The following is a 144,179-nucleotide window of genomic DNA, read 5'->3' as shown; positions in this document are numbered from 1 at the left end:
CGGGAGGCCTCTTCTGACTTGCTCTGGTTCTATGTAACCTATGGTTCAACACATCTGTAGATCCCCAGGTCAGTGGCAGGGTATTCTCCTCCAAGATGGCTGGGAGTGGTCCCACCTGCCATTTTAGCAGGCAGGGCCCTTTGGCAGGTAGATATGGACAATTCTGAAGAAAATCAGTGTGTGGTACTCTGCTAAAACAGTGCTCCGATCCTTGCAGCCCTTTTGGAGAGCCTGCTTTGTCTCAACTTTCTCTCTTATTTTTTCCCACTCTCTCTTTCTTTCCTTGTCAGTGTTTGGACAGAAGAGACACAGTGCACACTCCTCAATGCCTCCATCACAGAAACCTTTAACTGCTCTTTCAACTGTGGTCCAGACTGTGGGAAGATCTCTCAGTACCCCTGCTTGCAGGTGTACGTCAATGTATCCTCTTCAGGGCAAAAGTTCTTATTGTACCATACGGAAGAGACAATTAAAATTAATTCAGAGGTAAGAACACGTTCCGTAGCAAATCCATTTTCCAAGCAAATTGAACATTTGCTGGGGAATGCTCAGCGGGGCACTGCATCGCCAGATAGAGCTGTTAAGCCCTGATATTCCATGCCCATCAGGTCATGCAGCACACAGTTTTATTCCTGGGAATGTTGTGCAGGGTGAAGGATAGTTTTGACAGGAAATTCGTAGCCTGCGGGATTATAAAGAAGTACTTGAAGGTGAAGGAAGTGGTTTAGAAAGGGCTTCACTGGCCAGGAGCATTCTGCTTCTCTCCTTCACAGAGTAATCTGCCCCTTCCTTGTGACCTCTTTTAACATCCCCTGCCGTTATGACCCTGTGATGCCTCATTGCCTTTTACTGCCATGGTACTTTTTCTGCAAAAGTAGATAATTCAAGATTCTATCATTTAAAAGAAAATAAATCCTGCAACATGCCAAACTGCCACCTAGGAAGGCGTCAGCCTATAAATATACGTAAATAAACAAACACAGTGTGCAGTGATACACAACACTTGTGCGAAGGTGCTCATCACTAGCACATTATCCAGAACTTGTTTTTGTTGGGCAACATTTGCATTTCCTTTCACTGTCATTTCTATCGTTCTAGTTTTCCTTGGTTCAGGGTATGAATTTGTTTGAGACCATGTCTTTCCTTGGCAGAACATTTCCTCTTTTCCGGAACTACTTCCTTGTGACAAAAGGACACTAGGAACTTACAAGCCCGGTTTCTTTCCTCCAGACACCCCCACATGCTTAGCAGGTGCTGAAGTGGTTTCAAAGCAATGCCCTGGCATGCCCCATGGTTCAGAGGACACAGGAAGCTGCAGACTGGTAGGCAAATTGTACAGTGCAAGGCTAGCATACCTCCAATGGGGAAAAGAAGTCACCATGGCTTTTCCCTCTTTGCCCATGCGAACCTGGCCAGTGTATCCACATTCATTCCTACAAACAAGCCATAGTTTGTTAATCAGCTCCAAACCACAAATAGAAATCATGGTTTGTTGTTGGCTTATGGTCATGGTTTAAACAAGCCAGATTCATAAGCTAACAGTAGCAAAGGATTCCATAAATCTGATGAAGATTATCCTCCCTCCACCCCACCCCCCACAGTGAAGCTAAGGAGGAGGAACCTGTTATTAAATAAATTTACAACTAACAAATTTGCTAATGATTCATTTAGCATCACATGTAATTTGCAGGCCTCTTGATGCCTTACTTCTTTGTGGAAAAGAGACCATGCCCACCCCACCAGAACAAAACATTTATTTTGTATTATTATTAAAACATATAATAATGTACCCTTCAGCCAATAAGTTTCCCCAGACAACTGCAAGATAAGAAGCCAAACAGTCCCTAAAATATCCAGCTCAAATGGTTTCACGATTTGGGAAAAAGAGAGCAAAAACTGAAAACATTGCCCCATAGCCAATAAATTCCAGCTTACTCAGCATTCTCACTGTAAACTAAAGAATGCGCATTAGTGCTGCATCAAGACAATGATGCTTTTATACTGAAGCTGACCCACGGTTGATGCCACCCAGCCTTGTCTACACTGTCAGGCACTGGCTCTGCAGGGATTCAGGTGGGGGTCTTTCCCAGCCCATCGGAAGAGGCAGGACTGAGCCCGGAGCCTTCTGCATGCAATGCATGTGTTTTGCTGTCCTGTTCCCTTTTATCCTGAAAAGGAAATGAATCTTATGAATGGGGACAGGTAGAGAAGGAACTTGTGATGCCGCCTGCCCAGCTCCGCTCACGAGCACCTCTGTGCCGACGCAACGTTCCACACACAGCACAGCTCCATTCTGTAACACGCAATTCTTTCTCCAGATGGGCCATTTGTCTTTCTTTGTGAGAAGGGGCACTAGAGGCCCGTCGACTTTGCATGGATGACGTTCGGGCAAATGTATCTGTTCTTCATCTGTCTTCAGTCCGTCAGAGATACAACAGTCCTCGTTACGTAGGAAATTTAATTGCCTGAGATAAGAGGAAATCAGATACCAGAGCCCAGTGATTGCCATCTGATGTATAATTGCAAACACCAAGCATAATGAACTGTCACAGCGTGTTCTGTGAAGCTGGAGTGGCAAAGCAGGAAAGCTGCCCCCTGACAAGCTGGGATGAAGGCCCAGTTGTTTGAGGGCCCTTCCAAGCAACTGTATGATGATGCAGCATTTTTATTAATCCATTCATTAATCCATTCATTAATTCAAAGGCTTTTATAGACCGTCCAGCTACTGGCATCTCAGGACGGTTTACAACAAAGCAACAAATAAAAACAGGGCACAGCATGCAATGATTCAATATTATAAAAAGCACATTAAAAGCAACTAAACATTAAAACAATGGGGAAATGAACAGGTAAGCAATTGTTTTTCCGTTGTTGCAGGTGCTTTCTAGAGATAGTGTGGTGTTGTGGTTAGAGCAATAGCCTGGGAGCAGAGCTCAAATCCCTGCTTCCCCATGAAGCTACCTCTCAGCCTAGCCCACCTCACAGGATGGCTGGAAGGATAAAACATAGGAGGGAGAGCATCTCCTCAGAGGAATGCGATAGAGCAAGGGTGGATGAGTTCCAGGCATGGGGAGCTGCATAGCCGGCCCCCAGAACGTGCCGGGAGCTGCACCCCAGTCCCTTGGCCCCTGCTGCTTTCCTTCCATGGTAACAAGGCTCACAAGAAACAGCCAAGACTGGGGCCCCGCAACTATGGCCAGGAAGGGCACAGAAAGGCAGGAAAGCTACCCACCTCCTGCACTGCAGAAATGTATGTTGAATCCCATTTCTCCTAGCAGCCAGTCAACCGGCTCTTTGTACCTGGATTAAATCTGGCCCTGCCCAGAGAAGGGGAGTCCCTTCTGGGGCCTGCATTACTGTGAGCAGAGTAGGCGTTTGAGGTGGAGGGTGAAACCATCTTGCCAGGCAGAGTATTGTGCAGGGATGAGGCTCCAAGATTTGCATCCCATGTGGCTCGGCTTTGCATTAGCCAAATGGAGGCCAGACATCCAGATGCAGCAATTCCTCACCCAAAGCAATTATATCTGGCCTGCAAAGGTTAATAAATGATTTATTTTAAGACCTTCCCAAGATCTCAGTGGTGGATGGAATATGAAAGTTTTTTAAAAAAATAAATAAAAGGTTCTGCAGCAAGAAGGATATTTGGGGTCAGTGGGGAGAGGTCAGTGGTACGCACCTGTATAGCAGGTGTCATCTTAGAGGAATTCCAAAGGAAAATAAAAGGAGTTTTATTTTTGCAATTTATCACTGTAATGCCTTTAGTAAGCCAACTCAAGGATCACAAAAGTCTGTGCAAGTTCTTCAGTTACTCCAGGGCTCTTGTTCAAGCAAGGTAGTAAATGCAATCAAAAGACCTGAACAGCAGGATAAAATGGTTCAAATGTCTGCTTTTCTTTACAATGCCGCCAGTCCTTACCAGGGGGGGAAGAGGAAGCTTGCCCTTCAGAGGTGGAGCATGCTGCCTACAGTGCTTAAGAATCAGACGAAAAATACTTTTCCAGTTCTGGTTCTCTTGCACCGTTGATCCATGGCACCTTTAGTAATGTTGCAATGACGCTCCATGGAATCCGCCCCTGTGCAGCGCACAGCGAAAGGGCCAGCCGGGAAAGGCAGAGCACCAGGACCAGGGTGCTGATACAAAGTGAGATCCTGCCGCTCAGTAGGGCTAGAGGCGGGCTGTGGTCAGCAGCCCAGGGTCAGGGTCAAGACAGCAGGCAATCCAATGTTGTATAGGAGAGAGGGAGCATAATCCAGACACAGTCCGGTGGTCTGATGCCAGGAACAGTCACATAAAGGGGGGGGGGGTTCCCAACATAAGTGGGCTGGAGCAGACAGCAACTACGTGGAGCGAGCAAGAACACACAGGAGCAGGGCAAGGGCAGACTAGGGTACACAGGATCAAACAGAAGCCAGGCAGGAACAGACAGAACAAGGCAGGGACTAACCAAAGCAAGGGCGGTACGGCTGGGGCAGGGCTGGAGCACCAGAGACTGCTTGCATCGCTACGGCAAAGAACAGCAGTGTCAGGAAGGCTTCCATGCTGGTCTTCAGGACCTCCAGCTGCACTGCACAGTTGCTCTTGAGTTGCTCCCTGCAAGAGCCTGCCAGATGTCCTGGCTCTGCAGGCACTTGTAGGGTCACTCAGGCCCCGATCCTGACACGCAGAGTTCCTCTTGTGCTCGGCCCTCTCTTAGAAAATGAGCCAGAGCAGGAAGCCTGTGAAAAATTCACAGGATCCCAGTTGTGCAACCTGCCATGTTCTTCTGCATCAGTTGCAGCACAAACAATGGCTGTAAATCACATGCAGCTACGTGGGCTTTGTGTAGCAGACACCATGTGATACTCAGTGCACTCACCAGAAACTTGAACTCACAGCCACAAAAAAGCGGGCCAGAGTCTGGAGAGTGAAGCCCAGGGAATCTGATGGAGTCCACCCAATTCCCTACTTTTTAGTCAATGAAAATGGTTTAATTTGGGAACGACCATGCAATCTCAGAGAACTGCAGGTGTCGGGAAATCTCGGAATTTCAGAACCAGGAGAATGTACATTCAGACTCACACGGAAGATGCTACATTCAGTTTCTGCAGTTTATTTGCAGGACACCCCAGGAATCCCTCTCTGACAGAGAAAAAACAACAGCGCTGCCAGGTAGCCAGTATACCGAACTGACTATGAGCTTCCAGAGCATAGACAGAGTTGTTTAAAAGTTGTGGGTCATGTGCACCGTTTCAAGGCAGTGATGAGATTCTGAATGGGTGAGAAGGTGAGGACAATGGGAAATAATATAGAAACATTGAGAAATCATCATAGGCATCAGGAAAAAAACATCAAAGGCTTGAGTAACAGATAACAAAACAATCAGGAATTACAGAATTCTAACAGGTTTCAATGTTTTGGTTTTTACAACCAGAGATACAAAATTCAGACAAACCATGAGCTGGCTAGGTATTTTTACATTGTAAAAGAAGCACCGCTGTCCTGAGCTTGCAACATTGTTTCAATTCCATTTGGTCTGGACAGTCAGGAGCTTGCCTTATCTGAGAGCTGGTGGATCATTAGCATAGCTTGGGGCTGTTTCCCCTTTTCCTCTGGAGAAGGAACCAGAAAGAAAAAATTCTGCAGATGGGGAGGCGGAGTGAGGTCACTGCTGCCGTATTTTATATCAAAAGACATGCAAAAGCATATCATTTTGAGTATTTATTTGGACTTTCCCAGCACAGGCATCTTATGGAGGATACAAGCCTCTTCCTTTCTCCTGCCCTGCAAATGTCATTCTTCCACCCTCAGAATGGCAGAGAGTCTGCTCTTTCCAAACCAGCTGCAAGGACCAAGACATGCAATCTGATTTCAGAGTCCCAGCTCTGACCTTGGAGCACATTTCTGAGGTCGGAACCTGGAATCCTGCTATGACCATCCCGAGAGTCCCTAGTGACCACACAACTGTGCCCTTACTCTGTTTTCATCCGATTTGTGGATGAAATGCTGTCTCCCCATTCATCAGTGTGTCCCAGTTAATAGAGCTACCCCTTCCTGACAACTGGGCCTTAGTCAGCTGTTTCCTGTTTGCAGCCAAAGAATCCTGCTGTTTGCTTATTATGCCTTTTTATAAAATGAAATGAAGTAAGCAATTGGTGCAATTGCTCATGCTGCAAATAAGAGACTTCTAATTCAGGGGATCATTGGAGCAAAGAACTTCCAGGAAATTATTAATTGAAAGGCCAGTGACAGAGAAAAGTACTTTGCCAGGCCATATGTAATACGTTGTCATGGTGATTCTGTTTAAAATAACCACAACCCAGGTCCTAAAAAGGCAGAGGAAACACTGAATTGCAATAATTTGGCAGCAACATAGGCAGATTCTCCATAACAAGTGAGCAAAAATGGCTTGGCCAGAGAATGGAGCTTTTGTGGAAACAATGGGGGTTGGCCACACAAGGAAAGGAGCTGGTGTACCAGGCTGAGCATTAAAAAAGGCAGCAGGGCTGCAAGCTAGAGGACAAGGGACCTACCCATTCCTCATTACGAGCACATGGTGCATTCACGCCCAGAGTCTTTCATCCCTCATCCTCTTTGTTTTGGTCTCCCATGCAACTGAAAAATACTAGGATAGATGCTATGCCCAAAGCTTGCTATTTGGAGCCTTTCAGCAAACATTTCTCTGCACGCTTGAGTATCCATTGGCCTCCAAACCGTGCCTAGTCTGGGAGGTGCTGTAGCCAGCCCACAAGATCAGCCGCAAAGGCCTGCTCCCCACTATGCCATGACATCGCCTTGGTCAGCACCGGAGACCGGGCTCGTGCAGTTGTGTCCTCATGTCCTTGGAACTCCCACCTGGCCTCCTCTCTGGTAGCTTCCAGGTGGTACCTGAAGCCATTTGCGTTCAAGCCCTTTAAATGATTTAACTTCAAGACAATTCATTCAGGGTTCACTCATTATGTTTTAACAGATGTTTTCAGTTGCATTATTGCTTTTACGTGTTTCTCTTATGCTTTACTTGTTTCTGTTCTTCTTGTTGTTAGATTATATTTATACCTAATTTATTATTTGAATTAGGTTTATTTATAAATTTATAGATTTAGATATTCTTGCAAGAAACTCAAGGTGGTTTTCGCAGTTCTCCTCCTCTCCATTTTATCCTCACAACAACAACCCTGTGAGGCAGGTTAAGCTGAGAGTCAGTGACGGGCCCCAAGTCACCCAGTGGGTTTCACAGCTGATCTCCCAGTCCCACACTCCAACCACCTTGCTACTCTGATCCTCCTTATGAAAATGTGTACTAGAAGGCAGCATATAATCAAATGCATGACAGAAACAAAGAACAAAGCATTCGCCACATGCTGCAACAGCCCCGTGCTAAGCCTTTCAGCTGCTAGTGACCCTTTTCCCATCTCCCACCTCCGGTAGCCAAGTGAAACAGCCCTTTGCCTGCATGAACCACGACTGGCGGTTCATTTTAAATCCCCCAAACCCTTGTTATTTCTTTCTTTCTTTGTTTCACTAGCAAAATCCCCACCTCCTCACCCATTGTCCACTGAGGGGATATACCTTGGCCTGCGAAACGGCCGTTCAAGGTGGGCTGGAGAAGTGTTCGGCACTCCGCTTGTCTGACATCCTGTCCACCTGTCCCACCTTGCATGCCAAGTTGCTCTGTATTAATAGAAAACGTGCAGGTAGCCCAAGGCCAGCCCAAGACATCTGGGCTGCCTGAGGCAGAACAGCAAGTGGCACTCCTCCACTCGCATAGGTCTTGCGAAGGCCAGGCAGCAAATCCCATCTCTGGCCATAAAAAGCTACAGCTAACAACCTTTTGAGCTGCCTGGTTCTTTGCTGTCCATCTCTCTCTTCTTGCATCTCTTCTGCAGCTTCAAGTCAGTTTGACACCTGAGGCAGTGCTAAGTGCCTCTTGCCCCATTACTGGAACTAAAAATATAATCACAGGACATTGAATAACTGCTTATTTGCTTCCCTTCCATGGCACCCCAAATCAACTGGCTGAATCCTTCCGCTCAGCCCTGAGATGGCCAATGGTGGACCATGAAAACAGAACAAGAACTCAAAGGGCAACCCTGGAGAATCTCTTTCTTTTTGTACCAGATCCATTTAACAAAGTACTGAGCTGCTTTTGAGTTCCCCAAGCTCCTCTTTTTCAGGCTAAGTGTTAAAAAAAGGCAATGAAAAGAAGGGGAGAAGGCCAAGCAGGATGTTGAAGCCATTTGTAACCACTTTAAGATAGAGTGCAGGAAGAATCATGCCACTTTAATTAAATTGGACTGTTAGGTGCAAAATAGATCCCCAGCTTTGCAAGAGGGACTGGGGCAAATGAATACCCGCACCCACTGGCTCATGTTTATTTTTGTTTAAAGTGTCCAGATCTTTCCCCCACTGGTGGAAACCCCCCTGGGGACAATTTGAAGTGAGGAAAAAAAGCTAGGGGGAAGTATTTAAGTAGCAATCGCTTCCTCTTACCATTCCCCAATTAAGACGTGTCACCTCGCAAGACAAGTCCGCTCACCGTTTTAAAAGAACATCTGGGAAAAGAGGCATGTGACTGCCTGCAATGCCGATTTTGGCCCTTAGCTACTCTGCTACACTAGCTCTGCAAATCTTGGAGAGTTTTACTGTTTATATTTACACTTAAGTCATCCCTGGTGGCACTTCCGCTTAATCTAATGCAGGTACAGTTAATGCTTACTTAGCTCAAGGCTGTTTCATGGGTTATGATTGCTTCTCTGGGGTTCGCTATGTATTTTTCTCACCGACGTGCTGTTGTGCAAACTGAATCCCAAGTCAGTTTTACTGATGCAATGCTCCTTATGATAACTCTTTACTGTCTGACCTAGAATGGAATTAAAATATTTGGAGCTTTCGACCCTTTCAGACTGTCAAGGCAGATCTCTTCTGAGGCAGAGCCGTTCCATATCCTTCCCACAGATGAGACAAACTCCATACCATGGAAGTGGCTACAGGGGCCCTGCTAGGGACTGAAAAGATCCAGTGCTCAAGTCCACAGGGCAAAAGATGCACACGTTTCATATGCAAATTAACATGTTTTGGTCTGTGCTTATCTAAATATGGAAATCCTTCAGCCTCTGCCACATCCACACCTCTCCTGTCAGCTTTGCACTGCCTTTTGGTGACATTGGTGCCTATGGAGCAGAAAACAAAAGAGAGTTAGAGCCAGGCCCCCCCTGGACAGGTGGGCCTTGGCAGGTGCCCATTCATGCCAACCCTGGCTTCCCCCAAGAGAGGGTCCCTGTAATGTGGTCCAGCTGTCTAGCGCTCACCTTACACCAGCATCACAGAGAGACCTGGCACGCCCTCACTCCCATGCAGGATTACATATGCAGCACGAAAGTATGTTGCCCTGAGTTGAAAAGGCATCCCTTCCCTCTGTGCTGGCGAGGTAAACAGAACCAGTGCAATGCTCTTGTCAGAGGCAGGGAAGAGAAGCTGATGTTCATCCCGCTGCTCATCTTGACAAGCTGCCAGGGCTCCCACCAGCTGGGAGTACAGCCTCATGCAGCAAAGGAAGGCAAGCACGCATCCCGAGCCACGGATTTCGTATGGGCCCCCTGAGACACTGGTTGTCACTTTCCTCCCACCTCCAAGGGAGCAGCCGTCTCTGTGCGAGTGACGCTCCTGACACTGCTGGTGAGAGAGTGGCACTTGCATCCCACAAGGTCAGCACTAGAAGCCCTCAAGAGGTCAGCAGAAAACCAAGGCAACCTCTCAGGCTCTCTGAGCACACACCTCCGCAGCAGCATCTCCTGCTGACTCTGCCTCTCACAGTCACACATGCAAGACAATGTGCTTTTGATTTTCGGCACTGATTAAACGAAGACCTGCCGCTCTAAAAGAGCTCTCCCCAAGCCCGTGTCACCCAAATAAGTGAGGCAGTGCATTCGTTTTATGCCGAGATACCTGTATGACACACTCTTGTCAGAAACGGAGAAAAACAAGAGTCTGGTTTGTTCGCGATCATCCCAGAAGAGTTCCTTGGGCATTCCTCATCTCTGGGTTTTAAAACCATCTCCCAGATATTTTTCTGTGCTATCACTCTTGCTGTAGCTGTTAAACTGTGATTTAAAAGGCTACATTTGCTCTTCGGTACTTCTGACCAAACAAGACACCAGCATGTGTCTTGCCAAGCCAAGCATGTTGGGGTATCTTACTTCCATATCGCAAGTGGCGCTCAAAAAGGGAACGAGGAGGTTGTGCTTTCTGTTTCCATAATTCTTCCAAGGGGAACTGGTAAATCTTCCCCAGGGAAAGAGTGGTGTGTCTCCAACATGACAAGAGCCCCGCACAGCTCCTCACAGGTTTACTGAAAATAAGCGGATGTGAACCTAGTTAAGAAGAATTTCCTGGAGATCTGCTTAAGAACAGTGGTATAGTGGAACAGGAATGTGGGGAACCAGAATTTCAGCTGTAGGTATGTTGGACTGTCCTTAGGATTATGGTTAAGAAGGTGATCGTGATGAGTTTCTGCATTTCAAACTTTATCACTATCCCACTTTTCACACACCACACAGAGAGTATGCATTAGCAGTATTCTGTGAAGAGATGCAGGTGATCCTTTGAGCACATGCACACTAGAAATCGCCACCACAAAATCCCCAAATGGAGTTTGCTCATCTTCCCTATAGAAGATAGGTGTGGTATCCCTACTTTCAAAGCAAACCCACTAAGCAAGTCCACCTAATCTGTATGATATTCTTCAAGGAACTCTGGGAATTGTTTTGTAGGACGCCAAGCATTCTACTAGAGAAGGCTTTCAGATGGTTTGGACCTCAACTCCCATCAGCCTCTTTCTACAGCGCTAATGGTCAGGAATCCTGGGAGTTATCATCCAAAATATTTAGGTGGGGAAGCTTCTTCACAGGACGCCCATTCCCAGAGTTCTTTGTGGGGGAAGTTATAACAATTAAAGTGGTAGCAGAACCACAAGTCCTGCATTGCTTTTGGTAACCTCTGGAAGCTGGAAATGCACTGTCTTCCTTTTTTCCATTTCTCTTTCCCCCCCACAGTGTTCCTATATACCTAAGTGCAGCAAGAACTTTGAAGAGGCTCTGTCCCTTGTGAATGTTGTCATGGAGAACTTCAAGAAGTATCAGCATTTCTCCTGTTTCTATGACCCAGAAGGCGTGCAGAAGAATGTGCTGTTAACCAAACTGTACAGCTCCAACGTGCTGTTCCACTCGCTCTTTTGGCCAACGTCCATGATGCTCGGTGGACTTGCGATTGTTGCCATGGTCAAGTTGACCCAGTACCTGTCCCTTCTCTGTGAGAGGATCCAGCGGATCAACAGATAGAAGCAGCACTTTGCTCTGGGGATTGATGTACAGCTGAAATGCTGCTGTTGTTGTTTTCATTCTTCACCAAAGAACCTTAAGTTTGTAATGTGTACGTCTGTTCTAAGTTCCTTATATTTTTATGAAGTAGAGCAATAACGAAAAAGGCTGTTCTATATGCAAACGTGATGCTATTATTATGCAGGTGATGAGAGATGGATTTACCGTTTGCGTTGGCCGTCTACATGATCTTGATTTATGCTGCAACTTAGTACTTCTTTTCCTCTTCTTCTACTTCTTTTTCTACAGCCAAAACAGGGCTCAGTGTAACCATTTGCCAAGCCTTGTCAATGAATGCATCGACCTTTCAGCACAAATCCATTTTTGGAGGGATGTATTACATTGCCACCTGTATTTATATGAATCATTTAGCTTCCACTTAAGCCAGGCAGGAGGACAGGGTGCAGAATGGAAGGGCATTTGGAGACAGGTAAGAACATGAGTTTGGTTGGCTGAAGCAGAACTAAGATGGCCACCGTTTTCCAGAAACTTCTTAAAGACCTGTGATCCTGGGCTGTCTCCTCCACCAAGGCCGAAGGGCAAACACATCAGAAGGTGCTTTGGTACACACCCAATTGAAATTTGTAGGATATCTTAACCATGGTTGGCTTTAATGGGTTGTAAGCTCAACTTATTGTCCTTGGATTTTCGGGAGGCTCCAAATTCTGGATTGGGGAAATAGTATTTATGCTGTCCTCATGCTCAGGGTTGAGATTTCCTTCTGGCATTTTAGCTATTTAGCAAAACATTTATTTGCAATATCTTTTACTCATGGATCCTTATCTACCAAAGCTACAGCCAAAACAAGGAAAAAAATCCCACAAATCTATAGATTTTGTCACTATCTTTCATCTTCTCCTTCAACCTGAGCCCTGTTGGCAGAGATGGGACCAGAAAACATTTTTCTTGTATTTGCTACCATATCACTGTAAAGAAAAACTAAACACAAACACACAGTCAGCTATTTTTTCATTTTTTACTTCCAACTATTTTAGATTTTTTTACTGGATATTTAAAAAAAGAATACTAGACAAGACAACAAAAATGTATATTATACCTAGTGCTGTATTGTAATACAAATAGGTTATATTTTATTATTATTTCTTTTCTTAACTGGAATGTGAGCAGTACACTTCTTGTATTTTGCTATGTCCAAACCTGGATATAATTCTAACTAAGAAGAGCAGTGCAATGAAAAGCACACTTAGATACTATTCCTGATAATATTTCATCTCAAATAAGCTTAGTCAGCCTTTAGCTTGGAAAAGATTCCCCAGTTTGAGGCCGCCAAGATAGGTAAAATAGATTTACATTATTCCTAGAGAGGATTTTTAAAACCAGTACACAGCAAATTTTCTTCCAAGAGCATTTGGAGAGGGGAGGGGAATGAAATTCGGATGAGTCTCTACATGTGTTGAAAATAGGGATGCACTTACTTGGTTAAATCCATTCTGTCTGCATTTCACAGATGACTAGTTACTTTTCTTTCTGTTGTCCACTCACAGACAGAATTGGAGTTTGCAGAAATGCATCCATACTCATTTGTGCAAATTAGCACTTTTGAAAGTGCACAGATCCCCACAAATCTGAAAATCCCCTCATGCAAATAGTTGTGCTTTTGTCTGTGGCGGGAAAGGCACATTTTTGGTCAGGTTTTTAAAATTATTTTTCTATGGAAAATTATGGAAAGTTTTAAAAACATTTCAGAAGTGTTGGACTGGGGAAGGCAGTCCCCTGTGCAATCCACAGATCAATTCATTTGTCGGATCCAAAATTACTTCAATCCATTGCAGATTTCTCCAACATTCATAGCTAAAAGGCTTGATATAAAATAGAAGAACCAGGAGTGCGTGTTGCGTGTGTCCTGTGAGATCTGTATCCGCACTAAAGAACTATAGGTATGTGTCTAGGATGGCGTGTTGCACAGGGTTGGATTTTTCTTTCTCTTCTTTTGGAGTCCTACAAGGAGGAATACACTTGTCGCTGCTCAGGAAGAGCAGGAATGAAGGAAAGATGGAAGCCCTGATGGTGTAGAGTCAGGGAATGACCACCAGCAGTGCCGTGGTCACTTTTGAAGTCCAAATGCTCATTTGGACAGTCCCCATAACCACGTCCTCCAAGCAGAGTTCAAAATCGCAGGCAGCTGCATCGATGCACGTCAACAAGCTGCTTCTAGCAGCTTTCATCTCCTCCAGGCCTTTGGCAAAGCTAATGGAGCTTAGTTGCCCGTTCAGGACGGGCCCACCAGAAAATACCTTACTTTGCAACAAGAGGACAACTAACCCAGGGGGAAATCAAAGGAAGGCAAGAGTTGGCATTGGTGTCCCTGCTCATTTTAAAAAAAGGACCAGTAAACCCTGACTTGCTGCAAAAGAGCAAGTTTAGGATGGGGACAGAGCAGGTACGGTGGCCTAAGAAAAGTGTGGCATGTTATCAGGACCTGGGAGGGGTCAGGGAGAACCATCAGTGGAAGGCAAGAAAGAAGAATTTCAATAGTTTGCTGTGAGTATGACAACGAATGAGTTGAAGCTCTTCCGTAGCCCAATTATCTTATGAAGATGAAAAGAACAGATGAGCTGAGGAAGGGGATTATCTTGCATTTTTCTAACCATCTGCATAATTACAAATAGTATTCACCACTTTCTTAGATTATAATAACAAAGGCAATCTTAATGGGTTCTAGTACTGAAGTTTTCCCAAAAGGCAAAATGTGAGGTACCTGCCAATCACCAGGATTTCCCAAGAAATTTTCAGAAGAATTTCTTAAAGGTGTATTGGAAGTAAACATTAAGACTTCTGTTTTGCCAAATGGAGGACGCACCTTGGATCTGTCCAGCAAATCCATTATCTGAGGACTTCTTTGTTCCCCATAATGTAATGTTGGAAAAAAATCTTTATGGTGTTACAGGATTCCATGAACTGTGCAAGTGTTGTCTGACCTGTGCAACTGAAGTCTGCAGCAGTGAAATTAATCTTTGATCTTGTAATCCGTAATGCAACTTTTTTTTCTCAGGCAAATAAATTCCTGAAGTGATTTCAGACTTCAAAACTGTGTGATTTGGGAAAAAAAAAATATCCAATTAAACCTTTGAGATTTCAATATGCTTGGCAGTCAGAAATGGCTTTTTTCCCCTCCCTCAAAAAACAGATTTGGTAGTCCTTGTTGGTGGGTCAGATGAAAGGTATCTAGGCAAGCATTCTGTCTCCAGTGATCATCATCAGAAGGCCTTGGAAGCCCATGAATTTGACGCAGGTATTTCCCTATTTTTGGCCTCCAGCATCTGATAACTGTAAAGATCCTACCACTAAACATACAGATGCTGTTGTTTGCTGTCAGCATATAATGCCAGTGACAGATTTGCCATTGATCAGGCATGTTCTCAACTGATATATCGAACCCATTTACACAAACGGTCATCAACGCATCAAAATATGTGGCAATAAGGGCTACACATCTATGAGCACTACATGCAACTAGTGTGACCAGGTGTCCTACTTTACAGGGCAAAGTCCTCTATTTGGAGATGTCCTCTGGGAGTTACAGACTGACCCATCTGGAGAAAGAAGGTTGCTTTAGGGAAGCAACAGGTTCAGAGAAAGGATTTCAAGCGATGGCATCCCACAGGCATGGTCAAAAGAAAAAGCAGTTGGGATGATGCTCAACAAAGAATGACTTAAGCACCTCATCTACCCCAACACTGCTCCAAATCACATTGACCCTTGGAGAAGGTGCTTTTTTCAGTGATGGACACATGAGAAGGAGCGACCCACTTTTGTTAAATGCATTTGCATGTACCATCTCATTTGGACTTCAGAGAACTGTTCTGAAAAAGGAAAAAACTTCCTCCCATTGACTTTACATTGTTCTTTCACTGGCATCCTCATAAAACAACACTGCATGTTCTAGAACAGCATAACTTAGAACCCAGCCTTCCTATGAAGCTGGGATGGGAGATTCTGGACAGGCAAAAGAAAGGACATATTCACACAGCACATAGACTATGAAACGCTCTTCTACAAAATGTACTGATAACCACCAACATGAGCAGAGGATGAGACAAATTCAAGGAACAGAAAGCTCTCAGTGGCTACTCGTCCTGAGGGCAATAAGCCCCCTCCAGTATCAAATACCAGTTTCTGGCAATTCACAAGTAGGGAAATGGTAGGGCCTCACTGTTGACTGGAGAGTTTCCACTGGGCCACCTGGTTGGTCAATGAAAGAACAAATGCTGGCTAGATAGGCAATTAGCCTGATGCAGCATGGCTGCTCTTAAGTTCCTACATTCAGTTATGCTTAAATGTGGCTGCTATGTGTGAGCCTCTATTGCTTTTTTCTACTCTTGCCACTATCTCAATTTAGGAACAATAATAAAATGTTCAAAATATTTGCTCAACCCTCTGGGATGGCAGAAAAGTTAAAGAACTGTTCAAGGCTATTGCTTCTGCTGGACACAGGATCGTACCACCTTGAACCTTACACCACTTTGAGCTGTTAGTAGGCTAAGTAGTATATAAGAGCTTCAATAATAAACAAGCCTACAATTGCTTTCTGTGAAAGGGATGGCATCCTGGCCCAATTAAATGTTTTGCACCAAAAAGTGTAAAAAGTGGAAGGTAAGACAATGGTGGCCATGGTGAAAAACAGATGTCATCTGTATGAGGTAGAAAACCATCCGCAAAACTCAACAGAATGCCATAAAACTCAGTATACTAGTTGAGTTGGTGAGGGGAAAGGAGGTGGGGGACTTAACTGTTCCAGTACTCAAGCTGGTAATTCATTTTAAATTATTGTTTTACCTCACTCAATCCAATTACTCTGTCTTATTTTGCTGTCCCACCGTTCTGTGTGTTAATGGCAACAAAATGATTACAGGCTGCAAATACATGGAGATGTTTCACCCAGAGGAGCGCTGGTAAAATGTTTATGGCCCAACATATTGAAAGCAGTATTTGATGTGTAAATGTCATGCATAATCAGCTCTCCTGTCACTAACAAACAAACAAAAGCGGAAACTAGGCATCAGTTAAAATGTCATCTGTGGAACTTGAAGCATTGCATTCTTCTCAACCAAAGAGATCCTTGAGCAAACGGGGAATGGCTTTGTCAATCATTTCCCCAAGGATGGAATCAGAGCTATTTCCCCGTTGTTTTCCTTATTTAATAGATCTCAGAAATGTGACCAAGATTTCCACACCCAGCCACACTTCCTCACTTGCAGAAGCTTCTGGTAATGGAGGTATCTCTCCATTAGTGGGTACAGACAATATTTGGTGGGTGGTTGTTCAAAATGTGGGTTGTACTTGTAACAAGGGCTAATGTGCTGCCTGAACCCAGCTGCACTAACAAGCCATGACTTGTTAACCACAAACAATCCATGAAGAGAACCCATGGTGTGTTGTTGGCCTACAAAAAACTGTGGGTTGTTCACTGTAGTTTCTTATCTCAGCTGGATGCAGCAAGCCACATTCAACCCATAATTACTCCTTGGGGTGGGTTGCCATGTTCTTCAAACCCAGTCTGTGTTTCAACAAAGATCTAAGGCTCAGAGTTTCAAGGTAGGGGGTTGTATTTCCCACCAGCCAGGTGACATCAGTAGGCATAGCCACAGTGTTTAGCGAAAAACAGTGGACATTATAGATAATACTGGCTATTTCCTCTAGAGGTGTTATTCCTACAGGGGCATGACTTGGAGGCCAAGTGTCACCTTCTAAAGAAACATCAGGACATTACGTTCAATTTAAGGAGATGACAAGCTGGATAAGGCCTCAGACCAGGGTTCTGTGGCCCTTAGCATAGGTTGCAGGACAGTCTATATCTTCAGGGCCTCAGCCAATGACAACTAACAATATGTTGAAAGACAGAGAACTACAGGAATCATAATGTCAAAGCAAAAGTAAGTTCTCCTCCTAGATGTTACCATGAAGGAAAGGGGAAGTGAGGACCTTCGCAGCTGGGCTTCTCACCATCCACTATATGTTGAGCACAAAGGCTTGTTCAACCTAAGTCCTGGATTCTTGGTGTATGGGCTCACAGTTCACCAACCGTGCTTTTGTCAGCTTAGCTACCCATCTCCTGTTTACAGATTGCACAGTAGTCGTACCAGTTCTACCAAGCATGTGTCAATGGGAAGTAAAAGCACGGCTTCCTCCCCTGTCCCCATCTGGGAAACCTGCCCTACCTTGGACATCCCTGCACATCCAGGTGAGAATGCAAGCTTCAGGTTAGCAAACATCCTTTCTTAGATACAAGTATAAACATGCACACTTTCTACAAGACATGCATTTGCTGAAGTAAGAGACTTTCGGAAATTGGTATTAGGATGGCTAGGGCAACAAAGGCAACCCAAAACCACACCCATGCTTCAGAGACAGCCAGATGGCACATCTCTTGAGTACAAACACACCTTTAGAAGACAACAGTTGATATGGGAGAATTAACCTGCTAGAGCAATTGCAGTTCAAATACAAGAATAATAGCACTCCAAGAATCCAGTGAGAACTGATATTTGGGGGAATGAGCAGAGTTTTCACAGAGGGAGGCTCTGGGGGTTAAATTAGATCAGTGACATGTTCACTAGGAAGGGATGATCAGAATGACGGTTCCAAGGAGAGGACTGGGAAAATAGGAATCCCAAGCAGGGTCAACAATCCACACAGATCTTTTGGAATGCCGGGGACACGAGGGTGGGCAGGCAGGAAAAGCGTGCTTTCACTTCCCACAGTAACAGAGGACCCGGCACATATTTGAAACTGGCATTGTATTATCTGCCTCCTTAGCAGTACATGATACTTTAGAAATAACCATAAGCAAAAATGATTGGTCCTTGATTCAAAGAGTCTCTAATCTACTTTTCCACCACAACGCAGGGAAGATGTGGGAAGAAAATCATGCAATGGACAAGCAAAGAAATTGAAGAAATAATGGACTTATTGAATTCTGAAGAATCAATTCTCCTTTTAATATGGATGCTGCTTATTCAGGAGAAAATTGGACATTTATTAGCACTCCTCCCAATAATTGTCCCTACAGCCTCATCTTCCTCCAGCTTGAACAACCTTACTGCATGCCGGCTGACCCAAGGGCTTTTGAATACAGAACTGGGACTTCTCTTAGGCATATTTTCAGATACACTTCCTGTTCCTTGTGTCTATCACTGCTCAGGGAGTCTGTTGCAGCTTCTAGAAATATCCTGACACAGTGACTCTTCTGGATTTTTTAATGAAAGGAAGCCAAAAATACGTATTATTTATTTATTTGTTTGTTTATTTATTTAAACAACGTATATGCTGCCCCATCGCATAAGTCTCGGGGCGGCTTACAATCTCATTTCTCTGAGTAACAGGGAATTTCATGATCATCCTCTTTCTGGTTCAGTTTCCTAGTGCTTCTGTAATATCTCCTTCTTTGAGAAATATTGGTGAGAATAGGGAATCAGGCAGCAAGCACAGACAGAGAATCTTTACATCATTATCTGCTTCTCCCAAAGCAAACGGTGCACTTTTGGCATCTCCCCAAATGTGATTCTTCTTCTTGCAAAACTCTCAGGCAGGTATGAGAAGCTCAAGCTGGACTGCAGCTCTCTTGGGCTTCTTTCCAGCCTTGGACAGGAAGTGAGCCTGAGATCAAGTCTACAAAATCTCGAGAACACCAGCGGCTACTTTGCACACCAAGTACATCATTCTTTGTGCAAAGTGTGCAAAGCTCACCAGTCGCATGTGGAAGCAGAACTCTGCTTGCACAGAAGACTCGTGGCAGGATGTGCAGAACTCATGGACTCACTTCCTGCCAGACACCCACACGCAAGCCCTGCACACGGCAGACTTGGGGCAAAGAGGAAGCAGGCTGGAGTCTGGGGAGCTGAGCTGAAGAAATCCACCAGATTCCCACCCCTAAACTCGATTCCTCACACATCCCTAGTCTTAGCTCTCCTCTGCTGGTCCATTCCAACTGCTTTTCATTTTCTCAAGAAGGGTGCATTCCATAGGAACGGGTGAGAATTTTGCTTCGGTCCCATTTTGAAAAGAGTTCACCAACATTCACCAAGTTCACAACCACAGGCACCATTATGTTTGCACTAGTGTAACTTCAGTTGGACTCTTCTTTGCACATAGTTCAGAACCCGGTTTCTACACTGCAGTGTCATCTGCACTGAAAGAACTGCGCAGCTGGATGCTGCCCCAAGTCAGCCCTGTGGTCTGTGTAATTCAGTGCTGCCTAGTTGGGCTGACAGTGGCTCTGCAAGGTCTTTCTGAGTCCTAGCAGAGGATGCTGAAGATTGAACTTGGGACCTTCCACCTGCGAAGCAGGGGCTGCACTGCCAAGCAGCTTCCCATCTCACGGCAAACTCTCTTTTTCCAGCAGCCGGGAAAGCACGCCAGTTCTCTTTGGGGATAAGTGTGCAGGGAAGGCCCCAGCCACTGTTCTTTGCTTTGTGTGCTGCTAATGTACATGGAGACTCCCCATAATCATCAGAGTATTCTCCTCATTAAACAAAGGCCACTGCCTTTCAGAGCCATGAATGCTTTGATCGCTGCAACAACAAGGCGTTCATTAATTCCACTTCATGTCCAAATAAGAGGGGGGAAGCACCAATATAAGCACAAAAGGAGAGGTGCATGCTGGTTAAAAAGCAAACAAAGCAACATCAGAAAACATTCCCTGTCGGTTGGAAAACATCTTAGGTCTTTCCAGCATTTCTAAATGGCTTTTCAGGCAGGATCTGAGGATTTCTACATCATTAGCACAGTGCAGTTGAAAAGCTTAAAAGTGCTTCACACCTCTACTTTTGCTCTGTAATAACCCTATGAAGCAGATCACTGCTGCTTCCATCTTACAGACAGGAAACAGAAACGAAGAAGAAGCTTGGATGTAACTGGGAAGCAGCTATTTCACAGTAAGACTTTCAGGGAGTCTGCCTTTTGTCTTTTAGACACTCCATTCACTTGCAACTTTTAGAGACAAGGGAAATCTACTCCAGGTATTTTTACAGGCCTTGTACAATGCCTGACTCATAGGCATGTCACATCATTATCATTGTCACTCCAAACCGTATCCCCCGCACTATTTCTACCATTTACCCCAGATCTTTTCAGACCAGTTCTAGCATGACTTTTCTGTATGAATAAATAAATATTCAGAAGTCAAACACATCGACAGAGAATCTTTGCATTTCCCTGTATGCATCATATGACCGGTGCCAGCGCCTCCTCCTCCCGTCTGCATAACTATGTGCTGAGCTTGTGTGTTAAGTCACCTTTGCTAAGCTGAAAGGTGCAGGCCCACAGCTGGATGAGTGGACAGATGTGGAAGTAGAAGAGGGGTTAGACTCAATGGCCTTATAGGACCCTTCCAACACAACTACTATTCTTTTCTGTTCTATTCCTCCCACAATTGCCTTTGTGTGTGACACAAGATTACATTTTCAGTGCAGTGGAAATGGCATTCATTAGCAGTGGTTAACACACTTTACAGAAATATTGCAACAGATAGCCCTCCCTGATCAATGGAAAGGACTCTAGTGTAGGTTCCCCTTAATGGCATTTTGGGGCTCCTTGGTTTTTGATGAATATCTACAATGGCAAGCAGGAGCAGGCATGCTCTAGTCTTTGCAATGCATCCAAGCTCCTGCAAAGCAAACATCATGCCCATGATGTCTCCCACCCAGCCACAAAGTTCAGGCCTGCCTCTCTTCTGCAGGTTATATTCTAATAGCTTTCTTCTCCAATTAGACTGTTAGCAGGTGCCATGAACTGGTTCCAAAAACTCCAGAGGATCCTTTGAAATGTGATTCTTTTATTGTGACTCCACCCATAACAGAGCAGTTTGAGCTCCAAAGAGTCTTCTGCCGTAGCTGAAAAGAGAAGCCTCTGCTCATGCAAAGAGTCAAAGCCAAACAGGAAACTTCCCCTCCATCCCTCCCATTCAGTGAGGCTTCTGGTGTCAGGCCCAGCGTGGCCCTCTCTGCTGGAGAGCAAGATGAGGCATGCGGCTGTGGAGCCCATTTTTCCAATGTCCCCTCCTGGGCTCAGAGACTGGGTCTCTCACCTGCTCCCGGTCCCCTCCTGGCAACCCTTCCTCCCCTTCCAAAACAGGCTGGTTTCCATGCTCAGCCTGAGAAGCTTCACTAGGCACAGGTGAAGAGGCTTTTGTGGCATGACCCCTTCCCTGCCCTTCCTCCTCCTCAGAATCCTCTGACAACTCCAACTGAACAAGTGTTTGAGAAACTGGCCCACTCTCTACAGCAGGCAGGTTGTGTTATGGTGGATGTCTCAAAGCTCGTAGCTACCGGTCGTCGAGGAACATCTTCACACCCATTTTGTGAGCACTGCTAGTAACTGTGAGTGGTTTTCATACCAATGCTTGAAGTGACCTTCACGGAGGTTCAAGGCAAGGCCTACTCTGAAAGGGGCAGAGTCTTTGAGCGCTCCGAGCAAAGTTAGAATTTGGGAGAAGAATCGCAGCTGAGAGGTACTGCCTATGCTTGGCAGAAGGTCCCAGGGAAAAAGACCTCTCCTGTAGGGCAGAAGTCATATTTCCAAATGTTTCACACTTCAATACCCAGAAGCCCCTTCCAGCACAGCCAGTGGTCAGGAAAGTTTGGAACTGAAGTCCAAAACATCTGAAGATCTATTTTGTGCCCACTCCTGCTGTGGATGAAACTGCGAGATAAACGGGCCAAGGTCTGACTTGTTAAACTACAGCTTCCAGTGACCCTGTGCATAAGAAGTCTGCCACAGTTGAGGGGGCAGACCTCTTGTGAGCCCTGGAGCCCTGGCAAATGTCTGACTTACTCATTCCTGGCTGTCCTAATCAAGCCACCACCAATGAAGAACCTTGTTCAAACAAGACTATTTTGAAATGCAGTAAGACCTATTGTTGACCACAACTGCAAGCCGCGGTAAGACCAAGGGTACTCACATCCCTGCTTTCCAAAGAACAATATTGGAAGGGCTGTCAGAAGGACAGTCCTCTTTTTTAAGATGTCCTCTACCTGAAGGACAGTATAGTCCAAGTCCAGCTGAAAGAGGATAAAGACTCCTAAGACAGGTAAAGAAAGACATGGAGATTGCCCACCAGCCAGGAGCACCTGGACAGCAGAAGGAGGAGGCACCAAGGCCACCTGGCCACAGCCTTCTCCGTTATAATGAGATGGGTTGCATTTCCTTTTAAAGACTACTAAATGTGCACCAAGTCGTATAGATTAGCAGGTTCACATTTTACACAAACGCGAGTCTTTGTTACGGAGGATTCAGTTTCATTGCATTTTCATTCCCTCTGTTTTGGCAGTCTGTAAAGAGCACCTCTAATGAGAACATAAGGGCAACCTGCCCGGAGCAGGCCAAAGTCCAGGCTCCCACAGCCGTGAATGGGAGGATGAGGACAAGAGCCACCTCCTGCTCTTGCCCCCAACTACCAGCATTGACTCTGCATTATCATACAAGCTATGAACCCGGAGAATCCATAAGTCCTTCCTAGGAGGCACCATCGAGAGATGCATTATATCCTCCATGAATTTGTCCTATTCCATGAAGGAATTAGGTGATGCATGAAGAAGTACCTCCCCATGTGCCCCCTGAATCTACTACTCACAGGAGAGATCCCACTACCAACCCCGAGGCCCTCCTACTGGGAGCCTGTTGTACGTTTGGTATATGCACGTTCAGTAAAGGTAAGCCTTAAACAGCAGATTTCACTAAGAGTCTGGATCGCAGACTCACTTGCACCTGGGTCTGTTAGAATCCAGGCTGAGAGAATTTTAACAAAAGGTGAAAGAGGGTTTGTTTATTTACAAACAATCCGTAAGTGACTTGCATGAGAGAGAGATGCCGGAAGCGTCATGCAGACCTTCATCCATTGTTAGCTGGTTAGTTTAGGAGAGAAGGACACGCATATCCCAGTTGCTGAGGAGCTTGGGCAGGTGGTGATCTTGGACTGATCCTGCTTGACGGCCACTGTGGGCAGCTGGACTACATGGACCCTGTGTCTGATCCAGTATGACTTGCCTTAGGCTCTTGTTCACCTTTTCTCCAAGTGAGGGGAGAGGAGAAGACAAAACAGGTAACCTTTTGCCTTTCCAGGTGAGGTGGAAAGAGAAAGGGGGCAGGAAAGACACAGAGAGGCCCTGACATCTCATTTTGTCTATGGCATTAACCCTTTACCTCCCACTCTGGTTATTGGACAGATCCATGCAATGGTAACACAGGCCATGTTACATATATGTAAGACCTCCAGCTTGCTTCTTTTTTTTTTTTCCAATTTGCATCCTGCCTTTTTCCTACAAAGGGCTCAAGGCAGCTTACATCATTCTCCTCCTCCATCTTATCCCCACAACAGCCCTGTGAGGTAGGTTGGGCTGGGAGTCTGTGACTGGCCCAAAGTCACCCAGTTCACTCCATGGCTGAGTGGGGACTAGAACCCAGATCGCCTGAGTCCCAGTCCCATGCTCTTAACCACTGCACCACACTGCTTCTCCTCCTTGCTGTGACTGCTTGTTCCACCAGCCTCTCCAGGTCCTAAGAGCTGCAATGTCTGCAATAAGCCCTCTCTCTTGCTCCTTCCATCAGGGAAAAGATGCCTGTGCAGGCAAGGAGGAGAGAAAGGACCAGCACCAAGTCTTCGGGAATGCTCAGCAAGGGGCTTTGTCCAGGACTTCCCTTCCGGGGCCCCTTGCTTTTCACCCCATCTGGAGCAACCAGGTCCTTCCTCCCTTGCAGCACCTTCCAGGCAGACCAGAGAGAATGAAAATTTGGAAAGCTGCAGCATCGCTCAAGGGTCTCACCTCCAAATGACACTTGTCCTACCATCATAAAGAAAGTCTTGAAAAAAAGAAAAGAAAAGAAAAGAAAAGGGAGGGGAGGGGAGGGGAGGGGAGGGGGGAGCATCTTGCCCAAGGTTCTCCCCAAACCTGGACCTAATATTATGGGAGATAAAAATCAAATTAATTATTACAATTAGCGAAATACCAGTGCTTCACTTTCCGTTGCCTGACAGGTCAACCTGAGTACATATTCCTTTTTTGGACAATTTTCTGAGAGGCAGGGTCTGGCGTGCCTAGAAAATGCAGTGCTTAGCTGCCTGGATGGAAGGAAGGAACAGGCTGTTTCTCAGGTAAGGGACAGCTCATCTCCCGTTCCTGCCTCATCTTCCACAGCAGTACACAGCCGGCAAGAGCCAGGCCCTCCTAGCTGTGTAGCAGATTAGCTGCGTCAATGCACCTCAGCAAAAGACCTTCATGGAGGAAATGAATCAATGCACCTCAGGCAACTTCTTCAAAAGTGCTTAAGATGTTTAGGTCATTAGGCAGCAGTGAAGGCACAAGCTCTCGCCTAGCAAGCAGGAAGGCAGCACGAGGCACAGCTCTCCGATTTAAAAACTGCAATCCAAAACGGCTTCTTCCTTCCTTCCATGTTCCAGGCTGCTGAGAACTTGAGCAGGAAACTCACAGAAAGCAACAAAAAAGACATGAGAAGTCATGGACTCTGCATTGCCTTCATGGTAGCAAGTCAGATGGAGAGAAGTTTCCCTGTATTTGAACAGTGAACAGAGCCGGTGGCACTTATGTACATGGTTAGCAGCTGTTGAGGTCCAGCAAGGAACCTTCTGGTCACCTTCAGAACCTCTTGGCTTCTCTTCTTTGGTGACTCTCTCTCTCTCTCTCTCTCTCTCTCTCTCTCAGACACACACACACACACACACACACTTTGGACAAGGTTGTATTGTTTCTCCTCCCTTATGAGAATATTACAGACAGGGAAAAGTCAGCCTGGCTTTGCGATCATCCAGAGAATGGGCAGCTACAGAAAGAAAGAAAGAATGCTATTCTGTTGGAACACTGAAAGCTTCCTTATGTTGAGTTCAGAACAACAGTGCATCTAGACTAGTACTGCCAACACTGACTGGCAGCAGCTCTCCAGGACTGCAGGCAGATTCCTTGCTTTTTTGCTGAATGCATGGCATGTGTTCTGCCCTGAGCGATCGCCCTTTCCAAGGGCCAGTTGCCCTTGGACTGCCGAAGAAAGGGAAAGATACTGTGCCCCAGCCATCCTCAATCTAGTGCCCTCCAGACACGTTTGACTAAAATTCCCAGCATTCCTAATCACTCATCATGCTGGGCAAAGCTGCTGGAAGTTGTAGGCCAACACGTCCAGAGAGCAACAGTATTGCGGTCATCTATTTCAAGCAAACTCGGAGATCGGAAGGTAGGTATACATCTGTGAAACAAGCCAACCAACCCCCACGTTGGAGCTGCACTGCTATGTCCTATTTCTCCAGTTATCAGGTGACATGGGGGCCAATAGGATTCTAGCTGGTTCTATAAAGCTCTGACCTTGGGTCAGGCTCCCCAGTTCCAGCAGAGCTCAGGCTGTGCTCCCAGGCTGCTGGCAAGTTGCCCCTGCACCAGCTGGCCCGGGGCAACCTTTGCCTCCCAGGCAGTGCCAAGCCCTGAAGGAGTTGATCTGATGGGCCCAGGGTATTTATTTTAAGAGGAGCAAACAGGAAAAAGCTGCTGGGGTGTTATCACAGCCGTGATAAGGAAGAATGCGTGTTTGACTTTCGCAGCCTGCTTCGAATTTCACTCATGTTTGCTTTGCAGAACATGTGTGGCTGGATCGCTTTCAAAACCAAGAAAAACAAGGAAAGGCAGAGGAAGCGGGGAGAGAAGGGGACTATCCCCCTGTGTTAAAGAAATGTCCAAGGAGGCCTTGCATTTATTTAAGAAAAACAAAAAACCAACATGTGTGGGGAATGTGGGGCTGACCTTTCCTTTATTGTCATGCAGAGCGACCCAGGGGGCCAGCGGAATGAATGCCCCCCACTCTTCTTGTTCCCTCCGGCTATTCTTTATTCTCCTCCTCCAGCTGAGCTTCCTAGCCACAAAGTAAGGGCAGTACACACTGTTCCTTTGTGGCTGGGCTTATGCCATTTTATCCAGCAACCTCCCTCCGGATCACAACAAAGGCTGGGAACTCTTCAGATAAGCAGGGAAGGGCTCCAGCGTGAGAGGTGAGAAAATCCGAAAGAAAAGAAAGACTGGTTCTTTCACAAGGGCTACCTGGTTTTCTCTTTCTTGACCTGCTTCTTTCCCTGCTCCATCTGCTTTGCTTTCCATTTTTCCCTCTCTTACCTAAAAATAGCAGGTCAGACATTGATAAAAAGGCTTTCCTGCTTTTTTTTTTTTTCATTCCGTGTAGGTAAAAATACTGTTTCTAATCATGTTTAGGAGTTTCTCTTTTAGCTTAGCAAGCATCCCCAAACCTTGGCCTCCTGGCGTGCAGGTAGGGATGTCTTAACCTAGAATAGATATTGTTCTGAGCTGAAATTCTGGGTATTTCACTGTTCAAAATAGGGGTGGGAAACACATCTTGTGTGGTCTCTGCTTCCCCAGCCAGTGTGAACGGGCTCTTCCAAGCTCCCAGGTGCGGTGTGGTCCCTTATGCACACACCTGTCATCTACTTAGACACATTGCTTTCACCCCAAGCGCCACTGCGTGTGTCGTTCAAAAAATACAGAGAGAGTCCCGACGATTTCCCAGTGATTAGCTCCCTTCAGCTGACTGTTCTGGACTATTAACCAGAAGCCTGCCTGCCTCGTTGATCAATCCCTTCTCTGATCAGCTACTTGCTGATCGAACTTTTTATTAATCCACTCCCTGAAACATTTGCAGGCATCCTTGTTGCAACTTCAAGGTAATTCAGCCTGCAGTTGCTAACATAGTCCATTCCAGGTGCCACAGCACCTCCATAACATTCTGTGGTATCTTTAGACCTCAAGCCCCATCAATTTAGATAGACAGATTTAAACCTCTTTTTAAATGGGCAAACAGCAAAGTGCTGGCTTCCAGCCACCCACCAGGGGAGAGGGGCAAAGCCTAGGGAGTCGTGAGGAATCCAGTTTGGGGATGGGGATTCCTCAGCTCTGCTCTCTGGACTCCCACCTGCTTTCTCTCTTCCACTTCATGCTGAGCCCTTTGCAGGCATCCAGCAGGAAGCGAGTTCAAGCACAGTTCTGCTTCTGCACACCTGACTTGCAGGCTTTGAATACTTTGCTCAAAGAATTGTGTAAGTTGTATATCTCATGCAATGAATTTGGTACTTTGCATATTTGGGACAAAGGATCCGCTAGTGTTCCTGGGCATGTGCAAACTTGATCTCAGCTCAGCTCACTTCCTGGCCAGGGCCAAGCATGGGAAAGAAATCTGGCAAGTTCAGGCAGTCCTGGATTCCAGGCTGATCTTCATTTCCTAGCATAGCTCCATGGTAGAGAACCAGCTTTGTATGCAGATGATGCCAGTTCGATCCCTGGCATCTCCTAGGAAAGAATCCCGCCTTGCTGCCAGTCTTTGTTGCCAATGCCAGGTGAGAGGGACCAAAGCGCTCACTCAGCACAGGCAGGTCCCTCAGCTCTTCCGTTTATTCTCCTGGAATGTCTCTGAGCCCAATGTGGGGGAGAAGATGCCTGGAATAAAGGGAGAAAACACCTCACATTTTGTCTTCTGTAAAATGGGTTGTTGTTCTGCTATTTGGACTTGTACCTACATTCATGCCACCTGCCCATCAACTTACCCTATACATTCTAAAATTAAACAAAAGAAGCAGCATGGCATAGTAGTTAGAGTGTTGGACTGGGCCTTGGGAGAGCCAGATTCTCGTCCCCACTTGGCCAGGAAGCTTTGGGGCAGTTACAGTGTCTCAGACTATCCTACCTCACAGGGTTGCTGTGAGGATAAAATAGAGAGGAGGATTGTGTATACTGCCTTGGGTTCCTTGCAGGAAAAAAATGGTGAAATGTAAATATAGCAAATGAATGAAATGTCCTGGAATTGACTGAAGAATTTTAAAGTGTGAATAATTGTCTCCCCAGGTGCTTCTTGCTGGTGGGTGATCCCCACCTGAAATCAATGGAAGAAGAGGAATCAAGTCTGATGTTTGCAAACTTGGGTGCTTTGTTAGTTGGAAGTGGCATTTTTCTCTCTGCTTCTCTTACATCAACACCAGAGTCCTTTAGTGATATTTTAAAAAAGAAAGAAATCAGTTATTAAAACCCCACAATGACCTCTTCTCAGAAAAAGAGAGCTGCCTATAAAAAGGGCAATTCATCACAAATTCCCCAGCCACCATGGACAGGAAGCAATAAAATGTGCTTGGAGCTACAGACGGGAAGCTTTTTATAAAAGATGCAGTAGCCCCTGAAAAGCTGAATATCGTGTTTTGCCTGTCCATACTTGATAGGCAGGCATTGCTAATGCATTTGAAACCAAAACCATTGCATAAATCAAGTCTTTAAAAACCCATGAGAAGACAACACAGAAAACATTGGAATACAATTATATCACACCTCCAACAATAGGACCTTTAATTTAAAAATGAGTGATCAAAGGAGGAATATTCCTGAAAAGGGGTTAGTATGGACGCTAGCTGGCAACATTTCCCTGTGCATTTTCTCCTTCAAATTTCTTTTCCCTCCTATCTCCTATGCCAAGATCTTCCACCTGCACTTCAGAGCTAAACCCAGAGCAGTCTTCCTCATCCCAGTCAATAGAGGATTGTGGACTATTTTTAACCACATAGCTTAATACGGTAAGAGGCTTTAATCTCAAGATAAAAGTGTGTGACCATCCAAGGGTGCAGGCTTTTAAAAAACTAGAAAAGGAAGGAAGTGCCTTGAAGAGCAGCATATGGTGGGGAAGAGCCAAATGCTTCTGCATTTACCTTCATTGGTGGCCGGTCATTACAGGATCCAACTTCTCGGAGTGACAGCAGTTGCTTCCTGCCAATGGAAATATAAATCCTCCAAAGGGGAGGAGGGGCAGGGGACAGTTAGCAATGCAAGTGAACTTGCTACAATTATATTAGGATCCCCTAAGGAATACCTTTCCACCTCATCCCAATTCTTCTTCATTTGCCCAGGTCCTCTTTGTAGTTTGCAACTCAGTCTGTTTTGAGCGCCATCCAGTGGCTTAAAGGTGCATTGGTATAGCCAGCAAATCATAGGAAGGTTCGCGGCAGAGAGAAGACATTCAAATGGGATTAACGTCTTCAGCATTGCATGACTTCAATATTGTAAAAAATACGGGGCTTAGACTGCAATGCCTTCTTAGGTGACAATTTTGGTGCTCAGCCTAAAGAGAGTCACACTGAAACCTCATGGATCACTGGAACAAGTCACAGCCAGCATGTTCCAATGTATTTAAGTGTGTTTAATTTTTCCTTAAATCGGGACCATCTATCCTAATTCTATAATGACTACCCACAAGTGAGTTCAACAGGACTTATTCTAAATCATCATGTTCAGGAATAATGATCATTGTCTCTTTTCGACTCAAGTACAATCGTATAATTCATTGTAACTGGAAAAGAAGCCTCACAGAATTCGGTCTCTCTGTTAGCCTGAGGACAAAGGTCAAGAAAACCACCCCTTCCTTATTATTGTCACCGGCTTAACAGTTGGCTGTTTGCATATATTTTTCTCATTGAATGCGATAGTGGGTGCAATTATGACGCAGAGCAGCTGGAGTGAGGCAGTTTCCAAGGACGTGTGATGCTAGGGAGGCCATGCGGGAATCGAGAAAGAAGAAGAAAGGCATTAGCCAGAGAGAGAGAGAGCAGCCACTCGCATCACATTTGCGCAAGCTCATTTAGATGCCGAGCTGCACATTCAGCCGTGAGCGTGAGCGTGGTACCCCTCACCACACGGATGAAGGCTGGGGCCAGCTCAGTTGCGTGACGGCCGGTTCGACTCCAGAACCCAACAGCTCTCAGAGTCCTCCACCTTTTCATGGGGATTGAAGAAGGCAGCCTTCCAAACAGGAGATGTCTTCAATTAAAGGGCAGCGCTCTGCAAAAGAGGGCACGCAACCGCCCTATGCCTCGCCTTCAAACCCAATCCCTGTCGGGTCTACCAATGACAGGAGCCCAAGGTCCATATTTTTGTCCCAGTCAGCACTTAGTGGCAAAATCCAGGTGCCACCACTCTAATTTCCCACAAAACCCTCCACGGAGCATCACTCTTAGTCACATGGTTCTGATCCACGTGGCTGAGCAACTCCTCTGAGCTGGGCTGGCCCTTCAGAGGTTCAGCTTGACCGGTCAGTCATAGTCACATGGCCATCCCTGGCCAGCACACGGGAAGAATGGAGTGGCTTATGGTCCTTTGGCTGGTTGCAGGTTTTTAGAAAAGAGATGTGATTTGGTATTGAGTCATTCCCTCACCCCCCAAAATAAATGAAAAGCCACTGAAGCTCATCTGTTATCATGGGGTTCATTACACAAGGATAGTGGTTGTCTTGCATCTATGAGTGATGCGGTTGCTAGGCAACCCTGTGGGAACGCCTCCCCTGCCATCTTCCAGATCCAGTCAGATGTCTTTCCTGCATTTCTACCCCACCGTTCTTCCCTCATCAGACTCAAGGTGGCTGCATGCTGGTCTCCCCTCCAAGCACTGCCCAACCTGGACCAGCTTAGCTTCAACAAGGTGGCTGCTTCACATGTCGTCAGATCATAACCCTGGAAATGTCCCCGACGCAACAGGAGCTCTTGTTTGCAGGGGATGAGGAAGCAAGAACTGCTGCTGGAGGATGGAGCGGGGGGAGAATTTGGCAGCAGTGATCCAGGTGCCCTGATGGGCTTGACCATCTCCATCAAGGACACCTCCAGACGTCTGACCCAGTGGCTTTCACTGGTAACAGGCTTTGCCCAGTGCAACTCCCATTCATTTCCATTCTCCACCGCTGAGCACTTGGGGCCTGACACAAATTTACTCCGAGAACATTTATGCACATTCCCAATATACAAATTCCCTATACAAAGTGGCAGAGTAATTTCTGAGCCACATTTTTCATCACACAACTAAGGAAGATGAATCTGAATTCAAATCTACTCTGGCTAAATACTTCGTTATGAAACAGAATTTCTCTTCCTGTTTTCATCTTAAATAGAATGAAAAAAAATGAGTATTAGAAGACAGATTGCCATTTTCTTTCGGTCGCTTTCTCTGCTTTCAATGTCCCTTTGGGGACTGTTCCCCTTGCACTGTTTGAAAGAAGGTGGTTTAGCATATTTTAGCTTTTAATTGGCTGCAGAATTACAGTACATTGATTGCTGCCAGATGTCCTAAGGGGAGAAAAAATTACTACAGAAGCCTAGATGAATTTGGGTTGCCTGCTGACATATTCTTTCTCACCAAAAACACATAAAACAGAGCTTGGCATTTCCATGGCAGTCCAATTCATGGCTACTCAGAAGCAAGTCCTGTGGAGGCCAGTTGGACTAATTCTCTGAACATCAGCCTTCTCCAACCTGGTGCCATCAAGGTGTGGCGGATGGCAAGTTCCATCATTCCCAGCCAGTCTGGCCAAGAGCATAATCCTTCTAAGAGCCCACAGAGGACACATGTGCCTTTGGGAGGTGGCTATGAGGCCCACGTTCAACGTCCAGCAACCCCAGGACTCACTCAGAAAGAGCCCCGTCTGGAACTGTTGGTGGGGCTGGAGGTGGTACAGTCGGGCTTCGCATCCCCCTCAACTGTCCTTACCCTCAGGAAGGGGATGGGCCAGAGCTCAGTGGTAGAGCCCTTGCTGTACATATCGAAGCTCCGAGGCTCAGTCTGCAGTAGAGCTCCAAACTCCCCTGCCTGAAACCTTGCAGAGCTTCTGCCCGTCAGTGCCAGCAAAACTACAGTAGACGGACCCATGTTCTGACCTCAGGATGCAGCAGCTTCCTATGTTGGGGTGAAAGGCTCAGACTGGAGCAGCTGCTTTGGATGCAGGAGGCCCCGATTCAATCCCAGAATCTCCAGGTAGAGTAGAAAAGTAGTAGAGTTGGAAGGGGCCTATGAGGCCATCCATCCGGTCCAACCCCCTGCTCCACTTCCACATGCAGTCACCCATCCAGCGGCAGACCCATGCCTTTCCTGCTTAGCAAACGGGACTTGACATGCTTGCTCAATGGATAGCTATACAGGCAGGACTAGGCAAGCTGCCTGCCAGAAACACTGAACAGCTCCTGCTGCCAGTCAATAACAACCATACTGGACTAGAAAGACCAAAGATCTGACTCTCTGGACAGTAGTTTGTGATGTTCCTCAAAGGAAAGTTTACAACTGTTTGGCAGGCTGGCTGAAGGACAATTTCAAGGAGCACTGAAGGAGCTCCACAAGGGGCAGGTTGCCCTCGTGTGCTTGGGCATGAAGCAATGGAACAACCAAACCTTATTCCACCACTGTTCCACCTGCCAGGAGAAACCCTGTGTGTTGGAATATGGCACAAATTGCAATAGTACAGGTGAGAAAAGGCTTTCTTTTTTGCTTGCCCATGCCTTGCATTTGTCCCCAGATATGCACCTTCACCAGCACTGAAGCTCATATTCCCAGTGGAGGGGCAATCAGGCCCTTCCTAAAGAGTTCCCCAGTGGATTTTCCCCTGGCCCCTGATGTTGTCCCATCAAACCTTGCAAAAACTGGCCGCGGAAAAGTCGCCAGACTCTAGTGCAGGGGTCAGCAACCCGCGGCTCCGGAGCCGCACGTGGCTCTTTCATCCCTCTGCTGCGGCTCCGTCGCTCAAAATATGCGTCACTGCCGCCGACGTGCGACACCCACTGGCACGCAGTTTATTGTGCTTTTCAACCAAAGTAGGCCAACCATGGATAAATCCAAGAAAAGAAAAGTTTCAGATGAAAACAGAACGTCTAATGGTACGTGGGCAGGTTCATTTGCTTTCACTGCTGACGAGACTGGTCTACCAGCATGCTTAATATGTGGTGAGAAATTGGCAAACAACAAAAAGTCGAATGTTGCAAGACATTTCCAGGATAAACACACAGCATTTTCTGAAAAATATCTGGATGGAGATGAGAGAAAAAAAGCCATTTCAGAACTGCTGCGGAAGGTTGATCTGAGCAAAAATCATAATTTAAGTTTGGCTTTTTATTTCATAAATACGAGGAGGAGTCAAATAGATATTGAGTATTTTATTTGAAAGTAACCTTCACCCCAGCATCTTTTTTTTTTTTTTTTTTGGAGTTCAAAATGTTTTTGTTGCATGCAGAAATAAAAATTTGTTTTCTCTGCAGCAGTTCATTGTTTCATAAATGCAACACACTATAGTTTTTTTATACATAGCATAGAGGTAAAAAACGATATATGCAGTGTTATCTTCATTTTAGATGTCAAAAGGGTTTTGTGGCTCCTGGTGTTTTCTGTGGGAAACGGGTCCAAATGGCTGAGTGTTTAAGGTTGCTGGCCCCTGATCTAGTGCCTTCTTCCTGTTAAAGGGAGAGGAGCTTTAAGAAAAGAGGCAGGTCTAATTATTGCTAGCCAGTAACTTGGATCTGTCTGTCCAAGCTGTTCCTTTGGGCTTCTCTACATGAAGCATTTACTGTGCTGCCACATCTCCCACTCAGGGAAGTTTGCAGGGCCTTTCTGTTATGCCATCATCCTACAGAGCTTCTCCATGTTCTACAGTCTTTGTAGCAGGGCTTTTTCTAGACAGAAGAAAGTCTGGTATTAAGTTTTAAATCGCCACAAACCAGAACAAAAGCCTTGTGCAGGGCTAGAAACCTGCTGCAGTGCTGCTGTACCACAGCACCACCTAGTGGCTATAAAGTAGAATGTATGGAAAGGCAAAGAAAACCAACCCCAGGAGAAAATGCTTGGTAAAGGACACATTTTTCCTCCTTCAATGAAAACAGACGGCACCTCAGCAAAGCAGTGGATTAAAGAGAAGCCCTGCATCATTCCGGATACATATTTCCCTTTTGTACCAGTCAAAATGAACTGCCAGACGCTGTAGTGACCTTCCCAAGCCAATAATCACATTCAGAAATCTGGGCAGGGAACCAGAAAGTGAGAAGCACTTGTTTCTGCAGCCAAAAGTAGCATGTGGAATTGAGCAGTAACTGGTTCAGAAATGGCACCGTTCCAAAAGCTGCACGACTCTTCATTGCAGAGTTCAGTTGACTCCATCCTATGAACAGCCTATCCAAAAATTGATGAAGTAACTAAGGAGTTATGATGAAATTTTGGCCTGAGGTCATCAGTTTCATTATCAAATGACTTAACCTAGACACTGGAAAATGCAATTACTGAAAGTGAGAGCAAAAGTTTATTTACAAGGATTATTCTATCAGCATTTTTATGAGATATTTTTCTAGTCCCTCAAATTCTTTTTAAAGAAGAAACATGTATTTGTATGGCATTGAAACTTTTTAAAGACCCCTATTCCCTGCTGACTATGTGAGAATTTGAATGGAATTCTGATTAGTGGCACAGCGGTGTTAAAGCAGCTTAAACAATTGCAAAATAAATTCCTTTGGGTTTGATGTAGTCAGAGTGTTTTATCTTCCCAGTGACACTGCAAGAATAAGCAGGAGATGTTATTTGGCACAAAGTGTAGCCACCTGGCCACCTTCTTTTTTTCCTAAAGTTTCTAGTCCTCACATTTCCAGATATAAATGTGAGGCAAGATACCAGGGTTCAGGAGATGAATCCTCTTTGTACTGTCTTTGCCTAGGCTTCTACCTATGTCTCTCTGGACTTTTATGTCCATCAAATTCCATCACCATCAAATTCTGTAAGCAATCATGTAGCTCTCTCTAGAAGTGAAAATGAGGACGAACTGCCTTCACTTTGATTACTATCAAGGTGGTTGCTGTCAAAGCCTAGAGCCACAGGTGATGGGGAACAGGAGCTGGAGAGACAGTTATGGGGCAGTCCCAGTTTTGCAACCTTTTTCCAGCTGGTCAAAGTGTACCACATCAGCAGAAGAAAAGCTGTGGTCCCAAGCAAGTCCCACAAAATGCAGTCCCAGTCAATGCAAACTTCACGTGTGGCATGAGACAGAAGCAGGAAAGCTTCAACAGCCAGAGCATCGTCTGTAGGCCTCTAATATGGTCCAGCTGCCAATTAGGCCTTGACCGGCTAAGTACACCCCTGGTACACTCAGAGCGGAAAGTGAGCATCAGATCTCGCTTTCGATGCGAAGCAGAGATGCCCTCTGTCCCCCCCTTTCATGTTGGCTTCAGAGCCACTTGCCTGTTAAACATGTCAAGCAACAGACAGTGGAGGAAGGTCAGTTCGGAGAGCATGAATTTAAGCTTTTATCCTACAGCAGAGATGCACTGCGCTAACCTTGAATCATCTCGTCAGACCTTAATGGCTTTAATAGGAGCTTTCTGGGTCTGAAATGAACAAAGACGAATCAGCCACTCTGTCTCCTCTAAACCCTGCAGACCAGTGGCTGTTTAAACTTCCAAAGGGTGCATTAAATGCAGCCTTCCGCAGCCTTGTGCCCTCCAGATGCACTGGCCCGCAGCATTCATCATTCTGACTGAGAGTGATGGGTATTGCAGTCTAGCACATTTGTGTGGGCTGCAGGTTAGGGAACACTGGCCTATGTTAATTATTCTATAATTCCCAAGCTACATATTACACAGGCCCCAAATGGGATTGGCAACAGGTTCAGACGTTGCACTGCCCAATGACCATCCTATAAAGAAGAATATCTATTCCATCTCTCTCTGCTCACATAGGATTTTCTTTCTTTCTCTCTTTTGGCTGAGGCACACTGACTAAAATGGATTTCCAGACAGTAGCCCAGTTAGTCTATTTCAGCAAAAGCAACAGATGGTCTTGAGGCACCTTAAAGACACAAATATTTATTTTGACATAATCTTTTGCAGATGGCAGCCCATGAAAGCTCATGCCAGAATAGATTTGTCAGGCTTTAAGGTTCCACAAGACCCTTTGTTACTATTACTAGGGAATAAACTTCACTGAGCAAGGGGACTGCATTCATACTCACCTTAGTTGGGGAGATCTTCCATCTGTTGGAGCACTTTCCACATGGGATTACCTAAGAGCCTAAGAAAGGCCCTGCTGGATCAGACCAAAGATCTATCTTGTCCAGGACTTCTTACGCATGGTGGCAAGCCAGCTGTCCACAGGATCCCTCAAGCAGGATGGGTGCAAGACCGCCTCCTGACCAAGCTCCTCAGCAATACGCAGGCATGCCTCCTCTGGTAAAGGAGGGGGCACGTAGCCAGCAAGACTGGTAGCCACTGAGGGCCTCTCCCGCATGAATCTGTCCATGAATCATCCAGGAATTCAGCAGGAACACTTCCTATTGCGCCAAACTGTTTGCTCATCTAGTTCAGCCTTGTCTAATCTGAGGAACAGCAGCTCCCTTAGATTTCAGGCAGCTTGGTCACAGAATCACTGAATCACAGAAGAGTACGTAGAGTTGGAAGGGGCCATGAAGGCCATCAGGTCCAACCTCCTGGGGATGCAGGTCACCGGTTTACACCATCCCACTCAGATGGCCATAGCTGGGGGACCTCAAGTTGCGGCAGGCTGCCCTTTCAAATGAGCAAGAAAAGAGAAGAGGTGGGGCAACTGGCACGGAAAACGAATGGGTGAAATGTGCCCGCAATTCAGAGCATGTGTGATTCAAAGTCCATCAATCTGACACCCTTTTAATTGTTGTATTCCATCTCGCTCCTATCTTATAGCAGTGGGGAGAGCTATGTTGCCAAGCAAGCCAACTAATTGTAGTGGGCTATTTGGTTGAAATAATAAATCTTATGGAAGAACCGAGACAATGGACATGGTGCAGAGATGCCAGGCAAGCTCCATTATTAGGTGGAAATTCAGATGAAGAAGAGAAATAAAGTCGGGCAGTATCAAACAAGAGGAGCTTCGGCGTGGGTGCAGCTAAAATGTGGAGTGAACCCGCCCACACACCGAGGCACCAAAGGAACAGCGTGAATCATCCCTAATTTGAACATGGCATGCACTGGAGCATTCACAAATTGTGATCTATGGCTCATGGAATCCACAGAAGAATTGGATTTTGTTTTTAAGCAGAGAGGGAGAGAGTTGTTACACAGCTGGAAAGATATGTGCAAGATCTTGCACTTGGGGCATAGGAATAGCTGTCATAAGTACAGGTTAGGTGACAAGTGGCTGGAGAGCAGCACTTGTGAAAGGGACCTTGGGGTGCTGGTTGTCTGCAGGCTGAACATGAGCCAGCAGTGTGATGCGGTGGTCAAGAGGGCAAACGCCACCCTTGGTTGCATAGCCAGAAGTGTGGCTTCTAGATCAAGAGAGGTATTACTACCCCTCTATACGACTCTGGTGTGCCCACAACTATAGTATTGTGCTCAGTTTTGGGCCCCTCATTACAGAAAGGAGATAGCCAGGTTAGAGTCAGTGCAACGTAGGGCCACAGGGTTGGTGGCCGGTTTGCAGGGGAGGCCATATGAGGCGAGACTGAGGGACTGGGTCTCTTCAGCCTCGAGAAGAGGAGACTCAGAGGGGATCTGTTGGTGGCATACAGGTATGTGAGGGGGTGTCACACAGAGGTGGGTAGAAACCTGTTCTCCCCTGGAGAGGAAGGCAGGACACTCTTCAACAGAGCAAAGCTCAGGGAGCCAAGGTTCCATTTGGATGCCAGGAAGCATTTCCTGGCAGTCAGGACCCCGAGGGTGTGGAATGGGCTTCCACGAGAGGTCGTTGAGGCCCCATCGGTGAAGGTGTTCAAAGATAGGCTGGACATGTGCATGATGGACATGTCATGAGTGGAGCCGGCTGGAGCTGGGGGTCAGACTAGATGGCCCGGGAGACCCCTTCTGACTTGCTCTGTTTCTATGTTTCTATATTTCAGACATCTAGGATCCCTTGAAGGGCTCTCATGCAACTCTGATGTGTGGTTACTTAGAGTAGACCCTACTCTGAGCTATGATAGCTACAAGGAAGTGTGCGCAGCTTACAGTTTAGATCTATCCTGTCTTTTATTGCTAAGCTGAAAGCCCAGGACATCATTCCTATGTCACACCCAACTGGGCACTTCTGTGAGTAGCATGTTCCCAAGCACTTGGGTCCTGAGTTCAGGCTGTAGATTCCTCGTGAGGCAGAGGCGAGGGAGATCAGAGGTGCGGCCTGCCGATCACTTTCAGTAAGGGCTTTGTTCTATGACGCTTTCAGGTGTGTCTGTGTTGTGTGTATGAGTGTGCCCCCCAAATTGCTGAAGTATAATTCATCAAGAGGTTCAGCTCTATTTCTTGTGGTTTCAAAGGGAACAAAGCTGTGATTTTTTTTTTTAAATCACACTATATTTGTTTGTTTGTATTATTTGATTTCTAGCCCTGCCCCAGTAGCCACACAGCTCCCTGGGCAGGTTACAACAATAAAATCATATAAAAACAATATAAAAACACAATAACCAAATAACAATAAAACAATAAAAGCACACCCTACCTCATTTTAATAGAACCAATAATTTCATGAAAGGCATACCACAATCTATTAAAATACCATTAAAAACAGATTAACTATTAAAATACCAGTGGAATACCAAAGACTTCACCTGGTGCCAAAAGGAATATAAAGAGGGTGCCAGGTGAACCTCTGTGGGGAGTGCATTCCAAAGTTGAGGTGCCACTCCCAAAAAGGCCCTTCTTCGTATGGCCACCTTCTGTATTTCCTGAGGTGGGTACTCCCTCAGAAGGACCTTAGATGCAAATCTAAGGGGCCCTGTAGGTTCATATAGGAAGAGGCACTCCTTTAGATACCCTGGTCCCTGTTTAGGGCTTTAAACAGTAATGTTAACACCTTGAATTGGGCCCGGACCTCAACTGGTAACCAGAAAAGGTGGTAAAGGACTGCCTTTATATAGTCATATCTGCCAGTCCTCATGAGCAGTCTAGCTGCCCTATTCTGGACCAGTTGAAGTTTCTGGACCATCTTCAAAGGAAGTCCAAGCAAAGCACATTGCAATAACCCAGGCAAGAGGTTACTAGTATGTGGATAATGGTTGCCAGGTCCTGTCTATCCAGATGTGTTAATCAGCTTCCCCCTGCAATGTTGCCTGTGTGAATATCTGATGACATTTGTTCAATGGCAACTATTAGAGCAATTATCACTGTCTGTTCTCTTTGCATTTCAAGCCCCCCTGCCAACACCCTTTATACCCCACTCTATCCCCAAGCTTGGGTGTCTCTGCCTGCCCATTTTAGGTTGACAAGCCATACATCGGATTAACTAACAGTATCAATAAAAGCTTCTGCCAAAATAAATTCATTAGTCTTTAAAGCTCCACCAGGAAACAAAACCACAAAATAAAAACCCTGTATTTTTGTATAGCAGAGAAGTATTTTGTTTTGAGGGGTGTAAATTAGATTGCATGATTCTAAAGTTCTTTTAATAAAATATGTATATTTTGTTTGTTTTTTAAAGGCAAGATCAAAACCAGAAACTAAAGTTTTACAGAGATCTAGTACACCATGTTTTGTACCACGTTCTTATCCTGCTTGTGCCCCAAGATGAGACAATCAGCCTACGACCTGAATAAGACACAGGGTTTTTTACAGGTGTCTTATAGCAGTGGTCATTTGTGCTCGTGAATCTGTCTCGATGAAACCACCAGCCCCCATTCTCAGATATCTCAGGGGATCAGCCCTTCATTTCCCTTGTTTGCATTTTTAAATTAAAGTGGGAAGAATCTCATTTCCAAAGAGTGATCCACAGCCATCTAAAATAGCAGGGCTGCTCTGGAAGGGGACATGATCTAACTAGAATTATTTAAGATGCTAATTAAGCAGAGATTGTTCTTAGAATGCTGGACTCTTTTTGATTCCTTTATTACAACTAATTTGAAAGAATCCCTTTGGTGTTGCTGCCATTTTATTCAGGCACAGACATATCACAGAGGCTGTTTTCTCCCAGATGGCTCCGGTTGTTGAAATAGTCAGATTTGTGGCTTCTTATACAGCTTTAAATTGCCAGTTCATATAAACATACGGATTCATCCATCTCAAGATGCCTCCACTGATTATGAGAATGAAGGAAAGAAAAACTAAATGTCCTTCTCAAATTCAGAGCAACACATTAGACACACTCAAACAAACTGCAATAGATAGACAGTAACTGCTCTAAATTAACAGATTAAAGCGGTAATACAGAGTGTGGAACCTCAGGGCAAGGGGTTCCACATGATGTTCCCCCTTCCCCATGCCCATCATTCCCCCTCCTCACCAATTATTTGGCCGTTTCCTGGCTTTGGGGCAGTTTTCCGCCCATTCTAAAAGGTCCTGCTTGATTTACTGGCCATAAAAGCTTTAAGCTAACACATGCCGGTATTTCAGGCCCCATTGCTTCTTACCTTCAGTTCTGCACAACACTGGAATAATATAATCATAAATGGAATCCTTGACAATTGGCTACCCTTGAATGGTGTCCCAAAACTGCTACTACAGCTTGCCCAGTGGTAGGGCCAGCCCTCATGCACCCTAGGACCAAGCCCGTCGGCCATCCTGTCGCAGGCCACCATGCGACTCAGCATGAGTCAGCAACCAGATGCATTTGCAGACAGGACAAATGGCATCAGCAAATGCAAGATCAGAAGGTAAGAGCACTTTGGCTTAGCCTGGATACTTGTGCAGCACCAAAAAAGAGGACATGTATCACCAACGGAGAGGAGAAGAGAGGACACAGATCCACATAAAATGTACCTATGCTAATTTATAGTGAGAGATCCACATTTAGGAAGAAAAGAATTAAATCCAAATGCACTATATCTCACTGAAGTGGGAAAACCATGATCAGCTAACTTTCTGTTTGGTTGTTCTCCCTGGCCAGGTGTTCTTTGTCGAGTGGCAACTTACAGACTTCCTTTTCTTATGGTTCCTTGTCTATTTTTGACACAGTGGAGTCATCAAGGTTGAAGCAGCATGTTCTGTTACATTCTCAGATCCACACTTTATTAACCACATAAACCAAGAGTTGGTGCACAATGTTTCTGAGGTGGGAGCCAAGAGCCAAGTTATATTATCACATTATATTCACTGAAGGGTTATTGGCTTTTATATGAGCTGCATTCATTTGCACTGAACTTACATTTTCCCCAGTTTTCTCCTCCCACCAAGTGTCTGAAGGTGAGTGGCTAAAAGTTTAAAACTTGTCTGCTAAATACTGTAACATACCAAGGAGAAGATTTCTGAGTTCAGTATGCAAGTCTTGAACATGAGTCTTGGGGATTCATTTCCCATTGCCTATTTTGCTTTCTCCCACACATCTGATTTATTTTTAAATCCCAAGTTCTTTTGAACCAGTTGATGAGAACATTTGAGAATCTTGGAACCACGCCCCATTGGCCTTGTTTCCACTTATGGAGAACCCAAGGAGACTTGCAGGGCTCCACTTTCTCTTTACAACAACGTTGTGAGGCAGATTAGGCTGCGTAGCCATGACTAGCCCAAAGTCACCCAGTGGCTGAGCTTCATGGCTGAGCGGTGACTCGAATACAGCTCTCCCAGGTCCCCAGCATTCGAACCGCCACCCCACACTCCAAGTCCAGCTCAATTGCCGTAATTTTCTCAGCTACTCAACTATAGATGTTGAAGAAGTCCAAATTTTGAAAGGGTAGCCATCTGGGCGCTTATTTCTAGGAAAACCTGAAGCAACTGGTGTTGCAGTTCTGTCTGCCATCCACATATGCAGAAGTGCTAAGCACTGAGCCTCAAAGACACACTGTCCTTTGACCAGTATTTGTTTTGGGGGGGCAAGTGTGTGTGTGTGTGTGTGTGTTTTAATGTGTTGTACTCTGAAGGTTTCCCTTTGCTAATTTGATTTAAAGGATTATCTCTTTTATCTTGTTTACTTTAGTACAAGAAAGGCTTTTCTAAAACTGACACTAATAAGCCTAATTAGCAAAGGCAGTTTTTATTATGTTTGCTTAATATCTTATTTGATTGATTCTGAGCTTCTTTACTTAGGAAAAAACAACATGTTTTAATTAGGTTTTTTTAAATAAATAAATGATAGAACCCTCTCCCTGAGAAAACTGAAAGGAGAATCAACAAAGGTTAAATGTGGGAGTCAGGAAGATAATGGCAGGTTTGCAGCCTTCACATTAGGAGAGTAAAAAGCTGAATTAATGAAGTTTAACCTTGTCATGAGTATTTTGGGAATTAAATGTCCAGGAAGGAGAAAATCCCACATCAACCTAGACATGGGGGTTTTTATGGGATATTACATAGGATAATCTGGATTCCTGACTCTGAGATCAGAGACCATGCCAGACTGTCCCAGGCAGTCAACCAAAAACAGCCACCTAAAAAAATACAGCATTGGAAATCACCATGCTGCTTTAGATAAGTACCTGCCTTCAAGTTTGGAATCTTAAGTTCATCTCAGTAGGAGGTCACCCTAAATCTGCATTAGGAATTTAAGCTGAAGCAAGGCAGTGGCCTGATTCACATATAATGGGACCCATGGTATAGATTGGTCAATTCTAGTTTGCTGTGATGTGTGAACGCAGCCATACTAACAAACCTTGGGGTAGTATTATGTGCTGACATCTGCTAGCAGCAAACACCCCAGAAAGAAATGGCAGGTGAGCACTCCTTTCGGGGAACCTGAGTTCAGGATTTATGGACTGCATGTTCCAAGAGGACCAAGGGACTCCCTGTCAGCCTGGACTTGGAGTGTGCGATTGCCTCTGGCAGAATGGAAGGCTTCCACAGGGAGTTACTGCAGTAAAAGTGTCTGGTAGAGGTGCTTATTGGAAGCTGGGACACTGCAGGGATTTCTGTGCCCGATTTGAAAGGAGGCTGAGACAAAGTAAGTGAGCACTCCCTCTGCAAAAAAGTTAGACTCTGCTCCTCAAGGCCCCCTTTCCTATCAGAGTGTGCAGAAAAAAAACAGAATTAGGCCCTTTTAGCACGATCTGCTTTCGCTCTACCTGCCTCTCCACCAAACCCCAGCACAGTTTCCCAGTTCAGATTAGCATGTCCATATGGGTTTAAGAAGAGCCTGAGGCAGATCTTTCCCCCACAGGCACACATGGTCTGCACTGTGGTGGCTGATCCCACATGAGGGGGACCTTTCTGGGGTGGCACCTGGGTCCCAAAGCCCCCTCCTGCAGGGGCTCCGCTTGGCCCATCATGACTTGTTCTTCCTTGATGAAGCAGAGTCTCCCCGGGTGCCACAGCTAGCATGACGGACTGGGCCTTGTCCCCACTTGCCCATGAGGCTGATTGCGTGACTTTGGAGCCACTGATGCCCAACCCCACAGGACCGCTGTGAGAGAAAATACTGAGGAGGACCATGTATACCCCCTTGGAGGAAAGCTGAGATATGTGACAGACAGACAGACAGACAGACAGACAGGAATAAAAGTGTTGTGCTCTCAGTATATAATGTGGTGTAGTAGCCAAGAATGCAGGACCGGGACTCAGGAGATCTGGGTTCTAGTCCACACTCAACCTTGGAGCTCACTGGCTGACTTTATTTTTCGATTTATATCCTGCCATTTTCCTACATTTTCCAAGGCAGCTTACATCATTCTCCTCCTCCATCTTATCCCCACAACCTCAACCCTGTGAGGTAGGTTGGGCTGAGAGTCTGTGACTGGCCCAAAGTCACCCAGTTGGCTCCATGGCCGAGTCCCAGATCGCCTGAATCCCAGTCCCATGCTTTTAACCACGACACCACACTGGCTCCAGTCAGTGGGCCAGTCAGACTCTCAGCCCAGCCTACTTTACAGGGTTGTTGTTGTGAGAGTAAGGTTGAGAGGAGGAGGAGGAGGGGTATATGAATCAGCATGAGCTCCTTGAAAGGAAAAAAAGACAAGATATAAATATACCAAATAATAAGAAGACGACAATCAGGATAAGAAATACAAGGTGTGCCCAGAAAGTGATGAGAATATTTTAAAAATTCTTTTATTGAAATTTTTTACAATTGAGCATTGTCTCCTTCAAAGCATGCACCTTGTGAGTGCTCCCAGTGATTTTTCCATTCTTCATAGCATCTCTGGAAGTCTTCAAGTGGGATGGCTCTTTGGACGTTATCCACACTAGCAAAATGGTGTCCTTTCAAACCATTCTTCATCTTTGAGAGTATGAAAAAGTTGCAAGGAGTCAAGTTGGGGTTGTAAGGTGGGTAGGAAAGCACCATGATGTGTTTTTCAGCCAAAATCTGACAGCCAAAGCACTGTGACTCGGTGCATTGTCCTGATGAAGGATCCAAGTTGAGCTGATCTCAACTGGTGCCATCAGTACACTTGTGCAGATGATAGGGCAGCTACTCTATAAACTTTCCTCATCATTTCCAAAATTTCTGATGCACTTTTACCCAATTCCACGCAAAATTTTATCGCATACCACTGTTCCAAACTAGCTTTCGTTATTCTTAATACGAGGCACCCGAACAGGGTGTCATGAAGAATAATATCTAGACTCCGACAGGGCTGGAATGCAACCGATCGGTGTTCTAACATATACATAGCACCCCACCCCAATTGACCTTGTCCAGCTTCTCCCTTCACAGAGCACTTCTCGAGTGTAGGGACTTCATCCTCATTCTTCTCTGGACACACCTATTATGAGCTCCAACTCTATGGGCAGTTATTTTTCCTAGCAATGGGATGTCTTTCTTGCGGCGAAGAGCAAGGTTCTCTGGTGAAGGGGCACATGCAGATGATTGCAAGTTCAATGACCAGCATTCCGGGCACAGCTGAAACCCTGAAGAGTAGCCACTTGGTGTCAACATCCTCATCTTTATTATTGCCATTAACGTCATTTCTATACTGCCCCACAGCTGTAGCTCTCTGGGCAGTTTACAGCAATCCATAACACAGACAATAAAATTCAGTAAAAGTAGAAAAACATTAAAAAAGCTAAAACAAACAGTAACAAACCATGACTCCATAAAACACCTGGGATAGGTAATCCTCTCAAGCCGCGGGGTAGCCCAGGGCTTTAAAAGCCTCAACATAGAGGGTTGTGTGAACTTGGCACTGAGGAGATGGCACATTTGGCACCAGAAAGGCCACAGTGGGGAGGCTGTTATGGTGAGTCACCTCAGAGAAAGCCCCTTCCCTTGTTTAATTTGTTTAAACCTTCAGTTTGGCCTGGAAGCACACAGGCTGCCAATGCGAGCAGGTCAGAACTGGTCTTATGTTATCCAAACTATGGTTCCTGGTTCTCGATCTGGCTGCCACATGTTGTATGAGCTGCAGCTTCAGAACCGTATTCAAGGGCAGCCCCACACGGAGCGCATTAGTGGATTAGAGGGCCAAGAGCAGTCTGTTACATTCTGACATGTTTCCTCCAATATTTTCTGCATTGATCTATTCCTATTTTAACATGTTTTAACATGATGATCCTGATGGACAGACAGGTAGGATAAAAGCTGCAGGTGGATTCTAATAGACCGCAACTCCAGGTAGAACCATCATCAGCATCTCATACGATCATCTCAGGGATGGCCAGGTAGATTCATCAGGGGGAAGATGGATTCTCAAAACCCAAACTGTGAGAAGGTTGCCAAAAGGAAGCATTAACCTTCCTCTCCCCATGAACTCTGCTCAAGCTGACCCACCACTGATGATGATTTCTAGACCGTCCCTTACCAAAGTCTCAAAACGGTTTAACAATACAAAATGTAAGATAAAACACAGCATCCTAAAAATTAAACTAACAATAAAACCCCAATTAAAACAATCAGATCTTAAAACATTGGGAAAATAAAAAGGGTTTAGTCTGGCACCAAAAAGAATAAAGTGAATACAGGCTTTTAAAACGCTCCTGTGTCAGCCAAAGCGCTGAGGTAGCAGAGGAAGGAAACAGAAAGAAAAAAGGGGCCACGGGGAAAAGTGTGCCCATGTGTGTGTGGGAAAGAGCTGGAGAAAGAGAAAGGGGCTGCTGCAGACAACCCACTGCTGGCATGTACATGGGGCTGGTGTCACAGGGTAGGCCCCTCCTCAAGGCCCACACCCCTCTAGGGGGCCACAAGCAAGAAATCCCTGCAGAGGCTTCTCTTCAGCACTGCCACCTGTATGGTCACCTGCCTCTCACCTGACCCAGTCGTTGGTGCTGGCAAGGAGCAGCACAGCTGCCCTTCTCCAGTTGCTTGCTGGGCTCCCTGCATATCAAGCACGTGCAAGCAGTAATGAGGAGGAGGCGGTGCAAGAGCAGCTGCTGACGCGGTGGTGAGCAGGTGGGCTTGCTGTGGGCTAGAGCCCCTTGAGGGCATCCTGTCCAAGGACCCTCAAACCAGCGCTGCGTGCATGCATGCATCCGCATGCACACAACCCCGGTTTCCCATGAGGGAGTTCAGCCCACAAGCCGGAAAAGGTTCTACATCCCCTGGTATACGCTGATCCCTACCTGCTTCCCTTCTGGTTGTCAAACTCCAGACAATTCTTTGAAGTACAGTTCTCTTACTGAAACTTAACTGGTTACAGATCAGTATGAACTTGAAATAGCCTTCTGATGAAGTTGAGGGAGAAGCCTCTGTCCATGGAAAGAGCTGAAGCCACACTGCAAGCTTCCGTCCTGTCCCTCCATTCCCGGAAAACTTCTGATGCCCTCCTCAGGGTGGCTCTTGCTGCTGGAGAGCAAGATGGCATGTATGGCAAGGCCCCTCCAACTGAGCCACTCATTTCCCCTGAAGTCACCTTGCTGGGCCAAGGGCTGGGTCTTGCATATGCTCCCCCTCACCTCCTTAAAACACCTCCACCCCTTCCAAAGCAGGCCGATGTGTACGCACTGCCTGAAAAACTTCACCCGGCAGCCTTGCAGCTGCAAAGTCCTCTGCTCCCTGGCGCTCCTCCACCACCACCTCCTCAGAACCGGATGAATTTATCTGAAGTCTGTAATGAGCAAGCAACAGGTCCACTCTTGACACCCCTGCTTGGAATAAATAAATAGATGTTGGCTCTCAAGCTGTGGTGCAGTTTCTCAGAAACTTGGCAGGAAGTCTGTGATGAGATCAGGAGCGGCTAACCAAATTCCCAGAAGATTGCTTACCTGTGGCTGCTGATCTTCTCCTACCACAGGGACATAGGAAGTCACCTTAGACCTGGCCAAGCCACCTGCTCAACTAGTTCCGTTCTGTCCACTGTGACAAGGGTCTTTTCCATTCCCTCTGATCTGGCCTATTCATTCGTTCATTCATAAGATGTTTCTATACTGCTCCTATTTAGTCAATAACTCTCAACAGTTTACAACAAATTTGAAAATTAAAAACAGAGAGAACACTGCCGTTCCTATTTAACCAATCACAAGATAAAATCAATAAAAACACATTAATAAGAATAAAACAAAGCATAAAATCAGGCATATAATCTAATAGAAATAATTATACAATTAATAGAATCAAAAGCAAACCAACCAACCAACCAAAGAACCCCAGTGTTTTAAAGTTGTGATGCCAGCAATTTTGAACCGAAGATTTTCTACACACAAACTGTAGCATACAACTCGGTTATGGCTCAGCACCTTTCAATGCAAAGCTACAGAGATGGGAAAGGAACATGCTCTTTGGTTCTCAACTGGTTGAGAGGTATAAACAGCACCCCCACATTCCTTTCCTCATGATCCGCAAAGTGCACCCAATCCTGAGTGGACATCTATGACTTCCTCAGCTCACAGAAAAAAGTTTCCCCCACAGCAGCAACACTGAAAACCACAAGCAGTGAAAAAGGAGAACAGAGGGTTGTCAAGAAACAGCAAAGCAAAATCATGACACTGAGCAACATCGAGCACAGGATGGTTTATTGAAGAATAGAGAAAGTTATCCAGTTGCAGAATTCAGTGCAATTTTTAAGAAAAGGAGAGCAATACAAGATTCAAAGCCCAGCTTGACAAGAAGGCCGTAGCCGACTTTTCCCTCACAATTTGCACGCAGTACAGATCACGCTCACACACATGCACACACACCCCACAGAAGAAAACCAATTCCATTTCTGTTGTTGTGGCCCAAAGTAAAACAGATTCATAAGCATTTCATGTGTCAAAATGCAGATTTCCACAATAAAATTCATTCGACTAGTTCCCTGCAGCCTTTCCCCACTGTTTGGGGTACTAGTCTTGACAATTAACAGGCAGTTCCAAAGAGGTATACAATTTGGAGAAGGGATATTTCCCATCCACATTTATTTGGACTATAAGGCTCTGGAAGCCAAGGAGGCAAAATAAACCATATTAAAAATCATAAAACACCCAATTAGGGTTGTAATGATCCTGCAGAATTCAGCTCTCTTCTGCTCATCAGACTTCTTTCTCGTGCTCAGCCTTGACTTAGGAAGTGAGCCGAGCTGAGACGAAGTACAGAAATGCTCACAAACACTAGTGAAACATCTCTTGCACAACCCTGAATCTCATGCAAAACCCGTAAGTCACATGCACGGAAGAGCAGCTCTGCTTGCACAGTGTTCATACGGACTCAATTACAGATGAGTGCTGGGTACCAAGTCGGACTTAGGGCTGCGAGCAAGGGATAGTCCAGCGAGCCAAAGTAGGGGAATCTGGTTGATTCCCACCATAAGGCAGATTTCTCACACCCCTACACCCATTACCCTACAGCAACCTTCCCCAACCTGATGCCTTCCAGATATATTGGACTCCATGTGGACTAGGAATGCTGGGGGTTGCAGCCCAACATATCCAGAGGCTGGGGAAGATTGCTGGGTGACCAGGCCTACTTTACAGAGGACAGTTCTCTTTTGGACTGCTGGCAGAAGGTGTCCCTCTCTTTGGTGGGATATCCAGCCCAAGTCAGAAGGGAAAGCTCAGAGGCATTAACAGCACTGGGGAGCAGGTATGTGTCACCTCTTCAGCCTTCTCTACTAAAGTGAGATATATTTTATTTCTACTTAATTTATTTCTAAGTTTGCACCTATATTTGGATGTATAGCTATAAACGGAATTGCATACACAAATGCAATGCAAATGGTGTTCTTTTTTTACTTTTTGTTAATGCATAAATGACCACTCCAGGGTTTTAGGTTCTCTGCAGGGTTGTGCCTTCTGAAACCTTATGCCATACTGAGAAACCCTAACGCCCAATTCTCCTAAACAGCAAAAACAGCAATCTTTTGGACAGTACCACTGCAGAAGGAAACTTATATATATGCTTCTATCTCTCTGAGAGAAAGAATATACAGAAAACTAGCATATCTGGAATAAACTGAGAATACAGTAGACCCCCGAAATTCACGGGGTTTACGTTTCTGAAGCACCCGTAAATTGTGAAAAACTGCGAATTTGGTGCAAAACCTGAAAAAGAGATTAATATGCAAGCAGTATACAAGCAGCAATCCTTCCTTCAGAAAACCATTATCTGTCACTATCCTCATTTAAGACTTTCATATGTAGAGGCTTAAGTTGGCACATACTGCAAATCTAAGAACCCCCTTGACTTACATTCAGTCCATTTTTTCTTGTTCTGTCCTTTCAATAATGCAGACTTATTTTCTCATGTAAATGAATGCTACTATATAAAACAATAACAAATTGCGGGCCGGGCTGGGCGGCGGGCGTGCTTGCGTGGCGAGGCAGGGGCAAGAGCGGGCACGCACAGATTGTTTTCTCCAAGCGAGTCCAAACTCGGAGGAAATGATCTCCTTGCGAGTAAGCCCCCACACAGCGAGGCACCGGCTTGCTAGAAAGGAGATCGGCTTGGACTAACTTGGAGAAAAATCCCGCAAAAGATTGAAGCCACGAATGCCAAACCGCGACTTCATGGGGATATACGGTACTTCTCCAAAATCTTAGTTCTCCAAGCACAGAGAATGTTTCTGTGTGGCAGTATTGTTAAGTAAACCTGATTTTGAAGTGGCATAGTCCAGACACAAGAGACTTGTGCAGTTATTTATCTACAATACATGAGGGCTAAATTAACCTGGTAGCACATAATGGTAGCAAACTGTAAGTTAATTAATCCAACATTGCTACAGAGCAAATTAGTACTTAGAATAACTGTGGGTTGCTTAAGCCATGATTTAACCTATAGTGTCTGTGTTTGGACATCACATAGCCACCTCTGATCAGTCCAGGTAGAGGCTGAATATCCAAAATGGCCATGGAGCATATCCAGCATGTACCACAGCACATCTTGGTTTAAACAACCCATGATTTGCTGCCAGTCCCAGCAAAGATGCCAGTTGTGTCTTAACTTATAGTAGAAGGCAGCTAATATAAATTTAAAACATGAAAAGTCTTTATGTAAACACATAGAAGGGGGATGGAAAAGAGGGATTTATTTTTTTCTTTTTTATCATCAAGCTATATGTTTTCACTAGCAAGCAAGAGCAGCTGGTTTTTGCTCTTGAAACGCACAGACTTTGCCAGGAACAAATTATTTCTGCATTTAAATGGTTTTCCATCACAGTGACCAAAGGTTTTTCTTCTCATCCAAAGTGTCCTTGTGCATGGAAACAGACATGAAGACATACATGTGAAAAAGGCATCATTAGAAAACTGTTGTAACAGTCTCATTCACTGCAAGACGAAAAGAAATGGACATTAAAAAGAAGCAAAAAGACCACAAACACAGTGGTACCAGCACGGAGAAGGAGCAGTCACCTTTGCTGGGGCAAAACCAACACAAAACAGATCTTCTATTTATTTCTAAGCAGCACTTCTTTTGTTTTCACAGTGTATTTATACAGGTAAAAGAATATGTGTTTGAGTAAATTCTCTCCATCATGATGTAAAGGAGAAATGGTGGGGAGGATACTATATTTTAAATTATTTTGCTAACAGAGCTTTTAAAGACTGTCATGAGAGGGAGGAAAACTAGAAGAATCCTCTTTGGAAAATTGCAGTTTTCACTCCTATTTCTCTCCAACTCTCCCTCAGAACCCTGCCTCATATTCATACCAACTTTAAAAATACAGAATTTTCAAGCTCATTATAATTTGGATCCCTGACCCTCCTAATCTCACCACAACGCTTCTATAATTGAAAGTGAGAGGTCACCTTCAAAAACGTGTCAAAAACAGGATCCAAAGCGATATGTGATGGAAGTCTTTCTATCACTGGGCAGGATAATACATATATTTAACAATGGCCGATTTCAGAATAGCTTGTTCCTCTTTTGCAGCATACAGACAGACAGCACTTTGAAGGATACTTTCAGACGCAGGGCCCTTACTGCGGTGGGGGGGGGGCAAACTTTTCATGGGCACATAAGGGAATCTGAGAAACTGTGGTGGGTTCACTACAAAATGGCACCTGTACAGAATGTAGCTAGTCCCACATGACTGCCACAGATGCTTGACTGGTCAAAACTGGCTAGAGAGGGGAAGGGAGAGAAAGAGCAAGGCTAGAAAGTGAAAGAAAGAGGATTGCCCTTTCTGGGGTTTTCCTTAAACTATTTTTGTGAAGTGGGCTGGAAGGGAAGAGCTTTGCAGGCCGCACCAGAGGTCCCCATGGGTGCCCTGGGACCTTCAGGTGCTGTGTCGGGAACCCGTGTCCTAATACTGGCAGTCAGAAGGCATCACGTAGCTATTCTGCCCTTTTCTCTTTAACAGAATTTCTTCTGTACAAAAAAATGGTAGGAAGAAGCGGTGGGGAAACACTGGAAGGCAGAAAATAAGACAATCTCATCAGCAACACACACGCCCCATGACCGAGGCAAAGAAATGCACAATATGCTTTGTCTGGAACCATCCAAAGACTAAGACATTTATTGTGGAATAAACTTTTGTGGGCTGGAGCTCAGTTCAATAGATCCTTAAAGCTAACACTTAAACAGGAAGTTACCATCAGTGGATAAAAAGCCAACCAGAATTATAACATACTACTGTTTTATCACCTTGGTTTACTGGTTTTAGTATTTTTTTGGACTAGAATTTTGAATAGTTTGTTTTAGCACTTGTTCTTATTGTGTTATGGTGTTGAAACGTTATGGTATTTCAAGGCTGCCTTCGAGAGGTTCCACCTTTAAAAGTAACATATATAATCTGTTAATAAAGTAAAATGAATGTGGTTAACTAAGTGGCTACACTCACATTGTGTTATTACTTGGTAAATATCTACCTGTATCCACCCTACTCAACATTTGGCCAAATAGTAAGATAAATGCAACAGAACAGGTATAGATATGTAATAAAATAGTTTCCCACATACAACTAAACTCTGAAATAAAAGATGATAGGACAATGTCTTGGGTAGAAAAAGGTAACACCTTTTTAAAAAGAGAAAATCCTAGATTGTAGGCCAAGTTTTTGGTTAGGACAGTGATGAGCGGGGAGGCATTTAGTATGGCCATCAATACTTCTGCTGTTGCTTATATTAGAGTAACCAAGCCTGTCATAATTAAACCCCAACATAAGCTACCTTTGTCTCAGCCCACAACATAATTGGACTTAGAGGCCCTACACACAACAAGTTCATCATTTTGACTCCAGTATTAAATGATCACATGATGAGTTCATCACACACAAATCATGACAGAGAGAACTTTCATAATGCCCAACATCAGGTTAAACACACAGTTTTTTCAGCAGACACAGTTCACACAAGGCGCAAAAACCCGACAATGTATATACATGTGAGAACAAACCACCAAGCAGCCAAAGAAAGAAGTGGGCCTTCCGATAGTAAAATCAGTGCGGTAGCTTGAAATGCAGACTCACCCTTGTGTCTTTTGTCAGATTTTAACACAATATGGCATTTAACGTCCACTACAATCCAAACAGTACACGTTTTATTTTAATGCTGTGCAAATTCTACAGACACTGCATATTGATCTTGTAAGTGGCAGAAAATGGCTTTATCATGCTCAGGTTTGAGAGAGCATCACTTAAGACAAAGGCAGGGGAGGCGATTGCAAGACGGAAGGGGAAGTAATGAATTACCCATGGAAACAGTGATGTCAGAACAGGATTGCACTACTATTTCCCAGGAGGATGAAGCTACAAGTAACCCTCCATCACAAACACCAGCATCCCCGGTGCCTTGAATGACAGACTAATGTTGCTGGAATGCTTTGTTGACATTTCCACATGTTCATGTCCTCCAAGGTTCTGCTGGCTGAAGCACTTGTTTTATGTTGAAAGAAAACAAGAAAAGACACACACACACAGTAGGGCCAGAAAGAAACACGTATTTTCAGAAGCTTAATAAATACGTAACATAACTTGAATTTTAAAAACAAAGAAATTGATGTCTTCAAGGTTAAGAAAATAAACCTTAAAATGAAACATCTAGGATAAAGCCATTTTTTTCTGAGCTTGGTCAGCATAATCAAAATAAATACATGAATACACAGATTAGTAGCAGCATATATCAATTTACTGGCCAATGTGACAGCCTCATAAACATTTTATTTTCCTCTGCCCTCCCCCAGACCTTCTGCCAGACACTGTAATCATCATCCAGGCCTATGCTGGAAACATCCCATGGGCCTGTGAAAAAGAGACCAACCTGCAATCTCAGTAGCTCCTGTAACAATTAAAACCCACATGTATTTCTGAATGGAGATGTACTGTTATAAATTGAAGCCCATCAAATTTTAGCATAAAACTAACCAGGCTTTGGGCTAATTCCCTCTGCCATTCAAGAGGGATTTCAAGTTCTCTCTTTTCTATCTACTGGTTTTATATATTCAGCCCTTTCCCCCTTAACTGGAATCTACTGTGCACTGTACCGAAAAGGAAAGAAACTGTAAGATCCCACTCATGCCTGTTGAGGACAAATTGGAACAAAGAACAAGGAAGCACAAGGTCCCTTCCTCTAAAATCCTGAGACTACAAACACATAGTTTTTCAAGCCAGTTAAAATAAAACGGGCCAAAACCCAACAGGAGTATCAATATGAAATGGCCAGATTTGGGGATCTTCAAATCCGATCCAGCCACAAACACCCTAAAGCTGCATGGACATATATTTGGAAACAAGATTCATCAAACCCAGTAACACTTGTTTCTGCATACATATGTACAGAGTTTGGGTGTAAATGCCCTTAGTCCCACTAATATGGGCACATGTCTAATACTTTCCCACTGAAATCAAATGCATTTCAGAAGCGGGGATGGGCTTATTGTGTGTGTCATCCTCTCCCACCCCTTTTCTCCACTTCTCTAATACTGGGATTGAAATCTAGTGCCAAACTCACAGTGCTGGGACAAGGAAAACGGGCAGCGGGGAAAAACATGGTTACATGCAAAATAAATCTAAATGAATCAGTAAAACTGGCACCAGCAAGCAGGAACGCCCAAGTGCCCATTCTACCCTGTCGGGGTCAGAGAGATGAATATGAGTAAAGGGCCACAAAAGGCGGGCTTGCACAATGCTAGCATGGCTGCGCATTAGAAAGACTGAAGAGGTTGAATTCAGGACTACAGTACTTTCTCCAGACCTGAAGGGCAAGGAGGGAAAGGGTATGTTTCTTACTAGTACTCCACATAAAGAACCTTCCTGCATATGGTTTAGTTATGCATCAGAGACAGGAATACCCTTAACCTTACTCCCTGCTTTTCAAGTTTACGTGCAAGGAATTTGTATTTTTAAAGAGGCATGCCAAGTTCTCCCACTTGCATTTTGAAGTGGTACGGCCAACCACTTCAACCCGCGATTTCCTTTTGTGTAAAGTGTGGGTCAGCTTTAAGCAAGATCTACTTTTCCTGAGTTTTGAGAGGGAGAGGGGCAAGAAGAATGAGGCAATGCATTATTGCCCCAGTGCTAGAAGCAAAATAATAACAGCTCAAAACTGACAGATCAGGTGATTCAGCTGAGCTTCTGAAGTGGCACAACAGTTGCAAGACTTACTTCACTAGCCCCCACACCAAAACAGGAGTTTCACTCATCCATGATTCTGTGCTTTAGTGGGTGAACTGGCATCCTGCCCCGACGGGCAGCATGTAAAATAAAAAGGGAAACTCAATTCTTCCCAGGAGTGATGATATTTGGGAACATGCTTGGGACAAAAGGAGCTGCCCAGCTCTCTTCACTGCAATGCCAGCCACAGCCAGATGCTGCCAACTAAGCACAGCACAGACCCACCTGGCCTGGCCAGGTAGTTCATAAAATGCACCAGCGAGACATTTCCCATCACCAACGGGAATCTGAAGATTAGTCTCTGCTTCAGGCTGCCACAGTCCAAATACTGTCCAGCCTCTACCCTCCATTCTTGAGGTGCAATACTACTGCAGTACCCCTAAGCTCCTGAACTCCGTGGTTTGTGGCCATCCTATGGCAGAGGAACAGAGAGGAACAGCAAAGGCGGTCTCTGCCTACCCTTCCCCCACACTTCATTTTCCCCTAGAGTGTTTCAGAGGAGGGAGGGAAGGAGGCCAGGCGGGAGGAGTCAGGATCACCTGCCCCCTCCCTGGCCATTAGAATACTCCCTTCGCCCACCCTCCAAGGTTGCTCTCCCAACCTCAGAGAGCAGCTGAGAGGTTCTGCACCGCCGTGAGCAGCAATCAGGGCAGGGGATAACTTAAGATTCCCCGATCTGCAGTCAGAGCACTGCCTCCACCCTCAGCCCTGGGACTGCAAAACATCCTAGAGCTCCTCAGATGAGGCCGAGGAGCCACAGGACTGCTCCCTAAGTCTTACAGTATATTCCAAATCAAATGAAAACATTCTGGGGGGCTTTTCCCAATTCAGGTGCAAGTATGGGTGTTTCTTTGGAGGGGGGTTGTTTTGCTTGTTTTTGCAGGAAATGAAAGAGGGAAAGAAAACTCATTTTTAGCCATGAAGTTGAAGTTGAAGGATGGAGAAAGACATCTCCATCCAGCTGAACATCAAGAAAGCTTTCTGTCTGTCAGAGCAATATGGCAATGGAACCAATTATCAAAGGAGTTTTCAGTCCCTCCCACACTGCAGGGATTCCAGAAGCCCCTGGACAGCCATCCCTTAGGGATGTTTCTATTTGGAGTCCTACACTGAGCAGGAAGCTAGACCTCATGGTCTCCTTGGTCCTTTCCAGCTCTACAATTCTAAGATTCTATGTCACTTCACGTTCTGGATGAGCATCTTATCTTAAGATTAGCCATCTCTGTTAAGTGCAATGTGCAATGGAAATGACCACAGCCATTTTCCCGCATGTAGGCCATAGACAGAGAACAAGCTGGGAATTGTGTGCTCTGAAAAGCAAGATCCCAAATTCTGCCAGTGGAATGCTTCACTTTCATTCTATTGGACTTAACGTCACAGATTAGATTTAGACCCTATTTTGTTTAAAGCAAAACAAGACATTTGGAAACCTGCACCAGAATCAATTTGTTTAAGCTTCATAGAATACAGAATGTTAGGGAGGTCACCAGGTTCAGTGTTTTACTGACACCTTTTAAGTCAGGGGTGGGAAGCCTCTTTCAGCCCAAAAACTGAATTCAATTTCAGATAAGCTCTTGAGGGTTATTTCCAGATGGGCTTGACTGAAGCCAAAGAAAGCAGGTCCATAATATAAAATACCTCATATTTTCAATTAAAGTTCTTATGGGCTGTAACTAAGCCTTCAAAAGCCATGTCAGTCTTCTTGGAGGAAAAACTCCACAGAGATGGGAAGCCACCAAACAACTGGTTCTTTTGGGAAGGGGTGAAGTGAGAAGGGAGTACGGCCTTTTAGGAACCCCCAGAGGGCTGGAGTTGGTCTCCAGACCTGAAGTTTCCCATTCCTGACTTTCAAGAGGTCTACCCAAGCACTCATTCAAACCACCCTCTTACTCCTTTAACCGGTAGAACCTTCAAAACATTATTGAGAGTTGTTTAGTCCTCTGGTTCAACCTAGTGTTGAACAATTCCGTCCAGCAAAGGCTTGCCAAAGCCCCAGCCAGAGGTTTCCCATGTCTTCCTATCCAAGAGCCTTTTCTGAAAACAGAGGTACTTGGGATTAGACCTGGGACTTTTGACACATGAGGCTTGTGCCCCCCACTGAGCTACAGACCCCCTGAAAGTCTCTTTCAGCAGCTCTGCACTCCCCAGGCTGCCCTTTCTGCCATGGAACAACGCCATGGGGAGGTGGTGTGGGGGAGATGGCGTGGCTTGGCCTGCCTCTCTCTGGCTCTGGTGCACCTCCGGCCAAGTTCGCTCATGCAAAGGGGAGCACAAGGGCAGTGGGGAAGGAGGAAGGCAGGGTCCCCTCTGGAGGCAGTGAAGAGCCTTGGCTAATGCACAAACACAAGAAGAACACCTGGCATCCTACAGCGCATATTCCTGCCGAGTGGGAGCAAAGTTAAAACCAAAACAGAAAAACCCACCTTTATGATTTCACCTACTTTGCTGTTAGCTTTGCGGGTTGTTAAAAAACACAAGAGCGCTGGGGGACAGGCCTCCTAAGGCACAGAGCACAAAAGCAGGGCGCATGGCAAGCAGCGGGAGAAAGGAGCTGCTCCCTACTGGGGGGCTGCTGGGGTGAAAAGAGAAGCTGCTGCTGGCAGGTCACGCGTCTCATTGTACATATCCGAGGTTCTCCATTTCGTTCTTATACCGCTGTTCGGACACTTTGCTCTTATGCTGCTTGCTCTCCAGGTGCTGCCGGAACTCCACCTCCTCTCCGGCGCCGGCGTTGCACATGGAGCAGTAGAACTGGCCGCTGGGGGTGACGCACATGGCAAGGTCCCGCGGAATCCGCTGGCGGGAGCGCGGGTTGAAATAGGGCCCTACAGGAAGGACAAATAAGAATGGGTGACTTAGTCCAGCAGGGGAGGAACCGAGAAGCTGCCTGCTATGGAGTCAGTCCCTGGGAACATGGCCAAGCTGTGCACAGGGAGGCTCTGCTGGGGAAAAGGGGGCCCACAGCAATCAGGTACACACCCATGTGCCGAGCAGAGGCAGCATCTTTGGAGGTGCACACAAATTATGGCCGCGGTGCTGACAGCCCACCAGTTCTCACAGACAGGGTATGCACATGGGCACCTTCTGGCCACAAGCTCAGTAGATCCAAAGCCCTTCTGAGGCGTATGGAGACCTCTTAGCATAAAAGGACACTGAGACACCCCCACATCTCTCATCCACATGCCTCTGGCTGCCACAGCTGGACCACACAGCATGACACCAGAAAGGAAATCTCGACTGCACAGTTCTAAGAAGCCTCCAGAGCAGGGTGTGAAAGAAACCACAAGCAATGGAACAGGGAAGAGGCAATGCAGCAGGGGGCTGGGTGGTACCTTTCCCATTTTTCCTGCCCACTCATCAGCCAGGGCAATGCAGCACAGGCCTCTCTGCTCCTCCTCAGAGCTTGCACAGGTGATGTCCAGGACCATCTTTCCACCAAAGCCTTGCTTGGAGGAAGGACCCCTCAGAGCAATGCATGTGGACCAGGTGCTCTGGAAAGCCGCACTGGCTGCTCTCTTTTCTGAACAGCCAGTGGGGATTCCCAGTGGGTCAAACTCCCCATTCTCTGGGCGGTTCTCCAAGTGAGGCGCTGGGTGGATGGCGCTCCAGAGAGCTCTTCCAACTGCTCTCCCATTGTGGCAAGCGCTGTGACAGGAGCACAAGCTGCATGGCCTTCTGCAGCTGTGGCAAGCGACCAGATCTCCTAGCAATGGCAGGGCATGTGGGAGCTGCTGGTCCTCTTGATCTGCCACCTGAGGCAGGCAATTCACGAAAGAGCTGGTCCTGCCTGCACCCTGCCACTGCAAGTGTGGGAAAGTGTGCAGGGCTAACCCCACTGCTGTTTCAGGCAGGAGATTTGGGGAGTCATGAAAGGCAGCAAATGAGGATTCATGACACTTACTGTGATTGCACTTTTCCTGCCAGCATCGGGCTTGTCAAAATAACTTGAGCAGCAGAAGCTACTGAGCCATTCGACCCTGTAGGGGGTGCCATGTGCTACCCCACGGCAGGCAGCAAAACATGCTGGACGGTCCCTGAAAGCCAGATTGCACCCTCCTTTCCTGCACTGCCCGGTGGAAGTATCTGTCCACCCTCCTATTCCACCAGACTCTCCAGATATGCAGATGCTGCTTATCTTTTACAGACACCAAAATATGCAAGCCAACACCTCAGTAGTCTGTGCTACTTTATACTCCTGGGCTAGTTGCTTGCAATTTATAGTGTTCCTTAATGGTTCAATGCACCGAGACGATTCATCTGGTGCAAGTGGCTCTGGCTTACACATGACTGATAAATAAGAATTGGTATTATGCAGTGATCAGTGCTTTTTCCTATTCTGTAATTAACTTGCAATGTTCCAGTGCTAATGTTAGTGCAATGAATGGTTTGGATTGTTTATTATTGTAGTGATGTACTATTGTAATTGATAGAGGGGTTTGGAAAGAATCATTTGGGAAGAAGCTCATAGAAAATTCTGGGACACATTAAAAGAGGAAAATTGAAAAGGGCAGATTAATGTGGCTCAATTGGCAGGGGAGAACTGGGGAAAGTTTGCTTATGACTAGGTTCACCAGAGAAGACTCTGCAAACACAGAAGGCAGAGTGGCAGGGCAGGCAAGTGCAGTGGGCAGAAACACACAATGTCAGCCCCAGACGGTACCTCTTATCTGTCCAGGAGAAGACCCTTCAAAGAGCAAAATGTTTTCTGCAGATATTTTAGTTACTCTTTCAAGCAAACCAAAGTACCTCCTGAGCCATTCAAGACAAGGAAGCAGACTGTCTGTCTCCTGGATTGTTTATTAAAGTTCAGCATCTGAAATGCCAAGGGCGAGGGGGAAAGGATGCCCACAACAGATGGCCTTGCAGGGTGGCTAACCTGCCCTGCTCTTCCAGACGGGAGCAACACGAAGAGAATGCAAGAGTAGGACGGCAGGAGTCCAATGACCTGGCCACAAGCCAGGAAAATAGAGCCGAACATTGTCTCTGCATGGAGTGGCAACAGAGAAGGGCAGATGGTAAATTGAGATACGAGGTGAGAAACCGAAGCTAGCTAACAGCCCGCCAAACCCAAGCGACTCTGAACACTGAGGGGATGAAGGCAGATGGACAGACTGGGGTCAGCAAATATCAGACATGCTCACAAAGCAAGGCTTCGGTCATGTCAGCCCACATTCTCTGTAGCCAAAGACTGCTGGTTTCTTTAAGCATCAGAACTTCAGGCCAAAAGCTTCTTGCAAGTAACAGTCAGAAGAAAAACTGAAGCCCCAAACAGTGCAAGACAGCACCATCGACTTTGCCACTCTCAAGCAGCACTTCTGGCCTCTTTACTGGTTATCACCTTTTCCAACTCCACCTGGGAGTTGTAGTCCAGCAACATGTGAAGGGCCAGAGGTGCCCCTCCCTTGCACCTAGAAGCACCTGAATGGCCAGTGGCTGTTTCAGATGCCAGATCCAAAGATGAAGAGAGTGTGCCAACCTCAGAGCTGGGAATCGGAGCTCTGACCATTCAAAGAAGTAGGCTGACTGCTCTCCAAGGTCAGATAGGTGACTGTAGAAAGGGGTAAAAGGGGTTGCTTTGGGAGAGGGGAGGAGGATATTAAGCCCTGGCAATCGTGCAAACTGGTCTATTTTGTTTTCTCCAATTTCTACTCAACTATTTTTTTCCTTCATTGCCCCCTTACTGTCAATCTCTCAGTCCACCGTATTATAAGATAGAGGGAAGTATCTGTCTCTAATGCAATGTGCATGGATGGATGGACTGCATTTCTGCACAATCCAACAGCCAAAGTTCTCTAGGCAGTTCACAACAATTAAAATACCATTAAAAGTTTAAAATTGTGGTATATAATGAAATAAAAACGGCCAAACAAAACCTAGCAGCAGTGCAAAGATTCAAAATACAGTAACAGATTTTAAACAACAGAAAATGAAAAAAAAATAAAATGTACTTTCCTCCAAAGAGTTCAAGTATGTGATTATTTCCCCCACCATTTTTCTTAAATCCTCAGCAACCCTGTGAGGAAGGTTATGCTGAGATATGGTGAGTAGTCTCAGGTCTTGAATGGCAGAGTGGGCATTCGGAGGCTGGGTTTCCCCACTCTTCTTCTAGCATAGAGATCCCTACACCACACCAACTGAGTTCAGGCAGCATGATCATTCACACACAAGAGTTGAGTATGGGCTGAATGTGGGTTGTTAGATGCAGTGAACACCCCACAATTCACAACCTAACCAAAAAAAAACCCAAGCATTTTCTTCATAGGTGGTATGTGGTTAATGGATGAAATAATTCATAATTCACTAACAAATCAGGTTCAGTGACAACCTACACTGAACTCAGAGTCATCCTTGCACATGGGTAATCATGCAGTCTGAACCCAACCCTTTAGAAATATATTAGGAAAGCTTTGACCTGCTATGTTTCAGGCTCCAGCTTTAGATCTGAATCAGATTACCAACTGCAGCAGTTAATCAGTTGACTTAGTTAACTTGACAACAACTTAGCTGACTTCCTGCAAAATGAGCTTTCTAGTTATAGCTGCAAATAAATATTCTCTGTAGAAGAGGATGCAAGCACTGAAAATACCTGTGTTGTTCTGGACAGCATATATGTTTCTTCTGTTCTGCATCATCTTGTATTCGCCTCCTTCCTTCCGCACCCTCCTTTTGCCTACCACATCTGATGTCTCCCTGACATTGAAGACATTAAACAAAACAAAACAATTGGAGAGAGGAGGGAGAGGGAGAGGAGATGCATTTTTCTGACACCCCTGGAAGAGGTTAGTGGAAGCCACTGGGAGAGTTATAACCACCCATGCTCGAGAGCGTTCAGCAATACCTACGAGAATGAGTTGTTCTGTGCTTCAGCCAGACGCAGCCTCTTGGCGTGATTCTTCCCTTGATAGTGGGCCTGGGCCACAGCCGGCGAACTGAACGAAGCGTCGCACAATTTACAGTAGTCATTCTCTGTGGCCAGGATCACGCGCCCCCCTGGTTTCGAGGAGGCCCCCTGCACAGAAAGGAAAAGTTGTTCAGACATTGCAAAGCAGCTTTTGCTTCTAAAACAGAGCAAAAGCCTGTATTTATGAGGCTTTGACCCCAAAGAACCACCAACTTGGAACGTGGTAACCCAAAAGGTTGCTTCCGCCCACACATACCTGGCCAGACCCTGAGTTTATCCTCAGAGGCCCTTCTCCAGGTACTCCTGCCAAGTAAAGTGCCATGGCTGACTACTGGGAAAAAGGTCTGTGTTTGTGATTCCTTCTGGTACCAGAGGATATAATAATGAAAGCCAGTGTGGTAGTTAAGAGAATGAGCTGTGAGACAGGAAGCTTCAGTTTTGTTCTGTTTTAAGTGAATTGACTGGCTGGGAATACTAATCTGCCTTCGAACACTGTTGTTGTGTCCCAAAGTGGGGTTCCACATGGGCACTAGTAACATGACAGGTTAATTAACGTTAATAAACAGCTCCCTGTCAGGGCTATAAACCAGATACAGCATTCTTGGACAGCTGTCAAGGCCTACCTCCAATGTCTACCCTAGACCTGTCTTTTCAAATCAGCTGTGCCTGGGAACCACCATTTTAGTTTCCCATGATGCCTCCAAGGTAGTGCCATACCAGGGCATTAGGGGAAATGTAACTGGCCACTCTCCAGCACCTGACTACATGTTGCTGCCCCTAATATGAGCAAAGTCATTGGAGGAACTCAGTGGGCAACCCATTTGCTAAAGGTCCTCTCAAATCTGGGACCAGCCTTGCTACAAATACATGGGCTTGTGATGGATTATTACTAGTCTACAGGGGTGGGCAACCTGTGGCCATCCATATGTTTGGCTTAGAACTCTCACCATCCTTTACTGCTGACTATGCTGGCTAGGCTGATGGGAGTTGTAGGCCACAGGAGGGCCAGGAGCGGCATCTCCCTGGCCTAAGAGAAATGAGGGGTGCATGGTCCAGTGGCTGGGTTGCATTTAAGAAGGGTGTGCATGTCTAATTAGTTGCACCCCAGTCCAGAAACAGCTGTGGGGATTACCCAGGTAAAGTGCTTTGGATGACTGAAAACTGACTTTCCCCATCTTCAAACACAAGTCCTTAAGGGGCAAATCAATGAACTAGAGCATGATTGGTTCCTGCCCAGAAATTCATTTTTTAAAAAATAGACATGGACACAAATTCAGACACCATTAGTTCTGGGTCAGATGACATGAGGCTCCACCATGGGTCCTTTAATCCACAGGGTACTGTGGTGCATGCATCCACCATTAAGAACATGCAAGCCCTGGCTGGGTGTTGTTGTGGACTGGCATGTCGTTTGAACCTGGGTGGTGGAGGGTTGGGTTCAAGAACGCTCACAAAACCTCTGGAAACCCTCGGCCGGGGCCTGTATATTCATGTGTGTGGCCAGCACTGCCACAGCTCCTGAACCTACACTGGGCTTTCAGGTCACATGAACTGGTCCCAAGAGTGACTCAAGCGATACCTAGTCCATAGATGCTTATGCCACAATGAATCTGTTAGCCTTTAAAGTGCCACACCAGACAAACGCAGCTGTCCCTCTAGAGTAAAGCAGTGAGATCCCACTGACTTCGACAGGCAAGATTAAAGCACATGCACCACTGAATTTTTCTTGGATTGACAAGGAGTGAAAACAGTGGCTGGATCATATGCCAATGTTGTCAACATACGAATTTTCACAGGCAAACCATTTCAAAAAGGCATTCCATGATGACCAAAGGTTAGGAAAGGCCTTTAGAAGAGTTAAGGATAAATTCAAGGATAAACTGTAATGAGGACTGGCAAAGCTCATGTTCCCCAGCAAGTGGTACCCATGGGCATCCTGTCTCTGATACTGGGGGCTGCATGGAGCCACCAGAACAACCATCAGTGGATAGACTTACCCTCCACGAATTTGTCTATTCCCTTTTTCAAGCCGTGCACACTGGTGGCCATCTAGTGGTAGCCAATTCCATGGTTTCACTTAGGCTGCATGAAGAAGCACTGGCTCTCCTTTTCCTGAATCTCCCACCCTTCACCTTGATGGGCTGAACACAGGTTCTGGTATTATGGGAGAAAGACACCTTGCACATTTATCAGGTCTCCCCTTACTGGCTCTTTTCCTAAGCTAACAGTCCCAGCTGTTGTAACATTTCCTTGTGTGAGAGAGAGACACTACAACGTTCCTTTAATAAAGGATTGTTTCATTCCGCTAATGGCTGGCAGTGTAATGCAGCTAATGCTTTATAAAAATATTTTGGGAATGTACACTAGTCACTACTTTTGGAGAGGAAGTTATTACAAAGATAAAAGTTGTACTGGAACAGGCTTTAATATTTAGAGTTGCAGCCCCAATTCCTATGTATGACAGTGAAGAAAGCTGATGGGAAGAAAATGGATGCGTTGGAAACATGGTGCTGGAAAACAGCTTTGCAAACACCCTTTACTGACAGAAAGACAGACAAGTGGGTTGTAGATCAAATCAAGCCAGAACTTGCCCTAGAAGTAAACATAACAAACCGAGGCTGTCATACTTCAGGCACATCATGAGAAGGCCAGAGTCATTGAAAAAGTCAAAAATGCTGGGGAAAGTCAAAGGCAGAAGAGGAGGATCGATTCCACAAAGGAAGTCACAGCCTTGAGTTTACAAGAGCTGAGCAGTGATGTCAAAGACAGAACATTTCAGAAGGCACTCATCCCTAGGGTTGCAGTAAGTTGGAGACAACAACAGGCACACAATTAACTTGTTTACCTATTTCACAGAAAATATCAAATCATCAGCATAAACAGATTCTCCAAACAGTTTTGGCAGCTAAAAGGTCAATACAACACTGGGTGGACAAATATTCACATCCTATAATGCAATGGATTGAAAGCTCTACAAAGCTTTCGCTCCATAACAGGATCCACATAGGCACCATCTTGAAAAGGACATGAATTTGGACATCTGGTCCTCTTCCATTGAAGTTAGCATAATTGCAAGAAAGTTGTGCGCATTTCATATGTATTCATTGCTATGGATGCATGCATACATACATGTGTTTGTGTGTGTGTATAAAAGGTAAAGGTTTCCCCTTGACATTAAGTCCAGTCATGCCTGACTCTTGGGGGCGGTGCTCATCTCCGTTTTCAGGCCGAGGGAGCCAGCGTTTGTCTGCAGACAGTCTCCATGGTCATGTGGCCGGCATGACTAAACACCAAAGTGCATGGAACGCTGTTACCTGCCCAACGAAGTGGTACCTTTTTATCTACTTGCATCTGCATGCTTTCGAACTGCAAGGTTGGCAGGAGCTGGGCTGGAGCAATGGGAACTCACCCCATTGTGCAGATTCGAACCGGCGACCTTTCGATCAACCAGCCCAGCAGCACAGCAGTTTAACCCACTGCGCCAGAGCCTCCCTATTGTACAGACATATACATATATTTTAAAAATGGGAAAACAGAAGGTCTGGCAGGTCCTCAAACGCACCATGTTAGGGACCCTTTCATGGGCAACATGATACCAATGGGTGCTAAATGCAGGACTCTAATCTAGTTTACCCCTAAGTTTTAATGTGCACACTCCACTTTTCTACAGAAAAGTGAAACAGAACAAGAAATAAATGCAGGGGGACACTTCAAACCAGAATACACCAGAATTAAAAGCAGCAGGGCATGCAATGCCCCCTCTCTTAAAAGAAGGCATTCATATCCTTGTCAGTGAGGCTACAGTCAAGAACACACAGTAACCTAGGAGTGTGTCCCACTGAATTCAGCAGGTCTTACTCCTAGCTAGACATGCACAAGATTGCACTGAAAGGCTGCAGTCTTATACACACTTGCCTGTGATGGAAGTGACACTGCTGGATTTGTGGCTGGCTCAAGCGAGTTGCTCATTCTGGTAGGTGCTGGACAGCTATTGGCAGCATAGTAATTCCGAAGCTTCTTGCTGTGGTTTTTACCCTGCAAAGAACATTCAGGTTAAGAGCTGTCACAGGCTCCCTCTCTCTCTATAACGCCCTTGGACTGCCAATCTGGTCTTCTGTGGTTCTCTAGACGGCCTTGCCACTTTCCCTTGACCCTACCCCAACCATGGGTTATTTGGTGGTTTCCTGGCTGTTGTGCAGGTTTCCCCCCATTCTAACAGCTGGAATGCATCTCCTATAGCCTACATACATGCAGGAAGAACTTTAAGCTAAAATAGGCTGGCATTTCTGGTAATTTAGTCTTGCCAGGACTGAAGTGCAGCTCTTACCAGCTTCAAAACATATGTGAGACTTCCAGTTAGGAGAGGTTCCTCACCCCAGTGCGTGCACACACCCACGGAATGGGGCTGTCAGTAGTATTTCCTATGAAAGCTGAAGCAAGCCTTGAACATATTTAACAAAGAAAACATGTATAGGGCTTCTCTCTCTCTCTCCATCAGTCTGATAGAGGATTTTCATAAGGATGTAAAGACTATCCCTTAATAGGCACAATTTTGGGGGTGCAAAATTGATGCAAATGAGTTGAAGGACCAGCTGTGATTTAAGCATCCAAAACTGCACACAGCACAGTAACAGTTATTGGTCAGTGCAATTCACATCATGTGGGGTATTTTCCCATCAGTGCCAAAAAGAGTCTAGGCCTGCTGTTGTGTCTGCATAGAGACCCTCTTTAGGATGCTTTGATTCTGTTCAAGTTACAGTGACCCTCGACAGCAAGAGGGTGCCCTTTCCCCTCTTCATACAAGAAAGCTGCACCATGAAGGGACGGGATGGAGGATATGGAGCTACTCTCAGGCTCAGCTTTCTTGAGAAGCAGAAAATGATATACAAGGAGGAGGGACTGTGCCTCTGAGCAGCCAATGTGCTTCATGTACACTGTTCGAATCCGTACCACTGGTAAGGTAAAGTAGGCAATTTATCGGTTGTAACGGGGTTGTGACTTGCCTAAGGTCACAACCGGGGCAACCCAATTCATAGCTCAGCCTCTTCGCCAGCAGGCCAGAAGAGTGCATGAGAAAAAGTACTAGAGCATCTTTCCTAATCAACTTTCTCACCAAACACCGCCAGGCAGGGTCCTGCCTCTGCCTGTACCGCTTCTGGAAGACCCAGCGACCTCTGGATACTGGAAATGGAAATTCCCCACACTGCCCTCCTCACCTGATAATGAGCCTGGGCCTGCTGTGCAGAATTCAGGGTGACATTGCAAAGCCTGCAGCATAAAGGCTTACATAGTTCCTCCAGCACTGGGTCCTGCTCCACCCCTGTAGCAGGTTCCTCATCTTGGGCAAGTGGCAAAGATGGCCCCAGTCCTAGAGGTTTCTGTGGGGAGAGTAACAAGTTGGCTGAGGGCCTGGTGGCCACTGACATAGGAAGAGCTGAAGCCGTCTCAGGAGGAGGAGGAAGGCCAGCTTGCTGCAAGAGGATCATTGGTTGAGAACACTTCAGGCATCCTTCTTTTGAAGGCAGAAGACGACGTCTGATCTAGACAAGAAACACAGAGAAATTCAGCTAGAGAGGAGCCTACAACAGCAAATTTGATGGGCCCTAAGGATACGGATAACCCTTGAAAAAATCAGTTTGTGCAATCAATATGTGACATTCTCCCTGCCCACCTCTTCTCCCCTCCCCCAGTCCACGACCATCACAGCCCACCCAGCTTCCAAAATTGCATTCCAGCCATTAACATTCAGCCACTCCTGTCTCTTTAAGGCAGCTCTCCCCAACCTCATTCCCTCCACACTGGCTGAAAATGCTGAAATTACAGCCCAGCACACCCGGAAGGCACCAAACTGGAGAAGGTTGCGTTAAAGGGATTTCCCTCCAGGTTCTTTTCTCTTAGGAATTGCTTTCCTCAACTCTGCTCTTCCAGCCGTTTTTCCCCCAGGGGCCACTCTGCCTTTCCTGGGGTCCCCAGTTATCAGCCCATTGCTTCCCCTAGGAGTAGACAACCTGGTGCCCCTCAGATGCTTTGGACTACAATTCCCATCAACCACAGCCAGAACAGATAAAGGTCAGGTGTTATGTGAGTGGTAGGCTGAAACATTGTGCATAGGCCCCTTCATCCCTCTACTCTTCCTACCTCCTGGGCACTCTCCATGCTCAGCTTCCTTGGCCTGCCCACCATCTTTGCTTCTTCTCTTGCTATGCACATGGAGCTGCTCCAATCTTTAGGCCCTTCCAGTCAAACTGACCTTAGACTTCCTTCATCAGGGTTGGCCAAAGATATTCTACTGCCTGAGATGAAGGTTCATCCCCAATTCTTTGTCTAGAAACTGATGGATTGGCTGTCAAATCTTATTCCAACAGCGGCAACAGGACAGTATCCTCCACTGCACCTGAAGGAAGCAGGTTAGCTAGGAGATGCACAGCAATATCCTCCAACAACTTTGCCACCATTCCTGGACCACTATCAACTGCTGCCTGAAGCTGCTCTCTCACTTTGCCTTATGGTAGGACTGGCCATGTCATTCAGCATGGCTGTCATTCCTTTTTGTCAAATTCCTACCATCAACAGAGACCCACTAAACACTCAGAACTTTCATGAACTGTCTCTTTCTCATTACAAGTTAGCTTACTTAGGGAATCACAGCCTGAAAAGTGTCTGCCAGATTTTAACCTAATTATATGCAACTGGAAAGTATTATTGTTGCTGTTGTTGTTGTTACTTTATAATTATGCTGGTCTTTTCTTCCTCTTGCAAGGAACCCAAAGGGGTTTCCAAGGTTCTCTTCCTCCCCGTTTTATCCTCACAATAACAACCCTATGAGGTAGGTTAAGCTAAGAGTCCATGTCTGGCCCAAAGCCACCTAGCTACCTTCATGGCTGAGCGGGGACTAGAACTCAGATTTCCTGAGTCCCAGTCCAGCACTCTAACCACTATACCACATTGGCTGTTCAGCATCCACTACTAGATTAGACCAACAGATGGTGGTCTCTGCCAACAGATGGTGACCAGCAATCCTGGAAGAGTTTGTCCTGTGTAAGCATTAATTACTGGAGTGAATTTAGGAATTTTATATCCTTCCTCATGCATCAATTCCAGGTCAGTCAACAGTGACACAGATAAAACAATCAAATCATAATAAAGCAAGGTAAAGCAAGGTAAATAAGACCAGTGGCAGCATACAGCACAGAATCAAGGAAAATATGGAGCCATGATATTTACCAGGAATGCTATAAATGGTGACCTGCATACCCGGACGGAAAAAAAGGCAGATAATATCTGTTTGAATGCCAGGCACACATTTTGAACACACCAATATCTGTTATATGCTGGGAGGAAAATAAGCAATTTACTAATCTTGTATTTGATTTAAATAGGGAAAATACTGGGAAAATACCACGGACAAGACCCTTTATTTAAAATAATATAAGATGGTGGGGAAAATTCATCCCATGCTGCAATATTACCCCCGACTACAATATTTTACTCTTTTCACAAAAAGATGAATAGCACCCATTTACTTATATGAGAGAATGTAAAAAGCTCCTTCCCATACACACATGCTTGACCTTTGAGATCAGCCTCACAGCCCAGTTAACCTTCAAGATCTCGTGTATAAAGAGACGTGGCCTTCTTGGTGGTGGTGCCACAACTGTGAAACTCCCTTACAAGGGAAATTTGCTGGCCTGCCTCTCTTCCCAACTTTTGGCAATAGCAAAAAACAAAAATAAAAGTTTCTAATTCAAAGAGAGTGTGCAGGTTTTGCCATCATCACAATGACATATGAATGTGCAGACTTCCTCCAACGGCTGAAATCCATTTCGACAGGAACAGCATGTACATCAGGAATGCCCCTTCCCACCTGCATTCTAGGCAGGATCCTGTTTAGGCACAGCCCTCACCTCAGCTCTGTTTTCCATTATATTAAAGTGAAATTTAGGGAACTGTCTGACAGTTCAATGACCAGCCACATAATAAGGGGAGGAATGAGAGAAGGCCTGAAGATAGGCTCAGACAAAGGCTCCAAGCACACAACACCGTCCTAGTACCACACAGAGCTGCTATCAAGGGCCACCCCTGTGCCTAAACCATTTTATACTGATGTCCAAAGTAATGTGTTATTAGGTTTATACCCCACCTACCTCTCCCTTGTATTTCCACAAGAACCCTGTGAGGCAGGTTAGGACAAGAGAAGGTGACTAGTTCAAGGTCACCTAGGAAGATGTAAGGATGAGTAAGACTGTTGACCTGGGTGTCCTCAACTGTAGTCCTCCACTTCAACCGTCTTCTCCATGGGTGCCCACCAGCAGTATTGGACTGCAACTGGACAACCGTCTTGTTGTCTGGGATCAAAAGAAGCTGTTGTGTGACGTGCTTCCTCAACTTGGAGAAAGCTGCTCTAACCATGACGCCACACTGTTAAAGGCTTTATGACTCATTGAATCCACTCGTACGTCTTGGTACCGTTTCCAATCATATTTTTTCAGAAAGAAAAACTACATCGAGCAACATTTTATCTCCTCCTATGACCTTTGCAACATATAAAGCACATCACACTATGCTTCCACGTTTACAGGCTGGACCTAGAAACTTTCATCCTCTGCAAGGGAAAAGTTTAATACAATTCAGAAAAAGATGACATTTAGGATATCACAATAGAAATGTGAATTGTCTGGAACATCCCCAATCTAGGGTCTACAGATGTTTTATCTGCAACTTCCATCATCCCTGACCATGGGCTTGGGCTGATGAGAGCTGCAGGCCAAAACATTCCAGATTGTGGAATGCGCTCCCTGGAGAGGTTTGCCTGGCACCGAGCCTATATTCTTTTCAGCGCCAGGTGAAAACCTTTTTATTTAAGTGTTATTTTAAAAATTAGTATTTTAATAGTTTTAATCAGTCGCTCTTGGTTTAATTTTCATTGGCTGTATATTGTTTTATATTTGTATTAATTGTTTATTCATTTTTGATTTTCATGTTTGTAAGCCATCCTGAGATGCCACACATAGAGGACGGCATATAAAAGTTTTAAATAAATAAAAAAACAATAAAACAACCAGAGAGACCCAAACTGAGGAAGCTTTCCATAGAAATTAACTACCATGAATGTTTGAACACATTCAGAGTCCATGTGTGGTTCAATTGGTACTTTCAGAAATCTTCCATAGTTCCACACCTGGAGATATGAAGGATTGGGGGAAAAGGAAACTAAGGGGGGGATCCCAAATGTTTCAACTTTTCGCCCCATCCCAGGCCCCATGTGCCACTTCAGCTTGAAGGTTTTTGCCCCCAGACATCTTCATTATCATTTTGTACCAAGGTGGCTTGTTGTTGTTGTTCAGTCACAAAGTAGTGTCCAACTCTTCACAGCCCCATGAACAACATTTCTCCAGGTTCTCCTGTCCTCCAGGTTCTCCCCTGGAGTCCACCCAACCCCACACCCCCCTCTCTAGTGACCCCATCCAGCCACCTCAACCTTTGCCACCTCCTTCTCTTTTTTCCTTCAATCATTCCCAGCATCAGGGTGAGGTGCCTTACAGAGCTCTATTTCATCCTCAGAACAACAATTCTGTAAGGTAGTTTGGGCTGAAAGTTTGTGACTAGCCCAAAGTTACCTGGTGATGCCATGGCTGAGTAGGGACAAGAACCCAGCTTTCCCAAGCCCCCAATACAACCACTGCCTTCTCCTGCATAAATTCCTTGCATTCGGAACAGCACTTGAAAAGAGAAGACCAAGTTCTCCCATCCAAGCTTCTTCTTCACACACGCAAGAAGTTTTGTTCCAATCTGAAAAGGTACAGTCTAGGAAGGCAAAGCTGGACTAGAACTCGTCTCAGCAAGGTGGGGAGGGGGGACTTCCAAGATCTGCAGGATTTTTAAAAAATATATATTAAAATATGAATCATAGGAAGAGTTCATTCTTATGGGTCTTCTCCAAAAATGATCCAATGGAGAGTAAACCAAAGACAAGTACAAGAGAACACGGACTATTTGCTAAAAGCACTAAGATTTACCAAAATAGCTAATGCAGCTCAATGGTCAGAATGCTGTTGTGTTTTTGACCAGGAAAATGAGATTCAGGTTATCAGTTTGACCCATGGATTCTGTGAATGAGATTTATGCAAAACTAGTTTCTTATCCTCAGCTCCTCCTCTGTAAAATGCAATATGGGGAGTATACAGGATTGTAAGTCACTTTGTCCACTAAAACACTGTGTGCTTCCCTTTTTAAGGTACAGCATCCAAGCCACATTAATGAGAGCAGTACTACAAACAAATGGAAAGGGCAAATTAATTAAGGTAAGACTCATCCTTTCGATGGCCAGGACAGCTAAGAGGAGGCCTCCTTGTTCAGAGGGACACATGTTTCCCACTGACATGCCTTGATGCTGAGTTTCTTTTCTCCCCATCCTGCATCTGGGCAGCTGAAAACAAACTGCTGGTCTAAATAGACCCCTGGCTGATTCAACAAGAGAATCTTTCTAATCTTGCACCCAATACCACACAGCAATCTTCCCCCACCCTGGCACCCTACAGATATGTTGGACTACAATTCCCATCATCACATCACACAATGCACTGCAAGAGAAACAAGCTGCTGCTAGGTAATGGGAGGTGTAGTCTGATATATCTGGTGCCAGTTTGGGACGGGGTAAAGGATGCTATGTGAACATCCACTGCAAGGAAAAAGAACATCTGGCTGCGGATTATGGGAGTTGTCGTCCGACACGTCTAAAGACCCCCAGTGTTCCCTCCAAGCACGCAGCACATTAGCAATGCACTGCAAGGAAGGCAAGTATCTTCCCCAAACGGATCTGTCCCTTCCCCCACAGCGCTCAGAAAACACATTTGAAGGCGAAACGTGCAGCGCGATCCTACGCTTTCTACTCGCAAGCAAAACCCGCTCCGGCCAAAGGCGCCTCCTCCCGCGCAAGGTACAAGATCGCGGCTCTTCCCCTTCCCCCGCCCTTTCGGATGCCGGTTCCGGGCATCCCGTTCTTCCCAGCCCCCAGAAACGACGACGTCCAACAAGGACCTACCGGCTTCGCAAAGGCAGGCTCACAAGCGGCTTCTGCAAGGATCTTCCCGGAGATGGAGAGCCGCGCGCCGCACACCCGGGCTGGGCGCCTTCAGCTCCTTCTCCCCATCTTCCTCGCCAACTTAAAAGCGGGTCGCGTCCAGCGCACTGGCACCTAAGGCGCTACAAAGGAGATGCTTTGGGGGCGGCGGATCGGCATCACCGGACACAGATGGAAACAGCTGCAGGAAGTGACTGCAGAGCAAGGAGGGAGGGGAGGAGACTCCGGGAAACTGCCCTGTCACGTCTTTCCCAGGGCGCATGGGTCTTCGGCGCCTAGTGGAAGAGCTGCGGCCCCGATCCTGGGGAGGTGTTTGGCGGGGCGGGGCGGGGCAACCCGATGTTAGTCCCTCCCTAGAGGGCTCCTATTGAAATGCATGGGAACTCAGTGAGCCATGACTTAATTCACGTCTCATTTATTTCAGTGGGACTGCTCCGCGTAGGATTAACGCTGCCTGTTATGCGTTCCTTGAGAGGATGCTCCTGTTGGACTTAGAAGCCTTCGGTCACGAAGCAAAGCTTCGGACAGAGCACCCGCTTTCTTGCATGGCGAAGGGCTTCGTTTCATCTACTCTGGACACCTCTTTCTTTTGAATGCAGTCCTATATCCCCCCACCCCCGTATCCTCGATCCCTAACCTCAATGGGGCTTACTTCAGAGTAAATACGTGCAGATCACATACCTCTGCAAGTTAAGGTGCAATCCTATGCAACTTTAGCCAGAAAAGGACCTCTAATTCCAAGCCCTCTATGAATTAAAGGGCCTTCTCCCAAGCAAATAGGTATAGGATGGGACCCTTACTCCCAACTACATTTTGCAGGTAGGGTTTCAGTTGAGAAGCATAATCAATCATGCTTAATTTGAAGCCCTGAGTTCCGTTTTACCCATGTAAGAGTGCTGCATAGCAAAGTCCCACAACTCTTCGCATGTCCCAGCCAGCTGAGAGTTACAGACCTTTCTGCTCTCCGAACACACATAGATTGTGTCCTGAGTCTGTTAAGAGCAAACATAGAATAGGGTTTGTAGTGCATCTTAACAAATTGTGACTTCACCTTATTTTATGTACATTTGAGATTTGCACAAATATCACAAGTTGAATCTTGTGCATTTCATAAACCGGTTGGCCCTACACCTTGCATGTAATGGGTGAGTTTAATGGATTCCAGCATTTCCTTGGTATTTACTCCTGAGAAAGGGAACACAGGAGGCATGTGAGTTCTCTTCCCTGAAAGGCTTATTTACACTGAGTTCAAGATAAGGGTCCACCACATTTCTAGGCCAACAGGCCTCTAGTTCATTCTCAGCTGCCTAGGGATTATTTTCTCAAGGTCCCAAGTCAGCATTTTTGCTCCTATTTGTTCAAACTCTCCAGCCTGACTTGCTGCAACTCCTCTGATCTCCTGGAACAAAAGCTACCAATTCAACAGCTGGGGAGTTCAGGGGGGTCCTCAATCATTATGTGATCAGAGGCACTGAGTTACAAGGGAAGGCAACCCCTGAAAAACAATCTAGATTGGCCTCCGGCACACAACACCACAAATAGCCCACAGCATTTAACACAGTGCATCTGATGAATTGAACCTGGATCCACAAATCTTGGTCTTGAAGGTGACATGAAAGTATTTGTGCATGCATTAATCTTGCTTAATTTTAGATAGAACTGGCTCCAAGTTATTTTACTGCCCTAAGAGTACGTGTTTAGAGTGAAAAAATGTTTCAGACTCCCAGCATTTCCCAGTCTGCACCTTCAACCCTTGTCCCCCCCTTCCCGTTGTTGAGACTTTCCAGGTGTAACTTTCCACACATCTCAAGCAGGGCACCTGATTATACATCTTCATGTGTGTACTCAAATGATCTCTAGAGCTTATGACCTACCTCTTAGCCTAAATATCTGCTGCTCAGTAGCATATGTATCTCTGTTTTGAGGTGGTAAGCATTATGGGGGGAAAAACAGGCCTGGGAAATGACTTTGTCCTATAAAATCAAGTGTTCCCAGAGCACTGAGTGTTTCCAGAGTGCTGTCACCCTCTCTGAGAGGTCCGCTGCAGCAAACCTTTGCTCAGCCCTGAGTAAGGCTTTTATGAGTGCAGTCTCTGTCTAGTGTGGTCCATGAAACTGCAGCCTCTGCAGCTGCCAAGGCACTATACACCTAAAGCTCACAAAAATTGGTCTAAGTCATAATTCGCTAAGGGTGTGATCCTGTGCATGTTTAGAGAGAAAAATGTCTTACAACACCCAAAGGCAGCTGTAGCCCTTTTTCTGCCTAAACATTCATAGGATTGTGCCATGAATGCTTTTCTTTTCAGGTGGCTGGTAGTTGAATCCAAGGAACACATGGAACCACCACAATGATCTACCCTACCAGTTGATGACACAGTCTTTCAGATTCCTTAAGCCTTGGGGGGGGGGGGCGTCTTACACTTGTGCTAATACCTTAAACTTGGTCTGAAAGCATATACATAATTTGTATATTATATATTATAACAATGATAGCAGATGCAGTTAAGAGTATAAGCACATATGAACTATGGGGTGAAAGGTTTGCACTTCAACTCTCAATATTCCTTGAAGACACTCATGGCTTGAAGCAAGCTACTAATCTGTGAGCATCCAATATACACAGAAGGGAGCATCCAACCAACACACTACCCCCATTATAGCAATAACATCAGACTCCTCTGCTGGGCTATTTGAAGGAATGCTGAGAAAAAGCACATAGCGTGCTTCAAGCACTTGAAATGCTAAGTATATTTATGTAGCCATTACCAGTCCTTCTGATATACTTACTCTGCTAGTCAACAACTTCACATTACTCTGCAAGTCCAATCATCATAACAAAACGAAAAAAAAAGTCACAGAGTGCATCACTAGATGGCAGCAATTCATTAGAACAGGAAACACAAAAGCCCTCCAAGATAGCAGGCTCTCAAAACATTTATTTCTGTGGAAGACAAATCTATGTAGTGCTAATAATGTGCTCTTGAGGAGTTCCAAGGAAGCGGAATTATTTGTTAATGTAAGCTTTTTAGAGTGGGTTTGCAGAAGAAGTGATAGACTTCTGATTTCTGACAAGTATGCTGTCGAACTCAAGGCACACAGTAAAACAAATCTGTGAGATATCAAGAAATCCAAGTATTTTCAAGGAGAACAGCCCAAAAGGAAAGTCATCTTTGAAGGTCATATAACCAACAGTGTATAACCATTTTGTATTGGTAATTTAGAATTTTGCTCAGTAAAATACTGTATGAGTGTAACATCATGATGTGTTTCAAACTAGCAGGCTTTAAAAAAAATCTGCCTACAGAATGATATGCTGGATCAAATGCATAAGCAGGGTCCCCAACCCTTGTGTATCCCTTGGTATGTTTGGAATTCAGAGGGAGTACCATGGAGATTCTCATAAAGGGCTGATTGCAGTTCCAGGGGCCTCTTCATTCATAAAATGACAGCTTCAATGGGCATGACTGTTCACAGGACCCTCATTTTCCCAGAAGGTAAACTAGTGAGACTAAAAGTGACTTGCCCAAGAATCCAAGAACAAGACAAGTAGGTGTCTCAGTAATAAAACAAAGGACCACTTATATGAACCCAAATAAAAATGGCACTATGCAACAGCATTTCACTAAACAGTTTACCAACATCTCAGTTAAAAACCCTTTTTATAATTTAAAAAAGCTTAAGAAATAAGAAGGGTATCACACCAAAGGCTTCAAGCATAGGATGATAGGTTTCTGCACAAAGAATTTTGGGAATTGCTCTAACTGCCTGAATCTGATGGAGTGCCTCTCCTGATCTCAGTTTACTCAGACCTTATGATCTGTGTTGGAGCTTTCCTCCAACTGCACCAAGAGAGGCCAAGAAAGAGGAAATGAGAGAAGGCCTTTTCAGTAGTGGCTAGTAGTGGCTCCCCAGTTGTGGAATGGTCTCCCTGCTGAAGCCCACCTGCCACCAACATTGTCATCTTTTGGGGCTCAGGTTAAAACTTGGGGTTTACTGTGTTGTATCTTTTATATTTAATTAATTGTTGTGAACTGTCCAGAGCACTTTGGCTACTGGGCAGTACAAAAATTAAATAACTAACTAATCTATGCAGAATTAAATTCCTAAACCTAGTTAAATCAATGGAGATTGTACAAATCTAAATCTGCATTAAAAACAGCATTTAGGCTGTACTTCCAAACTTTTGAAATATACAACTGAATATAGTGGGATTTACTTCCAAGCAAACAGACATAGGATAGTGTTGAACAAGCCTAGTTAACCTAAATCTGTTTCCTAAGTATGTCAATGCTCAAAAGTGAAAATAAAAACAAGTTATTTTGTTCTATAGTGATTAATTTTTAGTTCTCCTATACAAGCTTGCCTTTGTAGTATAAAGTGCTGGGGAGGGAGGGCTGGGAGCTGGGAGGCTGGGGGCTGGGAGGAAGAGAGGTATGTTTTAAGCAGGTATATCCAGGGCTTTCCCCAGCTGAATGATTAATTCCATCTGTTCAATATAGTATCAGGTAAAAGCTTTCCAGTATTCCATTTTCATGGAGAATGTTAAGTATTTTTCATGTTCATGCTGCCATTTTGCACATGCTAAACAGCATGTAGTACTTGGAAAAGGAAAGGGCAGCTATGTCCATTTGAGCACCTACATCTAGAACTCTTTGTTTAAAACTGTTTCTGATTGCATTTCAAAGTGGATTCAGTGCCTGTTGGATCAGTCTAGCAGAACATCTTGTTTCCAATAGCTGCTAGCCTCCATAAGCAAGATCTGCCATTAATTTCCCAATCTGGTATTTCAAGGCATCTTGTCTTTGATCAGAGATGTTCCATCACTCACACAGACTTCCTTCTTTCAGAGTAATATAAATTATTACTATGGCTGTGACCTAATCAAATAATCCCCAAGCAACAAAGAATTGGTTGGCATCTTTTGGCCCTATCTTTTAGGAGCTACTTCCAAGCCTAACTCCAGTTCTTAAGCTTCTAGAAAACAGAAGCATCCAATGTTTTCTATCCTGGGTCTATCCTGAGTCTCACAAGGTTTCTGTTTTGTAATATTCCAGGATTAGCTACACATTTGGTACACATGAGTAACCACCACATTTATTACTGATGGCATCAGTCATCAGATTATAATATATATTACATTAAGCCAAAAGACTGAGAAGCAGTCACTCATCAGGTGATGAATAATGAGAAATCACTGAATCCCTCCTCTTCCCAAACAAGAAATGACAAAGAGTGACCCACAATGACTCAGTGCAGAATGACTTGTACCTCTTCCTTACCTTTATGTTATCAGAAACAGTCTTGGAGCATCCCTACCACCTGTGGACTGAGAGCAATGTGGAGTAGCAGTTAGATTTTTGGACTGGGACTTGGAAGTGTGGATTCTAGCACACACACCCCACAGCCATGAGGTTCACTGAGTGGATTTGGACCAGTCACAGACTCTCAACCTAACCTACTTCACAGGGTTGTTGAGAAGATAAAGTGTCAAGGAGAAGAAAGATGTTATTAGCCACCTTGATTCCTCAAGAAGAGGAGATAAGCCGGGTTATAAAGATGCCACATTTCTCCATGGCTACTACTTTTCTCTGCAGACCTCCAAAATTTTGTGTGGCAGGCAGCAATTTGACCAGTGCTTCTTCACCTAGCATGGAGATGCTAAACGGAGGGAAGTCTCACCTGTTGCTCTTCTACCTGTCCATAGCTCTTAAATGGAACACTGAGAGGATTTTAATATATATATATATAAAGCAGACACCCTACTTTTGCCCCTATGGAATAGCAGTTGCTATCCTCTGCTATCGTCTGAAGAGAGCGTTCAATAACATTCAGAAGCTGCCAGTTCTGCAATCCTTACGTCACTCCCCGTTCTCGACTCCTGTCACCAGCTTGCCTCCGATGCCCTAAGCAGGTCAATGTTGATAGCTCCTCCTTAGAGCAGAGCCATTGAAACTTGTCACGAGTCACTTAAGCTCCATTCATTTCAACAGGTCTAACGCTACCCGGCGCTAAATCGCACTCAGTGCGCCTGCGCAAGCGTAAATCTCGCCCTAGTAGGGCGCACGCGCACTAGCCGCCCGGGCTTGTTTACCTACCCGTGTGCGTGCGCGTGTGGATTTTCCCCGTCTTTTCCCATCTCATTTTTCCCTCAGATGGCTCCGTCTACATCCGGGGTCATACCTCTTTTGCTTCCTGTTTTGGGTGTGTAGGTTTGCGGGCGGAGGGAGGGGGGTTTTGTGTGTGTGTGTTTGTTTGTTTGTTTGTGTAGGGAGGGCAGAAGGAAGCCAACTGGGAGAGGGGGGAGGGAGAAAGGGAGCGCGGGCGGGCGAGCGAACAGGAGGGGGGGAACGACCCGAATGGGAGACCCGGCGGCCTCTGTGCGCGCCCGCGCGCGCGCCTGCCGACGGACTCGACGGGGCTCTGTCCGCTGAAGGAGAGCGCGCGAGAGCGCGCGCGGCCGCTCGCCCGCCCCCTTCTCTGTCAAACGCTGAGGGGGTGCGGAGCGGGCACGCGAGCGAGGGGCGGGCACACGCCGCTGGAATCCTCGGGGGGCGACCCAGCGCGCCCGCGCCAGAGTCCGCGGCGGCGGCGGCCGGACGGGAGTCCCGGGCGGACGCCGGAGGGAGCGGGCGAGCAGGTGGCCAGGCCGGGAGGATCCCGATCGCCTTCCCCCTCCGATCTCGGCGGTCTCCGGCTGCGGTCCACGCTGGGATAGGCGGAGGTGAGAGTCCCGGAGCGACGAGGGGGGGGGGGGGGGGCGAGCGGGTTTTCTCTGAGGAGCGGCTGCTTCTGCGGGAGGCGGACGAAGCAGGCAAGCGTCCGTCAGGGAAGGGGATCGCTTCCTCCGAGGGCTGCTTCTCCTCCTCCTCTGGGAGCGTGGGGCTTACTCGCGAGTAAATACGGAGCCGCCTAGGCTGGCCGCCTTGATTTACAGTCCCCCCTCCCCGCGCGAACACAAACGCGCACGCCTCTCGGCGCGAATGCAGTCCGATTTATTCCCTCGGAAATGGGCTTGGGCAGAATGATTTATTTTTCTCTTAGGTTCATGTCCCGCGCTCGCTCGCGCTCTCTCTCTCGCGAAGAGCGCTAGGCGGCTTGCGTAATCTTCTCGGTGTTTTTCTTCACTACACAACAGCCCTGGGAAGTAGGTTAGTGACTGGTCCAAAGTCACCCAAGGAGCTTCATGGCCAAGTAGGGACTAGAGCCCGGATCTCCCACGTCCCAGCGCAACACATGCTACACTGGCGACCACCTTAAACTGCAATCCTGCATGCACTTACATATATTATGTCTGTATAGGCTTGCATTGCTCAGCACTTTTTGATTCCCCACCACTACCTCTGTTTACACATCCTAAAATGTGCACCGCCCCACCCCCACACACACACCAATCTTCAACTTAAAAATGTACTTTTTGGGCTTTGCCCAAATTGTTGCCTGAATCTTGTTTCAATTCATCTTTGCCCTGTTTGATTTCTGCACTCTAAGACAGCTTCTACTAATGCCTGCCACTACCCATAGTGACCTTATTTATATTTTTATTCCTCCTTTTTCTCCCAAGCTGCTTAGGGACACACAAATGGGCCCTCTCTTTTACTTCACAACAATCTTGTGGGGTAGGTACTATCTTTCTTTTTAAAGCATAATCTGCATAACTGGAAACCTTCAGTGTTTTGTGCAGGTATCTTAACCTCTCCCACTCTCTCTTTCTCCTTTTTTCTCTCCCTTAGGAAATCCCCTCGCTTTTTCACTGTTACCTTCCTTGGTGTAGTATCCTAGAAGAGTTATGTTGTGGGGTGGGGGCAGGGAGAGAAGGAACAGTCTTACCACACCTTTAAAAGCTTACACTTTCATTATGGCATGAGCCTACTTGTATCAGAACATAACTGCTAAACAGCAATTAATATGTTGACTCAGGAGAAAAACACACTGTCCTATAGTATTGTCGATATTGCAAACTAGAATCGGGATGGGCAACAGGGATTCCTTAGAGTGTCTCATGCCTGCTTTTGAGGTCCCTGCTGTCACTGGCAAAAGTTGCAACAGTTTTGCAGGGAAACTACATGCAGGACCATGCATTGCTTCCCAGAAGCAAGGCACACACTCTCCACAGACCTTATTTTCCAGTAAAATTGCCACAATTTAGGCTGCTACTACAGCACATGCAGAGGCAGTGACTGGGGTGTGGCCCCAGTGGGTTCAGGTAGGCAGTGCAGCCCCGATCCTTGGAGTTTGCCTTCTCCTGCAGCATGGACATCAAATCCACCTCCTGTCCCCAACTATTTTTCTCCTAATTGCTATCATTCTTCATTCTGTTTGATTCCTCTATGCCCTCACATCTAGCTTCCATTTTATTTTTATTCTGCTACGTTTCTGTATCACCCAGTAGCCAAAGCTCTGTTTTACAGAAATTAAAACCTTTAAAATGTATTGTAACAATCAGTTATTTACAAACAAACATACAACACAGAAAGACACTATACATAAAAGCAGTTATGAACACCAGCAAATAGAATTTCTAATATTCTTTGTGAAGAACCTCTTTTTTTCCTAAGCGCACTGGGATTTGTCCTGTGTTGCTATTCCTCCTCTCTACCATGAAAGGGCCTTGTTTTTCTGTTTCCTGGATCCTCTCTACCTGTGGACTCATTCTTCCTCCCCCACCATCCTGTTTTTGAGCCTCCTCCCTTTTTCTCCTGACTCTCCCGCTTGTGCCCCTTCTACATTCCCACCCTGTGCTGCCTTTTTGCAAAAGCTGCTCAGGATGATGAAAGAGATTGGGGGCCCTGCCACTTCCTCCATTCCCTTGGTGATATGGGATGTTTACCTGACCGCTTGGGCAATGAGGTTTGAAGAAACATTAGGCTTTGGGGTTTGGCGGTTTACAAACAATGTTGGGCTACCATCCTTTCCTTCCCATTTGGAATTTGTTTCTGTCAATCAAGCCAGCAGGACAAAGTGTGATTCATGATACCTTATTGCCTTTGATAGGGTAATGTGGTGCTCACTGTTGTGATTAACATAAAATCAAAGAGGGAGGCTGTTTTTGTAAAAATGTTTTTACAGTCATGATGTTGTCTATTTTCTTTATACATGCTGAAGTACAGAAAAAGCTGTAGGCCAGTGAGTTTAGCTTCAAAATACACTTATCACAGGCAGTTCTCATCAATGAATGTATTTGTGCATAGCTCCAAGCCATTCAGCTTCCTGGTTTAAATATCTTTTGAGTACCCACAAGTTCTGAAAAATAACTCATTTCAGTGAAGCTATTATTTGTGGATATAGTTGCAAAATTCAAGAGCCAATAGCATGAATGTAGAAAAGAGGGAAAATCCCTTTAATGCTGTTTCATAAGCATGATTTATCTTTCACAGAGCATGCTTTGTAAATATATTTGCTCAAAATAAACTGATTATACCTCTCAAGTTGAATAGTTGCATCCAAATTCTGCCTAGTTAATACTGCTGCTTTCTGGATAGAAGAGGGGGACTAATAATATATAGACTTGAACTGTTTAACTTGCATTTTCTTGGTGCCTTAATGTATGTTGATTTGTAGCTGATAGAAATGTTGTTCTTTTCAACTAACAAATGCTATTGTAGTATATGATGTAAGAGTAATTCATGTGTGTGGTGAATAATTCAAGAAAAACTAAAATGAGAATATCTTAAAAGGATGGCGATTAGTTTGGTAAACTTCACAGGTAACCCTTTAAATATTGCTGAATACCTGTATATTTGCAAAGTGAGAAATACACATTTGGGTGTTTACATGTAACGTGTTATTTTTCTTTAGTCTTTAAGCCTCTGCCACCATGTCACCTTGGCAATTGAGTTGTCCATGTCTACGTGTTTCTCCATGAGTAACTCATGTGCACCTTCTTAAGTTAGGGGAGGATTCGGTCCATTTTCAGTTCAGAAATATAAGTGCATAGTTCTGTATGTGCAGGAGGGAGATCAGTAGGGAAGGATGCAACGTGAGACTGGATCATCCATGTGCAACACAACCCTATGCGTGTTTAGTCGAAAATAAGTCCTGTGATTTTCAGTGGCATTTATTCTCATGTAAGTAAGGGCAACAGTCCTATGGGTTGTGCCCTCAAGGGCCATAAGCCTCCAAACATGAAGACGTACAGTCCTCCAACGCAGAGCAGGAAGAGTGCTGAAAATCTTTGACATCCTTGCCCTCTGCGTTTTCATTAGACAGGCTTTTTTGCATGTCTAGCTGCAGTGTTACAGAGGGTGAAAGAGTACAGGAGTCTGGAGAAGCATGTGGGTTGTTTCATATCCTGGCCTCTTCAGTCTTCTCCTCCTCACACCAAAACACCCCCCTCTCCCTCTCTGAGATCAATTTCTGACATTGGAGGGCAGTGCACATGGTGTTTCAGCACCAGATGCAAGGAAGAGTAGGGCCACTTCTCCAGGGAATCTGATATGTCATGACCTCTCAGGCCCTGTCTAATGACCATAAGATTGCCCCCTCAGCCAAGAAAATATGATTTCAAAAGTAGTCTGTCAAGCTAATATATGCATGTTTAGCTACAAGTTATTTTGTCTTGTAGGTAAATTCTATGCATATCAAGAATAGTAGATCTTAAATATGCATACTGAACATAATAGAGCTTAAATATGCATAATAAATTGGTGCAAGATAGTGTTATGTTGCTGCTGTCCCACAGATAAATAACATCAGTTTGTCTTCAGAAATGACTTGCTTTAGAAATGTTGTATAGTGTTTCTGGGCAGAGCTTGATGATATACTGCTAAGTGTATGGTCTAACAAGATAATGAGGAAGCAAGGGACACTTGCAGAATAAAGATCAGGAGATGGGAAGGGTGTATTATCTCTCCTGATTCTGCTCATTACCCCCGCAAATGCTTCTGCAAAGCTTTTAACTTCCACGTTATTTCTAGTTTTAGAGTATCACTGAGGTCAGGGAATTTCCAGGAATGAAGGATTTCAATAGAAGGCTCTATGATCAGGGGAACAGTTAAGTGCCTGTACTTTAATTTTACAAAGGAAACATGTGATTGAGACCATGTTGTTCCTCTTTATTTTCTAGCTTCACCATTTCTAGTGTAGCTTGACTCTTTTGGATTTATTTGCAAGTGAATATACAGAGCTGATTAGACTGGATCAGAAAATTGATCCATCAGACCCATTGTTGTCTTTTCTGGCAGACAGCAGATCTCCAAGAACTTAGGTAGAATTCTTTCCCAACCCTTCCATTTGGAATCTTTTTAACCAGGATGCCAGGGACTGAATACAAAACCTTCTGCTTGCAAAGCATATGCTCTATATTTGGTATGTTTGGTAAAAATGAAGTTCAAGAACAGAACTGAATTTGGGAGATACTGTTAATAAGAGCTACGCTTAATCAGACCAATGCTTACAGAGTAGAGCATTTTGTCCATGCAGCAGCCAGCGAGATGCCCCAGGAAGTGCACGAACAACTGTTATATGGGCATACTGTCTCTGATACTCGTGAAAATATCCAGTCTTAATGACTAGTATCTATTGATAGCTTTATCCTCCATTAGTTGCCTTTTAACACCTTCCAAATTGGTGGCCTTCAGTACATTTTGTGGTAACCAGTCCATAGGCAAATTTTACACTCTGTGTAGAAGTACTGTTCTGAAGCTCCCATCAATCAACTTCATGGGATGACCCATGTCTTCGTATCTGCTTTCTCCACACTATGCATAATTGCATATACCTCTGATACATCTTACCCCTTACTTACCCTTGGTAAAGCTACAAAGCTCAAGCTTTTCTTTATAGATTCTTGACTGCCCTTTTCCACAGCTTTTTCAGTTTTACTATGTCCTTTTTGAGGTATAATGACTAGAACTGTACTCAGCATTCCAAGAAGGAACATACTATAGGTTTATATAAGATTTATGATTCTTAGGTTTGATTCCTTTTCTCATAATCCTCAACATGGAATTTGCCTTTTTTAGAGCAGCTGTGTACTGGGTCAACATGTCTTCAAGCTGTCTATCACAGTCCCAAGGTCCATTTCTTGGTCAGTCAGGATGTGCTCAGATCCCATCAGCATGTATATGAAGTTAGACCTTTCATCTCAGCACATTTTAATTTGAATATTTTATAGTGACTGTCCTTCTGTAAGAGGAATCGTAGAACAGGAGGAAGACTGTAACTTTTCTTGCCATTTCCTCCACCCACCTGTTGCTAACCACAATAGGCTACTTTTAGCTTGCAAATAATCCCTGGGGTCTTTTTTATCACTCCTATCAACCCTCAGTAACTTTTATGTCTTATACAAATGGAATGGATGGCTTCTCTGAGTGCAAGTTCCATCATTTTCAAAAATTTGTTTTGACGATACCAGAACTGTGATGATACTCTTTTGCTTTAACTTGCTGTCTAATAAGATGTTCACCTGTGAGGCAACAATCTGAGTAATTGATTTGGCCTGATAAAGCTTAACCACGTGGACTCAATCATCTGCTGTCTCAGTGCAAGGGAGTTGTGGAGAGTGATAATCTTCAGTACTACATAGGACTAAGAAGGGATCCTAGCTGATGATGATCTACTGTTGTGTACTTTACTGAACTAAGTTCTTGCCTTTAATTATGCTGCTGCCTTCTACCTATTAAACTGAGAAGGGAATTGAAACGTGTAATACTTCCTCTCATAAGTCTGTGTGGTAAATTATCTTCCCTAAAATTCTAGCCTGCAAAATATTTAACTAATCTGAACCACAATGGATTTTAGTTTATAGGGATCACTCAAACCAGTTTTCCAGTTAAGATGCCTCTAGAAACTGTCAGTTTTAGAAAGCAGTTATTGAATTAAGCCATGCAGGAGAGAAGGAATGGCTTGTTCTTGCTTTGTTGGACTAGAAGGATTTTGTCAGAACTGCAGTTCATGAAATGGATCTCTGTGCTGAACTAATATAAACTGTGGTAATATCTTCACTAAAATAACAGATGCTGTTTTCCTGCATTTCTTTACTCATATAATTATTTCTTTATAGCAATGGCAGATTATTGAAAATTCTATTGATTAGGTACTTGTACTGCTGCTTCTGTGTAAATTCTGTTTTTTGCATGTAAGTGGCCGAGTGTTGAATTATTATGAAGCAGCAGTTAACTGATTAGAATCTATGACAAGCTGCTGCAGTGTAATGTTAGCTTTCTGCCTTTCTGGGCAAAAGTATCTTGTAAGCATAGACGCTTATGTATCTTAAAACAGATACTAAGCCGGAGCATTTTCAGCTACTAGCTCTGCATTGACAGGCAGCATACCTTTGAATACCAGCTGCTGAGAACCAGCAGCAGGAAATGGCTGTTAGCTTCATGTCCTGTTTATTGGTTTTCCATAGACCACTGGTTGGGCACTGTGGGAAATGGGATGCTGGACTAGAGAGGCCTTTGGCCTGATCCAGAAGGGCTGTTCTTAGATCTGTTCACTATTATTCACCCCTCTGTGAAGTACATCACATTGGACTCTGATCACAGTTTTGGAGCAGGGGCCAGATATTTCAGTATGTATTGAGATCAGAATTTTTTCAAGGGCATTAGGAGCTTGAGATACCATACCACCACGTTCCTCAGGACTGATTCATATATCATGATTCAGCAGATCCTGGAATAATTTATAACTGAATTATATGAGTTAGTAATATGCAAATTTAGCTTGCCAACAGATCTATGAAATTTAAAAATTTAGAATGGGATCAAAATTACATGCATGTGTTGTCAACTCAGACATATTCATGCTATACCTGTTAACTAGAGGTATAACTGAATAAACATGCTACTGCCAAAAGTGGAATATTGGACTAGAATAGATGTTTAATTTGATAGACCTGATTCTTCAGGTATTACCACAACTATTTTCATCTGTAAAACTGAAGTTTCCAAGTTATTCTGTAGAAGACATTTTTGCTGTGTATTTGCTATGTCCAGAAATATTAATAGTGGTAACTCTTTCACAGGTTTGTTTGTTTTTTTTTACATAGTTAGCAGTAGTGGTCTGATTGCACAATAGAAAACTCAAGCTGAGCAGTAATCTATATTTCTGTTTGTAAAGCACCCAATCTATGTAAAGCACTGGTAAGGAATAAAAAACAGTATATTTCCCGCCTGCATTCTTAGTGCAGTTGACGGGAAGATGGGAAGGAAATGAGGAAGCAATAATTCTTCACAAAATAAGCAGCTCTAGGTATATTCTGGATCATCCTTTCCTATATGAATCTACCTGTGGAATGATAGCCCTGGGAAGGTTGCTCATATTAAGAGTCAAGTGAACTTGGGTTTTTTTTTTCCTCACGACCTTGTTTACACAGCTCTAATTTCTAATATTTGCAATTCTTTTGATTTGCTATGAATTTTAATTGTTTGGAGTTTGTATGCTGTACTATGCTTTTTATTTTGAACCTTTGCAGAATGTGTGTATGGCTTTTTTTTGTAAGCCACTCTGTTTGGAAAGTGTATGTTTCAGAAATAATGCATTTTCTAAGCTAATTTTCAAAAGAATTGCACCTACAGAATAGCAGCTCCCTTAGTATTGCAGTTTAACATTTTATATAGCACAGACAGAAGTGCAAAAGTGAACCTGAATAGAAGCATTGCAGCAAAAGGCAGACATACAGAATCCAGATAGAGGAAAACAAATCTTGCTAAAGAATAGTGGAGAATGCACAGTGGTTATAAAATATGTGACTGCAGCAGTCACAATATAAATATTGAAGTGGAATAAAGGACATGGCAGTGTCTGCAAATACATTATAGTATTGGGCCAAAATAGAAGATATATTTTTAGCAGGGATTCTTAAAGGATGAGGGACTTGCACGCCTTCAGTCTTACCTAATCATTGGCCAATGCTCACTTGCTAATTTGTGTAAGGCAGAGATGGACAGAGCCTAGAACACTGTAGTCTCCCAGCTGGAGCCTGGTGCAAAATTGTGGTTCTGGTGGACAGCCGTAGAGTGCCTCTGTGATGTGCTTAGCCCAGGAATTCATTTTCAGTACCAGAACTGAGGATCAAATAACTTCACACAAAAAGCCACTCCTGATTTTCTCCTGCAGCCTAATTTAGGAGAAAAAAGCTTTTTAGTTCCTGCTATTGTTAGACCATTGGAAGTGAGAACTCTTGCTGTTCTAGCAGAGTTATAATCCTTGTTCAGCCTCCCCTAGATAAACCAGTAGATCCTTGATAAAAGTGAATATCTTTCATAGGGGAAACATTTTACTGTTATAATTGCCGAAGAATTAAGAACAGTACATGGAAACTAAAGTAGAAGTTAAAATTTTGGTTTTTACATGACATTTTGGTCATACCAATGTTTTTGATTCAAATGTCAAAAGCTGATCTTTGGATTTGAGTTTCCTAAAAAGGTGTAAACTAATTGTAAAATAAGACTGCCCAGTGCAGGTACATGGTGGGAGGCAAAAAGATCTGAAGAGCACCCATCTTTAGACTTTTTAACTATAATTTTTTAAGTCCTTGACTTAGGATAGCATTTTCTCCAATCCTTCATTTTACATCTGAATGTTTTCTGATAATGTTTTCTGGTGTGAAAGTAGACAACAATCTGGTGAACCCTTGCTTCTGTTCTGTAATGTGTGTAGGGTATAAAGCCTGCACATCTGTGTGACATTTGGCTTCAAAGGAGGAAACTGCTCTAAAACAGGAGAATTGATACAAAGGAAGTTGAAAGTCAAAAAAATGGCAGGTGAAACAAGTGGACCCAGTGTCTCGTGTTCCTGCCATCTAACCATGAAGCAGCAGGGGCCACTGTGAAGGTGGAATCAGAGGCTTTTCTGAAAGGAAAGAAAGGAGGGAAAGTTTCAGTTTGGATTCAGATCTTCACATGGACACTCTTTCCTCACATCTCAGTATCCTGTTAAGTTTTAATAAAAAGGTTGTGCTTCTAAAGTTTCATCTAAGTCTGCTGCAGAGAAAGAGGGAGAGAGAGACTTGCTCTTCAAATTCACTACTATTCATCTTATCAGCAAACCAAAGTTTGTTAATCATGATTTGTTATGCAAAATTATCAGGAATTTAGAAAGACAAGTCTCACTGAAAAACAATCACATGGCTTTTGCAAAAGTAAGTCCTGACTTAACTAAGCTTTTAGAGTTTATTGAAAATATCAATAAACATGTGGATGGACATTTAGGATAAACATCTACTAGACTTTGTTTACTTAGACAACCAGAAGTCTTTTGATAAAGTTCCTAACCAAAGTTCCCTGAGCAAATATAGGCATGGAATAAGAGGAGAGGCCCTCTTAGGTGCTGAAGAACATAAAGCAGAAAGAAGAAATAAATGGTCAGTTCTTGCAGTGGGGGGATGTAAACTAGTGGGTTCTCTTGAGGGCTTGTATTGAGCCCAACACTGCTTCACTTCATAATAGACAATGGGATTAGAAGTAAGCAGTGAGGCAGCCAAGTTTGCTGAAGACACCAAGTGCTTAGGGTAGTTAAATGAAATGGCTATTTTGAAGAACTCCGGAAGAATCTTTCCCAACTAGGGAAATAGGGAATAAAATGGCAAATTCCATATATACTGATTGGTTATAAATTTGAAATAAATGACCAAGCAAGTGATCTTGAGATTTTGTTGGTAGCTTGATGAAATGATTAGCTTGGTGTGTACCAACTGTGAAAACAGCAAATTCCATGTTTAGGATCATTAAGAAAGAAAAAAGATTGTCAACATCCTAATGCTCTTATGCAAATCTATGCCATGACTACATTTGGAATTTTGTGTATGTTTCTAGTCACTGCACCTCAAAAAGGATATTGTACAGCTGGAAAGGGCTCAGAAGAGGGCACTTGATGATCAACAGACAGAAGCAAGGACCCTATGAAAAGACGTTACAAAATTTAGGACTTTTTCGCTTACAAAGAGAGTGAATAAGGAATGGAGAAGAAGTGACAAGAGTTGTACAGATTTCTGCATTGCGTGATTAGGGAAAATATTTTCGCCTCTCATAATACTTGGGGTCACCCAATAATGCTGGATAGTGGGAGCGTCGGGACAATTAATCAGAAATAACACACTGCATACTTGGGGAATTTACACCCACAAGATAGAATGACAGTCACCAACTTAAAACTGTTTTCAAATTTTTTGAGAATTAGGCCTTTGAAGGAAATGATTAATGGCTATCTCCAGTATCAGAGGCAGTATGCCTCTGCATAGCAGTGGCTGACGAGTTTAAGTGGAAGGGTGCTGTTAGAATCATGTCCTGCTGTGGGCTTCATATAGGCATCTGGTTGCCCACTGAGTGAGCAGAATCCTGGTCAAGGGATCACTGTATCATTATCTCTTAATAGGCATTTCAGCTGATTCACACATCACAAGAAGTTGGATTTTTAAAACAAAAACTGTCTGGTTTATTGTGTTAGTGGCTGTGCTGGTCTATGCTGCCTGATTGCTCCCCCTGCAAATGATAAATGTTTCTAACTCTTGGCTTGCCTCTCCTAACAAGCATTCCTGGTTCACATGTTATATCAAACAGTCCAGGAGCACAGCATCTTTGGCATACTGAGGAGGCGCACATAATGAAACAAGCTGCATGTCAACTACACTACAAGTGAGAATATATATGACCAAGCATGGTACATATTTCTAGCATGTTTGTCCAGAGTACATAATTGTGCCTACTGTATGGCAATATGGAGAGAGATGCTTATTTTACTGCCTCCATTGTGTCTTTAAGTCACCATTGAGCTAAGGTTTTAAAGGTGATTGTGGGTTTAACATCCTCTCCAACAGAGGGACCCCTGGACATCTCAGGGATGTGCTGTAACCTTTTTGTATTGCATTTTGTGGACATCATCTTTCGTTTCTGTTGCCAATTTGATATTGTTAGCACAGCTAGCAAAGGTGTCAGACCCTACTATCTGCCAGATTTTCTGTTATTGTTTTGAGTTGTTGCGGCCTAATGACTCAGGCAGAGTGCCTGCGGAAATGCAACTGACTACATATCCTCTTAATTTTCACCCTTCCTGGCTAATAATAGTTAACCTGGCAGGGAAAAGGTATGGTGGGGTTGGTCTAGGCCAGGGGTCGGCAACCTTTAACACTCAAAGAGCCATTTGGACCCATTTCCCACAGAAAAGAAAACACCGGGAGCTGCAAAACTCTTTTGACCTCTAAAATGAAAATAACACTGCATATATCGTTTTACCTTTATGCTATGTATAAAAAAACTAAAATGTGTTGCGTTTATGAAACAGCTCGGGGGCTGTGCTGTGCCGGCACGGGTCGCAGATTGGCGGCTGTGCTGTGCCAGCGCGGGTTGCAGATCGGCAGCTGTGCTTTGCTGGTGTGGGTCGCAGATCGGAGGCTGTAAGCGACGGAGCTGCAGCAGAGGGATTCAAGAGCCACTTGCGGCTCTGGAGCCGCGGGTTGCTGACCCCTGGTCTAGGCAGTGGCAAAGGGATATCTGTGCAAAGGGATGGTTCCTGTTTCCCTTAAGAAGCCAGTACTGTGTCTAGTCCTGAACAAACTCTATGTATTGGCAATGTCATTTGACAACTTCCATCCAATTGCAAATATCCCTTTCTTGAAAAAGGGACTTGAGAAAGCCATGGGATGGCAATTGCAAACACTACTGGAAGATACTGATTATCTAGGCCCATTTCAGCCCAAGTTTTGGCCTGGTTACAGAACTGAATCAGCTTTTGTCACCTTAATGGAGTGAGAACAGGAAAAGTGCAACCCTGTTAATTTTGCTTGTTCTCATTGCTGTAGGATACCACCATGGTATCCTCCTGGGGCAGGCATTGGCCGCCTTGTGTTGGAGTGACCCTCTCCTACCTGTGTAGTTAACTTTCAAAGAGTTACACTGAATGATTGTTTCTCTGCTCCTTGGCAGTTGAGCTATGAGCCACATGTAAGATTTTCTTCTTTCTAAAAGATTTGGAATCAGGATATTTGATAGAGTGCATTCTCACTACCCAGCTGCCTGCTCACTAAGGTCATGAGGCAGTTGTGATTCTGCATGGATCTGTGGAATGTTTTATGTTCAACTCAGAGCCTTCAGTGTACCGGCTTCGTCTCTGTGAAACTGCCTGTCTGTTGCAGCATTGTTTTGCTTTCAGTGTCTGCTGAAGGAGTTTTTATTTTAACAAGTCTTCCTTGACTGGTCAGCCAATTTTATTGATATAACATGATTTTAAATATTTTAATTCTACATTTTGTTCTATTTTTCCCCTTATTATTCACCACTTAGGAAACTTATTAGATATAGAGCAGTGCATAAGTCTTGTAAATAAATAAATGGTGTTAAGAGAAAAAAGTGAAAGCTTTTTCTTTTAAATGCAGTCGACCCTTTAGAGACAGTTTTGTGATAGGATTGTAAGCATGTCATTATTTTAGACAGAATAAGAATGTCTAAAGAATTTTTTAAGAATTTGCCAGCTTTGCATTCTGGAAGAGAAGAACAGCAGTGCACACAAGCATTAAGACTGCAAGTAGTGTCACTGTGCAACAGATTTTCAGAACTACAAAAGCTAGCTAGTTAGTAACCTTGTCAGCTCTTGTGCTGAATTCCAGAGTGAATGGCATGCTTAAGGAGGGAATGAAAACATTTTGTTCTTTCGTCTTTATGGTTTGGGGTTTCTAGGCCAAAATTTTGGCCTCCATATCACATAGGCAAGTATTTTTGCTCCTGGGAAAATGACTCATGTTCTTCCCAGGACTTGGCTTTTGGGGAAATGTTCTAGAATCTACTAACCACAAACTGAAGCTCAGAATATACTGATGATGAATGAGGATTGAGAGAGTACAAATACATGGGATATACTTTTCAGCATGATGAAAGTTCCATTGTTGGAAGTATGCAACATGGTCATTTTCTGAATGAGTTTCAGGGAGTAATTTCAGTAATTTTTTAAATGTTCCTATTACTGCTACTATTGAAAAACTGGTTCTTTTATTTAGCTGCACTGGGGTGCATGGTGGCTTGACCTGGCTCACTCTGCATTAGAAAAGGATGGTATGGGAAGTGACCAGAGACCAAAGTGCTGTAGAGAAGAGTTTAATGTCATCTGTTTAATATGTACTTCTGCTAAAGAAATAGTTTCAAAGATAAGCTTAAAGAATAGGGGAAGTGGCCTACAGGTTTGAACAGACCATTGCAGAGAGGAGGAAAAAGGGGAAGCAACTTACAGATACTATAAAATGAGATCCTTGTAACAGGTAGTTGCTTTGGCGTAACAGTCAGGAGTGAAGCAACACTTAGAAGCAGAAAGTAAGTGGAATTTTAAATAAATATTAAGAACTTGAATTCATAAGGGAGTTCATGCAAGGAAAAATTTATTTCCATTTCCCCCCTTTGCCCTCATAAAATGCCTCTTTAGAGGATTGGGAACCCTTTTGTAGAGACGGGGCTGTGAAAGGTGGAATATCCCAATTTTTGAGTGGTCCTCCCAATTTTTTGTGATTCCCTCCCTCCACAGAAATGTGAAGGCTGTGGCTAGGAAAATTTCTGAGGACTTTTTCTATTTTTCCAGTGAGAAAATGGAAATTGGGGGCGGGGGGGAATTCAGTAAAATATATTTTGTTTTGGAATAAGGAGTTAAAAATCAAGGTTTTAGTTACTCAGAATGTATTATATCTATGGAATGCGCTCCCCAGAGAGGTCCGCCTGGCGCCATCGTTATTTGTTTTTCGGCGCCAGGTTAAGACCTTTTTATTTCAGCAATATTTTAATAAGTCTTAATATGGTTTTTTCTGTGTTTTTAATTGCAGCCAGTGTGGGCCAGGGATTTTATTTATTTCATGTTGTAAGCCGTCCTGAGGCTTTTTGCGATTTAGGACAGCATGTAAATATTTTAAATAAATAAATAAAATGAAGATTTTTAAGCAAGACAAAACATTGGAGGTAATAATGCAGGGTGATCATTTCTGTATATACTGTAAACATATATAACACTCAAATTCAAAATGTATTTCTGTACCCAGAGGACAGTACCTTCCTCATCAGAGTACTGTGACTAGACTGTTCTTCTCCCAACTAAGATACATTGGTTATATGTTCAAGATAACAGTTTGTAACATTTGGTGTTGGGTATACTCACAGCTTTGCTTGTAAAACATTAAAGTGTTTCTGCTTTTGAAACTGCAACCTGTAAGTAAGCTCCAGTTGCTGGGCAAACATGCATATGATTGCCTGAAAATTTCATAAATATGTCAAATAGTAACCTTGTTTATACTGACTGATGATGCATTTTATGATAAAGCAGTAAAATACATTTAGATTTAATAAGAAAGTATTTCACATATTAATTTTTCTCCAAAATCTGTTTTTCTCCCCCCCCCCCGCCAAAGAGTCCCATCCCCTGCCTGCATCCGCATTTCTTATTTTTTCACCAATATGGACCATGCTGCATTGTTCAAGAGGGTTGGGGCACAGGGGATCTGAAAGGGAATAGAAAACTGTTTGTGAACTTCCATGAGTTGACATACTGGTAAATTCAGTGAACTAAACTTTCTTAAAGTCTGAACTGTTGCGGATGTGGCAGCGTCCTGGTACACGCTACCTAAAACATTCTGACTGGTGGTAGGTGCAAGTTTGGAAGGCTGAGTTGTGACGTGTAAGGCAGGCCGCTGTGTTCACTCAGTTGATTAATCAACCTAAGTTGATGGGATCTAAATGCACATGTTCACAGCTTTGATTTACACAGATCACAATGCAACTTGATTGTTCTTCTTGTTTGTTTCATGCCTGGTGTTCCATCTTAGCGTGACAGATTTTTTTGAGTGCCGCAGCACTGTTTGCATATCCAATAGTATAGCATTGCAGAAAGATGAAGGGAAAGCGTAGTTACTGTTTGCTTGACTTGGTTAACACTAAAAGGAGGATGTTGATTTAACCTTTCTTTTTGTAAATCAACACATGACAGACTGTGGATAATCGGGATTTGTGACTTCATGTGGCAAAGCCTGCCAGATGATTGTAAAATAGGCAGCACCACGTCAGAACAATGCATCTCTGTTCTTTTTAAGAGTTCTGGGACAATGTTTGTAAGATGCACCTTGTGTTTTCCCAGTGTACCAGTCCAGTATAGCCTCCTCTCCCAACTATTGTAGCATTGCCACCACACTGAGATAAGAGAAACTGAATTTATTTTATATCTCCATAAGCTGGATCTCTTAAATAGTTTCTCGGGGCTCTTCTCAGGTGGCACTGATGCCATAGCCTAGCTCCTTTCATTGCTACTTGGGTAATGCAAGAAGTCTCTAGTACCATTGTTGACCCTGTTTTGGGAGGTGGCGTAGAGTGCATCTTCCAGGCTTGGGTATGTCAGCACAGGAACACAGAAGGCAGACGCACTATAGTGGCTTCCTTGTTTCATATTAGAAAGGGCTCTTAGAGGATAGAGAATTATTACTGTAAGTAATAAGTGAGGGCCTACTTTTGAATGGAGACCAGCCTGGTGGATAAATTTTTTAAAATCTTGAATTTGGCAGTATGCTTATATTGAGAAATGATATTCTAGTGAGGCATGTATTTAACCTGACAATAATTGAATCCCGTGTGAAAGTCATGGTTTGCTTTTTTAAAATTTGGTCAGGTAAATGAAGTATGATAGAAAGGGTAATGGAAAGGATTTCCAAGCTTTTGGAAGAAACAGAAGGTGGACAAAAGTCTACTTAATTCTGGGTTCCTACCATGGAGGCCAAAGGAACTGGGCCTGCTGAAGAAGCAAGTGGGTAAGGAGCCCCCACTGGCCGGAAGTTCCTTGTCCCTGCTATAAAGTGATGGGGAATTGTTGTTCGGTGTCCTGAATAGTATCTTGTCAGATCATCCTAGAATCAGGATTAAGGCTGTAACTTTTAATTGCTAGCTTAGCTGAATACAACTTTAATGAACTAATGCATGGGAGCAAATTATCAGTGAGACTGATTCAGGGGTAAACTTAATGGGGTTTTTTATCAACTCTTGTGTCTTACAGTAATAAGAAATAAGAAATGTAAGAGGAAAGTTAAGATGGCTTACTCCAAGTCACCTATGCATTTGTAAACTATATAACTATTACTTCTATCTCCTCAAAAAGCATCTTTATTAAGTTTTTGATGATACGCAAATTCATGTTAATTTGAATCAGTCAGTGAACTAATCAGTTAAAATAGGTGAGTTAATCAACTAAAATCTTCAGGGCTTAACTCCTTTGTTTGATTGAAGATTCTGTTTGATATAGCGCCACCAATAAAATATACTTAGAGCTGGAAATGTTTGGTTCTTCATTCTTCCCACTGACATCTTTTGGATTGCATCTAAAACTCCTTCCTTTGGATGCAACCCTGTGAGACAAGGTAAACAAACTGCAGTCCGCTCTTATGAAGAAAACTCATAATGCGCAACAGTACTCCCTCTACCTAGCCCCCAGTTCTGTGATATTTAGCCTTTCTGTCAGAGTGTAAGTGTGTCTTTCCAGGGAAACACCTGTTAATATAACTCTTCCCTTTTTTTTCTTTTTCAGGTTGATTAGGCATTTGACCTTCAGCCAAATCTACTAGTTCCAGAAATATGTGGAATATGGTTGTAAGTTTTGCTCTGTGTAGTAAAGATTCAAACAACATGGCTTCTCAAAGTTGAAAAACACTGCATAAAAAGACGGTAGCAATGTTTCTGGGTTATATCAAAGACCCACATCTTCGTACTGTACAACATGTGGATAACAGAGAACTTTAAATAATATAACCATCATGTGAAGTAGGGGGACCTTGTCGGATCTGCCTGATCCAAAACAGTAAGAGGTTGCAGGTATGTAGAAGTTGATTTATCAGCACTTTCTCATTTTCATCCGTAGATTGGCAGAGGACCTAGCAGATCATTCACTTTGATGATGAAAGGCTGAATCCAAATACTTCATTTGTGTTTCTTCTAGGTGCAAAGTGAAGGCCATTTCATGCCCTCTTCATGTAAATATAATAGGAAATATTTCTAAAGATTAAAAGATAATTCATCCTAACTTAAACACTGGCAGTGGCAGGAAATGTCACATTTTAAGACCTGTTTCCAAGGAGTCCTTTGGAAGCTGGATGCCATGACAACTTATATTAGCCAGTAACAAAGAATGACAAAAAGAGTAAAGTTGGTAATTTAAACACCATTCAGTAGAATATTGATTTTGGATATTTTGTTTGGTTCAAAATTCAGAACTACTTTTGATGTTTCTAGATAAAGTACAGCAGTAATTTTCAATGATCCTAATTATATTTTGGCGGAAAACCTCCACTGAATTTAGTGGAACATTTTGTACTTAACACTGGGCATACATTGGTTAGAGCAGTTGCTCCAGCTTTTCTTGGTAAGGAACATGGTGCTTTGTGATTTGGAGGATTCTTCTTTGTCCTGGAAGTAACACTGTTTGGAAGAAACATTCAGTCTAGTTTTAGATAGTGATAGTAATCTAGTTGGTGTAATTGTGCTGTTCTGTCATCCTTACTGTAGGACTTCTTACAAAGTCATATTGCTTCTTTCTGCAATTTTACATTGACTGGAAATAAGTGGAAATACCTACCACAATTAGTGTAGTATTTTCTGATTGCTGAAGTTGCAAATTTTTACATTTAGTTCAAGGAAAATAAGAGAAGGATAGACAAAAAGTCACAGGTTAAAAATGCCTCTAATGAATGTTTGATGGAAGATATATTTATGCCTTAGTGAATTTTAGCATATTATAGAATGGTTTTATGAAGAGGCATTTATTAACGAAGCTTTTCACAGAAAATACAAGCTATCACAAACTTGAATTTAATGTTTGTTTATTATTCAAGTTTTTCTATACTGTCTTATATTTTATAATTCTCAAAACTGCTTACAAGATTAAATTAATACCAATAGCAGTTGCCTGGAGGTGACCACTATTTGTCTGCCTTTTTCAGTACATTTCCTTCTAACACTAAGGGAATGATTCTATGCATCCTAGATAGTGTCCAGTGGGGAAGATACAGAAGAGTTCTGATTCCCAGTTTCCAGGTCTGAGATACCACTCTGAACCTAGAGCAGGGAATTGGGGCTCTGATTCCCTGAACCACCCCCTCTCAGCTGGCACAGAATGAATCATGCCAACTGCTCTGTAAGGTTGGGAAAGCCATCTCAGTGGGGCAGAAAGGGAGGTATTTCAGGGACCAGAGAATGGAGGAGGCTGGAACTGCCAGGGTATCTGATATGCTGAAGCTGCTCACAACTCTGTTCTAAGATACCTTTGCTAAATGGCCATCTAGTAAGAATGCAGAGCAAGAGAAGTGGGAGTTGAATATTGCCCCCACCATTCCTCCCACTCTGCATTTGGGGGCTTACAGGCATCCCCATAGGACTGCATTCCAAATTATGGAATGATTTCTCAGGTAGGAGAGATAGTGGGGTTATAGCTAGACACCTAACATATCATTAAAGGTTCTCTAACTTCTTGAATCAAAGCATTGGTAGAAATACTTTGCCTTTTCTGCCATTCACTAAAAATAGTCTTGGTAGTGAGCCGGTTTGAACAATCATGGTTTAAGCCATGATGGTTTGTGATACATGGTGTGTTGCCATGGTTTATTGTGTTGCCTGAATTCAGATAGGAGCTGTGTAACGTCTAAACAACCCTAAAATAAACCTGCAACAGAACATGGATTATGTGAGGATTGTTTGACCTTTGGACAACCATGGTGGACTATGGGTGACCCTGAGAACCTGGTCAGTCTCCAGTTTACCAAAGCTATAAGACTTGGTGTTCACCGATTCTAACTACCTGCCGTATTTAAAGGGGCTGTTTTCATGTTCATTCCTTCCGAATTTTCAACTTCTAGAGGCATGCTTCCATGTGTCATCAAAATAAATGTTTTCTCATTCTAAGTACAGACAATCTCTTTCCATTTCCTGAAGAAGAAAAGCACAAATGTCAGCTGCTATTTTGATCTAACTGCTCTAAAATGGGATGCTTGAATTTGCCTCTTTCCTCAAATAAAAAGAAAATGAGCATGCTTCCTAGATTTAATTATGCAATGGTACTTTAAATTGCTAGACAAAATTTCTTTCTTTGCAGCTACGTTTTTGTGTGGTTTTTCTGGGGGTAGAGGAAAGTAGGACCAACAGGCACATGCATATACCACGTACTCAAGAGCTAGTGTTGAAGTAACCAAAGTATGCTGGGAAATTTAAAACATTTTAATGCACCAATTTGAAAATCATCTCTTTGACTTTTCTTTTGTAATTTATTTTATTCCAACCTTCATACAGGATAGTATATGGGTCTTCCCCTTCCCCCGCCACCCTCCACCCCTGTTTTATATTCACAGAACTATCTTGTGCAGTAACCTGGCTAAGAGGTAGAGATTGGTCCAAGGTCACTTACTGAGCTTCAGAATGGAGTGAGGATTTGACCTTGGGTCTCCACATTCTTCCACATGAACTACTATAACTTGCCTTCCCCCCCCTTTTTCCCCTTCTCTTGGAAAATGCAGACTTGAAGGGGCTGCAAAACTATGTAAACATAGGCCCATTGCCACTGCAAAGGTAAAGTTTCACTTCCTACCCACTCTAACTGTTTTTCTGTCCATGTGAGAGTGAACAAGTTCCTCTATTTTTCTTTCTCTGCAGATAGGAAAGTTGCTGTGGGCGGCAGTAAGTTAGGTTCTTCGTCGTGGCCTCTGTGCATCACACATATGGGTGCTGCACCTGCGCAGTGCCTTTGGCCGGAAGATTACAAGCTAACGGTTTATTTTGGCGGGAAAAAGCTCCGCTCCCCCTCCCCCACAGCCTATAAAGAGCAGAGCGTCCGCCATTTTGTTCAGTCTTTGCGACCGCCGTTCACTGTGCCTCGTGCCGCTTTCGACTATCACTTTGATCGTTATTCGTAGCCTGTTTTTTCTCCTTTTACTCCCAGTTTTATATCCCTGATAGTTCTTGTTAGCACTAGTTATTCTGCAGTTCTATCGTTCTACCATTCTATTTTCTTCTTCTAAAAAAAAAAAAAACCCCAAAAAAATATATTCTTACCCTCTGCACTGTCTCCCTTTTTCTTCTTCTTGCGATGGCGCAGCGAGCGGCCTTCCGCAAATGTGCAGAGTGCAGGTCGAAGATGTCACCATCTGACCCGCACGACCTATGCCTCCTCTGCTTGGGGGAGGGGCATAGGACCGACAGGTGCTCCCACTGTCTGGCCTTCTCCAAGCAGGCCAGAAAAAATCGGGAGAACCACCTCCGGAGGCTCCTGTGGGATCAGGCTCTTATGCAGTCCGACCCACTGGTCGCCGCTCCGAAGCCTGGCCCAGATGCGGTGGTCCCACCCTCCTGCCCATCGGACAAAGGTGCCTCTACTTTGAGGGCCCCACCAGCTTCTCCCAAAAAGAAAAGCGAGAAGCGCAAGCATGCCAATGCCGACAAATCGGCCAAAAAGGCCAGGAAAGAGAAGCCCTCTAAGCCGGCCCAAAAGGCGAAGGATCCGGACCGACCCCGACACCGTGTCTCGGGTTCGACGGCAGTGTCGGTACTGGCGCCAACCACCGTACCGACCCCACCCGAGCCGGCGCTCCAGGCAGCCATGAGGGTTACCCCTCAAGGGTCTCCCTGTTGTGTGGCTGACCCACCGACCAAACCGCTTCCATCTCTCCAGCGGGGCTCGATCTCTGACAGAGAGATTCAGGACTCTCCCCACAGGGCTAGGTCACCAACGCCTATGCCCATGACCACACTGGAGGCGGATGTTGTCGAATCCTCGCCCAGGGCCCGCCGGAGCCGCTCCAGGGAGCAGTGATCCGAGCAATTCGAGGACTGGCGTCGCTCCTACTACCCATCTTGGGGTGAGCCATACTCGACTGGGTACTATCCTGTGCCGAGAGATCGGTCCCCACCACGCTCTCGTGATCACCCGCTGCCTCTGGATCCAAGGCGCACATCCCCGGTACCCTGGGATGAAAGCAGCCGGTCCACTTTGCCAGTGGAGTCTTCTTCTTCGGCCCCTCCGTACTACGGCGCGGACTCCGATGACTCGGACATCAATTCTACCTCTCCCAACGTCGTGGTGACCTCCCAGGGCCCCGCATCACCGGACGAGTCGCACGTTTCTTTTGCGGAGCTGATGTCCAGGCTCGTCCAATCCCTGGACATCGACGCCGTCCAGTGGCCAAGACCGTCTACAGATAAAATCTATGACGTCGTCCGCGGGGAGCAGTCCACCTCCATCGTCCTGCCCCTGATTACCACCCTACGGCAGGTGATGACCCAGCCCTGGGACTTGCCCTCTCACCCTCAACCAACTTCGCGGAGGTACGAAGCCATGTACCGGGTTTGGGAGGAGGACATACATACCATTCCTCCTCCAACACCCCAAGCCGAACTTGGTCGTGGTGGAGTCCTCCCAGGGAAGAGAGGCAAGGGGTCACACCTAGCCACGAGATAAGAAGGGCCGCAAGATCGACTCCCTGGCCAGGAGGGTCTACGCAGTTTCAGGCTTGGGGCTGCGTATCTCAAACTACGAGGCGACGTTGGCGAGATACCAGTATTTTATAATGCAGTGCCTCCACAACGTCGTCTTGGCCCTCCCAGACCAACAAGGCGAATTGGCCAAAGTCTTGATTAAGGAGGCGATGCACGTCGCGGTGCAACAGTTGTCCACAGCCAGGCACCAACTTCCTGGAATTGTTGGCCATGTTCAAAGCCCTACGCTCTTTCAAAGATGTTCTTCAACATCGGGTTGTTCAGATAACATCGGACAACATAGCCACCGTTTTTTATCTGAACAAGCAAGGCGGGACGAAGTCTCCAACCCTGGCCAGACTTTCTATGCAGATCTGGGACTGGTGCATTTCGAGAGATATTACGATAATAGCAGTCCATCTGGCCGGTACGGACAACGTGGAAGCAGATCTTCTCAGCAGGCGCATGCTCATTTCTCACGAATGGGAACTGGACCCCCAGACACACGATGACCTTTTCCATCACTGGGGGTTCCCCAACGTGGACTTGTTCGCCATACAACAGAACAAGGTGTGTGCGACTTTCTGCTCGAGAGCGGGAATCGGACACGAATTCCTAGGGGACGCCTTCATGATTCCATGGAACAATCTGAATTTCTACGCCTTCCCACCAATTCCACTGGTGATGAGAGTCATAGCGAAGATTGTTTGCAATCGGGCCACAGGGATACTAATTACTCCTTGGTGGCCACGCCAACCTTGGTGTTCCACACTGCTGGACATTTGTCATGGGGAATACCTACATCTTCCACCGCTCCCGTTCTTGATAACCCCGAAAGATGGCGCACTTCGTCACCCAGATATATTATCGTTAAAACTAACAGCGTGGCGAATCCGATAGCTAACTTCACTACGTCTCTACCAGTCACTACTCCAAGGGGTTCGAATCCGACCTTCAGATGCACTACTGTCCTCGTTACGTCTACACCGACAACTACTTCAAAAGGTTCGAACTCTGCTTTCGAACCCAATACAGTTGCAACCTCCGAATCCGCTGGGGACGGCACTGCACCAGCACTGTCAGATTTGACTACTGTGCCATCGAATCCGACAGCCTTTCATCCGGACATTCAGTACATATTGGACTCCGCTTTAAAGCCTTCTACACAGAGGTCTTACGAAGCTAAATGGAAGCGTTTCTCTGCCTTTGCTGACTCTTGTTCATTCTCTCCATTTACATCGTCAATTCCTCAAATTCTTCAGTTCCTCCTGGAATTACACCACTCTGGACTGAAACCATCTTCGATTAAAGTATATACGGCGGCCATCGCCTATCATCGGGGTATGGTGGATGGTTCGTCCATTTTCTCCCAAACTACTATTAAAAGGTTTTTGAAGGGACTTTATAATCTGAATCCGTCGATCAGACCAGTAATGCCCACCTGGAGTCTCTCTGTTGTTCTGCAGGCGCTTACAGAGAGCTCCTTTCAAACCGTTGGCCACAGTCGATTTACGTCTTGTCTCATGGAAGACAGCATTCCTAGTTGCGGTTACCTTAGCCTGGAGGGCCAGCGAACTCTGCGCTTTGCGCGTAGACCCACCTTGTCTCAATTTTCATAGAGAAAAGGTTGTCCTGTGGCTCGATCCATCTTTTCTGCCTAAGGTATCCACACCCTTTCACATGGGGCAAGATACTATTTTACCTGCCTTTTTCCGGCTCTGTCTACTCCGTTAGAAAGGACATTACATTCACTTGACGTTTGACGCTGTTTAGCATTCTGCAGATCTGAGTCTATCTGATGTTCACATAGACTTTTCATTAAATATGCTACCAGGGGCCAAGGTACCCCTGTCACTCCGCAGAGACTTTCTAAGTGGATAGTTCATACCATCACCCTGTCTTACCAACTGGCCAATATTGACTTGCCCACTACCCCTCGAGGCCATTCAACTAGGGCTGTGGCTACCTCATCGGCCTTCGCATCGGGAATACCAATGGACGATGTATGTAGAGCTGCTACTTGGGCGAATCCTTGCACTTTCGCCAAACATTACCGCTTCGACGTCCACAGTCGACAAGATTGTTCCTTCGGCAGAGCCGTTCTTTCATCTGTTCTTCATTGAGGACACCTTCCCTCCTCCGTTGTGGTAAGCTTGTTAATCTACCCATATGTGTGATGCACAGAGGCCACGACGAAAAGCAGCTTGCTTACCTGTAACTGATGTTCTTCGAGTGGCCATCTGTGCAGTCACACAACCCACCCGCCAGCCCTGCTCGGTGTCGGTGAGTGGACCTCTGTCGTTATTGAATGTTATCATTGTTTCTTGGTACCGATATTCATTGTTCTCTCGGTACCGATACTGTTCACGGTAGAACTCATTTACAAGTCATTTTTTCCACAAGAGGGCGTCCGTTCAGTCATCAAAGACTGAACAAAATGGCGGACGCTCCGCTCTTTATAGGCTGTGGGGGAGGGGGAGCAGAGCTTTTTCCCGCCAAAATAAACTGTTAGCTTGTAATCTTCCGGCCAAAGGCACTGCGCAGGCGCAGCACCCATATGTGTGACTGCACAGATGGCCACTCGAAGAACATCAGTTACAGGTAAGCATCCTGCTTTTGCAAAACATAATGCCACAATCCAGTTAACAGGAAAATGCCTCCCTGAACATTTTACTTAAAAATGGGTGAAAATCAGTCTTGGGACTGCCGGGAGCCATAGCAAGGCTCTCAAGTTTCTCAAATAATCTGCCACTAAGACAGTCATTTCCTTTTCCTAAAAAAGGGCACACACTAGACATTTTACAGAAAGCTAGCATTCTTGGGAAGTAGAGTTGTACAGAAACTGCACTTCTTGTGTAAGACAAGTATTACATGTTTGCATCTTAATAGCTTTTGACTGGTAACTGTTCTCAAGTTCTGAACCTGAAGCCGCACCATGAAATACTATAGGCTTCCTGCTTTGGTAGCAGAAAATTAAGTCTGTCAGTGTAAAGAGTCACCTTGAGACTTGCTCCTAAAATCCCTTGCAATGAGCAAGGTTTTTATGATGATTTACTTAAGAGGACAAGAGGATTAAAACAAAGAATCCTGTGAACAAAGTTCAGAGAGGTTTATAACCTCGGTATATCCACACATGTTCTATTCACGCATGCATGTGCACACACAACCAAAGGCCTCCTAAGATAGCAAAAAGACAATTGTCCACAAGCTGATGTGTTTCACTTGGTACAAATGTAACGAAGTTTTCATGACACTTTGCTTATAAGTAGTTTGGAAAGAGCACTCAAGAAGGGTTTATTCTACTGTACTCTGATTATAGAGAAATTGCTTCATTCAGATATGAAAGTTCTTGCCTTGAGAGCAACGCCTGTTAAGCAACGGTTGGAGTGGGGAGCTGGAACACATTTCACTCAAGCAAGGAGGAGGTAGTGTTTTGCAATTTGGAGCAGAATTTTGTTAGGGGAGGGGATAACAATATCAGCTATCAGCTAAAGAATTTAAGTCATGGTAATCTGATTGTTGCCCAGCCTTCGTTCCATATCTGTTTGTGACTGACTGCATCATGGGCAGGGCTATGTGGCCTCTTGCCTGTGGCAAGAAGACCATGTACCTGGTAGCCATACCTTTTGTTTTGGCAAACCTCTTCTGCATTGCCCATCCAAGGTTGATGATTCTACTGTTTTTGTCTCCTCTTCTGCTTGGGTGATATTACCATAAAGAACAAGGAAATTAGTAGTGATTGTGAAATATGCTTACAAGCTCCCTAAATATTGCTGTATTTTTATTTAGGTTTTCCTGCAGAAATTTGCAAACATAGACTTTTGATAACATTAAGAGAAGATCACTAACAAAATGCCTCCACGACCTTCGTCCGGTGAATTGTGGGGCATCCACTTGATGCCACCAAGAATCCTAGTAGAGTGTCTTCTACCTAATGGTATGATAGTGACTTTAGAATGCCTCCGTGAGGCCACCCTGTTAAATATCAAACATGAACTCTTTAAAGAAGCTAGAAAATACCCTCTCTATCAGCTCCTTCAAGATGAGTCATCTTACATTTTCGTAAGTGTTACACAAGAAGCAGAAAAAGAAGAATTTTTTGATGAAACACGGCGACTATGTGACTTGCGACTCTTCCAGCCTTTTTTAAAAGTGATTGAACCAGAAGGAAACAGAGATGAGAAAATCCTGAATCGAGAAATTGGTGAGACTTGCTATATTCATCTTACAAGTATTTATAAGCCAGTAGTCTGTCAGATGATATTTAGAGTGGTATATGATTTAAAGTATATGCAAGAAAAGAATTTACAAGTTTCCTTCCCCCAAAGTTAAGGGCAATTGATATAAGCCATCCAGAGAGCCCTATGGGCTATGGGGTGGCATACAAATGTCAGAAAAGAAATGAAGTCCCAGTTAATTATCATATGATAAAGCCAATACATCAACTGTATTTGCACGTCATGCAAATGTGTGTAGTAGTGGGAACGCTTGCAGGGAGGAAGTTTTGCCTTGTTGTGTTCTAGAGCAATACATGGCAATTAATGTTAACTGTGGCTAATTTCAAACAGGCCCCCTTCAAACCATGTTTCTGAACCTGCCTTGTGAAACTAACTTTCTTTTACCCTCCCACCTGCACATGTTACAGTGACAACAGCCCCTGCAGCCCTTTTACTTGAGCTAGGAAACTACCTCACCTAAGCACCATAGCATCTCTAATCTTACCTGCCTTACCAAGCAGGATAGCCATAGTGAAGGTGTGTTAAATGTCTTTCAGTCTGAGGACTGGATTCCAGTCTGGAGAAGTTCTTGGTGAGCAGAGCAAAAATGCAGGACCAACAGCTTATTTTAGCTTACTGTTTTCCTTATCTGTAAGCAAGCATTAGGAAGAGCATTGCAACCTTTTAGAACATGGGGGGATGTTCCAAAAGCCAGGAAATAATGCCTGGTGGTTGGGAGAAAGGATCTTGGATGGCCAAAGTTTGTCCCAAGCCTGGGTTTCTGCATCCCTTCTGTACTGGATGCTTCAAGGTCACTTGGGTGCAACAAGCTTCTCCAGCACAGCCCTTCAGTGTCAGCCTTTGTGAACAGTTGTTGTAGCAGCCCTGCCATTCCAGCCAAGAAGAAAGAGCTGAGCGCAGGGAAAAGGTCTCCAGCAAGTTTTTGAGTGGCTTGTGCAGGGAGAGGAAATGACACTGAGGGCTCACTTTCCAACAGTATTTCAAAGAACACTGCTTTCTTTTTTAGGTTTTGCTATTGGCATGCCTGTCTGCGAATTTGACTTGGTTAAAGATCCAGAAGTTCAGGACTTCAGAAGAAATATCCTTAATGTTTGTAAAGAAGCAGTAGAACTGCGAGATGTTAATGCACCCCATAGTAGAGCATTGTATGTGTGTCCCCCAAACATAGAATCTTCATCTGAGTTGCCCAAGCATATATACAATAAACTTGACAAAGGTAAAAAAGAATGCTGTAGCAATTCATTGCAGTTGTTCAGATATCTGAATGAGAACTTGCCTGGACTGTGAGATTTCCAGAAACTTTGATGCTCATGTTTCCCTTATGTCATGATAATCTACTCAGTGCAAATAGATTTTTTGAAGATATGATATAGCCAGCGCAGTGCATTCACTCTGTTTTTCTGCTTGAGCAACATTACAAGTTTCTATTCTGGATTAACATTAAGGACTGCATAAAGCAGTCTTCATTTAGGTATGCTGAAGGGATTGATTCCCCAGATGGTTAGCACTGTGACACTCCCTGGCTCTGTTCCTTTCTCATCCCTTTTTCCTGCCACGTAAGAACCTAGTTTGGTAGATTAAATTAGTCTATGGCTTGTTGTACCAATCCTAAAGATGCATCTCTTGGTTGGAGTATTTAATTATGTTTGTGTCTACATATTCCTTAAAGGAGATGCTTGGGTGGCAGTCATTGGCTGAACAAATTGGGACAGGACTTTTCTACTTTTGCTATGAGACTTTAATCATGGATGAAACCTGACACAGTTTCTTTCTCTTACAGGACAAATAATAGTGGTGATATGGGTTATAGTTTCCCCTAATAATGACAAGCAGAAGTACACCTTAAAAATCAATCATGATTATGTGCCAGAGCAAGTAATTGCTGAAGCAATCAGGAAAAAAACACGAAGTATGTTGCTGTCATCAGAACAACTAAAACTCTGTGTGTTAGAGTACCAGGGGAAGTATATATTAAAAGTATGTGGTTGTGATGAATACTTGCTAGAAAAACATCCCCTGAGTCAGTATAAGGTGAGTAAATATTGTGTATATTTTGGTCTTTCATGATGCTTGCAAGAGTTAGATATTTTAGACAGGCATATGTCAGTTTTTTAAAAAAATGAAATTGCTAAATCAGAGCACAAAAAATGAAGTACTGAAGCAGTTTGGGGTGCACGTGCGTGCGTGAGAGAGATTTACTGAGTTTGAGTGGCATATATTAAAGGTTTTGGTGTTTTCTTTTTGTGGTATTCACATAACTACCCTACAGCAAGGTGTGTGCTTAAATAAACCATTTTCCATTTTTAGGCAAATACATTTTCTGGAAACTTTAGAGGCATAGTCAAAGGCTTACATGCAACTGCTTTTGCAGTACCTTGTGTGAGGCATGCGAAACAGCACCACACAGAGCCTCCCATGAGGTGGAATATAGTCTGATACTGGAACAGGAGTTGGGGGAAAGTAAACTACTTGGTCCAGGACAAAGACTGGAATGCGGGATCTAGTGCACTGCTATATACAGGGTGTCCAAAAGTCACCATGCATAGGAAAAATTAACAAAGCCATGTTTAATAATATAATAAGGGAAAACTGTATAAGAGGAGACTTCGTGTGTATGGAAAGAGGTGGCCAACACATAGAGAATATTTTGTAAAAAATTTAATGAATACTTTGTAAATAGGTACATTTAGCTACTATTTCTCATTTCCCCCATGTATGGTGACTTTTGGGGCACCCTGTAGATCCATATGTTAGTATCTTTTTTAAAATATGGGTTGCATTCACCTGAAAGTTTTCAGGAGTAAAAGGGATAAGCCCTATCTGTCAGAACATTAGGAATTTACAGCTTCAATTCTGAGCTGATTTAGGGCAAAATCCTATGCAAGTTTAGACAGAAAAAAAGGATAATTGAATGTTTCCTTAGAAAGCAGGAAAGTTCTTTTCCTAGAATGAGACTTATCTGGAAGAAGGGCAGAATTAAAAAGTATTGTGTTCAAGAAGGATATTTAAACTTCTAGAGACTGAAAGTCCTGAAGAGAATTTTATGGTTACTATTTATTATTTCATTACTATACCCCCTTTCCCAGTAGCTGAAGTTCACTGTGTGGTTTTTACAAGAATCAGTAAAAGAAAATGAAATACAATAAAAATACTATAATAAGATGACATAACAAACTGTGTGGTGGGATGGTGCATTTATGTATCTTCATGGTGCTTTGTCAAATAGTCTTTTTGGGATGATGCATTTTTGCTACTAAATAAAACATTAATGCAGAAATCACTGAATGAGTTTCACTGCCAAAAGTTCTACACTGTCTTGGCTGTCCCCCAGTTTTTAGTTAATGTTTCTTTCTCTTCAATGAAAAGACAGGGAATGCAAAATACTATATTAGTAAGGAACCCATTTATGTGAGCATATATTTTCTGTAAGTACCGGTACAATAAAACAGCTTTGCCACCTTTTTTGGACTTTTCATTAGCATTAGCTCCTAGAATAACCTGGCCTTTCAGCCGATCTCAGATGCTAACTTCTTGAAAAGCTTGTACTGTGGTGCCTGCTTGGCCCTGACTAGCAAAATATTAACAATGCTGGCATTGTAATCTCTGCAATTAAGCAATGATGCCACCAAAACAGCATCCAGTATAATTATTGTGCTTTCCCCACCTTTTCCAGTACATCCGGAGCTGTATCATGCTTGGTCGAATGCCCAATTTGATGCTGATGGCTAAGGAAAGTCTTTACGCGCAGCTGCCAAAGGATACCTTTGCAATGCCATCTTATTCTAGGCGTATCTCCACAGCAACACCATATATGAATGGAGAGGCTTCTGCCAAATCCCTCTGGGTTATTAACAGCCATCTCAGAATAAAGATTCTCTGTGCTACCTATGTAAATGTAAATATTCGAGACATTGACAAGGTAAAAAAACCTCTGTGTGTCTGGAACCAGTTTGAGCATACCTCACATTCCTAATCTGTGGCTGCTAAAAAAATATTCTGGTTTCTGTATTTCTGCATAACCAGCCAGAGTCCTCTAAATCTCCAACTGTGGCTTTGGTCCTCATATTGGCAGTTTGGTCCAGGAGGAGACCAATAAAAAGGCCGTTGAGTGTTTCCAATCAGGATGACAGGCACACCTGCCACTGAAGTTATGTTTGCTTCCAATAGTACAGGTTTACAAGTCGAGTTGCTTTATGGTAGCTGTGCTGCAGTAACTCAGCTACCATCAGAGGACTCTCCAAAGGCTGAACCTGTTTCAGAAATTCTGTACAACTTTTGCATTTGCCCTGGCTTTTGGTAGTTAAGATTCATCTGATAGTAAATGATTTTGGCCAGGAATGTAAGAATAAGCTTTCAGTATTTTGCTTGCTTATATGCAAGTGGAGTAGACTGCATGTGGTTTGCTTGAACTTTGATACTTCTGTCATCATTTATAATTCATTGGAACCAGGAGGGGGATACCCAGGCAAATTTTGAGAAACAGGGAGTCCTCAAGTTATGAACAAACTGTTATAAATCCTGTTAATTTAAAAATTATTGTGGAAAATCATCATCACCATAGAGAGGAAGTGAAAGGAGGGAGGAGGGGGCCTTCCAAGCATGCCTTCCTGTCCTGCCCATCTGGAGAGGGAAATCTCTCTGGCATTTCCTTGCTGCAAAAAGGAGATACTGCTGAGTTTGGGTCATGGGGGTAGGAGAAACACAGAGATATTTGCAGTTTTTCCACTTTTTCCATTTATAGTTTTTCCTAATCCTAACCCTTGCAAATGAAATGTGGAGGGCTGACTAATGTACAAATTTGACATAAAGATGAATTTCCATTTTCTCAGGAACAAAACTTGTTTGTAACCTGGAGGCTGCCTGTATTTACATATTTTATGCACAGTGGTTCTGAATAACCTTGCAATTTCCACTGTACATTGAAATAAGTATGTCTTATTTACAGAGAAATAGATACTTAATTTGTAACTCCTGTTTTTAGGTACTAATATAGTTACATTTGTAAATGTACTATTTTCAGATCTATGTCCGAACTGGTATCTACCATGGTGGAGAGCAATTGTGTGATAATGTGAATACTCAGAGGGTGCCTTGCTCCAATCCGAGGTAAAGAATAGGACTAACTCAATTAGAAGAAACCTAGTGCTAAGAGTTGCACTTGCCTCTTCCTGCACTCCACTGGTGATAAATCTAGAATTAGCTTGATCAACTTCAGCAGCAAGAAGTACCAGGATTAAGTCTAGATTACAGCATTCTGCCGGCAATATAATTAGACTGTGAGCTAGTAGGAAATGTCTTAATATTCAACATATATAATGCCAGTAAAAGAAGATAAAATACTAGCTATCACTGTCTGTCAGATAATCAACAGCCATAAAAAATTTCTAGTCTGATCCAATTGTTAGGTCACCTTGATTGATGGGAAGTGAGTATGTGTATTGCACAGAATTAGGGACAGGTCACAACTTCAGTCAAGGTCACAGCCTAGCACTTATTCTACTTAGGAATGTAAATTTAACATTAAAAGCCCTGCAGGTCCAGATCAAAGCTCTATCTGGTCTAGCATTCTGTGTCTCATAGTGGCAAACCAAATATTTTTGCAAAGTTCAGAAGCAGGGTAAAAGAGCAATTGTTGTGCCTTGGTCTTCCCTTCAAGAAACTGGTATTCATTTTCATAACTCTCATGACTAATAGCGATTGATAGGTATGTCCTCCATTTAACCCCCTTTTAAAGTTATCTAAGATATTTAGCTGTAGTTGCATCTTGTGCTAGAGAATTCTGTAAGTGAATTACACATTGTCTGAAGTAGTACTTTACTTCTGTTGCCAGAATCTATTGCCTGTTGGTTTCCTTGAGTGATCCTGAGTTTTGATACTACAAAAGGAAGATAATTTCTCTGTCCACACAATTTTATAAACCTCTAGTTCCCAGCCCAACACTGCAGATTGTCTCATTTTCAAATGTAGTATATATTTGCCATGATGTACCTCTGGTCACAAATTTTGGTGCCAAAAGAGGTAGGGGTTACTTCCCAGATAAAATATAATGTGATACAGGCACTGTAGTTCAGTCTAGCACCCGAGTTATGGTTTGTGTTAAAGTAATCCACTTGCAAATCTGCAGTTTTCTTAATTTGCTGGTGTTTGCCAGTGATGTGTCATTGTGCCAAATGCTAAAATAATAACCCAACATCTGGCCTTGATGGCAATTGCCATGAAAGTTAATGTAGCTCATAAAACTGTGATAATATATCAGTAATGAGCAAACCTCTTGAATCTTGCCAAATGCCCTAAAATTACACTTGTGCAACAAAACTAGCAGAAATGGCTATAAATGGGCTCTCAGTCTATATATTCTATTTTTACACAGTTGATTTCCTTGGCAGTGTTTGACTGCCCCTACTGGAAGGATATCTTGCCTCAAATATCACTCCATTGTGTGTGAAGTGGATCAGGTGCAGTACTTATCCTAAATCCTGAAGCCTGGGAGTTTGTCATCTGATAGTTTCTCCTGCTAGGCACAGATAAGGGGAAACGACTCTATGAACCCCCAGTCTCAGAGTTTATGATGATATGGCTAATCCTGGCAAGGATTGGAAAGATCCTTGGCAGAGCCCAGGTTGTCTCCTAAGCTAGCAGTGGTAGCAGATAGGAAATAACTTAAGCAGTACCTTGCTAAATCAGACCTTGCTGAATTTACTTAATACTTAATTCTATCCGGGCTGAATTTAAGGGTTTAACTATGGCATACAAAGCCCTAAACGGCTTTGGACCACAGTATCTTCGGGAGTGCCTTACTCCATATATTCCTGCCTGTTGTTTAAGAGCGTCAACTGGCACCCTTGTACAAGTTCCCTTCCTCCAGGAGGTTAAGGGGGAGGTTGCAGGGAGGAGGGCCTTTTTTGTGGTGGCACCCCAATTACGGAGCACTCTGCTGCCAGAGTTTTGCTGGGCACCTACCTTACTGAGTTTCAGGTACCTGGCAAGAACTTTACTTTTCCAGTGCACCTTTGGCACCATCTAGACTACCCACATCAGTATACAGTTTTTAATTATATCAATGTATGTTTTATATAATGTTGTGAGCCATCCAGGGATTCAGTGTGATTGGACAGCCTAGAAACATCCCAAATAAATAAATAAATAAATAAATATTTCTGTTTAATTATTGTGACTTTGTTTTGTTTATTGTGATTTTATTACTGTTATTTATTGTTTTATATTGTAATAGCTTCCCAGAGAGCATATTGCTAACTGGTGGCTTTTAAACAAACAAACAAACAAACAAACAAACAGAAAGTTGGGGTTTGAGACGTCTTTACAATTGTCACCATGTATTTCGTATAATTTTCCCTAACTTTGCTTAAAATGATGGGGGTTGAGCTGGTATTTAACTTGAAATAGAGAGTGGTATTCTGGACATGCATACTAAATTTTGTTCTGTTATCTCAGTGTTCATGTGTTATTTTCTTATCCAATAACAACAAAACCAGAAAAACAAGCAGGCAAAACCAAATTAAACCAAAAATTTGCTTCCCTTATCTAAAATGTCAGCTTTGTGATTTGCCATATTATTTTAAAGTATTTTCATGCAACTTTTTTGGATGAATTCTTGAGTAAAGCTACCTCTTACCTCTCTTACAGATGGAATGAATGGCTGCAGTATGAGATGCACGTTCTTGATCTTCCACGTGCTGCTCGACTTTGCCTCTCTATTTGCTCCGTTAAAGGCCGGAAAGGTGCAAAGGAGGTAACATTCTTGTCATGAGTATTACAAAAACTTCAGCAGTGGGGAGAACTGCTGAACTATTAATTTAAAACAGCTTTTAAGTTATTCCTCAGTTTTGTACTCTGCCGATCTCTAAACAAACAGTAGCATTTACAACTTACTTTGTGATTCCCTATGTGACTTGAAAGTATGCTTCCCTAATTTTAATTCCTTTAAATCTGATCTTTCAGTGTGGTACTACTAGATGAGACTAAATGGTAATTATTTGCTCTTTTTAAGGAGCACTGTCCATTGGCGTGGGGGAATATTAATATGTTTGATTATACAGACACTCTTGTTTCTGGCAAAATGGCTCTGAATCTGTGGCCTGTACCTCATGGGTTGGAAGACCTCTTAAATCCCATTGGAGTCACTGGATCAAATCCAAATAAGGTAAATAATAATACGATATTCATGTCAGTCTTTAACTTATTTAGAAACATCTTGATGCATCCAATTGGGGGTGTTTCTGAGTTCATCCTACTGGTCTGCTGTTGACCAAGAACACATTGTCACTGTTTCCCAAATATAGCTAAGGTCTAGTACTCACAAACTTTTATGACCTTGAAGAAGCAGCCTGCAAAGTGGGGGAGCGGGGGTCCATGCACGAGATCACTATCTTACATTGTTAAAAATACATTTTATGTTATGTGTAGAGTTGCTTCCTAGAGACATTAGATTTGTTTCATATGTAAAATGGAATCTCTTCATCAGATGGCAGGTATAGAAGGACCAGTTGGAATTAACTAGAATGCAGTTTTGAACTGATGAAAGCCTGACATTAGGAAGCTAAAGTCAGGGCTTTATTACTTGTCAAGTAGCAGGTTTCCTTGATCTTCAAAACTCTTGTTCATTAAAAGTGTGACTGATTTGGCAGATGCTTCCACCATCGATGCTGCAATGCTGCCGCCACCAATTCCCTGGCCCCTTTTTGCAGTGCATAACCCTCTTCCCCAATCACCCACATACCACTCCAGAGGACGCTGCTTCTAAAAACCTTCCCAGTTCATGGAGGATGCTCAAGTGGTAGCACGCGTGTGGCCTTAGCCTTCAGGTGTCATTGGAAGCACTCCCTGGGGCTAAAAAGGGTGTGTTCTGCTGTCCTGTAACATAACCTGCTGGAGCTTGTTCTGTGTGATGCTTCTTTGACTGAGTGACCCTCTTGAGAGAGGGGGAAAATACAGCTATTTGTGGAACACATTAAAATGAAGTGTAACTTTGACCAAGTCAGAATAGAATCTGTTTTGATCTAGTACATTTAAGATGGATGGAACTACTTCATAGATGTATTAATTCCATCTTTTCACTCCTAGCTTCTGTATCTCACTACTGAAAGTATTACTTTAATCTTGGAACTGCTAATGCAGTGTTTGAATTATCGACTTTCCCTTTTAATCTTATCATAGTTTTCTTTCTATTGAATCATTTAAGATTTTAATGTGTCTGCATTATTTGCCGTACTAGTTTTCAAGATGTAACCACTCTTTATTCACAGTTGATATTATAATTTGCATGAATTAAGTATTCAGTAAACTTGGGTAATCTTTTTAGATTGGCCTCTGGTTTTATGACTGGCAATGCACTAAGTGTGCAATTCTTATGCTTGTTTAGACAGAGAAAATTCCTGCAATTCCTAGCATTTCCTAACTAGCCATGACTGGCTGGAGTAAGGACTTTTTCTGTGTAAATATGGCTAGGATTGTTCTCTAAGAGACTTGGATATTGGACAACAGGAGGGACACGCTTAGAATCTAAAAACAGGTGCCTGGTGCAGTTCAGAAACCTTTTACCACATTCTCTACTGTTTTCTAGCACCATCCTAAGACAATTTAATGTGTGGTAGAAGTACTTTTTCCTATCAGCAAGGAGATAAAAAGGAAGATGTGTGAGCATATGAAACTGCAGCATACCTTAATATCCCATTAGTAGGAAGCCGCAGGGAAATCCATGAAAAAAATTTAGGTCAATTGGGCTTATATATAGGAAAAGGATATATAGGAAATGGAGAGAGGCACATGGTACCTGGTTTTCTGTTGATTAGGAAGTAGCTGCCAATATTCATGAATATCTATTTCTTCCTGTGCAAGATGCCTACCTTATATTTATTTATTCATTTCATTTCTAAACTGCTGAAGAAATGAATTTACTGAAGCCTAGTACTCCAACTTAGAGAGTCACCTCAAATGGATATCATGCTTGATGGTATCAAAAGCTACTGAGAGATCAAGGAGAAGCAATGGGGTCGTCTCCCAACAGAGGTCATGATACAGGACAACCAGGGCTATTTCCATGGCAAAACCTGTCCTAAACTCCAATTCAAATAGATGCAGATAATCAGTCTCATCCAAGAGCATCTGGAGCTGGTCAGCAACTGCCAGCTCAAGGACCTTCCCAGGAAAGGAACATTTCCTACTGGCATAAAGTTATTCAGTTCTTCTGGGACCAGAGTTGATGTTTTTCAAGCACTTTGTCTTGAAATTGGCTTGCAAACATATCCACAGCATTCTTGGGGCCAACATGTCGTAAGCTAGAGAACCCTGAAATGTTCAACTGATCACATAGAGAAAATAGAGGCAAGGAGAAAGTATTTCTTTGCTGCCTTCATTGTCTGTAATGTACTAGCCCATTGGCACATACCAATGTTTGATTGTATCCCTCAGGAGTTTCCTCCATCTACTACCAAGCAATCTCTTGATTTGCTTCAGTGCTCTCAGCTCTGGGTTGTACTGCGGAGCTGTGTAAACTCTGCTTCAGAGAAGGTGCTCAGGAGCAATTGTGTCACCTGCCCAGGTCATTTCAATATTCTGCAGGTCAACCGGTTTTTTGGCAGAGGAGCCAGCCATATCAGCTGGAAAATCCCCCAGAGCCATCTGGATCCATTAGCTTCCCAGAGCAAACAAGTCCCCTACTCTAACGGAGGGGGAAAGCTGCTCTAAATATAAGTCATCTTAGGAAGTGCTCTGACCTTGACAAGAAGACCAGTTCAAATTTCTCCACCTCCAGATCACCATCTCCAGGGTCAGTTGAAAAAAACAAGCACAAAATGCACCCTGTTCTCTTTGTTGTGCTGATGACATGTTAGGGCAATTCCATGATTGTTCTAAGTCCTGAGGTGACCCAGATGAAGCACATTTGTCCCCCTGATCCACAAGTCTGGGAAATCTCAACAATACACCCAAGGCCTCATCTGTCCGCTCAGGTAGGGACATTGCAGAGCAGTGGGGCGGGCAATACCTAAGCAAATCCCCAGTCTGTCCTTTCACTCGGCACAAGGTGTAACCACTCCAGACTAGTTAGTTGTCAGCTGGACAGGGAGCCTGGAGAAGGGGAGGGAATCCCCTCAGACCACAGCAAACCCCACCACCCTGGTGTTCAGCCAAGCATCCCAGTAACAGAGCTGGGAGAAACTAACTGCCTTGACCAGGTTCTTGGTTATACATGCCAGATCAGCTGTCTCCTCCACTATTAGATAATGGATGCGGGAGAACTTACTCTGAACCAGTTTGGCATGTAAAAGCAGCATTCAGAAATTTAAGGGCAGGCTGATGGTGCAACCACAAAAATATGAGTGTGGGGAGGCTGGACTATGGTGCAGCCATTAACCCTCTGAACCATGTTTCTTTGATCTGACTAGCCTTCCTCCCAATGCCATTCTTCTCTCTAGCATCTACCACTTATTGGGACTCCCACAGGCCCCTCGCTCAGCCCCGTATCCTCTCTACCAGGCACGTGATCAGGTCTTAAAAGAGACAACCCCCAGCACATATGTGGAAAGCACAAGCCCCAGCTGACCTGATGTTATAGAGGTGGCCCTTGCCCTTGCCTTGCACACTGAAGTCCCTCCAGCTGCTGGTGCTGCCTCTTCAGTGGCAGGACTGTTCCGAGCAGCCCAACTTTTTGTAAACCAGCCCAAGAGGCTGGTTCGAACTCTGGCCAGTTGGCAGAGAGTCTGTTGGAGAAAGTGCTGTCCTGCATTTCATCCTGCATGGAGACCGCATTGTCTGGCCCTGTCAACAGGAGTCATCAGTAGCAAACAGAAAGCAGGATGGTCGTGTTCACAGTCATATTCTACCTGCCTTTGTAGTCCCTATCTGTGGGTGTCTGTTTTAAACCATAATAATACATAGAATTATACCTTCTTTCTCCTTAGGAAACTCCATGTTTGGAGCTGGAATTTGATTGCTTTAGCAGTCCTGTGAAATTTCCTGACATGTCAGTAATTGAAGAGTATGCCAACCGGACTACGCCTAGAGATCAGGGATTTAACTACAGTCACGCAGGGCTGGTAAGGGGTTCAGTTCAAACCTCAGCTCAGTCTTGAATGTAACCGGAGGCCATAGGCAAGGAAACAGCCTCCCCCTACAATATAAAGACAATCGTTTACCCATTGCATAGGGTTGTTGGGATTACGGAGATGATGTGAAGTGCTTAATGTTGTTATACAATGCTTAATAGTACTGGGAATGTGAATTCAGTGCTGGAGTTTCAGAGCACAGGAATGTTGAAGGGTGCTGGAAGCAATGCCAGGGGCTTTTCTCGGTGTTTAGAGGGCGCTGAAGCCCTTGGGAATGACTTTGCCCACCGAATGGCACAGCAAACTTCTGCCAGAAAAACACAAATAGAGTATAAGATAGGCAAGAGCTTTCAAATTAACACCTAAGTGTAGGTTAATTTTGAGTTGCTTAAACCACAGTTACATTGTGTCTGGCTTCACATGGCATGGACCAGCACCGACTCGGGTTAATTAGAAGGTGATACTCAGGATAGCTGAGAGAGACAACCCTGATAAATGAGGGTTAATTAACCCACAGTTTGCTGCCATTGTGTGCAAAGTGAGTTTCTGCCTGAATTTGCTCATTCTATCAGCAAATTCTCCCTAATGCCTAGTTGAAATATCCATTCTTACAATGTGAAGTCATTTGGTTTAGGTCCTACCCTCTAGAGCAGCAGGCAACAAACTTGCTTCATCAGTGTGACAGCCCTTCAAGAGAGCTTCAAGAGAGGTTTGAAGAGAGCTATTGAACCTCTTAATCTGCAGGCTTTTCACAGAGGATTTATTTCCAGGACCCTCGCTTTTGCTGCCAAATTCTGGATGCTTCCCATGTTAAAGTAAACCATTTTGATTAAAATAAAAACAAGTCCACATAGCATTTCAGCATTTGAAAACTGGTAGATTCATTAAAAAAAACTTGCCAAACAAACCATAGGTCACAAACTGGCATCGCGAGAGTGCTGTAGTGGTTCTGAGTGGATGGTTTAGTTTGGAACTATGATGAGTAACCTGGTCTGAAATGAAATAGGGAGCTCCTTTAGAGGGCTTGGAGAGGTCTTTTTGAAAATCTCCAAGCTACATGCACATCCTTGGCACCACAACATCTTGCAAGCAGTGCCTGTGCATAAATTGTCCTTTCAGCAGGATCTGGATACAAAGTAGGAGTCACTCGCTTTGCTACTATCTAGTGAAGAATGAAGATTTGAGTAGCACACCCATTGTATGAGTGATGTAGTTTGCTTGCTTATTTTACAGAGTAATAGACTAACTAGAGATAATGAATTAAGAGAGAGTGACAGAGAGCAGCTCCGTGCAATCTGCACTCGTGATCCCCTGTCTGAAATAACTGAGCAAGAAAAGGACTTCCTTTGGAGCCACAGGTGAGCAACTAGAGCTTCTAGCTGCGGCACTGCCCATGGTGCCATTAGCTCAAAGGGAGAGCTGTGAAAAATAGGTCAGGTAGTCATTGACACAAGTGCAACCTGTGTCCCAGAATTTCCTGGTTTGCATTTTGGGAGCTTATTCCATCTGCTAAGCAGACGAACTGCGATGTCTCCTAAGGATATCAGTACATTTCTGGGTGCAGTTCAAGTTGCTGGTATCAGCCCTAAATGATTAGAGACCAAGCTCTTTGATGAACCATCTCTTCTCATGTGACTTTGCACATCCAAAATAAGTTCATACTGCCCTTTCACATAGACCAAGTCCTTTTTTGGTAAAGTTTACTGCAAACTGTAAGAGAGCCTTTCTGTGGGAGTGCCCAATATGTGGAACTTCTTCCCCAAGAACTTAGGAGAATTATGTTCAGCCTGTACAGTTATTCTTCAAAGATCTCTTCAGAGTTTTAACTCTGTTGCACTTATTTGTTACTTTCATCCTTTTGCTTAGCATTGTGTTAACTTCTTTATTTTAATTATGTGGTTTGTTGTTTTTATCTTTGTTCTTTGGATTTTATCAACTTCTTTGAGCACCTTTGTTGAAAAGGAAAAATGGGGTCTAAATGCTAGTATAAAGAAATGGAAATAGATGTTTTTATTTGCCAACCAACATGCTAAATTAGGAATATGTGAGGAATCCTGGGATGGGTGTGTGTAGAATCCACTGGATTCCCTGAACTCTAGTCCGTTTTGCAGTGGCTCAAAGTCCAAGTCCCTGACGATTTGCAGGGTGCTCTCCAGGAATCAAGGCCCTCTCACACATCAAGTGCAGTCAGCATTTCAGAAACTGCAGTTGGCACTAAAGAAGGCCAGTTGTTAGGGAGTCACCAGTACAGCAGCCCCCGAGACTGCTGCACAAGCAGCGTCCCTCTTCTATGCCAGCTGCAGGTGCTTTTTGGGCTGTTGCAGCTGACCCAAAAGAAGGTTGCCAGTAGTGCAAGCAAGGGACCATGAGCATTCATGGACTTCCTCTTGGCTTGGCTCCTTTCGAAAGACCAGGGCAAGCACAGGAAGAAGCCCAGAAATGCTTGGAGGGACAGATTCCAATGAGCTTTGTCCCAACCCTTTGCTAAATGGATGTCTGAAAATAACCTTTCAAATAAAAATCCTTTCTTCTATGCAGGCAGCGCTGTCGAAATATACCAGAAATCCTACCTAAGCTGCTATTAGCTGTGAAATGGAACTCTAGAGATGAAGTTGCCCAGGTAGTGACTCCACTGTTGAACAGATGTTTAAATAATGGTGTGCGTTTTATTCCTCAATTTTTGCAACATGAAAAAACATGCTCAACATAATAACTTTTGTGAATGCTTGACAATGTGAGATAATATGGCATTATAGTTTTATTTCGCTTATTTAATAGAACATTTATAATATGGTAACTAGTAAGTTCCCTTTAGAAATTCAAAACGACACGGCAGTACTGATGCAATTTCTGCTTAATGTAATTATGGCCCATCATTAAGGTTTGGAAAAGCCACAGGTTAGTAGGCTTTGAAAAGGAGAGTGAACAAGGTAGGTTTAGTGGTAGCTATTGGCCATCATAGTCAGATGAAGCCTCTACATGTAGAGGAAATATGCTTCCGGACACCAGCTCCTTGAGGCCAAAAGGGTGAGACTGTCATCCCTGCCTGTGCACATCTAGAAGTATGTGTTCTCCCACTGTTAAAACTAGAGTACTGGATTAGGCATAATTTGGACCGTTTCAGCAAATCCAGTCCTGCGTTCTGATGACTGAAATAGATCCGTTGTTCTGTCCTGCACAGATGTACTGTTTGATAAAAGAATGGCCTTACATCAAGCACGAACAGGCAATGGAGCTTTTAGACTGCAACTATCCAGATCCAATGGTGCGAGCATTTGCAATTAGGTGTTTGGAAGAAGACTTGACAGATGACCAACTGTCCCAGTATTTGATTCAGCTGGTACAGGTACTGTGTTCTGTTTTAATCAACTGTGCCTATGTCTCATACGCTTGCATAGTAAAAGCTATATATTTAAACCAACTGTGCTAAGAAAAAAAGGAAGATCTGGGCAGGAGGTCCTTCTAAAGGAACCAACCCCGAAGGAGGCCAAGGGGACAGTAAATAGAAGAAAGGTGTTCTCGGTGGCCTTCAATTATGAAACAGGCTCCCCAAAGAAATTTGCCTGGTGCTAACCTTTGTCTCATTTCAGCACCACACGAAAACATTTCTTTTCTTGGAATACTTTTAAGAACTGATTTGAAATTTGTTATTTATTCTGATACCTGTTGTCCTGCTTATCTGGTATAATTATGATATTTTATTGTTAACTTTTATTATGATTTCTATATAACTGGTTTTATTGTTGTGTTTTTAGTATTTTATTGTGAGCTGTGTAGAGAATCTTTTTGGATTAATAGGCGGCATACAACTTTAAAGATAGATAGATAGATAGATAGATAGATAGATAGATAGATAGATATTTTAGAAGATGGTGACCAGAGTATCCCTGAAAGGTTAAAGCTGATCACCTTTTCTGCAGTGCTTGCCTGTATGATATAGAAAGAGATTCGCTACACTACATTTCACTACTTACCTCAAAAGTGATATCACAAACTTGAAATGAGCAAAGGTTAATAAAGTTTGGCCAATGTTCACAAAAATTACTACTTGAGTTTCAAAACAGATTTAACTCTTAATCACACATCCTTAAAAGTAGTGCTATAAAAACCATTCTGGGTCTAGAAAATTAAGGATAAGAGAATGAAAACAAAAAAAAATTCTATAAAGAAGAAATTCTTCCTCCTTTCATTGCATTAAAAAGTTCGAAAAATTGATCACATTGATTTCTGTAGCCCCAGTCAATGCATGTTTATTGGAAATAAGTCATAACATACTTTGTCAGACTTCCCTCGTCCTGGGAACAAGCATAAATAAATAGGATGGCATGAACTTAGAAATGAGCGCACAACTCATAAAATTCACTCTGAAACCTGCATTGGAGCAGGGAATTTGGAAATACACTTCATTCCACAAGTGTTTATTCTGTCTCATCTCCTAGGAGATAAAAATCTGAAAGTAAAAAGAATAAAATGCCAATCTTTATGATTCCAGATAGGAATCAGGAAGCAGAAAATATAGCAGAAAATAAACAGAAGAAATTGTGAACCCACAGTATAATACTAGCACAGACAATTAAGCTAACTGAGTAAAGGACAAGTAATGTACATAACCATAAATATAAGGGGCACTGTGAAATAAAGTAGAAAATTTCAGGTGCAAACATATCAATGCACATGATGCTTCGGTACTGAATGCTTATTTAATTTCATGGCTACAAATTGCTTTGCTTTCTAAAGAGTGAGACATTTCTAAAGGTTAACATGCAAAGGGATCAGCCTAAATCAGCCTGGTCCCCTGGGGGCAGTATATACATGTCCCAGCTGAACAGGTAAACGGTAATTTACATGCCTGTCCTGAAGAATGGCAAACTCCTGATATTCGACATTTGTCATGGAAGTATAGCTAAATGCCAATTAGTTTGCTGCTCTTGTTGAATCTAGGTTCTGAAATATGAGCAGTACTTGGATAATCAGTTGGTGAGATTTTTACTCAAGAAGGCACTGACCAATCAGAGGATAGGACACTTCTTCTTTTGGCATCTGAAGTAAGTTTGGATTTCCATTTTAAATTGCATGAAATCTTAGCTTATTCATGTTATGTCTAAGCAGCTATGTGTTACTTATTTTATTTTTAAACACATTTTCAGCAGTTGAAAGTGCCGGGTTCACACGCTGGCATTTTATCTCAGTGTTCAGAAAGATAGCTTTTTGACTGTGTTTTGGACTTGAATCGTTTTGATATTTCAGTGACCAAGGCAAAAGTTTTAGTGCAGAGTAAATTTAAATTGTTGTACTATAGATAATGGAATATTTATAATTAGGTGGGATTACTTAGAGTTTTTAGAGATGCATGATTATCATGCTAAGATGAAGAGTCTACTAAGAAGTAGATAAGTTATATTAAAATCAGATTGCCACCTATCCCAAAGCTGAGTTTGTTGACTTCACTTAGACTCCTGTAGAGTTGTCTCTCTTTCTGTTGGTAGAGTTTCCTTTAACAGTCTGTTAGAATGAGTGAACCAGGATAGCTGATTTTTTCTTTGTGAGTGTTTTAATAACAATTATTTATATACTGTTTCATCTTTTAGATCTGAAATGCACAATAAAAATGTTAGCCAGAGATTTGGTCTGCTTTTGGAGTCCTATTGTCGAGCATGTGGGATGTACCTAAAACATCTGAGCAGGCAAGTGGAAGCTATGGAAAAACTGATTAACCTCACAGACATCCTTAAGCAGGAGAAAAAAGATGAAACACAAAAGGTAAATTTATGTCCTAGGTAATCCATAGAAGAAATAAGCAAACAACATTTTGAGAACTTGATGCACTTTTCAATGCTTTTAATTGGAATACTCTGTCTAAAAGAATTTAGAAAAATATGGCTTTTTATAGTAAAAATTGAAACTACAACTCCTAATTACTATTACATTTATAATCCTGCCTTTTTTCCTCTTTTGAGGAATCCAGGCAGCTAGTCACTAACACTGGTTTCTTTGGCATGTGACTGATGGGATTTATAAATACATGGGTACTGTTCTTCATCAGGTACAGATGAAGTTCCTCGTGGAGCAGATGAGGAGGCCAGACTTCATGGATGCATTGCAGGGCTTCATATCTCCTCTCAATCCTGCTCATCAGCTTGGAACCCTTAGGTATCATCATCTTTCATCTTTCTCAGAATGTATTACATTAAAAATAGGAAAATGCTTTAAATAGTCTGGACAGTAGATTTCTTGCCCTGGAAACAAGTAAGCCAGTGACTTCAGGTCCAGATATCCCAAATAAGTTAGCAGTCACCATTGCTTGATGAGCACTGTTCTATGAATGTGTCTTCTGACTTAAATTAGGTCACAGTGGTGCATTTTTTACTTGAATTTGTATTTGAATCCTATTTAGAGAATGCCCTTTCAAAATGAAATGTGGTGCCATGCCAGTCTGTCTGAGACAGCTTTCCCTAACCTGGACCTCTCCAGATGTGCTAGACTACAACTCCCAGGATTCCTAACAAGCTGTGTATCAGAGAAAACTGATCTAAGGGAGCTGCAGAAATATACAACAGTTATCCATGTCTTGCCTATAATTTGCTTACTGCATTATGTTGTGCTCATGAAGTGCCTGGAAGCGTCAGTTGGTGCTAACTGCAGTAGCTAGACTCCTAACTGGTGCAAGGTATTGGGGCCATGTTACACCTGTCCCGAAAGACCTGTTACTAGTTGCCAGTTGCTTTCTGGACTCAATTCAAGGTGGTTGCCTTAATCTTTAAAACCCAAAACACTTTAGGATCGGTCTAAGGGATTGCTTGTCTCACTATGAATCTATCCAGTTGCTAAGATTTGCAGGAGAGGTCTTTTCTGAGGACAGCATTATCCAAAGAATCTCCTGTCTCCAGCACACAAAAAGGGCTTTGTCCTGTATTGTCTCTAAACTATGGAATTGACTTCTTCAAAAATTACAGGTGACCTCCATTCTCTTGATGTTTAGAAAGGGTTTTAAAGATAGATCTTTGCAATTTAGTCCTTTAAAATGTATAATTTTTCACATTTTACTGTATATATTTTGAATTTTTGTATGCTCTCTTGTTGGGTTTTTGGCAAACAAACTGCATCAGTTTAGAGATGTACTTGTTCAAACAGCAATCTCATCCTTTCAATAGGCTTGAGGAGTGCAGGATTATGTCATCAGCTAAAAGGCCATTATGGCTTAATTGGGAAAACCCTGATATTATGTCTGAGCTGCTGTTCCAGAACAATGAGATCATCTTTAAAAATGGGGATGGTAAGGAAGACTATTTTGTTGTAACTGTGCATGTCTTATTCTTTCTTAAACAACTCTGTTTAAATCATACCTGACCATGACCGCACCTATGGAATGCACTCCCCAGAGAGGTTCGCCTGGCACCGTCGTTATTTGTTTTTCGGAGCCAGGCCAAGACCTTTTTATTTAAAAGTTATTTTAATTGTTAATTGACTTTTTATGGGGTTTTATATTGTACCGCGATGTCTCCAAAAATTTTTAAGGTTAATTGTGTGCATTGTGTTTGTTTTGTAAGCCGCCCCGAGGCTCTTTGCGAATGGGGCGGCATAGAAATGTTTTAAATAAATAAATAAAATGAAAAGATCCGTTGGGCTAAATGGATAAACATAGAAAAACCCAAGTTTTTATAAAACTGTTAAAACTGTATCTGGTTCAAAACACCTGTATTCTTTTGCCTGCATGCAGATTTGCGCCAGGATATGCTCACACTTCAAATAATTCGAATTATGGAGAACATCTGGCAAATTCAAGGCCTTGATCTTAGGCAAGTACTCATAAATTGTGCTAATGTTCCAACTCTGTCTTTTTCTTTATCACTTCTTAATAAAAACTATGTAGATCAGGAGTTTGAAGGAAAATTGAATTGTTTAATACTAGATTGCTCTTCTACAAATATTGTAGATTTTCTTCTGTATTTTTTCATTCAAGTACATTTCAAATTAACTTCTCTAATTCTAGTTACTGAAAACATAAGAACTTCAAAACCAAGTATCATTATAAATTAATGTTCTTGGATGTTTCTAGCATACCCTTGGGCTGGACCCAAAGAAGTAGCATAAGGATTCTCATTGGCATATTTTACATTGAAGAATGGGCTTTATACCTTACCGCAGTGTTTAAATTACTGCTCTTTAAGGAACCCAAGTCCAGTTCTGCCTTTGGTACCTGAACCTAGTTGTACAATTCCTGGAACTATTTTTTTCTGTAGTCCTGAACTTGGAAGCTGTATATCAAAACAATGAGTTTTGAGCAGTTTTCCAGCAGGAAGGCAAAGCTATTATACAGAATGATTTTTTTCCAGTAGCCGTATTTATGTCTTAAAGCATGCACAGTTCATTTAAAGGCAAAAACCCTTCTATTTTTCTTCTAGGATGTTGCCTTATGGCTGTTTATCTATCGGTGACTGTGTGGGGCTCATTGAGGTGGTGAGAAATTCACACACAATCATGCAGATCCAGTGCAAAGGTGGCCTTAAAGGTGCGCTGCAGTTCAACAGCCATACATTACATCAGTGGCTCAAAGACAAGAACAAGGGGGAAATGTGAGTTAAATTTTCATCCCCTCCACTTTATATTTTAATTCTCTGATTTCCTTCCTTGACGAAAGTTGGAATTTTATGTTCCTCCTTGTTAAACTGCAATAACTTAATAACTATTTACACATTATGGCCATAATCCAAAGATCTATAACTTATTTGTTCTCAGTAGGGAATGTTCAAATGTTCATTGGAACATCAGGCCCTCAGCACAAACAGCTTTTGGAATCTCTCCAGTTTCTGAACTAACTTGCTTTGCAACATGAGATTACGCTAAGTTCCTTGAATAAATTCTGAGTCCCAGCGGACGACTGGATCTAGTCACTTATTATTCTAGGTTGTAGCTGAAGTGTTCATTTAAAATACTTAGGGTGATGCAGTCTTGTACTTTATGCTAAACCCGCTTATAAATCTCATGGAAGCTAGTTTCCTTTCTTCCATGGAAGTGTGGTCTAGATGTGCGATGTTGAAATGTAGCTGGTACGTGCCCCATGATTTTCCAACTTCCTCAAGTAGCTAGAAGTTCCAAGGGTAGCGACTTCAGTTTCACTGTGAGAAGCAAGCACTGGAGACTCCCAGTAACTCCAGATTGTACTATAAAGTTGAGCATCATGAGGAAGCAGACAGAAATGATGTTCTGTGAAGTAGCACCAACTCCCCTAAAAGCTGCTGTTGGACCCTTCCTTGCTAGCCAGCAGTGAAGCTCAGGCTTCTGCCAACTGCCATGGAAGATGTGGGTTGGATGTATCCAGTGGTTCATATTCACCAGACATTTAGGGTGTAGATAAAAGGTAGAAATGTTACTCTGTACAAAATGTGGTGCCTCAGTTGCTGATACGCTCTAGCTGAGTTTTACATATAACACCTCTTTTAAAACAATTGTAGTTTGAACCTCCTATTCTGCTTCTGGGCACTGTTCAAAGTTTTGACATTACTGTTTAATTCTCTGGAGAATATGAGTCCCAATTGTCTTAGGGGGAAATACCTCCTGTGCAAGGCCCTTGGCATTTAAGATCTGTTAATGAGTTTATGCTGAAAATTCCATTGTATGCAGAGGAGGATAGAAGGGGGACCTTTCCTTCCCATTCTGTCTGTAGAATGCAATTCTTCAAGAGATTAATATGGCTCCATCTTTGTTTCCCTTTCAAAGGCAGGCATTTTCCCCTTTTGTTCTACCACTGGCAGCTGATTTGTAAAATCCTCTCTTTATGTTTGCTGTATAAACTTAGGTGGCATATATTATTTTAACCTGAAAAGCACGTCAGTATATTTTAATCAAAAATTACTCTTAAAATATGTAAAATAAAAATGAACAAAGTATCTTCTTTGTCCAGAAGACTCTTACAAGATAAATGAGCCTCCTTGTGGGTTCAGCTCATTTGTCAGAAGTCCTAATAAAGCATGCAATTATTAAACATGCTTTCCCTGTTTCTAATAGGTATGATCCAGCTATTGATTTGTTTACACGCTCTTGTGCTGGCTATTGCGTAGCAACTTTCATATTGGGAATTGGAGATCGTCATAATAGCAATATCATGGTGAAAGATGATGGGCAGGTAAAAATACTTAAGATGCTTTCAATTTCTACATACACTTTTGTACAACGCAATTATTTTCAGACTTCCTACCTTCAGAAAATACTTTCTGCATCTGTTTGTCAGCTGAGGAACCGTGAAGCATCCACATCAGTACCCCTGTGCATGCTCATACTGGTCACTGGCCACTGTGTCCTAATTGCAACCACCTGTATAAAGTGAGAGCAGTCCTTAGAAGGCATGCAGTACGTATGCAGTCCTCTACATTGCAGTAGGAAATAGTGGAGGGCAAGCTGTGTTAAATACCAAAACAGCCTAGGGTTCCCTGGAACAGTTTGATGGCCGAGGCATCAGTGATTGATGGTATTGCATATGATCAATTGGATTTAAATGTCAGAGTAAATGTGTAAGCAACAGTTTTCTATCCTCTTGTCTTTTTTAATTTAACAACATCTAAAAAATGTATTTCTCTTAAAGCTGTTTCACATTGATTTTGGGCACTTCTTGGATCACAAAAAGAAGAAATTTGGCTACAAACGAGAGCGAGTGCCATTTGTCTTGACACAAGATTTCTTGATAGTAATTAGTAAAGGAGCTCAAGAATGTACTAAAACGAGGGAATTTGAAAGGTGAGCCATGTTGCAATTGAAATGTTAATTTTATGAGCAATTATTACACCATTAATCCAAAATAGAATTTTAATTAGATGCTGGGGATTAGGAAAAGGAAAGAAATGTCCTTTAGATGTGGAAATGGCATTTGGCTTAACACTAAGCTTCCTTGAATGAAGCATTTCTGCATGTAAATATCAAAAAGTAATGGCAAGGATGGCTCATGATTTTCAGTTATAGTAAGTTTTTAGGGCCTAATTTTGTGACAACACCTTGCTTCTGAGGTGGTTATAAAGAACTTCTAGAAACCATGGTCAGACAAAACACCCATAAACAGTCTGATGCATGTGCACATGTGGACTTTTGACCCCCTCCCCCTCCACACACACACACACACAGAATAGCTCTTCCCTTAATTGGAAAGCAGTAGAGAGCAAGCATTTAATAAGCCATGATTGTGTGTTGCTGGAAGGACAGATTGGCGTGTTAAGCCTGCCTCTTTTCTCCCACACGGATATTGCGCCTTCAGGTTTACGTAATCTAAGCCCCAACTTACGAAGCTCTGGATGAATCACACTTTCAAAATTTCAGAAGACTTATTTTAGTCTTAATACTGAAGTCTAATAAGATGTATTTTTAACCCTGCCATCACCCCACATCTCAGATCAGTATATGCAACTTATCCTTTGCATCTCAAAAGTGGTGAAACTAGAAGGTGATTTACTTTGCTGCAAGTCCTTGACATGGTGCCTGACCAAAGCTATTGAAGGTGTGTCTTGGAACAAGGAGCTTGCAGCTGGTAAAACATGGAGACAGGTTAAACCACAGGAAGCAGTAGTTAACTCATTGATGCAGTCAGCTCATGGCTCCTTAAAGTTGTCTTGACCGATGTGCACAATATGTATCCTTCAAACCCATTGTCAACAAGTAGCCTTTCTGGAGGCATAGTTTAAGAAGTCAGGCCCCTTGAATATTATTTGCCACTCCTTTGTGGCCCCAGACTAGTATTGGGAGTCCCCCTGCCAGAATCAAAACACCTTAAAGAGTTTGTATGTTTGTCCGTGGAGACTCTTACAGTATCAGGATTTCCCACATTTCTTTTTTTGAGAGGTATTTTTTATATAACTGGCAATGTTGGTTTTCAATGTACAGAATTGTACAAAATGTTTTCCCCCCGTTTGGGAATTGCTTCCCTGAATGGTATGTAACAAAAAATGTTGATAGCACAATGGCCTTTTCCATTAGTATTTCAGCTACTAATCTTTCTGTTCAATTGATCCTCAAAAGCTTTGTTTTAGTAGTTCTGGTCGGACCTGGTTTGAAAAATTATTCTTCTTTTCTTTCAAGGTTCCAAGAAATGTGTTACAAGGCTTACCTAGCAATTCGACAGCATGCCAATCTTTTCATAAACCTCTTCTCCATGATGCTTGGTTCTGGGATGCCAGAGCTACAGTCCTTTGATGACATTGCATATATCCGCAAGACTCTTGCACTGGACAAAACTGAGCAGGAAGCACTTGAGTATTTCATGAAACAGATGAATGATGCGCATCATGGGGGATGGACAACAAAAATGGACTGGATCTTCCACACAATCAAGCAGCATGCCTTGAACTGAGAGAAAAGTGAAGATGGTGAAAAACTGATAGCCCATTTGTGGGTGTTCAACTGCACTGTTGACTGTCAGCAGTAAGGAATTTGTGGCATCATAATTGCACAAACCAAAAACAGCATTTGAACTTGCAGCAAGATAAAACACTATTTAAATACATAAAACAGGGTTTTGGAACACTACAAACTGCATTTCAAAATTAATTTTCCTATCTGTACAGTCATGTTATGCCTTAAGTCCAGAAGCATAAACTTTGGAGGTTTGTTTATCTTAGTTTGTTTAATTAGGAAATCTGTGCCAGCATTGAACTCAGCCTTTCACACAGTCCAGTTGGCCTGGTGAAAACTGGGTGCATGTGAATAGCAAAAGATTGAGCAGGAGGACAGCTTAGCAATATTGTTAATTGCCCCTGGGAGGTTTTCTCTCGGATGAACTTGATGCAGTAGGTTATAGGAGAAGGTGCCTTTATAACATCAGATAATTGATGGAAATATGAATAGCAATCTTTCTCAATTTTTGACTGACCATCAAGTTCAAACAAGTCATTAGGAATATAGCTTAGGAATCTGCTGGACAGTATTAGTAGGGTTAAAATGTACCTCCCCCACACCTCAAAAGTCTGGCTAATGGGGAGGATTGGGTTTAGTGCAGCACTATGTTTTTCTAACCGAAACCTCAAAGCAATTTTTCATGCATGCTTTCCAGAGCCTAGAAGGTGAGTTATTAGAATTAAAGATTATTTTTATAAAGGTTATTTATATAACAGAAACTATTAATATATAATATTTCTTCGCATTGATTTGTCCAATTTTCTGTCATGTTAATACTGCAGACCACTTCTCTGTTTAACAGCCTGTTTGTGTAAGCCACTAGGTTGATGTAGTGACCTGTAGGGTTAGGTTTAAAGGTCCCTGTACAGTTTAGGGTATGGCTTGTCTGTGTGTGCTGAGACCTGACTCTAGAGCCAATGCAGATACAGGTGCAGCTGCCCCAAAGGTCCTGTGTGGCACAGTGTCCCTACATCAAGAGGCTTGCTTGGCTCTGACAGGGATCAATCAACTTCCAAGGTCAAGTTGGGCAGAGCTGTATAAATGAGCCCCGCTTTCATGTTTAGGACACTTAACTGTAGCAGCGTGAACTTCTGCTCCTGCAGTGGTCCTCTAGGATTAAGCTGCTGTCCGCAGTCCTAATTAATTTGCTCAAAAGGGGGTTGAACTGAAATCAGTGCGATGTGCTTCCACATAAACATGCTTTATGATCAGCACATCCAACTGCATAATCTATAACAAGGGTTCTCAAACTCTTGTTGATAGTGAGCTTAACTCAAACAGCAAACACTAACTGAACTTCACATGCTAAGAAAAAGCAAAGATGGACTTGGCAGGCAGATAAAGGGAAACACAAAGACTTTTGACTGACTTTCTGTTCTTCCAGTGAGGAACACCAGGAAGTTACAGCTTTCTTGTAAAACAAAGGGAGCTCTTTGATTGGGTTTCAGTACTGCTGAATAACACGAAGTTGGGATTGGAAAATGAGAAGGGGAGTGCCTGAGTCCTCCACTTCCTGACCCACTGGTGGCACATACAAACCACAGCAGTTGTTGCTGGAGCTTGTGCTTCCATTGGTAACTGCTTGTATCTCCATAGGATGATTTACCTGTGGAGCTATAAGTGTTATGTTAAATTGTAATAAATATTTCCATTTCCAAAAGTGTATTATAGTGGAATGATGACCTTTAGGACTTCCTCTAGAAGAATCTCAGGCAATTTTCCCTAAATGACATTCTGGGTGTCCTGTTCATCTTTGACTGCTACCCACTTCTGTTTTGGTCCTCTTTATTGGAGTGTTACAGAGCAATAGCTTAGTAACAGTAACCAATGAATAAGAAGGTATGTTTTCAGTATGATCACTAAATAGTCCTTTGCACTGCAAAATGCACAATAATTCCTAGCATGCAGAGCTAACCAATCAATATTTTATAGCTCTGTGTGTGTGTGTGTGCGTGTGCGCGTGTGCGTGTCCACATGCACACACACACACGTATCCATGTATCTTTATCCTCAACATGTTACTGGCACGTAGCAGAACTGCTAGTGGAACTTAGTCCAAAACAAAGCTTTTATTACACCCTATTTTTTTGAGCCCAGGATAGATAAGATGCCATTTCTTCCACATTAATGTTGGCTTACTTGGCTCAGTGGATTTGAAAATGTTCCAGGAATCTGGATGATTGAGTGCACTTGCTTTTTTTTTCTGTCCCTCAAATCCTAGGTATTACTGTTGAGTGCAATACCAATTTGAATATAATTTGTTGACACTAGGTATTAGAGGGTAACACTATAAATAAATTTGTATAGACTGTAAATGGGTGAGAGGCTGCATTTCTTGAGCAGGCTACATTTTGAGTATACAGTCTGTTATTGCATAATTTAAATTTATTTTCATGGATACAAAATAGCTGTTGCATAGGTAAAATGACTTAACCTCAAACAGCTGAGGTGAAAATAACCAAATACTAGTACCGGTGTAATTACTGGCATATGGATTTGTAGAGTGGAACCCTAAGGCAAAAGTGGTAAAAATACTTCTTTGGTCATTTTGGAGCAGTTCTTTGGCATTTAGATCCCTTTCTTGAGATTTATATATCTTTGCTCTGCATTTGTGGCCTGAACCCAAAGAATGGGTGGCACAGGCTCTATGCCTTTCATTTGCATTTCCCAAAAATCATTCTTGTATGCTGCATGGTGAAGCAAGTTTAAAACTAAGCAGATGTTGAAAAGTGATTTTTAATATGCATTGTCAAAGTTAAGGTGGAAAGTGAAGTTCTTCCTATGCATGCTGGCTATAAGGCTGCCATTAGCAGACTTGTGCAAGCTCTAAGATGCTGTTCACTACTAAAATGAGATACCTTAAAAGGATCTTGCTGTTATTAGCCATGGTAAAACTAATGTCCGGACACATTTTTATATGAATCTGTTTTATGCCAAGTCAGATCATTAGTTCATCTACCTCTATATTGTCTATACAGGGACCCAGCCCTATTTGGATACTCCAGGGATTGTCCAGTACCTTTGACATACAACTTAGGTGCTCTGTCACTGACCTATACCCCTTCCTGATTAGAACCCATCTTGAACTAATCCTGAAATTCTAATTCTTTTACCACTGAAATTACCAGTGGCTTTAGGAAGTAATACTTAAGTTGTTCCAGTTCTCCCATGCTTAAAATGTCAGTGCGAAATCTTGAATGGCCTGTGATCTCCTTTCTGACCAGTGTGCATTCTGTTAGGAAGGGCAGATGAAGAAAAGGTTCCACATTTCAAAGCTATGAAATTTTAAACTGAAAAAGTGCATAATGTCTGCTGAAGACTGAAAACTATTTCAAGACTTGTCAGAAATGACAACTATGTAGTTCTTTGATCTGAGGTGATGGGAAACACAAGTGCTTAGAATGAGTATATGGCAAAGTGCTGCTCAGTTGTTAAAACTTAAGATCCCATTGACATTTCTGAGATAGTTCCCAGGTATGCAGACAGATTTAGTGGCACAGATATTCAAGATCACTGACTCAGTAAGCAGAAAGACAAATACGTGTGCTTTAAATCCCTTGTCAACAAGTAGCCTTTCTGGAGGCCTATTCCAAGAAGTGAGGGTCCTTGAATGTTGTTTGTCACTCCTTCACAGCCCCAAACTAGTATTGGGAATCCCATTACCAGATCCCCCCTTCCATTAACATGACTTGCCAGCAAGTTCTGTAGCCATGGATATCAATGTTGACACATCTCAGCTCTGGAATGTCAACTAGACAGACAGTTGGTATATAAAGCTCAAGTACTTTCTGGTAAATTGGTGAAAATTGGATAAAAATGCATCATTTGGGAAAGGATCATGTTAGGCTTATTTTTAATGTGAAATTCTTTATAGTATGAAAACTTTACTGTTGCTAATGCTTGCTTTTTATACCTTAGGATATGCACTTTCAGTTTCTGAGCGCTCTATTTTCTCCTGTTTAAAGACTATGCAGGGTGCAGACCTGGGTGGGACTCCTCCAAGGGTAAAAAAACAAGGAATAAAACTACTGTTTTGATAAAAATCAATGTAAGAAACTTTAAAGGATAGAATCATAAGAGGTTATTGTTCTGCTTTTAATGTCTTTTCAAATTTCCCAGTGCTAGATTTACATTCAAAAGATAAAGAATCACACGGTAAAGAAAAATCAGAAATTGTTTGTTCTCTCCTGTTGAAAAATTACTGAATTGGACCAGCCAATTTTAATACATGGCAAGTCCAAATCAAGTAAAACACTACTTCAGATTGCCCCTATTAGGTATGATCCTCATTTCTGCTTCGCTTATTTCACAAATGAGTGGATGGAAACGGGAAGCAAATGTTAGAAAACAGGCAATGATGTTAAATTTACTAAAATAATCTGAATCTTGCCATTGTTCAACAACAATTTTTTGGAAAACTATAGGAGCACATCCATGGCTCATCATACCACAAGACATACTTGACCACTTGGTCAAGGCAGATGGCAAGGAGGCTGCTCACCAGCATAGATCAACTCTCAATTTATATGTTTAAATTCCAAGGCAGTTATAACTACACTCAGTATAAAAAAAAACAATCTGTGAAAAGAAAATTACTAATACAATCTTAAAAGGACCAGGATATTTGAAGGACCAGTGCCTCCTACTTGAATTTCTCTGTTGATTTCAGCCATCTTCAGAGATCCTACTCTGCATTCCTGCCAAGAGGGAGACAGTTAAAAGGGATGTGGAGCAGAGTCTTTTTGATGGAGGCACCCCGACTTTAGAATTCACTCCTGGGAGGTTGTATAATCCCTTCTCTGATGTCTTTTAGGCACAGTCAGAACAGCTATTTTGCCAAGCTTTTAGTGTAGCTTAATCTTTACTTTTGTGGATTGTTCTGTTGTTTTACCCTGGCTTGTTTTTAATGCTCCCAGCTTTTTAAAATTTGATTATATAACTTTCATTGTGGTAAGTGTACAAATGTTTTTATGAAGAGCAAACAATAGCAAAAATTACCTTGGCTGTCTTTTGAAATCTGAAAAAGGTATTTCAAGAAGGCAAATGACCTCTGGAGCAGGACTGTTTTGCCCGTTTTCACGTATACAAAGCATTATGAGGTACATTTCTTGTGGGGCAGGGATTCCATAACTAGGTTTGAATTCCACTGCCTAAACACCCTACATCTTGTGGCCACCTGATGAAGCACTCCATGGTAGGGAAACTCGCAGAATGAATTCCTTGAATGAACCTAATGAATGGGGAGGTAAGCAGGCAAATGTATACCTTCAGGTAACAATGTAGCACAACTTTTAGGGTTTTAAATATGCAATTCCTGCAAGTTTGGACAGAAAATGGTTCTTTTCTCTGCCTAAAGGTACATAGGATTATGCCTTTAAAAGATTTAAAGCCAGGACCTTGAACTGTAACTGGAAACCAACTAGTAGGCAGTGCAGGTCTTCTAATAGGCATCCACATTAGTTCAGAGGGGCATTGGCGAACTTTGTTCACTTACTTTTCTAGGAGGCATCCACATAATGTCATCGTTTAATCATCTTCATCCTGGAATGTTCCTGTGGCTATTTCTCCTTTTTAATTCGGAAAATTGATGTTAATTTTTGCATGCATAGATGTCTTTAGCATTACTAATCAGTTTATCTGAAAGGGTGATAAACTGAGCAATCTATTAATGAAGCTATCTCAACTCATGTTTATTATAATCCTTGTGGTGAGTATTTTAAGCCCCATATTTGTTTTTTTTATCAATCCTTTAATTATTACTAAATTGTTTTCCTACTAGATTTGTTTTCAATGAAAGCAAGAGACATAGCTGTAATACCTTAATGCTAAGCTGTTTTTATGATGGTTTTATACTGCTATTAAACAACAATACAGTATTGCCAATTTTAAAACAGGATTTTAAAAACTTTCCAGTCTCTGCAAGCTTGGCAATGTTCAGAAAAGCGGGGGCAGAATATTAAACATTAACATTATAGCATTATGTTTTAATGCCCTACTTCTTAATGTTTTAAAAACACAGCCTAAAAAGTATTTTACAGAACTAAAAGTCCCAGAGTCAATCTTTGCAGTGGGTGCTATTTTATAATGAATGGCTACTGAACTTCCAATGACTCCATCTGTGATTATTAAGTCCAACTTCTAATGTGAACTAAACAATGCATAGATAAAGTGCAATGCACTTTAGAAAGAAAATTGCAGTGCTTGTAGTTTACAATGAAAGAACCCTGACCAAGTTACATTAGAAACCAAGCATCTGAGACGAGCCATAAAAATTGGATGACTTTACCTTACAAATTTTGAGGTGACAGTATATGTCCTAGAATCAGGTTAAGTGTTGCAGTAAAGATAGTTCATGGTGGAGTGGGGTTTAGTTCCTGGATCTCCTTGAGTCCTAATCCAGCACTCTTTAACCATTGTACCATACCACCTTACCTAGATTCTGTCAACACCCCTATTTATGAATATCTAAAAACAAGATTTGTGTGCAAACTATCTGTAAGTAGTGATATCAGAGAAATCCACAACTCATTCAGATGACGTTGGTATTCTATTAATTTGACCCATGGATCCTTCAGGTAACCAGCATCTTCCAAGTTGCATGGATTCTGCAGTCCTGCAGTCTATTTCTTTTTGCTTTTCAGAACTGTATGCAAATTTAGGCATTCAAAAGTTATTGGGAAATAGGTGAATATATATTTTTAACATTCCCTTTCCCAAAGTTGTATACAGCTCAATATTTCTTTGGCCTTTGCTGTGTAGCATAAGAAAAATATGCAAAATATTTTGTAGCAGCAAAAGTTACATAAATTATGGTACTTGTTTTTATATACTTTTCCAAAGGTGGAAAATTCCAATTTCATCAATGAGTGGACACCTGAACAGAAGACAGCTGACAATCCAGAAAACACACAGAGAACAGATTAGGCAAAATCTCAATTCGTAACTTTATTTTTTGTTAAACAGTTGAAAAGTCTTACAGCACAGTAAGAGCAATTTATTCTGTTGTAATTGTTTATGGACTGAAACTTTCTATGTCAGTTGAGCTACACACTGTACTATAATTTAAATCTTACTGCAGTTTAAAAACTTTGGAAAACCATTTTTTTAAATAAACCCTATCACTTAGGAGTTTACAATTGAAGACTCATAGTTCAAAACATAATGCCCAAATTGTGGAGAAAACAATAAGGCCAGTTTTTAGGATTATTGGATCATAAAGCAGTGAATTAGAAGGCTTCTGGGGCCAAAAATATTGAGGATTACTGTTGTAAGATGCCCCTTCATATTCAGACCAGCAAGTGTCCCCTGGAATGTTTTAAAAAGTTAAAAACAATATTCATGCCAGTGCTTCCAGACAAAAAGCTCCTAGTGCTCCAACTTTTCTGCTTAACAGATTTTCTATAGCAAGAAAAAAAATGTCGGAAAACTCAGCGGAAAATTCATTTGGATCCCATGTAAAATATTATGAATGAAGCAGAGCAAGGGCACAATAAACTTTGCAATCACCATTATTCTCAAACTGATAATCATGAAATAAGTAACTTGAGATAGTGGGAGAAAATATTAGAAAAACATTTCCATCTCCATCTGAAGTAAAGAACACAGGTAAAGTGAGCAGAAGCTCATGTTAAATGTTTACATAGGAATTGAGCATATTCCTTACTGGCAAATATAAATGCAGGAGCTGTTCTGAGGTAGAATCCAAAGAGAGCAGAATCTAATGTGCTTTTTATGCTCCTAACACCAATTTCCATCTGTAAGTGGTGGCACACAAAGTGACTGAAACACTCATTTTTGGAACAGGGTTGGTCGGGACACAAAGGAGATGTGTCCAACCTATTCAAACCACAGACAAGTGTTTCCACTCATTTTGGGACTTCTACTGGGAAATGTCAAATCCCAATTGCACAAGTGGTAGGCCTTGCTTGTGCAATGGAATAATTGGTACCCTTTGCTTGCATAACAAAATCTGTGGGGTGCATAAGGGAATTGGCAGGGGCATAAGCACCCCATTGGGTTCTGTCCAGAGTTTGGGAATTCAGCATATTATCTAGTTAATAAATAAAAAAAGGCTGTTAATTAAATCTTTTAAGTTGTCTTTGTTTTTAGTTCCAAGTTAGCAAACTGTCAGAACATCCTAAATTAAATCCTGAAGAAATTCTGTGGAATATCTTAATTTCAAAATTTGAGTAGATCAGAATGCTGAAATGTATTTCCAGTACTCCCTGCAAAAGCTGTTTCTTTAAAATGAAACAGTAATAAAGTATTAAAACATGTCACTGTTTCAGTGACATATGCATCTTTTGGGTTTGTACAAAGAACCACACATTTAAAAATTCTTAAAAGTTAATCATGAAGTGCTGTTGAATCTGGGTTAATAGCATCCCTTAAATTAACAGAAATGATAGTTGGTAGTGTATGTCTTCCAGATTATTGTCAAAACATGTTGCTTCAAACCTGGAATTTTACGTGCGGTTTAGATGGCATTGCCTTTCATTTATGCCCCCCTTTGTTAACTCAAGCATCTTTCTTACCCGCTAAGATCAATTATTTAAGCAAAGATAGCACTAGGGGCCCTTGATTGGTAGCACCAACAGCTATCCAACTAGAAATACCCTAGTCAACTTTGGAGGAAAATTTGGGGGGGGGGGGCAGTCATTTTGAATGACTGAATTCATTATCTTTAACCATCATTTGTTCTAGCAAAGGTGTATTCATACATGGAAGATCACTGCAATGAACAGTTTCTCACTCATTCTTTTCCTATTTTAAATGGTTAGTTTAAATGATAGTCACCCTAACTTACCATTTTAAAAATGCCCAATTTCAAACAGATGGATACGCTGCACAGTGTATGAAAGCAGCTCTTCCCCTGCTTGACAGTGCACTCCATTGTTTCCTTGGTTGTGAATGTGACCTGTCCAAAGTGTTTGTTGCAATTCACAACAAACACTTTGCGTCTCCTTGTCCTCCTCATTCTGTGTCCCGTCAGCAGGATGCATAGATTCCTCTATTCCTTACTGAGCAGGAAATAATGCAATGATTGACCCTTACCCATGAAAGTATTGTCAAAACTGTTTTTTATGTTAACTAGGTAATGATAAAGATTCTGTTTATATTATATATCCTTTTCTACAGATAAAATTGTATGCGTGGAGATAGCAACAATTTGAAAATAGCAAAATACACGTGTTAGAACTGATGCTATAAGTCTGCGGTACAGTGACTTAATAGGTACACCTGTTCACCCCTTTTGCCACGCTGCTTCAATGCCAGGCAAAAGTTAGCCTCCTTTGTACCTATTGTAGTTGAATTGACCTGTGTGAATAGTCTTTTTATCAAATATTGCCATGCTGTATTACATACTGCATATTTTAAAAATATACACTTTTCTGTCTTGAACACCTTGGGAATATGAATGTATATAGTTAAACAGTAAACTTTAATATGCTTGGTAAAAATCCCAGGTTCTGGAGTCTGTGCTTTCTCTTCCCTACTGTAATACTTAAGCCACTGTGGACACTTTGAGTGGGGGGGCCATAGAATTCTTTGGAGTCCAGTTCTGAAGTGTTGTGTTCTCAGAGCTGGGACTCAGAAGGCTGCCCCCCCCCCCACCTCTCCTTGGTTGCAATTAGGGCTTGTTGGGGGGAGGGGGGACAAGAGGCATGCATGTGAAACTCTTCCACACATCTGCAGGGAGGACAATAGGATCGCATCCTTAAATATTTTAACACATTCACCTTTATAATCTGAACCAGGCCATTGTTTCTTCTAACCTAGTATCCTGAACTCTGGCAGGAGCTCTCCAGGGACTTTCATGTTTTTCCAGATCCTCTACCTGATGTTTTCACTGGAGATGCAAACCCAGGACATCATACATGCAAACCATGTGCTCTATCACAAGGCCATGCTTCCTCTCTGTGTGTGAGAAAACTTGGGCCAAATGCTCAGGACGTAAGTACACTGACGGAGCGAAGAGTAGATTCAAGGAAAAACCACTGCCAAACCACTATTGGCTTCCTTTTTCATAAGGATGTAAAATTACTTATATTTGATGTAAGTGAAAGTTGTCTTGAAGGTTCCAGTTGGGCCAAAAGACAACATATAAATTAAAAAGTGCATGTTTCTGAAACTGGGTGCAGCTTGAAAACACACAACCATTCGAAGAAACTTCGAAGTTGTAAAAACTGCACAAAGAATGGCTTCCTAGTTCTACCAGTGCCTTTCTGCTGTCAGCCCAATTTTGCACTGTGGATCCTTCAGTGAGTTGATGATAATGCTTGAACGTGGATGCTAGTTTTAGCCTAACTTGTAGATCTGCAGATTCTCACCTCTAAATGGCATGGGAATCAAAATGCCTAACAGTTGGATGCAAACAGACAACATGCACAATATCTTTTTTTTTCCTTTTCCTTTTTGCAAGCAGGGGCAGTATACTAGTATGGGAAGGCTCAGGGCCATCTTAACGCATGGGCCTGATGGGCGCTTGCCCGTGGGCCCCATACCAATCTGTGTATCTTAACCCTTGGAAAACTGGAAAACTTCCAAAATCAACAGTCGTTGTAGTTGTCGTAGGGGCCCCAGTACACTCCTTTGCCCGGGGCCCATAATGCTGTTAAGAGGGCCCTGGGAAGGCTGGGAGTTGGTTTGTTGTTTTTCCAGGTAGACCAATTCGGGTAAGGGTGTCTTGCCTTTTTCCATGAAGTCAAATGAGTTGTTGAGATCACTTGAGATCAGTGAGAGGCATGCACTGCTTAACTAAAGGTACTCATCCATTTTCCTTAATGGGGCAAATAGCAGCTTCAGAAGGGAAGCAACACCCTAACCAAGCCACTAGAGCAGGGAGTCTTCCTTGCATCACCATCTCAACCAGGTGATGTGGATGTGGGACAGCTGCTTTTTACACTGATTTAAGAATCCAAAGATCTGTTCACAGATCTTCATTGCCCCAACAAGTCTGGCCTAAATTACCTGCCTGTAAGAGTCATCAGTGATATTTTTCAAAACTTTCCTTGTAATAAGAAGGATGGGTCTTTTTTCTCTTTTCGTTTTCTGTTTAAAATGTGCATACCTTAACAAAGAGTTTGGTTGCTCAGTTTCTCCACTGACTGGACTAACCAAATAACTAATCCTTTACATGCTGGATGTTCAATAATTCTAAAATTAAAATACAAGCACAAAGTTTGGAGGGAATAATCTGAATTTTAAATGCTGTTCCAGTGCTGAGAGATCTTGGATGGTACAGGAGAGCTGTAAAGAAAAGCAGCATATATAAGTACTTAAAGCAGCTAATATCTTAACACAGAAAGATTATGGCAGGAAAACTAGTCAATAACTACGAGGCACATCCAGGTATCGAAAGGGCAATTCTCTCATCAACTGCCCTGCTGGAAGAGAGATGGGGGAGTGCCACACTGTTGATTCTTCTGTACCTCTCAGTGGCTTTCAATACCATTGACCATGGTATCCTTCTAGCTGGGCCAGCAGTAGGTGGCACTGCATTGGACTGGTTCTGCTCCAACGTGTCTGGCCAATTCCAGAAGGTTGTGCTGGGGGATTGTTGTTCTGTGTAATGGGGTACCGCCAGGTTTTCTTTTACCCTTTGTGCTATTTAACATCTACATGAAATTGCTGGGGGAGGTTATCCAGAGGTATGGGCTGAGGTACCACCAATACGTGGGTGATTCTCAGCTCTCAGAGTTGTCACCTGAGGCACAAGCAAACTCAGTGGAATGCAACACCTCTTATCAGCATCAGCTGATATACCAACTACAACCCTGTCTGGGCAGAGAGAGCTGAACTACAGTTTATCCAGGTGCTGGTAACCTCTCATTTGGATTAAGGCAATACACTGTATGTGGGGCTGCCTTTGAAAACGGTCAAGAAACTGATCCTTGTTGGTGGCATCCCTGTTGTGGAATGAGCTGCCTAAAGAAATCCACCTGGCCTTGTATTCTTTTCAGTGCCTGGTAAAGACCTTTTGTTTCTCCCAAAAAGTTAACTTGTTAACCCTGTTTTTATCTTCCTTATTGTTCTGTACCACTGCTATACCTCTGTGCTAATTCAATTGCAATTGCTAATATGATTTTGTTGTTTTAAATTAATTTTTGTGTGTGTACCTTTTAAAAAGATAATTTTGCTGTATTTTGTTTTTTAAATAAACTACTCTTGCAGTTAACTTACTATGTCAAATTAGTGATTAGTATCTATCATAGCAATTAGTATCTATTGATAATTGCCTCTGAAGATGCAAGCTTTCTATAGCTATCTTGACTACAAATCTTGAGTGTTGCCTTCCCCATTAATTTACCCCATTCCTTTTCCTTCTCACAGTGGTGAATTCCACAAATTAATCATACATTGTCCAAAGAAGCGCTTTATTTTGCCTGGTGTGAATTTGCTGCCAGTCGACTTCAGTGAGTGATCTCAAGTTCTATTGGGAGGGGACTTACCTCTTACGAATAATTTTATAAACCACTGCCATGTCCCCTAACTCATCACTTGGGACACTATTCGGGGAAGTGTCCTGATCTGGAGTGTACTTGAAATTTCTACCTGAAGAACGTAATTAAGGCTTTAAGGCTGGGACTCCTCAAGCCCCCATGCAAGTCAACCATGTATTTGGGTAGGTAATGCCCACTTACAGAAAGACAGACCAACATTCGCTCTTTCTCACTAAAGCACCATAGTGCAAAAGGGAGCACCCTGGTGCCCTCCTGATTTTGGGGGTTAAAAGCCACATAAACCTTAACCGTTGGCCATGCAAGGTGGGGCTTATGGGAGTCATAATCACAAATACCCAGAGGGAACCATGATGCAGCCCTCCTGCCATATTCCACAGGGGCACCTCTTCACCATTTATTCATTATATTGATATCCCACCCTTTTCCCTCCAAGGAACCCAAGGTGGCTCACACAGTCCCTCTGCTCCTCCTCTTAATTTTATCCTCACAACAAGCCTGTGGGGTAGGATAGGTTGAGAGTCAGAGACTGGCCCAAAGGCATCTAGTGGGCTTCATGGCTGAGGGCAGAACTAGAACCCAGATCTCCCGAGTCCCAACCAGCACTTCACACTGCTTCTCAGTCTTTCAAACTCGGACAACTAAAAAGGGTATTTGCATAAGGCTGACAGGCTTTACCGAAGGGCTTTTTGTCACAAGGCTGTAACACAATTGCTAGAGTTAAAGGGGTAATATCTCTGCCGCTACCTTGTTAGAAATCTGGATTCTACTTCTGTGATGATTTCCCTGTTTGTAAAAGCTGGCCTTGGATTAAAGGGAAAAAGAGGACTGCAGCTTAGAAACAGCAGTCTGCAGAACAATTTGCACACAGCAGCCTTCATCTTTTATGACAGAGACACAAACTTAAGTTGTGCAGAATAAAAAATCCTCTTTGCTGATATTGTCCTATCTAGCATGTGAGAGAAATCTCAAATACCCAGCTCCAACTCCTGAACTGGGAATTTGCAATCCAACCCCTCCCCTTAGTGCTTGGGGGTGGATGGATCCACCTGGCTGCTTCTGCGAGGTCAGAATGCGACCTCAGGGAGGAGGGAACAGTGTTCTGCTGGGCAGAGAGGGCAGGATATGAGCGTCCTTCCCTCCTCTTCCAATATACTCCCCAACATATGCTGTCTAGCAAAAGTGAAGTGCAAGAGGACAAAGAGGTGAAGATTGCTTCTACCGCTCCTCTGACCCTGCAGAAGGTGAGCATAATCCCACAAATTCAGAGCTCACACCCATTGTCACAGGCTTGTGTACCAATTAAAAAAAATCCAACATGCTTTGCAACTATTAACACGATTGCTTCCTTTCCTAGGCCTGGGAGCAGTGAGGAGTCAGTTCTGCATGAGCAGTGTTCTACCCATCTCCTTGGAAGGTCCAGAAGAGGTCCTTGCCAAGACCCCTAGGGAAACGGGAACCAGGCTCTATATTCTTGGATGCCAAGTGAGGACCAACCAGAAGTTCCTAAGACCTTTTGTCTCTTGTCAATGGCACTGTAGGCACTGTATCTTTTGTAATCTGCAAAGCTCTTCTGGGTTGAAGCGTTCTGTGCAGCTTTCTCCTTCTGCACAGAATCTACTTCCCTCAGAGCTAGGCTCCCACTCATTCTATTTTGGTGCAATCCCATGCACAATTAGACCAAAACAAAGGAAAAGAACAAAAAAGTCCTTCGGTGCCCTGCATTCCACAGCCGAAACATGCACAGGATT

At 43.4% G+C, this 144,179-nt stretch overlaps 3 protein-coding genes across 7 annotated transcripts in view; 2 read left to right on the top strand and 1 right to left on the bottom strand.

Moving 5' to 3' along the window:
- The window catches only part of KCNMB2 (potassium calcium-activated channel subfamily M regulatory beta subunit 2), a 210,474-nt gene extending 196,073 nt beyond the window's left edge, over positions 1-14,401 (top strand). For both annotated transcript variants that reach the window (XM_044434612.1, XM_044434611.1), the window contains 2 exons: positions 291-486; positions 11,029-14,401. In XM_044434612.1, the coding sequence (XP_044290547.1) occupies positions 291-486; positions 11,029-11,313 (481 nt within the window). In that variant the 3' untranslated portion in view covers positions 11,314-14,401. The remainder of the gene's footprint in view (positions 1-290; positions 487-11,028) is intronic.
- A 33,484-nt stretch (positions 14,402-47,885) lies between these two features.
- ZMAT3 (zinc finger matrin-type 3) lies at positions 47,886-73,050 on the bottom strand. Of its 4 annotated transcripts, none has more exons than XR_006415145.1 (7): positions 72,855-73,050; positions 67,030-67,353; positions 65,729-65,848; positions 61,755-61,921; positions 61,499-61,602; positions 57,354-57,737; positions 47,886-53,175 (listed from the first exon to the last, which is right to left on the bottom strand). XR_006415145.1 is itself a non-coding variant. In XM_044434548.1 (7 exons), exons 3-7 carry the CDS (start codon positions 67,297-67,299, stop codon positions 57,526-57,528), a joined length of 873 nt encoding a protein of 290 aa, XP_044290483.1. In that variant the 5' UTR covers positions 67,300-67,353; positions 68,064-68,207; positions 72,855-73,050; the 3' UTR covers positions 47,886-57,525. The 4 variants fall into 4 exon arrangements, 3 of the variants coding, with proteins under 3 accessions (XP_044290483.1, XP_044290482.1, XP_044290484.1); XM_044434548.1 differs by adding an exon at positions 68,064-68,207 and having other exon boundaries at positions 47,886-57,737; XM_044434547.1 differs by having other exon boundaries at positions 47,886-57,737.
- Positions 73,051-79,352: 6,302 nt separating this feature from the next.
- Positions 79,353-139,433, top strand: PIK3CA (phosphatidylinositol-4,5-bisphosphate 3-kinase catalytic subunit alpha). The gene is made up of 22 exons (XM_044434654.1): positions 79,353-79,613; positions 96,365-96,648; positions 105,082-105,496; positions 106,537-106,746; positions 107,311-107,561; positions 109,204-109,449; positions 110,551-110,636; positions 113,175-113,280; positions 113,539-113,691; positions 117,449-117,583; positions 118,826-118,950; positions 120,131-120,212; positions 120,774-120,938; positions 122,534-122,637; positions 123,181-123,352; positions 123,636-123,742; positions 124,744-124,865; positions 125,310-125,388; positions 125,995-126,165; positions 127,598-127,715; positions 128,172-128,323; positions 129,653-139,433. The coding sequence occupies exons 3-22, from the start codon at positions 105,145-105,147 to the stop codon at positions 129,921-129,923; spliced, it is 3,207 nt and encodes a 1,068-aa protein (XP_044290589.1). The 5' UTR covers positions 79,353-79,613; positions 96,365-96,648; positions 105,082-105,144; the 3' UTR covers positions 129,924-139,433.
- The last annotated feature ends 4,746 nt before the right edge of the window (positions 139,434-144,179 follow it).

Source organism: Varanus komodoensis, unplaced genomic scaffold (genome assembly GCF_004798865.1).
Source record: "Varanus komodoensis strain SLA01 unplaced genomic scaffold, ASM479886v1 scaffold28, whole genome shotgun sequence".
NCBI classification, from domain to species: domain Eukaryota; kingdom Metazoa; phylum Chordata; class Lepidosauria; order Squamata; family Varanidae; genus Varanus; species Varanus komodoensis.
This window is presented reverse-complemented; position numbering and strand designations above follow the sequence as displayed.

Coding starts and splice junctions, on each gene's coding strand:
- ZMAT3 (XM_044434548.1), bottom strand. CDS start 67,299: ATGATCCTCTTGCAGCAAGCTGGCCTTCCTCCTCCTCCTGAGACGGCT. Junction 65,849..67,029: donor AGGCCCAGGCTCATTATCAG/GTGAGGAGGGCA, acceptor TGTTCTTTGCAG/GGTAAAAACCACAGCAAGAA. Junction 57,738..61,498: donor TGCTGTCCAGAACAACACAG/GTATTTTCAGTG, acceptor TCCTTCCTGTAG/GGCCCTATTTCAACCCGCGC.
- PIK3CA (XM_044434654.1), top strand. CDS start 105,145: ATGCCTCCACGACCTTCGTCCGGTGAATTGTGGGGCATCCACTTGATG. Junction 105,497..106,536: donor AATCCTGAATCGAGAAATTG/GTGAGACTTGCT, acceptor TTTCTTTTTTAG/GTTTTGCTATTGGCATGCCT. Junction 120,939..122,533: donor ATTTGATTCAGCTGGTACAG/GTACTGTGTTCT, acceptor TGTTGAATCTAG/GTTCTGAAATATGAGCAGTA.